We start from the raw sequence: 144,179 nt of genomic DNA on the forward strand, positions 1-144,179 counted from the left end.
TGGATAGCTGGGTGAAAATGTGCTGACTAAATTGAAAACTGCAGACAACTGGTGTCCCAGCACCTGGCTACTAACAATCCCAAATATCTTGAGTTACTTTTCAGTATTTGTTCTGGTTATTTACAAGTTTCATATACAACTTTTTTATTTTTCTGGACTTCTACTATCAGTCTTTGTATACAACAGATTTGATTTGAGTCATTTGCACAAAGATATCATTGTGCCCATGATAAGGTCATGATTACTCTGTTCTTTCAGACTTAGAAAATAGCAGTCCTGTCATTAGTTGGTTAAGATAAGGGTTCTCTGTTTTTCTGACCAAGTTCAGTCTCTAAGCCCTGAATTCAGGGAACCCTAGATTCACAATTGCCTTTCTTGCAATAGCTTGAAGCATTTGTTCTTACAAAGGATAGGCCATGAATATGTCTTACTCTTTTATCAAATACTGTATAATGAGATGGAAAGATAAAGACCAAATAAATTAAAGGGGACAAGGGTTAAATTTCACAATCCTCTATCACAGGCATTTACTTGAAAAGCCAGAGAGACTGATTCTGATGATACTGGCAAATAACCCATGTTGCATCACAAAGTTTCTGTTGCAAGCACAGAAGAAAAATTTATCTCATAAATATTCTCAGTAATAAAATGATGACAGCCAGCCAACAAATCTTAATAACTGGAGAAACGTGATAGATCCATGATCATATATTACAAGAAAAATAAAGTTTTCTGTACATTTAAGATATGCACAAAACCTAGAATGACGCTTTTAAAAGGGAAATGCTGGCTATAGATAGAGGTTCATAATTCAGAAAATATTGATAGCATCTATAAGCCCAGCCTTCAGCCCAATCAAGCAATTTTAAATTCTTTCAAGTCTCAACTTGGTTCACAGTAAAATGACTTCCACTGAACTTGAAGTTTATAACTAAGCTGGCTTTCCAACACATCTTGACATTTATCTTAGACTCTGAACTTGAGAAAGGGAAAGGAAAGTTGAATTAAGGTACTTTATGGCATTTTTCTATGCTTAAAATCTTGATTAATTACAAAAAAATATGCAGGGTTGAAACCCAGGCGAAGTGTGCTTCAAACATATCAAGCCATCACTGGGTCAAAATATCAGGGAAGAATGTCTCCAAGATAAAATTAAAAACCTTTTTACTGATACAATGGAAATGATTGCTCTAATTCTGTTGTTGTTTTTAAAGCCAGTCTTTGTATTCTCTTGCATAATTCAATGCTATTTGGATTTTAAACAAGGTTAAAAAAATGCATCTTTTACATTTGGACTTTTTATTTTCAGAATTGCATTATTTTTGTTGTTGCTGCTCCTGCTGTTTTGCCCAAGCCTTTAGCAGAAGTGTAATATAAATCTAAGTCGTCAAGAATATACTGGAGTGGAAAGGCAGAAATGTATGAATTCTTTTACATTAAAATATTTCAAATTTAAATTTAGATAGAAAAGGTTTGCCTAATAGAAGTTGCCATTTTCTTCTCTATTACATAGAAATTAAACTATTGATGTCACTTACATTGCTATGTATTTATGTAATTAATTATGCAATTAATAATGTGATCCATAAATTTCCTAGAACCTCTGCCCACAATGTAAGACCTTAATTTCACCATAATTGCTCTTTCACTGCTTTCTGAAAACTATCCACGTGGATAAAATATATAGATTCAATTTCATTTGTAAATAAAGGCTTTCCCAGAATGGCAGTAGCAGACCTATGAATCTGTGGCTAAAACATAAACAGAGTTGTAATAAGGGTACACTATAGACCCAGTTTATTCATTTAAGGTTTAACTTCAGTATTTAACCAAGGTGTTTTGCTCCAATTATTAAGCAAATTATTATTTCTCTGTTTCAGGTTGAATTGAAAAAGGAGGAGGGGGGGGGAGTCTATTGATTATGCAACAAAATTGAAAGAAACCAATTTGATTTATTACACTATTATTTACCTGGGGATAGGTAGCTCATCCCCTGCCCCAGCATCTGAAATCAGTTTTAATGGTTGCTTACTGATAGTATTTTCCCCCTCCCTCAGTTGTCTCAACATTGAGGTTCAGATTTATTGAAGCTATTAACACAAAACCCATCCTATTCTTTTCCAGGGAATCTGACAGAATTGACATAACCTTATCCAACCTACAGTATCGCCACTTTACCCTCAGAAAGTTTCAATTGACGGAGATGGACCTGAAATGGGTAAAATGGAAGAATAGCTAGTCTTGCCATAACTTAATATAACTGCTTCAAATCTCAGTATTTTCTACCTGTAAATATTACCTCCAGATTATTAAAAAAATTGGCCCAAAGCACTCTCCAACACTTTAGTAGGATTCTTCTAAATTTAAGCCTGGCTTCAGTTCTGTTTCTAGGAACCAGATATTTATAAGACATTTTTTTAAAAAAAAGATTTTATATATGTTTGTGTACTACACATGACTGTTTGCCACAGCTTACTGTTGGAGAAAATGATCTTCTCATTAAAGGAATGTATCTTTTGGGAAAAGCTATATATTGTAGGTAAGGACTTAATACAGTGGTACTTGGATACTCAACTGCTTTGAAAGTCATCAAATTTGGTACTCGCCACATTTTGATGCAAAAATGTTGTCCCGGTACTCATTTGTTTGGTACTCCAAGCTAGAACTTAAGTGTCAGCTGCCTTGTAACCCTTATAATTTGTAATTTATGGTACTTGTTTGTTTGGTACTCCACGCACAAGCTAGAATTTGGTGTCAGCTGTCTTGTAACCCATTGAATTATTCCTTATAACCCATTCCTTACAATAAAAAATTGTTTGGTAGTCATTGTTTTTGGTACTCAATGAGCCTCCTGGAACCAATTAAAAATGAGTACCAAGGTATCACTGTAGTCCTCAGAATCTCCAGATAAACATGAAAAAGACTCTTGTCCAAACTCTGTAAAGTTAGTGTTGAAAACAGCTTTCTGGACTTGCCACCTCCTGATATTAGGGATGCAATTCTTAAAATCCCAAAGCTTCCAGGAAGCATTATGTTGGGGAAGGTTGACCAAGTTCAAATAGAATGGAACAAAATGGACCATTTGCCAGTGGGTATTAGTCACTTCTATTCTTCAGAGACTACAATTTAAGAAAAAGAAAAGCTTTCACAGTACAACATGAGACACTTCCGCTGAGTGCAGAGGGGGTACAGCCATCATGTTGTGGTACACATAAAACACAAGAAAAATAAGAAAGGAAAAACTCAGGTGAGACAGTGGACTCAGAAGCCAAAAACGTGCTATGTAAGGAAGAACAAAACTAAGAAACAATTATGGCCATAGAATCTCTTTATTCAAACAGAACACATACATACATACACACACACACACACGCACGCACACAGGGAAAAAGAAAACAAAACAAAATGGCATGACGCAGACAACGCGAAAGGCCACTTCTCTCCTTTGTGATTTTAAGAGCTTTCATGAAATATTGCCACTTATATTGAGGGATGAGAGAAGGAGGAGACAGGAGGGTTACAAATCTACTATCTGCAGGTACAGAGAAGAAGGAAGGGGGGGTTGTTTACTTCTTATACAAGAATATTTCCCATCACAACTTCTCATCCTAAGCCAGATGTTCAGACATTGATCTCTGCAAAACCCGGTTTCCGATCTGCCTCACTTCCTTTCTCCCCTATCAAGAGAGCAGGCTGACATAAAATCCTGCTCCATTTCTTAGTGGAGTTTTGCCATGCTCTTGCTCCAATTTGGTAGACAGGGGGCAAATATGCCATACTGATTTTGATTGTTTGGTTGCTTTCAAAAGAGTTACAGAAAGTCCAGGAGATCAGAGATGAAGGGGGGGGAAAAACCAAACATAATTCTGGGATTTGGAAGGAGATCATTCTGTTTTCTAGGAGTCACACAAGAGAATTATAATTTAATGGGGTAAGGACTGTAATGGACTCTCTTGATCATCATCATCAAAAATAAAGGTGGCATAATGAGGATATTTTAAAGCAAATCTTGAAGAAAGGAGAGCCTGCAATTCAGGTCTACAAGGGCAGTTTGAGTCTTGCATATTACAAAGTGTAGAATTCTCAGTAGGAAGTCAGGAAATGGCAGAAGTTTTTTTTTTTCAAGAGGCAAAGAACTGCACCCACACAATTCAGAACTTTCTTTTCTTTCTTAGTGAAGGAGAAAGAAGAGGAAATTTAAATTACATGTTAGGAACATGCTGTAGGTATATAAGAAAACTCCTGTAAAATAGATTCTGGGCTGTGGTGGGCAGATATGGTAGGCAATTACTGCAGTATGGACACAGAGTAGGCCAATTTTAAAAGATTAAGGCTTATCTGTTACAGCATGGCTGGTGATTTACCAACAACACTGAACTGGGAGGGGAAACTGTCAATAGGTACTAACAAAGCAGTGGTACAGAATTCCCTGTTATGCTTCTTAAAAATGAATGGCTTCTCCAAGGACACGCTAGTTCATCTTGGGGCTGACCCCTAAGACTCTCTCATTCTTAACTGAAAGGAAGGGAGGACAGAATCTAGCGGTTTCTCATTCTACCAATGCAGCTGGTACTTGAGCCTGTGGGAAAGATCTCCTTTTTCACCTGTTACAAAATGGTGTTTAAACACTACAGGAAAAAATGTCTGGAAAGGGCAGAATCCAATGCGGAGAGAACTGATAACCAAGGGAGTGGTGTCTCCACACTGGGAGGGAATGAAATAGGAAAAATCAAGATGAAAACTTTTAGAGGTTCCAACCCAGGATTCACAAATGGTAATAAAGAGGTTTGAAGTCTTACTGAGCAAATTGGTGGAAGGTTCCAAGTTAACGATGGGCAGTTCTGGCGGGGTGTTGCTAACACTGTTTGGCCAACAGATCAGAAAAGTCTTCTCTGCTTTCTCATATGGGCTGCCCAGTAAATTCTCTTGAGGGAATTAACTAAGGTGTCACGGGGGGTGGGGGGAGGCAGTGGATCTACTTTTGCTAAAATGCAATAACACAGCATCCTATCCCAATAGGAAAAAGAGACTGTGCATCTCACAAATTCCCTCTCACATGCTGCTGTCCTAACCTTTACAGTTAGCGAAGCCCATTATGCCTGTTTGAAGCAAGCCCGTTTGATTATCCTGTGTGATACTTCTAGCAGCCGTGCCTACGCCCCCGTGGATCAAATTTATAGATGGAAGAAATGTGCTTGCAAGTGGGACATTCAATGGTCATGAGAAAGGGATTTCCTTGATGGGTTTTCTCTCCGCCCACCTGGCACTACCCCCCATCAGAAGACTTCTGATATGATTCAAGCATCAATTTTAATTGCATCAAAGACAGGTTTACTCAGTGCAGCAGTGTGTATGAATGCATATTGAGGAGAGGGAATGCAGGGGGAGAGGCCTTGTGCCAAAGGTTGCTGCCCCTTGCCGGAGTAAGAGGAAGGGGGGGAGAAACACCATTGCTGGAATTCGCCAACGATGCGCCAGAAGGGGGACGATGTTGCAACCCTCGTACACACATCCATTTCTCTCACAGGTGCTTGTTGGAACCAGACTCTTCAGTGATTGCTTGGGGGAGGGGGAGATAGGGAGAGAGGGCTGGGCCCTTTCGTTGCCCCTTGCTGCTTTCTCTTCTGCCCCCCGCCTGCCCATAGGGTTGAAGGCACCGGAAGGACTAGGGACAGTCCCTGGCAAAATAGATTTAATCGAGCAAGCAGCCGTGGTTTTTTCCCAGTGACAAGACCCACTGAGTGCCTTTATCTGGGAAGGAATAAAGAGAGAAAAGTTAGTGTTTTTTGCCTCTTGGTTCATAGTCACGGAAAAAAAACTGAGAGAGTATGACAAAATCCAGACATTTTCCATCTGAATGTCAACCTGCCTTCTCCAAAATAAGCTTCTAGTTCTAGTAACTTCAGCATCTTTTTGTAAAGCAAGCAGCTATGGAGAGACCAGATGAGTGAACTGAGGACTGCCAATTGAAACAAAAGGAAGCGTGGCCATGATTGGAGGTCAAATGGCATATAGAGCATTTTGCTTCAATTATTAGAAATTAAGATAAAAGAGTTGCGTAGGGCAGTGGAAACCCCATCTTGATTAATGGAGTCTTTATGGAGTTTTCCTGTTTGACATCAAATATTCCACTAAACCTCTATGTCATTCCCAATTATTCATTATGACCTTTAATGGTTAGGTTTTCCCCTTTTAAAGTCAAGTTAAAGAACTGCTAAAAAAGATAGGTAGCCCTCAACTAAACCCTTAATTTAGAGACTGCTCGAAGTTATGATAGTGCCAAAAAAAGGTGACTTACAATCAGACTTTGTTGCTTATGACTGTCACCCCATTCCAGGGTCAAGTGATTGCCATTTGTGACATTTCCAGTTTAATTCTGGCAACGGCAGGAAGCCACATTCATTTAACAACCAGGGCAAAAAACATTATAAAATTGGATACCGTCATGTAAGGATAGTAAAGTAATAATAGCTGTTTTTAAACTAAGCAATAATGCTTAGTGACAGAGGTTCTCATCGCAATTGTTGAGGACTACGCAACTATATACAGTTGCGGAGGCAATGCGTAAAAGAACTATAATGACTAGGAAGGGAAGGAAATCCAATAAATAAATAAATAAATAAATAAATATTTATTTAATAGATCAAAAGCCTTGATTTTATAATTATTATTTTGAGAAAAGTATAAACATATGAGAACCATAATATTTTGGTCATAAGGAGATCCAAAGCTTTGGAAATATCATCCAATGAAGTAATTAGTAGGATTTTAAAACAATGGAAAGAAAAACACTCGTTTCCCCAGGTAGTTTTTAAAAGGAAAATGGAAATACTGCTAGTAGCATTGCTAAGAAAGTAATTCCACTATCTCAATTATATAAAAATGAGGAAAAATTTGTTTATCCTCCTTAGAAATTACTTTTTAATGACTGAATTATTTTCTGACCAAATAAAGGTAGTCCTCGACTTACAACAGTTCACTTAGTAACCCTTCGAAGTTACAATGACACTGAAAAAAATGATTTTTGACCATATTTCCCACATTACCATTGTAGCATCCCCTTGGCCATGTGATTTACGTTCAGACATTTGACAACTGATTCACATTTATAACGATTGCAGAGTTCCTGGATTATGTGATCTCCTTTTGCCACCTTCTGACAAGCAAATTACTCAATGGGGAATCCAGATTCACTTAACAACTGTTACTACTGCACTGATCCACTTAACAAATGTGGCAAGAAAAGCTTTGAAATGAGTCAAAACTCATTAAAAAAAATTCTCATTCAGCTACATAAATTTTGGGCTCAATTGTGGTCATAAGTTGAGGACTACCTGTAGCAGTGACACAATTTCCACAAGAAGAAAAAAGTTGGGAATGTCAATCTGAGATAATACTAGACATACTCCTTTCAGACTAATAGTAAAGACTCTTGTTATTTATTGGTCATTCCCCCCCCCCAAAATGTCAATATTTACATGCTTATGTTGGTACTGAATAATATTTAGTATGCCTACCTTTGTAACACTATTGCTTTATATTTGTCAAAACAAATGAGTAACTTTATGTAAAAAAAGGTTCTATTGCTGGGAAAATCATATTTTCATCATTCTGTAGAAATATCAGATTTGAGACTCTGGCTCTACTTATGGAAGTGATTCTGCAACTCATTGTGACATCATTAAATTACTCCTAGTCCTTCTAGTTTTGCATTTCCCAATTTAGTTACAGTGCCTCCATGAGTGGCTGAAGATACGATACTAAAGAGCTTTGTATTTTTCAGTTGCTTTACCAGTTTGCTGATATGTTATTGCAATGAATATTTCACACAGAAAACTCTGTTCAGATTTCACATAATTTTTTGATTATGGGACATGTGAAAGGATTGACTTTCTCACCACTTGCTTTTTGCTGCAAAACTACAACTAAAAGAAGCAGAATTTCTGATTCAGAATAATTGTGGTTCTTTTAAGCTTCAAAAGCAATGGGGGAAAATTAAAAATTGTAGGATATGGGGAAAGAGAAAGAGTTTGCATATAGTATTCCAGAAAACCTTGCCTGATAGCCTGTTTCAAACTACATTTAACCTTCACTTTCGCTGTCTTATAATGAATAGTTTGAGATTACCTTCTTGCAACTCTCAAATTTCTCTTCTGACACTTAATCCCAACCCCCTACAATATTTTACCTGGCTGCCGACTGTGGTTGTTGCTCTATCTGTGGGTTGCTGTGCTCGGGTTGTGGAGTTTCCGTTGTCCCCTGAAATGGCTGGGTGGAATCAGAGGTAGATGGGGGAGGTTCTTTTGTGCTGTTGAAGGTGGTGGGGGAAGGCATAGAAAGAAATACTACTTTTAGCACCATGAGATGGATTATTTTTATATCCATAGTTCCACACAATGATTACAGTAGAACCCCGACTTACGAGACTAATTGGTTCCGGAAGGAGGCTCGTAAGTCGGAACGCTCGTATGACGAAACATTGTTTCCCATAGGAAACAATGTAAAGTCAATTAATCCGTGCAACAACAAAAAACCCCGCTGCCGCCGAATGCGGAAGTTAGCGTGCTTGCCCCCGAGCCCCCCAGGCCGGCTGCAACCTTTTAAAACACGCGCGCCGCTTCGCAGCTGTCTCCTGAAGCCGAACGCGGAAGTTAGCGTTCGGCTTCAGGAGACAGCTCCTTGGCGCTCGTATCCCGAATGTGAGCTCGGGAGGCGAACAAAAATGTCGCTCCCCTCCCAGCTCTTATCTCGAGTAGCTCGTAAGTAGAGGTACTCGTATGTTGAGGTTCCACTGTATAGGAAAACAATGCAGAAGATCATAGGGCTCAGGAAGGCACCCCATAGAGAAGTGGATGTTTTTCTTCTTTCAGTTCTAATACCTTTTAGTTTAACATTTTTTACTTTTTAAAAAACAGTCTCTCTCAAGTTGCCTATTCCTTGGCTCTTCATTTTGCCATGGTCATCAGTTCTGTGTTCCAAAGCTGTTTTTAGTCTGACATTTCTTTCAAGGACAATTCCATCTGTCCGTCCATTACCCTGGGGGGGGGGAACTGTTGACCCCCTCAGAGAGGGTTCGCAACTTGGGCGTCCTCCTCGATCCACAGCTGACATTGGAACATCATCTTTTGGCTGTGGCAAGGAGGGCGTTTGCCCAGGTTCGCCTGGTGCACCAGTTGCGGCCCTATTTGGACAGGGAGTCACTGCTCACAGTCACTCATGCCCTCACCACCTCGAGGTTCGATTACTGCAACGCTCTCTACATGGGGCTACCTTTGAAAAATGTTCGGAAACTCCAGATCGTGCAGAACGCAGCCGCGAGAGCCATCGTGGGGCTTCCAAGATTCGCCCATGTTTCTTCAACACTCCGTGGCTTGCATTGGCTGCCGATCAGTTTCCGGCCACAATTCAAAGTGTTGGTCATGACCTTTAAAGCCCTACATGGCATTGGACCAGATTGCCTCCGGAACCACCTGCTACTGCACGAATCCCAGCGACCGATAAGGTCCCACAGAGCTGGCCTTCTCTGGGTCCTGTCGACTAAACAATGTCGTTTGGTGGGCCCCAGGGGAAGAGCCTTCTCTGTGGCGGCCCCGGCCCTCTTGAACCAACTCCCCCCGGAGATTAGAATTACCCCCATCCTCCCTGTCTTTCGTAAACTACTCAAGACTCATTTATACCGCCAGGCATGGGGGAGTTGAGATATTCCTTCCCACTAGGCCATTACAAGTTATGCATGGTATGTTTGTGTATATGTTTGATTTTATAAATAAGGGTTTTTAGTTGTTTTATTATTGGATCGTCACATGTTGTTTTTATCATTGTTGTTAGCCGCCCCGAGTTTACGGAGAGGGGTGGCATACTAATCCAATAAATTGTTATTATTATTTCAACATCTCATCCTAACCTACTTTCTAGGATTTCCTGTTGATTCCAAGTGTTTATCAAATCTGACTGCTTAAGTTTTTTGAGATCAGCCAGTTAGCCCTTTAGTCATGCCCTCTTCTTATAAAGTAGTGGCTAAAATTGTGGAAACCTTTTGGAAAAAGTGTGTTTTTGAGGTTTGGTGGCTAATAACACCACCTTTTTTGAGTAGTACCATGACATTATATATCAATGGATGGATAATTTAATCAAGAATGCAATGCAACAAAGTTTGTTCAATTATCTGTATTCTATGAAAAGCTATAGCCAAATAACCAGAAAAATAAAGCACAACTTGCTTAGGTAGATTTTAGGTAGCTTTCCTTCATCTGATTGTAGGCAATGAGCATGAGTGTTTCTAGAGAGACAATAAGATATCATCTAGTTTTGGCAATAAGCCTATCAGATCACAGAAGGATTGAGTTATTGATTTCATGTACTGAAGCTGAGAGGACATTTTGTCAGTGTGTTATGTGATCACTGTCAAATTGATTGGGGGTTTTTTGTGTTCTTTTATTTAGTAAGCTTATAAAATGTAATAAAATTAAAGTCATGGTGCAAAGGGTTGACTAGTCTCCCAGAAAGCGATGTAAAATAGTATTATTAAGTGAACATGGCTACAGGTATAAAGAAATTAAAAGAAAAATTGGTGGAAATTTAACCAAAGGTGGCATTTCTAAGTTCTTGAATACCTAGGTATAAGGAGACTCAGTCACTAAAAAACCCACACTGCTATAGGTAGGAAAAGGTGCACAACAGCAGGTGATGGTAGAAAAATTAAGAGACATGACAGAAGAAAATCAACTGGATGTATACAAGATGAAATGGTGCAATTCAATGTGAAAGTTGAGTGCAAGGACTGTAGCAGAGACTGCAAGAATTTGGCCTAAAATCTAGAATTCCATGAAAAAAGACACCTGTCTCTCTCAAACAAAGGATTAAACTGGACTAAAACTGTTACATGGACAGAGGATATATAATTTTATGGACCTACTCCAAAAAAAGTGGTTTTATTAGCCATCAAAAGTAAAAACGTTTGTACACTTTCCCCAAAATGATTCCACAATTTTGGCCACTACTTGGCCAAAATATACTTGGCCATATCTGAAGGCATTTCCATGATCACTAGTGTATACTTGCAGACTTGATATTCCTCATTTAACAATCCTACATCACCTGAGGCCTAACAGATCACATTTCACAATCTTACCTGGCTACTGTTGTGATGATGGAAGAGTTGGGTGGGCTTTTCTCTTCTGGAGGGCCTGTGTCTGGGATGGGAGGATCTTGGGGAACACTAGAGACTGCTGTAAAAGGGGGGTAAAAAAGACCAACCAATCAGACCTAGATAAGGAGTGTGAAATACATGTTAGAGAGGAAAATGACAATTCTGGAGGGAAAGCCAAGTTTTACCCAGCTACCATCTATCCCAAACCTTCATTTCCACGGTGTTGATATTTCTGAGGCTTTAATGGTACAATAACTGCCTGCCCCACCCACACTTGCTTCCTCCCCTATTCATACAGATTAGCCCAGGTGAGCCAATGGCTTTTCAAAAGTTATTCAGTTCCAATTACTGTTTTACTGTTAGCTATAAAGATAGCGGATACTGAATGATGGTAGTCCAGCAACAGGGGGAGGGCCCCCCACTAAGAATGATCTAACTCTTTACCAAAACCAATTGTATTCCATGGGATAGGCATGTCTCGGCTGTGACCAGGGGGACCTTTGCCCAGGTTCATCTGGTGTACCCTATTTGGACCCGGAGGCTCTACGCATAGTTGCTCAGGCCCTCCCGTCTTGATTATTGCAATGCACTATACATGGGGCTAGCCTTGAAGAGTATTCAGGGACTCCAAATGGTCCAGAATGCAGCGGTGCAAGTTGTCATGGGTGCACCCCACTATACCTATATAACACCTATACCGTGCGAGCTGCACTGGCTTCCTATTAGTTTCCGGGCACAATTCAAGGTATTGATTATTACATAAAAAGCTCTATATGACTCGAGGCCAAACTATCTATGGGACCGTCTCTTGCCACACACTTCCCAGAGACCAATTAGAGCACACAGAGTTGGCCTCCTACAGGTCCACTCGACTAAACAAGGTAGATTGGCAACCGTGGGGGAGGGCCTTTTCTATTGCCACCCTGGCTCTATGGAATCAACTCCACCCCTCTCCCGATATCCGCACTGCTCCCACCCTGCTGGCTTTCCATAAGGCCACGAAGACCTGGCTATGCCAGCAGGCCTGGGGGCCCTAAATCAACAACTAGCTTGGCCACCTATATGAATGTGTATGAATGGCATGTATGCATGTTGCTGAGTTATTTTATTATTGAGTCTTAATTAGGGTTTTAGAGTTTAGACTGTATTTTTTTACTTCCTTCGGGATTGGGCGGCATAGAAGTCAAGATTAGATAGATAGATAGATAGATAGATAGATAGATAGATAGATAGATAGATAGATAGATAGATAGATAGATAGATAGATGATAGATAGATAGATGATAGATAGATAGATGATAGATAGATAGATAGATAGATAGATAGATAGATAGATAGATAGATAGATGATAGATAGATGATAGATAGATGATAGATAGATGATAGATAGATGATAGATAGATAGATAGATAGATAGATAGATAGATAGATAGATAGATAGATAGATAGATAAATAAATAAATAAATAAAGTCTTGCAGCTTACTTAGCTGAACCAGCAGTTGGCAGCTCTGGGCTTCTCAAGTACAAAATATTACACACACACATATACGTGTGTGTGTGTGTGTGTGTGTGGAAAAACAATTTATGGCCTTTAGATTCCACAAATGTGTGTCTGTGTGTGTTTGTTTGTAATATTATATAAAACATTTTATTCTCACTAGCCTCTAACTGAAATTCAAATTTCCGGTCAATAAGGCTACATTTAGCTGGAGGCTAATGTAAACAAAATTGTATCCCTTCTATCCCCCTCACACACCCCCATCCAAATTAATGGACCTCCTAAAATTTACTCACAGACTCCCAAAGGCTCCACAACCCCCAGATTAACCACCTCAAAAATCAAAGTTATCATGTGGTCCTAGGAATTTGTACAAAATGGATCCACTACTCGCAAACACTGTGTTATTTATTACTGAATAGATTTTATTTTGATGTGGCATGTTGCTGCTCCCTTATAGTATTTGTGAAGACCATTTTCAGAGGGAACAGGCACCCGGCAGAGTTGAATGTAAATATGCGGGTCTGTATGTGTGCAAGAAAAGAAATGGTGGAGCAGAAAGACTGAGGAAGGCCGAGATGGTCTTTGGGAAGGAAAGGCTATTGTCAAGAGCAAGATGGCCCTCCTGTGGTAGTTGCTGGAACGGCAAAGAGGAAAGAAGGAGAAATAGTCCCTGTGTTTTGTGGTCCAAGCCTTCAGGGTGGGAGTGGGAAGGCACCTTCTTATGGGCTGCTATATAGCAACTGTTCTGGATGCCACACCCCCTCTGTACCATTGCCAGGAAGCAAGGATTCCGCTCAGCATTGGGGAGTAGCAACCCAGAGGTATGCCACCATTATGGCTGACACTCTTTACCAACGGAATGGGAAATTATAGACATTTTTTTTATTAAGATATCACCTCTGGGCTACTACAGACTTAAGCAAATCTGGTATGTTTCCATTGTATTTGTATTATATTAACTTCCTGCATCAACCTGCAGAAGTTACATGTGCAATTTTCATTAGAACACACAAAGAGCTGTGCTGAATTTAATCCAGGTTTCAGTTTCCACAGCGCTCAACGGAAGCCCACAAATAAACCACAGATCAGATCAGAAAACCAACTCTACAGGAAGGCTAAAGCTACTTTTATTGAGATCAGTTATAACCAAAAAAAATCTTGAGTCTGATTGTGCTGTACACTCCCTTCTTTATTGTACGTCAGCAAAATAGTGAGGCATCTCCCCAAGCCACTTCCGATTGTTATCTTGCTATTCTACACTTAAAAACTGTTTCAGCCTAGATATTGTAATAGATCCTGAATATTTCTGACAAAGTAGTTTTCCTTACCCTCTCCACATATTTACTTTCCATCGCAACTAATATACAAGAGTATATGGTATTTGATGAGGGAGGTAATGCTATGATTAGGAACTGTTGGGAACTTTATACCCAGTAGCAATCTAAATTGCCAACTAAGTCTACATTTGTGTAGCAAATTCCATAGTGTCATTATGCTGTACATGAAAAAAACAATATTTGTTAACATCTGTTCAGAACTTCTCAACCTTCAGCTTAGTTAGATTAGCCCAGTTTTAGTACAATGGGAGATGGCATCGACTTTCTCAATAGTCTTTTAGTATACCCTCCTTGGACTAAATACACCTTTAGCACAGCCTCCCTGGATACAATTTTTCATAATCTCAAATCTCAAACTAAAATCTCCCTGAGTATTTCTCTGTTTTTGTGTTAATATTTTGCCTTTTCCAGCTCCGCTGATGAATGAATAAAAAAAAAACCTGCAATGTTGATAGGTTTGAGTGAATGTCACTTTTGGCTTTGCTCAGATTCTTATTCTTCTGAGATTGTTAGCTTTGACCACTTCAAAACTTGCCTTTCTATTTTATCCCTTTAAAAATATGAACTGAAAATTCATATGCACCCATTTTTGTCCCATATTTTCAGTATTGTATGAATAAATCACATTGATTTTGGACATGATAAAGCTGTTTCTGAAGAATGAATGATGCTCACCTTCTACTTGGGATCCATTATTTTGTGCCACATCCTGAGAGAGGACGGCTGGCTCTGTGAGCACTTTAGAAGAACTAGCAAAACAAAATAATAATTGACAAAATTACCATTAGTCAATTGCAAAATGTTTTACTTGAAAATGCTTATATATTATTATCCACAACATCTGTCTTATCCCTTCTCCTTGGGAAGGACTTGATAAGTGAATAAAAATGCCAGATCTAAGTATCTAGCTGACTACACAACGTCCTGAAGATCGAGCTGAAGAAGCTTTGTATGAGAAGCGAAATGTCTTCAAAGAAAAACATGAAAGTCAAGTTGCTTCTTGAAAAACCACCTTTGGGACAACTATGACCCAGATGACTGAAAATCCTCACAGACAACCAAATGAGTAAAAAGTCCCAGAATTCCTTCCTTGGTTGCTTTAAATTGACTGTGTAGACTCCAGTATGAGCCACTGGATTTGATATTTCTCCTCAAACTCCTCTTCTCGTTATTTCCAATTCTGTTTTCCCTGGACCCTACCCCTATTCCTAACTGTAGCAGGAATGAGCAAAATCTTATCAATAGCAACATTCAGCTTTCCAGTGCATTTCTTGATTCTATCACCAAAACTTGATGGCAAAACGATGTTGCAATCCAACTAGTGCCTATATTGAAGCATAATGTGTGTGTGTGTTTGTGTGTGTGTGTTTGTGGGTTTTGGGGTGGGGTGGGGTGGGATAAGAAATGGGATAATTTAAGGCCCTGTAAGATTTATACATTTTACCCCTTAATACCCATTATGCTTCAATATAGGCACACAGAAGACCTATATCCCTGAAGGAAATGGTCCCAGAAGTCTAATTGATGTTCCCTTCAGTCCCCCAAATGACTAAACTTTTAAGCTTTCCAAAGCCTCACCTCTCTTGCTGTACAGTGGGTTCTGGAAAGGAGGCCCAATTCTCGTCTTTGCCGGAGCAGGAGTTAGGTTGGTCCCACACTGCTGCTCCTGTATCAGCTGCCACCAGCTGTGAGGATTTCGTAGACTTTGAGGACAGATCAGCTCTGTCTGCCCAACTAGGATCTAGAAAGACATTTGCACAGGAGATACTTATCTGGTGCTGGAATGTACTAGAGGAAATAACTAGCTCTATTTCATGTTCCTGTAACTGCTATAATAGTTGCCCCCAATCTATTGCTCACCAGATGTGCTGGGTTAACATAGCTCAATATTCAGAGGTTACTAGGATTATTGGATGGAAATTTTGAGACTTGAAGTCTCAACACATCAGGAGAGCAGCTGGTTGGGGAAAGCTGGGTGCAATCCTACCATAACTGCTGATTTCTCTCTGGCATAATGAAAATGAAGGTTTCCCCAATTGAGTACATGTAGGTCAAAGTATATGGATACAGGTTAGGATGAAAGTCCAAATCAAACCAAGTTTTGTTCTAAAATTCAAGTTCTCTCTTGAAACTATAACCATCAATTTCTATGGTTTTATGGTTTCTTGACTCGCAAGAGGCCAAAAACAGAAGGCATATTTCAAAAGAAGAGTTTCAAGACACACAATTATGTGCAAATAACGTAGCAAACTACTCTATTTGGAAAGCTCTTAGTGCAATGTGGGAAAAGAGGCATTTTTTAAATTTAGCATTTCCTTACATGTTCATTCTTCAATTATACCAATAATGTCCAGAGATTGAGAAGATGATGATCAGACCTAATCCAGATCACCTTTTCTCAACTAAAGAACCAATTATTTTTATGCCAAAAGACTTTTACTTTCAAGAAAATTATTTCCTAGCCATGAAATAAATTAAGGTGAAAAAATGTGATACTCCTGCTGTTGCTAAATGTCAATTCCCAGCAACCTTGGGAAACATGACCAGAGATGAGGAAGTTGAGAGCTTAACTTCAACAATATTTTAGGTGGGGGTTATAAATGGGGTGATTTGACAATAGGTCCATAGTTTTTCAAGAAATGTTATAATTTTTCTTGCATTGTGCCATAATATCATATCTCCTCTAATACAAGTGGTATTAGGTCCAGTTGTCCCTCTTTTTTCATTTATAATATACATAAATATTGCATAAGAAGCAGGTAGCTATAACTGGATGAACTTGGAACTTCTGCTCCCAAGAACAAAATTCTAAACCAGAATTAAGCTACATTCCTGATAAAGGAAAAGATTAAAATAGAGAGGGCTACAGTTCTAAGGATTCAACTAGAAGACTGCAAATCAGCAGATTTGCGCGGAAGAACATGTGAGAATGAAGCTCTTTGCCACTGCCAAGTATATGTCTTATGGCTTAAATAACAGCATCTTCAGCCAAAGAAAAGTCAGAGCTATTGACAGAAGAATCACTGAAATTGTAAGAGCCAACTAGCAAGTTTGGCTAGGATAATACTCCTTGAAAATAATAAAAATTGTAACTCTCAGCAAAAGTGAACAACTATAAAAAAAAATCAAATCTAGATATTTTCTACAAAATTATCTGGCAAAAAATATTTCAAATCCTAGATTTCTTTATTATATTTTTACGCCATTCATCTTTGCTGTAAGCCAAGTCTTATCCAAGTTGAAACATTCTTTATTAATGACAAGCATGTTTCTTTATTCAATGTAGTTTAATGCTTATTTCATAATTCATTTTTAAAAGGGATAAATGCTCTTTCATTCTTGCTCCTACATATTACACCATGGACTACTCCTATTTAGATAATAAGAACAAGAGTTTCAAATCAGAAAAGGGATTGCTGGTGGCAGCAACATCATGAACATTCTTACCTTACTCCCTAGAGGAATTGATATCCCATTATTAAAGGATGCCAAAACAAGCAGATAGCAGCTTGCTTCTGTTTTACCCCTTATCAACCAACCCCAACAACCCAATCTCTGAGTTCTGACCTCCTAATGTCCTTTCCGCTTCCGTTTGTTCACCACAGCCATTACTGACAGGGATGGCCTCTCCATCTCCCCCACCAGAATCCTCTTCCTCACCCCCTTCACCTTCTGAGTCTTCACTATCTTCACTATCTGTGCTACCAAGTCTTCTGTAAAAGGGAGAGAAAATCAGATAAAATAAGAGTTATTCCACACTTGCGATAAGCTGAGGGCATATACCAGTCCAGTATCTGATTTTTTTTAAAGAAATATAAAGAGTTTAATGGTTAGATGGCCTAGACATTGGTATTTGAACATAGATAGATCTTTTTAACATTTATATTTTATTGTGTTCTACTAATCTAGATGAAATGTTAATATATATTGCCAGTCCATGTATGTGATATGCCATACACTGAATAAATAAATTCCACATTTGCCTATAACCAGCATTACTCTGGTGGACTCCCTTTTCTGCAGCTGCATATCACAATACTATATAATGTGTTTAGTTTGGTGTTGGATTAATATATGCAAGCCAGTCTGCTAAGGCTTGCTCAATAAATTGAGGTTAATTCCATGTATAAATATAGCTACTGATCCACTTAACTGAGTATAATGTACCAATTTCCTCCTCTAAAGACCACTAAAAGTAGCTTTAACCAATTAGAAGTCCTGAACTCTATACCGGTAGCATCCTTAATTTATCAATCCCAATCTCAATCTGTATCTTAAACCTATCTTATTCCAGATGATTGGTTTAAAGTACAGCAGGATCTTGACAGACCTGAATATTGGATGCTATCTAACGAAATTGAATGGTGAAAAAAATAAGGATCTCCATTTAGGCAAGCAAAAACAAATGCACAGGTATAGTATGAATGGTACTTTGTTCAATAGTAATAACCGTGAGAGAGAGTTTAGAGTCCTAGTGGGCAATCAAATATGAGCTAGCAGTGGGCTGAAGCTGCCAAAAAAGCCAATGCAGCGCTAGGCTGCACTATAACAGAGGGATAGAACCAAGGGCATATTAAGTGTTAATGCCACTTTATAATGCCTTGGTAAGATCACACTTGGAATACTACATAAACTGTTGGTTGCCATGATGTAAAAAAGATGTTGAGAGTCCAGAAAGAGTACCGATAAGAGCAACAAAGATAATCAGGGGACTGGAGGCTAAAACATATAAAGAACGGTTGCTGGAATTGGATATGTCTAGTTTAACGAAAAGAAAGACTAAGGGGACATGATAGTAGTTTTTCAATATCTCAGGGGCTGCCGTAAAGTGAGTCAAGCTATTCTCCAAAGCACCTGTAATAAGGATGAGAAGCAACAGATGGGAAATAATCAAGGAGAGAAGCAACCTAAGACTAAGAAGAAATTTCCTAACAATTAACCATTGGAACAACTCACCTCCAGAAATTGTGAATGCTCCAAAAATTCAAGGTTTTAAGATGAGATTGGACAACCGTTTGTCTGAAATATTATAGAATTTCTGCCTGAGCAGGGGGTTGGACTAGAAGATCTCCAAGGTCCCTTCCAACTCTGATTCTATTCAGTTCTGCTCTACTCTACTCTATTCTTATGATTCTTGGAGCCCAAATTGATTTTGAAAATGAAAATGCATTCCCTAGATATAAATATACATTTATTTATTAAACAAATTTGCATGGCTTCTCAAACTCACACACAGGTGTCTCTGGTAGTGTACAACATTAAAAAATAAATCATCCAATCCCCCCATGGTAGCAGCAGATTGCATATCCCTGCTATAGTTATACAGCAGGAAGAATCTAACACAAAAATATAACTATTTGAGATTATTACAGAAAGTCTAAAGGATTAACCAACAAAATTCAAGAAAACAGACATAATAGGAAATTCTGGAACCAAGTTTCACACAATTGTGGCAGATGGCAAAGAGTGGCCCCCAAAGACTATTGCATGTAACAATAATGGCAAGATAGGAAGTATTATCAGATGTAGGAAAAAGATCAAACAAGGGTTTAAAAACTAAATATCTCCTTTCAGTGATACAAATTCCATTTGAAAATAGGAAGCAACAAGTGCTATATTTATCAGATTAGACATACTTGAGAGAAGGGGGAAAGGGGCTTCCAAAATTGAATGTCTATTTTTGCTCTTTGTTTTTTGAATGGGGAGAATTTTCAAGGGAGGAAAGATATGCAGTTGAGAGAGTAATAAGAGCTAAAAGTCTGAACCTTGAACAGAGAAGCTGATACGGCACACTCAGCTTCAATTTCATGGCTACTAAGAATAGTCTTATGTATTATTAAGCACTTTAAGCTATGCTAAACACTATTCATGTAATCTGGTCTAGCTTGATTTGCTCATTCCCATCTTGCAGAAGAGGGCAGCTGACAAGGCCCCAGCATGCAAGAATGTGTGACAGGACCCAAGAAGCACTCTTCAGGCCTGGTCTAAGTATGACCTGCAGTTTGCTGGTAAACATGATAAAAGAGCTTTTCCCTCTGCATGATTAATAAGGGAAACAGAGAGACAAGAGTGGAAAGGACATTCCTGTAAAATGGAAACCTCTTGTGGAAAACCTTCAAGGATCATGGGAGAGAGGCTGCCTGTATGTACCTTCCACACCCCCAGCAAGAAAAAAAAATCTTCCCAGCAACACACACTATTTGTATCTACTTCACATCCTTGTTTGATTTCATTTTGCACAATTCTTCACCTATCTAACCAAAGGCTGAGGATTAAAGGATTGACCTTAAGAGGCAAAACATATTCAGAAAATGAAATGTGTGCATGCAAAGGCAGTGGGAGAACACAGCATCTTCCTTATTTCAAGGAAGATGCATATGTACTTCATGCAAGATAATGCATAAGTACTTCATGCAAAATAAAAAAACAGGAGAAGCATGCGCAAGCTTAAAAAAGAAATAAGGAAGATGGTTTAACCACAATAAACCAAGCATAGTTGTGACTGTTTGAAAATAAAAGCAGGAATTATTTACCAGAAGACATGTATTTAAGAAAAGAAAGAAAGAAAGAAAGAAAGAAAGAAAGAAAGAAAGAAAGAAAGAAAGAAAGAAATGGGGGGTGGGGGTGTTGGCCCAAAGTGTACTGATGGAAGCTAATACTATGGATTCTCCCCTACCTGACTTTCATAGACGGTGAAGTGCCCAAAGTGATAGTCCTCTCCTTCTCCTGCCAGATGTCCTCCCCATCAGAACCATCAGCCTCTTCATCATCGTCAAATTGCTGAATCCGCTCCTTGTAGCAGATGTCAAAAAGGTTGTTGTTGTGCTGCAGGGAAGTGGAGAGCAGAGACACATCAGAGCAGTGTCCAAATTTAGAAAGGATAATAGATAACAGTTATTGTCTTTGTTGCGGTCCTCACTTTAATGACCATCTATTAAATGACTATTTGATGGTGGTGAACAAATGGCAATTATGACTGGTCTTCAAAGTTACAGCTATTGTAAGCCTCCATCCCCCAAAATAACTGAATCATTGCTGCATATTTTTGCCACCCTCGGCTGATGTTTGCCATCCTCTTCCTCCTGCTGCCGGTGAGGCCTTGCACAACGCAGACAGCCACCATCATCACCTGTGGAGCTCCTGTTTGTATGCCTCCCCCCTTGACTCCTTATTCCTGCTATCTTTTCCCCAGCTGGGTCCAGTGAGCAATCTTCTTCAGCAGATGAGGCTCCACTGCATCAGGACCAGGCATGTCCTGAGAGATTATGCCTTCACACAGTGAATGGATCCTGGACCAGCAATGGGAGGAGCAAGACAGCATAGGTCATCTGGGGATAGCAGGTGTAGGACACCTGGTGGAGTGCCAGATGGTCAAAGGAACAGAGATAAGGGGGAGACAGGCAGGGGAGGGAAGTTCAACAAGAGGGCAGCGGGGTAGTGTAGTCTCATCTGCCAAATGGAGCTACCCAGAACCAGCAGGGGAGGAGACAATGGGCGACAGACTCAGAAAATTTGTTCAGGGCAGAAGAACTGTGAGGGTCATAGGTATCCCAAAGGTGATTTTTCAGGAGGCAGCTGGACTGCCTTGTTTTTTCTTTGAAGACATTTCATCCAAGAAGTTTCTTCAGCTCTGACTAGATGTTGAAGAATGGAAGGTTTTATATTACTTGCAGACAACTGGTCTTTTATAAACTTTTAGAGAGCTGTTGAGGTCACTTGGAGGTTTATCTATGTCCTCATGGTCACCTGAGTAATGCAAACAGGTGTGGACAAGAAAGTCCAGTTGCCTCTTGAAATGAACATTGTCTTATTTGAACGTTCCTTCTATGTGCTCTGTGGGAGTGTCCAAGCAGGGGTTAACTTCTTGTCTGTTAGCCAGGGATTGAGTAAGAAATATCCGGCCACGACTGAGACCTCACTGAGCCAGTTGTTATACAAGGATGTAGACTTGTAGGTAGCTAAATGTAAATCCAAAGTTCTTACCCTGGACCAGAACGGCCACTGGCTGGGTTGGAAACACCTGCAGCATACATAGAAGGAACGTTCAGATAAGACAACATTCATTCTCCTGTGCACTGATTGAAGTGTCCAAGCATGGGATGTACCCAAGCATCTCAAAGGCAGGAAGAGATCTGGTCCAGAGGTCCTAAGGTGGAATGAACCCTCTGTAGAACTCGGTAGAACTCTCTTACCAAATGACGCCTCAGCTGAAGCAAATCAATCAATTTTATAGTGCCTAACAAATGGCGCTGAAGTTATCCAGGTTGTCACCCTGCAAATGTCCTCATTCAGGCCCCTGGACATCAGGTGAGAAACCCATTTTGCAATTCTGCAGTGACTCCCTGCAAAATAGCTAATGCAAGGAGATCCACTAATATCCTGGAGTAAATGGGACTACATGGGGCTTACCTTTGAAGAATATTCAGAAATTTCAAATTGTGCAGAATGCAGCTGCGTGAGCGGTCATGGGCCTGCCCAAGCATGCCCATGTCTCTCCAACACTCCATGGTCTGCATTGGCTGCCATTTGGTTTCCAGACTCAATTCACAGTGTTGATTATGACCTATAAAGCCCTACATGGCATTGGACCAGATTACTTGCGGGACCGCCTACTGCCACATGAATCCCAGTGATCAGTTAGGTCCCACAGAGTTGGCTTTCTCCAGATCCCATCAACTAGACAACGTCGTTTGGCGGGACCTAGGGAAGAGCCATCTCTGTGGTGGCCCTGGCCCTCTGGAATCAGCTCCCCCTGGAGATTTGTACTGCCCCCAATCTCCTCGCCTTTTATAACAGTCTTAAGACCCATTTATGTTGTCTTGGGCCGATTAGATCTTAACCCCTGGCCAAAGAATGATTGCATGACTGCTGTACAAATGGGTGTGATTGACTTTTAATAATAATTAGGTATTTTAGATAACTAGGCAATTTTAATTTGATTGATTTTATTGTAATTTACTGGGTTTTAAAAAAATATATTGTAAGCCACCCCAAGTCTTCGGAGAGGGGCGGCATAGAAATCCAATTAATAAATAATAAAGATAACGGCTGGGATCCCCTAGCCCCGAGGCCTGCTGCAGTTGGGGTAAAGGTAGCAGAAGGTACAGACCTGGTCACTAAGGGAGGCTGATTCAATTCAGTCATTCTAATGCCAACTGAGGACCTAGCTGGAGACCTGCTAATTGCTGCTTTCAGAATGGGGGCTTCAAGGTCCACATCTGAGGACAATTCTCTAACAGAATCAGCATTTACAGGAGACCCCTCCCTAGTGGCAGTTTCCTCCTCCTGCACAGGAGACAAGGACTTTTCAGTTGCCAAATTGCTGGCTCATCTTTGTATTCCTCTCTAGGGATTTCACACGCCTCTGACCTACCCTATCCTCAGAAGAATGCTGTTTGGAAGAGTCTTTTTGAAGCTTACTCTGCCCAGAAATCCCCTTATCAGATCTATGAGACTTATGGCCAGATTTGGAGGACTCCAAGTCTTTAGAAGGAATGTTTTAATCAGCAGATCCGCCTTTTTTTGCTTTATCCGCCATTGTGCTAATTTTAGTCACAAGCAAGACAATCTTTGATAAGTAAGAAATAAAGATATCACCAGATTGCTTTGCAAGGCACAGCAAATTGGTAGTAATAGCTCAAGTGGCAGTGAGAGCTCTGGAGCAGGAACAGAGTGTTATCACACAGAGGAGGCTGGCAAAGATGCTCCTCTAACACCAGAATCCAGAATCGAATGGAAAGGAGCAAGATTTTTAAAAAAAATCAAATTCCGCACTCCGATGATAAAGCCACGTGAGCAGGATCTGTGACACAACACTGTCCAATATTCCAAAACAATAATGGGGTCCCGCCGGAACCCCAGACAGGCACACCCGCATACAATCCAGGCTGTAGCCAAATCTCACAATAGGGATGCAAATGAAAATAATCATAAAATTTGCTTTCCTGTTTGCTCTATTAAGTCCCAGGGTGGCAGGGAAGCATCCCATGCATACACCCAGTTCCGGATAAATGTAAAGCTTAATAAAAACCGGTAATCTTGAGGGCCAAGTAAATTCTTGTCTGTTGTCCAAACTGAATAGAGAAATATTTTTTGCATCCCTCTTGGCTCAACTAAGCTAAGCAACGGGCTCAGTGGGAGCCAAGGAGTAATGGCCGGATAATTCTTACTCAGTCCCCGGTTAACAGACAAAAAGTTAACACATGATTGGACAGTCCAAGCAGCGCACAGGAATAAAGCACCTTTGGGACAACCATGACCTTGATGATTGAGAATCTCCACAGACTATGAAGTCTTTGCCTAATTAAGCGTTGTTACTGAGCAGCAAAGTCATGTCATATTTCATCTAACAATTGCTTCATTTAGCAATGGAAATCCAAATCCAAATTAGGGTTGTTAGGGGAGAACAATCTGCACATTTTTATCCTGCCTTTTTAAATTTAAAGACAAAGTGGCAAACATGTTTGATATTCATTGCTCCTGTTTTTCCCCTCAACAAACAACCCTGTGATGTTGGTCAAGGAATGACACTTACACTGTCATCATCTGCATTCAGTGAGAAGGTGATGTTGGCTGTTTTGTCAAAGGGAGCACTGAAACAAAGCAAAACAAAAAAAGTGAAAACTATGGTGAAAATCAGAAATCAGGATTGCATTGTAAAATGGGGGCAGCACAAGCCTACTTTGGGAAAAAAAGAGTGGAAAAGGGGTTTGTGTGCTGTGCTCAAATGGGAATTTATCCTCCTTTTTTTCTAAACTCTTTAGTAAAATTCCCATTTCCAAAGTACTTTAGGGAGAGTTGAAATCATTCTACAAAAATCAGTAGTAGTTATCTCTGTAATGCAAAGGAAACAAAATAGCCTGTCCAAGGTTACTAAAACAATAAAGCTAATAGAGAAAGGATAGTTTTCAGTTTAGTTTGTGATTTCATCTTAGCTACATTTCTGCTATGTGGATTCTTTCCGCTATTTAATAAACGTAACACTACTCCTAATATCAGCATTCAACGGACAGTCTCCCTCCTAGGCAGGATTCTTAGTTCTCATATACTTGGGGTTTTTTTTCAGAAAACTTTCTTGTTAATATATTATCTATCTTCCTGCAACAAATTTAAACTGGCAGCCTCTTTTATATATGGGCCACAGATTTATAGGTGTTTTTAGTTTTTCATTTTCTATATGGAATTTTCAATGCTATACAATGTATTTCAAACTCTGTTTACCAACTGCCTTGCACTAGCTCAATTTTTATTCTTTATTTTTGATTATGTACATTAAAAAGAGTTCACTGTATTAACTTTGTTTTAGAATTGTGCATTGATTTGTAAAGGCTACTGCTTATATTAAGAAACATTTTAATAAAGTAAAGATATGATTGACAACTACATTCTTCTGGAAGCTCTTTTTTTACTTTGCAACCTAGTCTAAATTCTGGAATTTCCTCATGGTCTTTCATTTAGCCAGGTCTGACTCTGCTTAGCTTATTTAGAGAAGCCAAGGTTAGCTTAGTGTAGTGCAGCCACCTGTCATTGAAAGGGAAGCTGTTCAACAGATGCCACAGAACAGATTCATACCCAAGCTCAAAGAAAGCGGCTACAGAGCATAAACCACGAAATCACATGCCAACCACTGCTATAGTGTTGATAAGTTTCATTTAATTTTATTTCTTAAGAAGCAGACGGAAATGCCCCAAGATATTCAAACAATGATTTTTACAAAATCTTTCATACTCCCTGATTGCACAGATGAAATCTTTGTATTTGTTTGAGTGGATGCATGTAAGGAGATGGGAAGGATATATATAATGTGTGTGTGTGTGTGTGTGTGTTGTTATTGTTGACCTCACCTTTGTATTTAAAAAAGAAGAGCAGCGCATTAGGCATTTACCTTTTCAACCGTTGGAAGTAAGCGCTGCAGGCCACATAGGCAGAAAAAGAGAATGAAAAAGGAGAGAAAGAAAGAGAGGCAGACACATGAGGTCAGGAGGCTTGGAGAAAGGGAAAAAAACTGCCTGGGGACAGACTGAGGTACTTGTCAATAACATCTTCAGCTCCCTCTTTCAATAATTAGGCCACCCAGATCAAACATCCTGCTAGAACTGCCGTAACAAAACAGACTGGCAAAATAAGAATGACTGGACAGCCTTGGCTAAGACCAGCAAATACTTGAGAAATCAAAACACCCCCTCTTTTTTCCCAGGCAAGGCTCTGTTATTTGGCAAGCTGAGCAAGCAAGCTAGGATCCAGAGCCTTTGCGATGGGGGGCTTTAATTCAATAAAATACAATTCCCAAGAATCAAATCATCCTGGCTTCCAAAACTTTAAAGGAAACCTCTACTGCCGGCTTATGGACTTTCTCAAAGCAATTATCTGTCCATAGGATGCTGAACTAGGAAAATCTGTTCAAATAAAGTTCCTGTTGTATTCTTATAGGACATAAATAAAATATACAGTGATACCTTGTCTTACAAACTTAATTGGTTCCGGGACAAAGTTCTTAAGGTGAAAAGTTTGTAAGACGAAACAATGTTTCCCATAGGAATCAATGGAAAAGCGATTAATGCGTGCAAGCCCAAAATTCACCCCTTTTGCCAGCCGAAGCGCCCGTTTTTGCGCGGCTGGGATTCCCTTGAGGTTCCCCTCCATGGGAAACCCCACCTCCGGACTTCTGTGTTTTTGCAATGCTACTGGGGAATCCCAGCAGGGAAATCCCAGCATTGCAAAAATGAGCGCTTTGCTGGCAACGGAAGTCCGGAGGTGGGGTTTCCCAGCGAAGGGAGCATCAGTGAAATCGCAGCATCGCAAAAACACCGAAGTCCTTGAAACCCCACCTCTGGACCTCTGTGTTTTTGCAATGCTGTGATTTCACTGAGGCTTCCCTCGCTAGGAAACCCCACATCTGGACTTCCGTTGCCAGCAGAGCGCCCGTTTTTGCGATCCTGGGATTCCCCTCCTGGGATTTTCCTACAGCATCTCAAAAACGCAGAAGTCCGAAGGTGGGGTTTCCCATGGAGGGGAGCCTCAGGGGACTCCCAGCAGCGCAAAAACAGGTGCTTCGCTGGCAACAGAAGTCCGGAGGCGGGGCATCCCAGTGGCGGCAGTGGGTTTGTAAGGTGAAAATAGTTTGTAAGAAGAGGCAAAAAAATCTTAAACCCCGGGTTTGTATCTCGAAAAGTTTGTATGACGAGGCGTTTGTAAGATGAGGCATCACTGTATTCCCCCTTTCAGAAAGGTCAAGAAACACAAAGATTTCATGAAATGGAATCCTGTCTGTGCAAAGGCAAAAATAGAAGCATCACCACTCATATAAATCCTCTCACATTCTCAAAAAAAAGCCAAGCAAACACTAGTTTAGGGTCTCAATGAGGTGAAATGAACACATTACATAGCTTTCCCCAGATAAGATTTTTCCCAGGTATTTTTAACTGACTGCTATCATTGTTAGGGAGGAATGATGGCTTAGTGGTTAGGGTGCTGGGCTTCTGGTTGAAAAGTCAGCAGTCCAGGTTCGAGACCCAAGCACCATGTGACAGGGTGAGCTCCTGTCCTCGCCTCAGCTCCTGCCAACCTAGCAGTTCGAAAGCATGCAAATATGAGTAAATACAAGGGTTATCCGGAAAGTAAGGTGACAAGGCACGTAACTCTCACGGGGAATGTTCGTGGGGGAAATTGGTATTACTGTCATGTAGCGGAAAGACAGTGGAAGAGAAAGAGCATTGCCAATGGTCAATAGATCATTGACTGGCGTGATGAAGGGTAGAGATGAACGTCCTCAGTCCATTTCTTTCCCAAGTGCAAAGTGTGCGCTGTAATACGCTACCTAAACGCTAAGGGCATGAACACTGCTGCGATGGGTACCCAAGATGCTTACTGAAGTGCACAAAATTGACAGAGTCAGTGCTGCCCAAGAATTTCTTGACCGTTCTGAGATTGAAGGTGAGGCTTTTCTCAATTGTATGGTGAAAGATGAAACTGGGCTTATCAACATACTCCAGAGAACAAATGTCAATCAATGCAGAGGCGCTATGCCCATTCTTCTTCAGCCAAAAAATTCAAAACTCAGCAATCGGTGAGAAAAATCTTGGGCACCCATCGCGGCAGCGTTCATGTGCTTAGCGTTCAGGTAGAGTATTACAGCACGCACTTCGCACTTGGAGGGAAAAGGAATGAGGACGCTCATCTCTAACACCAGTCGATGATCTACTGACCTCTGACGCTGCTCGTTCTCTTCTGCTGTCTTTCCGATACACGACAGTAATGCCAAATTTCCCCCGCGTGCATTCCCTATGAGCCTTGTAACCTTACTTTCCAGATAACCCTCCTAGGCACCACTTGAGAGAGAAAATAACAACGTTCTGTGATATCATGCTAGCCACATGACTGGAGAAATGTCTTTGGACAGTGCTGGCTCAATGTCTTTGAAATGGAAATGAGCACCATCCCCTGTAGTCTGTGATTAGCAGGGTAAAAATTAGTGCAGTAAAATCCGCAGGAATTACTTTGCCTTTTTTTCAAAAAAAAAACCAAAAAACATCCTTAACTAAAATTCAATTGTAGGCCCTATGGTTCCCAGCGTATCAGTTGGGACACAGGTCCCAAGAAAGGCATCTTCTTTGCCATACAATAAGCTCTTTGCTCTGCCAGGTTTTTAAATAGAACGTTAAAAGAATTCATTTAATTTTTAAAAAATGTTACAAAGCAAAGTGCCAGTTGTGAGCATTCCCTATTTATTTATTTATTTATTTATTTATTTATTTATTTATTAATTATTTGGATTTGTATGCCGCCCCTCTCCGAAGACTCGGGGCGGCTCACAACAAGTGAAAAAACAATCCAATACATAATCCAATTAATTAAAATATTAAAAGTTTAAAAAAACCCTATACTATCCATGGCTTAAAGTCGTATTTTGTAAATAATTATGCTCTCCCGTGACTATTTTGGGAACAGGATAACCCCTCTCCAGCAACTACATTCTCGTGATGTCTATTACATCTTCTTAAAATGGCATTCAGAAGTCCAAAATGGCTGCGGATCCAGATATAGCTCAAAATGTCAGGATGGTGCAGATGAGGATTGTTGTCTAACATCTCCAATGGGTTATTTATCGGGACAAATGACCAAATAGGCAAGATGCAAGACTATGCATCTTTTTAATTCTATGACAAAAGGCCAGGCATAAGCACATGCAAATTAAATGCTCCTGAAATATATTCAGTAAATAATCTAATTCTTATAAATGAATTTACAACTGAATTATAGGAAGCTATAATCAGCAGAGATTAAGATCAGGCAGATGTTCCTTTGCATACACACGCCAAAGCAACATAATTTAATATGTGGGGCTTTAGAAAGCCTTAGTCTTGCTTCTGAATCCTGTTTAAAACCATGCTTCCCTTCAAGAGTAGACAAAAATCAGCTGTGCCATGCTATTGTTCTGACAGGAGGCAAGGCAATTCTCAGCCACCAAAGAGCATGATAAAAGAAGTCTAAAAACAGGGCATGGAGAAAAGCAATGGAGAATGTGAGCACATCACTAACTTGACATTCTCTTCCTGCTCGCCAAATTCTTCATCATGAAAACCAAAGTGGTCAATGAATGAAGTCATCTGTTGCATTTGGTAACCTACAAAAGCCTATAAAAAAAAGTAATAATAGGAAATAAACATGAATGATAGATAGTTCAAAAGGGAAATGTGGGGTGAGAATTGTATTTATTAATTAAATTCATACAGCCAGTTGCAAATCAACAGACTATTATTAAATCTGTTGCATCTAAGAATGCATGGAAATTCTTTTGTTTGAATAGATCTATGTACAGATTCTAACAGATAGTACTGTGTTTCCCCGAATATAAAACAGAGGCTTATATTATTTTGACCTCTCCCAAATGACCCTGGCCTTGTTTTGGGGGTGACTCATTGGGGGGTGAGAGATGCAGGAGTGGGCCAAGCTGCGAGACATATGTCCTTCCTGACAGTTGTAACTCCGTCTCAGCATTGTTTTCCAAGGCAGCCTTTTCTAAAAGAAAACTCTCACGGGTTCAGTCAAGCTTGATTGAACGGAGGTACATGTGTCAGGTGGGACACACATCTCATGCTCAAGCAGAATTTGGGTGGGGGGGGCAGGTCAGGCGGGGTGGACCGCGAGCCAATCCAGCATGGGAGGGAGGCAGTGGTGGGAGGTGGAGCTGAAGGGGCGATGACAGAGACATTTGCTTGTGGGCTCTGGAATAGGCAGAGCCTAGATGAGTGCAGGGCTTGGGACAGCTCTGCCTCCCACCACTGCCTTCCAAGCCCTGCGCTCATCTGGGCTCTCCCTACTCCACAGCCCACAACCAGTTGTCTCTATCGCTGCCCCTCTGGCTCCGGCTCCCACCAGCACCTCCCTCCCTTGCTGGACTGGCTCGGCTGCTCTGGGCTGCCTTCAGCAGAATTTTGAAAAGCAGTCCTGCCTGTGAAGAACAGGAAGCGAGCATCGATCCTTTCACTGCAGGCAGGAGCAGTTTTCAAGCTGACATATGCAGAGCCCAGATGAGCCGAGCTAGTCCCGCGGGGTATGCGCACACCTGCCTGTTGCTTGCTCTTGCTCTCCCGGCCGAAAGAGTGCCCACCGGAGAGAGGCTCCCGGCATGTCCTTCCCTTTCCCCAGAAAGTATTTGGGTAGGGGGGTTGGGGGGGGGGCTTATTTCAAGGCATGTCCCGAAAAGGACTTTTTATCGGGCTTATTATCGGGACATGTCTTATTATAGGGGAAACACAGTAACATCTGGCTTGGGCTCATTCCAAGTAGCAACAATTTGATTCTGAGCACAAAATGTAAAGATTAGAAATATAATAAAAATTTAACATAATGACTTGGCTACTGATGGCCTTTCTTCTTTTGCATAGTTTTATATTAAGGTGTGTACATTATTTTATTTGAGAGTTGGTTTTATAATATTTTATTGTAGCGCTTGTTATACATGATTTTCTACATGCCCAGAATCTGATTGTATATGATTATTACATTAAAGAACAGAATATCAAGATGTTTTTATCCGAACAGGGGTGGTGATTATGCTGAGAAAAGTGGGAAGGGAGATAAATATGTTTTTCCAGAAACTTTCCTCTGGAACATGTATTGCTGTCTCCAAGGTGGGTGCTACTACTTGCGTAAGCATTCTACTTTCATAACACAGATGGAACATTCCTCTGAAAGAGGAGAAGCTATTTGTCAGAGGAACTAAGGATTCTACATGGACGCCAGCCAGAAAGGAACATCCCAAAATAAAGAATCTAGACTCCTCATGGAGTCTTGACCTCTCAAGTTAAAGATGCAATGTTACTGATGTGTTCATTATTTACTTCATTACAGCATTTGATTGCAGAGGAAGAGAAAGAGGGACAGGGAAACTACTAAAAAGGACTTTTGGAGCAAGCAATATGTTTTTAGGCACCTAGCCACGGAGCTAAAAATATTGCTCTTGGTTCCTAAATAAACAAGCACATGGCAGACAGGTGATCAGGGGTATGAAGTACAAATGCCTCCTGATAGGAATGGGCAAGGCCACTTGCCTGCTGTAGAACAGCCTCCTGAGGGAAGTTGAACTCCTTGAGATCATTCTCATCATCATCGCTTGATGAGTGGAGATTGTGCATGTTAACCTGAAGGAAAAAAGAATAATTGGTTACAAGGCTCCTCCTGAAAGGCTAGTGAATATAAAGCCCAGTGTTCAAGCTATGCCTTAACAGAAGCTCTCATTCTCTACATATTAAATTCTCAGCAGAGACCCAGATCCTCACATTAGCCAAATAAGCCCATCTTTTCTAAACAATGCTCCCCACACCCTCATCAACTATGTCTTTGGGTTCTAGCTTCTCAATCACTATGGGCTATTTTAAATGGAACAGTATGACAAAGATGCCAGGAACCCAGGGCTGAAGCTGTGATAGCTGCAGCTGTCTTAAATTACTAATCCTCTGGTTATATAGGAAATCTAATGCCTTCTTAGAAATACGAATATGTAGTTCTCTTATAAAATTCCCAAAGATCACTAGCCAAGCTTTGCCATTTGGAAAAATCTACCTGTAAAATTTGTGACGGAATTAAAATTTAGACATAAAGTACGTGGAATGTGAAATTATTAGGAAATACTTTCCTCCATGAAGACAAGGTAGCTCTGTCTCTGGTGGAATGATTTTCATAACTCTGCCAGACATTTTATATAGAACCAAGTCTAGAACATAACAATAAGCATAAAAAGGAAAAACTGACTAGATCCACAGTGTTCTTCTTATTGGTTTCTGATAAAGGTCCCGAGACAAATTTTTCCCATTGTTCTTGGTCTTCTTCAGGCATCTCTGAAAATTAGAAAATGTAAATGGCCTAAAGCTGGGCGAATGGAAGGAGAAGGCAAATAAATAGATTGAAGAATGAGCTAGTCCAGAGCTCCCCAACCTTTGTGAACTGAGAGGTGGGAGGGGACAAGGGGGAAGAGGGCATAGTTCTACATGTATGACCAGCAAACAATACATGCCAATTTCCATGCCAATTCACAGAACATTTGCAGAATTATATCAATTCAGTAATTTGATCTAGTCTTTTAAGATGTAATACTGCAGAACACATAATATTAGCCATATTTTGCCCTATTAGTATCTCCACCTCAACTGGAAACATCCTCTTTTAGTAGTAGAGATCTTATTTCCATGTGAGACACACCTCAAAACTTTATTATTATTTTTCCCCTCCTAAAAGGCAGCAACCAAACTCTTATAAAGTTTCCCAAAGCAGATAATTTTAGCAGCTAAAAAAGGTACTTCAGCTAATCTCGCCACCGACTCAGCCTTCTATCCTTCCAAGGTGGGTAAAATGAGGACCCAGATTGTGGGAGCAATATGCTGGCTCTATTAAAAAGTGCTGTTCCTAACATGTTGTAAGCCACCCTGAGTCTAAGGAGAAGGGCGGCATAAAAATCGGATAGCTAGCTAGACAGACAGACAGACAGACAGACAGACAGACACACACACACACACACACACATAATAATCCTGAATAAGAAACATAATTTTCATCCCCCCTGAAGCTGCCACTTACATTACCTTTTAAGAGCTGCTTGATGAGATTTGAATGAGGCCACTTCTCAGAACTTTGAGCTAAGGCGTTGGCAATCCGCGTAAGGTGCCCCATGTAGCCCTTGCGTCTTCCCCCATCCAATCTGTAGAAGACAGAGGGAATGGAGGTTGGTGGTTGCTGTGGGTATGACTTGCATAGGTTGAAAAAAGAAATGAGCAAATGACAAGAGGAAAGGAAACTTTAGTGCTTCTATGGAGCTCATGAGTTGAAGCTATTCTAATTGGTCTGCAAGCAGGGAAGAGAAAAGGACTTCATACTTCAATGCCCGGCAATTCCAGCCAATAGGGCCAATTTGAAGGATGCTAGAAAGTACAGTTCAGTTCTATCTGGAGTATAATAAATGAAAAGAAGCCACCAAATGTCTTCATGAAAACCATGAGCAGAAGAGACTAAGCAACAGGGCTTGAAGCATGACGGAAGGAGCAAGGAAGGATCAAAATATGGGTCCTTGGGACTCTTTTTGAAGGAAGAGAGAGAGAGAGGAGAAATATCTAACCAGTATGCTTAAACTTTCATCATAACTACTTACTGAGACTGCTCATTCTCCTCCCAGGCAGATAAAATTCTTTGGATTAAGCGACATTTCTGCAGCAACTATGATGAGAAAATACGAGACAATTGATACAATACCTGCTAATTACAGGGACACCAATGCTAACCTCACAATAAAAGACTAGAAGGTTTTATACGGCTATTTTAAAAAGTTTCTAGTGCTCATCAGTTGAACGCAAAACTCTAAGCTGAGAGCGGTGGTGATGGTTTCTGCCCAAGGACAAAAAGGAAGACTCCTGAGAACAGTTGTTAACCACTTCCTTAGATACTTCTTTCAGCTTAATAAGCTAGGCATTCACTTCTAAAATAGAAGAGAATATTTGCAGCTCATATTTGAACTGTGGTGCCTTTGGTGCTGTCTGAACTTGGTTGTTTTCTTGCAGATGTTTCATTACCCAACTAGGTAACATCATCAGTGCTAGAAGGAGGTGAGGTTTGCATCACTGATGATATTATCTAGTTGGGGAATGAAGCCTCTACAAGAAAAGAACCAACCTAAGACAGCACCAGACAGCACAACCCCCCTCTTCTTGTTATTATTCAAAGTTGTCTCACCCACCTTTATACACTGTATATGGTTCATTTCAGAGTCCATGAGATTACCCTATCCTTCAATTTATCTCTTTTCAATTTCTAAACATCAGGATTCAGGACCAAAGGAGAGTACTGCTTCTCTCATCAATGATACAGAAGGACCTTGAACCACAGACCCCCCCCCCAAAACTTACATGTTGGATGACTGGACTCTCTGGGTGGGGCTCCGAGTGATTCTCTATTGTTTCATCTCCAACGTGGGGGCTGAAAATGTTGCTAAGGCAGGCCTCTATCTGGGCGTGCAAGAAGTTGTTGTAGGTATACTTGAAATAGAGATCCTGACGGTGAGAGGCAAAAGAATAGAATAGCAGGTTTTTAACTTATGCTTTTCAACCAATGCGGCCAATTATTGTAGCATCAGTTATTCTCTTAGACATGGATCACTGGCAATAGATGTTATGTGTTCAGTGGTTTGTATTTTTATTGAGTCATGATGACATTTTAAATATCTTGTAAAATGGATACTAAATATGGACCAGACAAATGTAGCAGTTCAAAAAAACTTGAGATGCTCTTAGTTTTAATGCAGGCAGCTCCTGAAATATAACTAATTATGTAGCTATATCAGAAACGTAATAGACAAATCTATGCATAATTTGATTCTTAAAAAAAAAATCAAACATACATTTTGGAAATTTATATTAATGTTAGGTGGCTATTTTGGTTTGGCTTTTTAAAGATTTTTTTAAAACCATAGTTCTTTTTTCATATACAACTCAAGGTGGGAAACATACCAATATTCTTGCTTCCTCCTGTTTTTCCCATAAAAACAATCCTATGAGATGAGTTGCTCTCTCTCTCTCTCTCTCTCTCTCTCTCTGTGTGTGTGCCCAGTCACCCAGGTGGTTTCTCATGCCTAAAAACTAGAACTCACTGACTCCTGATTCCTGGGCCACACCTTAACAACTAGATCAATCAATCCCTCTCTCTCTCTCTTAGGCAATATATTTAATAATTAATCTGTTGGATGGGTGTATATTACAACTATTTTTAAATAATATGCTTCTGATGCTGTATGTTTTTTAAAAATGCATTTTTAAAAAATCCAGCCACATGACACTTGTAGCTAAGAGGCTCTTTCCATGAATCCATCTTATGCATCAGTTGCACATGATCCTGGATTGGGAAGGTCTGCCCTTGGATACTCATGCCTTGGCGAACTTTCATTTGGATTGCTGCAATGAAGTCAAAGCTCTAGTTCTCTCCGCACAGGTCCAGCATTGTTGAAATACTATCTATTTCTATCTCCTCCATTATATCAGAAGGGTGAACACACATTCTATGTTCTATTTATTAAACACCACCATTTTGTAGCATCCAGAGAATTAGCAACTTCTCTCTTGCTGTGTCTGCCCTGTGGAACGACAGGTGCCCCATTTGCCCCCAAATCCTGAAAGACTTGGATCTTGATTACTTTAAGGGAATCCTTGAAGGCCCAGTTGGTCCCTTGGGTATTGATGAATGAACCAACAATATTCAGCCAGAAATCCCAGCAAATAAGAGGCAGTGCTGATACTCACCAACATAGTGTCAAGGGCCCCAAGTTCAATGATCTCATCCTGAAGTGCTGTGTTCTTTGTACCCAATGAGCTGGCCAGCAGCTTCACTACATGCAGACGCGTGTTTCCTAAAGGAGGGTCCAGGATCCCCCAGGTAGTCTGCAGGGCTTCTTTCTGTTAGAGGAAATGTACATTTAAAAAACCCAAAAGAATATATCACGTAGAGTCGCCTACTCCGAACCACTAATATTCAAAAGCTTGAGCGGGTGAGGCTAATTTTTTTTCTCTTGGCACAAATAGGCATAAGCAATTAAGAGGTAAAATAGAAGGCCTTGCACAATTTAAAATCTTGCTCCACCATATTTAAAGAATTCCAGCTCCACTACTATGGGTACATTCCAACATTTTTTCTTATTTCCAAGATAATAATTCTTCCTTAAGAACATACATAGGGTTTTTTTAAGCTACAAAATTCATTTCCAGCATTCTTCATTGCTTGGCCATATGTTCTTTCATATGTTAAGTTCAGCAAGTGCTTAACTTACTCATTACTAATTCCTAAGCAGCTATTCTCAAATGTCTTCATAAAGCTAAACTCCCCAACCTTTGGATTGTTGTAGTCCTTTTCTATGGCAACACACTGAAGGTTCTATGAGGGAGACAGGCGAATCCTTCTGCAACCAATGTTCTGGCACACTTAAAATGCCAGTAGCACTGCTACTTCCTTCCCTGCTGTTTCAATTGTTACTCTAACCTTGCCTATACACACTCATGGGCATGATTCCTACTAACCTTTGGTGGATCGAGGAGCAGCCGGTGAAGCTCCCTGAAACGCTGTTTGATGGCATGCAGAGTGCCCAAACTGGCCTGGCTGGAAGCCACTTCACAGTTGGGAGCAGTCATCTCCATCTGCCCCTCCATATTGCAATAAAAGCCCCCTATGCCACCCAACTCGCTCCTGCATGGAAGATCAAAGGATGCACACATTACAGTGATACACCATCACTGTCCATCTTTCTTGCTAAGGAAATGTAAACTCTTTGATGCAAATGTACCAAGGGAACTATTTTGCGCTCCTGTTCAAGAATCGCTTTGAAGGAAAAACACTGGAACAGCCAAAGCCCTAACTTATGTGGTGGGAGTTACAGATGTTATGAACAAGAACTGCACAGCAAAGAAACAAACAGATCAGTGAGAGTTTCCAAAGTCGTGGTTGTTTGCAGAGCCCTATTCCAGTTACTATAGCTTTCGTAAGGTATTGTCTGAGGATTTTTGCTAATAGGACATTAATTATTAATAATTTTTAAAAGGAAAAACATGACCATCAGGATATAATATTGCTACCAACTATATAAACTTGTTGAGGAATATATGTCATATATTTCTACCTAAGTGTTTTGGCTCTATATTGCTCTTTTAAATGAAACAAATATTTTGCTCTCACAGCCCTCATTTACTACATACCTGGGTCTCCGTGGTTCTAGCAGGGTCAGCAAGACCTGGATCCCATTGACTATAACAGATTCACTCTGTTCTCCATCCAGCATATTGCTTAGCAGCTGATCAATTGTCTCCTGTCTAGATGCAGGGGAATGGAAATTGTTTTTACTAAACTGTCCCATGATCTTAACATTTGGCTATCATATTTTTCATCTTCGCATATGCCACAATGTTTAGGCAAACCATGCAAAATTACGAGTTTTTTTTTTAAACTTAGGAATTGAACAAAATAGAGGAAGCTCAAGAGAAACAATGTTTACTAGTAGCATGTGGTAATCCTTGCTCTTGATTCTGAACTATGTAGCAACATCAATTTTCACACTTAAGGTGTGAAACCCTTCTGAGCTCTAAGATTCTGAAATAATATTCTGTGCAGAAGCTTTACACTTGAGTGTGACTCTAAGAAAAAGAAACATCAAATGGAAAAGGGCTCAATGATCCTGTCAGATGATATTCCTGGTAACTGGTGTTTATCTCTCCTCCTTTGTGCTCTCTCTCCAAGATATGCTCAAAAGGCTAAAAAGCCAGAAGGTTCAATTCCTGCCCTGTAATAAAAACTTTGTTGTGTCTTGCCACTAATCTAACAATTTTAAATATTGGGGAATGAATCTAATTAACTGAACATAATTTGTGAAAATTAGCAACTTCAAATCTAGTTTTTGTCTTGGCCTGATCAGTTTCTATAGCCTAGTCCCATGATAGCGAACCTGTGGCACATGAAGCCATTTAGGTGGGCTCATGTCTGCCGCACGCCAGCTGATTTGGGCCCACTGGGAGTCAGGAAACAGCTTGTTTTCAATCTCTACAGGGGGTAAGGAAAGCCCGTTTTTTGCTCTCTCTAAGGAGAGCAAAGAAGCCTGAGGAGGACAAAAACGGCCTTCCCGAGTGTCCTGGAAGTCCTCCGGAGGCTGGAAACATTCCATTTGGCAACTTCCGGTTGAATTGGAAGTTCCAGTTTTTGCTTTCCCAGGCTTTAGAGCCTTTCTAAAAGCTTGGGGAGGGCAAAAATGGCTTTCCCTAGCCCACCTCAGAGGTCCTCCTAGGCCAGAAATGGCCTGTTTTCAAACTTGAAACAGGCCATTTCTGGTCTTATTGTGTGTGTATGTGTGTGTGTGTGTGTGGCATTTCCACCCTCTCCAGGCTCCTAGAAAGGCTCTGGAGCTTGGGAAGAGCAAAAAAAATGGGCCTTCCAGTTCACCTGGAACATGGCAAATGGGCCATTTTCTGTCTTTGGAGGGCCTCTGGTGTGGGGGAGAGGGGCATTTTCACCCTTTCCGAGCTCCTAGAAAGGCTCTGAAGCCTGCAGAGAACGGAAAATGAGTGTGCCATCACATGCTGGGAAGCAGAGGTGGGTCACATATGCATGTGGGGAGAGGGGGCATGGAATTATGGGTGTGGGCGTGCATGTGCATGCCCCACCCCCTGCTTTTTGACACACAACCAAAAAAGAGTTGGCAACACTAGCCTAATATTATTCCCTCTTTGGATTGTGGCCAGTAAAGAGCCATATAGGCTGTGAAGTCTAGCTCTGTAATGTTGTTAATGTTTTTTTTTCATTAAGAAATATAAAACAGCAAATCATTTTTGTAACTTGTAAATAATAATTGTTGCTTGCGTTCTTAAGATTTTTATTAATATTATTTCCTGAATGCTTATTTGACCTTCATTACTATCATTAAGTGTTGTACCTTACAATTCTTGACAAATGCATCTTTTATGTACACTGAGATCATGCACCAAGACAAATTCCTTGTGTTTCCAATCACATTTGGCCAATAAAGAATTTTATTATCTTCCATTATGGGGGTGGGGAGGTGGTCAGCTATACAAGCCCTGCAGAATGACTGTGAACATTTAATTTCAAACTTTAATAGCAGGAGGAAGTTTCTTCAAGCAACTTCTCAGTGTATTATGTGACAAAATTTCTGTCAAAACATCTTACTGATGAAGATTGAACTAGCACCATTATCTTCTTTTTGCCACCAAAACAATTTCAAAATCCATTAACTATTTTTAAACCTACAGTATTTATTAAATTTGTTACATCTGATTTTTTCAGGCAATTTTGACTATTTCTGCCTGCTGTTGATATTCAATTGTTCTACAGTGATCCCTCGATTAGCACGGTCTCGATTAGTGCGAAACGCTGCAATGCGGTTTTTCAAAAAATATTAATTAAAAAATACTCCACGGTTTTTTTGCTATACCACGGTTTTTCCCACCCGATGACGTCATACGTCATCACCAAGAGTCACTTCTCTGTCTCTTTCTCTTTCTTTCCTGTCACTATGCTTCAATCATTTTCTCATTTCTCTTTTTTCTCCCCTTTTTTCTATCATTTCTCTCTCTCTTTCTTCCTCTCTCACACTCTCTTCCTCCCTTCTCTCTCCCCCCCTCCACTTGCCCACGAGAAGAAAAAAAGCAACCTCTGCCGGGCAGCTCCCCTTGTGCCCCCGCTTTGTGCCTGCCTCTTTTGGGGATTTCTTTTTCTTTTCTTTTTTGCGCTGGCAGCGGGAGCTGTTGGGGAGGGCTCTGCCGGGAAGGCCTCTCAGCTGCAGAGCCGAATGGGGGCGGAGGCAACAGCGGAGCCCGGCGCTGGGGCCATGCGAGGCTGTTCATCCAGGGGGGCGTGGACTGGCAAGTCGCCCTCCTTTCTCTCTCTTTCTCAAGATCGCTTGCCGCTTGCCGCTTGCCTATTGCAGCGAAGGAGGCGAAGCAAGGCTCCAAGCTGCAAAGCGGCAAGCGGCAAGCGATCTTGGAGTTTCCCCTTTGCCTGGGCGGCAGGAAGACCAAGGGAAGGTTCCTTCAGCCGCCCAACACCTGATCCGCTCCGCAGCGCGGCAGCAGCGAGGAGCCGAAGATGGGGTTTCCCCTTTGCCTTTACCCCATCTTCGGCTCCTCGCTGCTTCCACGCTGCGGAGCAGATCAGCTGTTGGGCGGCTGAAGGAATCTTCCCTTGGTCTTCCCCGCCGCCCACACGCAAACTCCACCATCTGCGCATGTGCGGCCATGAAAAAAATGGCGCACATGCGCAGATGGTGGTTTTTACTTCCGCATCTAGTACAACGCGGAAATCGGTTAGCGCGGGAGGTCTTGGAACGTAACCCCCGCGCTAACCGAGAGATCACTGTATATAGCTTGCCTTATTATTTCAGAAGAAGAGGAGTGTTTTTAACTATTTTAAAGAAACCAAGAACCTTATGGAGAGATCTCGAATAATATTAACAGCCAAACATGCAACCCAACTGCAGAGGTCTGTCAGTCTAAGCAGGGGTGCCCAACCCCTGGTCCATGGATCAGCACTGGTCTGTGGCATGCCAGAAACAAGTGGAGCCCCATCTGTGGGATGCAGGCAGAACAGGAAACCATGCCCCCATCCCGGTCCGTGGAAAAACCTTTCTCCACGGAACCAGCCCTTGGTGCCCAAAAGGTTGGGGCCTGGTGGCCTAAGACCAAGATATGTTATATTTCAATACCAATTACCAATAGAGGCATTTTTACAACAGGAGCATGTAGAGTCAGAAACAAAGCTGGGAGCTTTTCATTAAGAAAAGACACTGGCTGAGTAAAATGCCACCACTGAGTTTTCATTAGACAAATACAATGGTAATTGTACACTCTGAGTTAGTTCAAAGCTAAATATACAACATGTGGGTTTTTTTTTTAAAGCCTTCTGTATAATTCCCAGAATCCTTCTACAGTTGCCAATCAGCTAAAAGTGTTAATGTGACAGACGGGAGAAGATTTTAATGCAGGGGAAATAATCATATTAACTATATTTAATGGAATACATTAAAACAAATTTAGTTAGGTAACTCAGTTCACTTTTGCGATTCCAGTCCTGGCAACACAATGAAAGATAAAATTGATTGCTCAGTCTCGATATAGGTTTGAGCTCAAAAAAGGATGTACTGTATACCACTGAATACAGGTTCCCTCTTTCAGTTATAATTGAAACTGGGCAACCTGTGCCCTATTGGGTAATCATTTCAGAGATATTTCCTTACCCAAACAGAGAAATAGAATGATGGGCAAAACAGAAGCAAGAGCAGAAGCAACTTCCTCCTGGCTTCTCCATTAAGTTTCCTTGTAGCAATGTGGCAGGGAACACAGGAAATCTTCCCTTCCCCTCCCAGCAAGCAGATAAATGACTGCTGCTGGGTGGGGGAAGAAGGGATTGTGAGATTGGCTGGGAAACTGACAAAAAATGTTAAAAATGAAGATCATATTATCTCAGTAGCAGCACAACTTTCCCAAATTACAGCTACAACTTTCCCAAATTACATTCTCTTGAATGTCAGGGGTCCAGGATTTTGGACATGCTCTGTACATTAGCCTATCTCAGGTACACTGGTTCAAAAGCTGTTGTCCTATGATGCATCATTTCACTCAATTAATGGTCACAACTAGAGCTTTAGTAGTATATAGATAGCAGTCATATTTAAAAAGAGGTGAATTTTGATAAACAGGCATTTCTTCTTTCAAATTCACTGCAGCATTAGAGAGTGACACTTATTTCTAACCTAAGGGCAATGGTGCCTGTTTTGTTCCCTGCTGCTGGTGCTTAGCACTCACTTCTCAAGCGTGGCCAATAACTGGTCCGGCTCAGGACTATCCTGGATTTGGATCATCTGTTCACGGCTCAGCCGGATAATGTCACACAAAGACTGTGAAGCATTGGAATGTTGCTGGGAAGAGGGAACAAGAAAAAAAGAAGCCTCACAAAGATCTGGAAAAGCTCCTCAATATACCAGAAATACAGTGAAGTAATTGCTTGTTTCAGTTTTCATCTATTGTTATCAGCCAGTAGAAAACAATTCAATGGCATGATGAACACTACACACAATTTATATACAACAAGTATTTCTGTAGTTGTAATTGCTACTTACATTGTCATCTTTTGAAGGGTGAATCATCTCAATGAGCCTCTGTACAATTTTCTCCTCATTAAGCCACTTTGGATGATGAAAACAAAAGAATGGTTAAGATTAAAAAAAGATGTTTCTGTTCCACCCCACTTATACATTGAAATTTATTCACGGATAAATGCAATTCTAATGATACTTCACCCTTTCCCCAAAGGTATATTTACTGGTGTAACAATTTAAAAAACCAACCTCATAATAAAATTTGAGCAATGAAAAGGATCAAAAGAAATGGAATATACATGTAAAAAATAATCATCAATATTTCAGAAGATTCAAGTGGTGATTATTCTAGATAAATAGGTTACAAAGTATTCACTGACTTTAAAGCTTTTCTCCCTAATCCTTGATGGGCAGGAAATGGTTCTTGTTTGGCAAAGATGCAGCAGAACTCTATGATACCTATAATAATCCATTTAATCCACCATGTTTCTTGGAGTATAAGACGCACCAGAGTATAAAATGCGCCTTAGTTTTACGGGACGAAAACAAAGAAAAAAAGGCCTTTGCCTCCCAGCAATTTGTCAAACAGCAAACAGAGATGATATATGCTATTTGCTGTATATTTCTGTACATGTGTGCATGACTCATAAAAATAGCAAAGAATTGGAGAAATGTACATTATGGTGGTATATTAATCCCAGAAAAAAATTCTTAAATGTGGATTTGGGGTTTTCATGAGCTGCACCCTATAATCGTCACAATTAAGACAAATCACTACCTTGAACTATCTTGCCTTGCATGTAATGAGTCTCTCATTTCACCTTTTAAGTTGCATTACTGAAATAAATGAACTTTTGCACGATATTTTAATTTTTCAAGTTTCACCTGTAGAAAACTATATTGCTTGCTCTTCCAAGGAAGCAAAAAAAAAAGTAGACAAGAATGCCTACAGTTGGATGCTTACATTGAATACATCTTGCCTGAGCTGTGACTGCTCTACACAGGTTAGGAGTCGCAGCAGGAGGTCCATGATGGCTGAGGTACCAATGTGATGTAGCAGCAAGTTGACAAAATCATCCTTCTTACGCAAGAAGGCAACTATCTGGAAAAAAACCAAACAAATTAGGGTTGAGGGAAAGTGAGGGAAAGCCACTCTGGAAACAAATGGCCCTACAAATTTCTATCAATATGGGAGTAGAATAGTCAATTCCCCCATCAGAGAAAGAAAATGTATATTACATATAGCCGAGTCTTTAGTTGATTTTTTAACAATCCTGCACAGGAACAGTCCATACTGCAGATCAGCCTAATGATGAAGTCCATATTTTTGCAATCCTTAGGCAGTATAATGGTTAAAGCATATAACTGTGATTAGGTATCCTCAGGTTCAAATTCCTACTCAGCCATGAAGTTCAAATGAGTCACCGCTGTTTAACTTAGCATGTTACAGAAATGTTATAAAGATAAACGGGATATACTTCCTTAAGGGATGGGCAGGAGAAAACAAATACCACAGCAGCTAGATTACAGAGAATCTCCATTTTGAAACATTACTTAATTTTACAAGTTAGACAATCATATGCTTTAAGAAACTTGCCCATTTGATAATCCAATAATTATTTTCAATAAAAATATTTATTATTAAAATGTATTATCTTATTTTTACTTTATAATTAATGTTTTAGGATGTTATATTTACACTACTGAAGATCCATTAAATAATTGGTTTAATAAATTCATGACAAACTATATTCTAGGTCTCTTCTACAAGATATTTTCAAAGCTCTCTGTGACATCATGAGCCATGGTGGTGCAGTGGTGGAGTGCAGTACTGCAGGTTACTCCTGCAAACTGTTGGCTGCCTGCAATTTAGCAGTTCAAATCTCACCAGGCTCAAGATTGATTCAGCCTTCCATCCTTCCAAAATGGGTAAAATGAGGGCCAAAATTGTCAGGGGACCATATGTTGACTCTGTAAACCGCTTAGAGAATGCTGTTAAGCGGTATATAAGTCTAAGTGCTATTAGTATTGCTATACCAGCTTTGCTATGTAGCTCCCCCAAATTGACCTTCAATGAACTTGAAAAGCCAACTCACTGTAACCTGGTTAGTATTTGAAAGGAGAACACAAGAAGAACTCAACCAGTCCAAGAAAAGTGTATCCTGGAAGAAGGCAATAACAAACTGCTTCCATACTGTGTCAAGAAAGCTAGATGAACGTTCCCCTTAAGTCACCATGAAATGATACTACTTCAATGGAGTTTTTGCCTTTGTGTATGAATGAACAAACAAACTATAAACAAACTTCATATGATTAGTGATGAAGGGACTTATCAATTATGATTAAGTTGTATTTCTTTATGTAGTGATACAGAAGGCCTTTAAGACATTACCTGATCAGTTTTACGGTTGATAAGAATCCCCATAACCTTGCTGAAGAAGCTGGCCAACAGAGGGTTGAGGATTCCACCAGTCTGAAGGAAGCCATAGAGACGTCGCAGGAGAGATTCATCCTCACCCAATGCATCATTTATCTGTGTGACATCGGATGTCAAGATCTCACAAGAAACACTTGGATATCTAAAAAAGGGAGGTTTTTAAAAGCAGATTTAGACCAAACCTTGCTGCACAAATATTTCTCCTAAGTTTAACTACTGATTGAAGATGATGTAGATGAAGACAAATGATCTGCACCGTACAATATTAACATAATCTATTCAGAAACTGAGGTTCTCTGTTTCTAATTTACATTCTTTTCTAAGGTAAATTCCATACAACTGTATTTTTCGGAGTATAAGATGCACCCTTTTCTGCCCTAAGAGGCTGAAAATTTGGATGCATCTTATACTCTGAATGTAGCTTTTTTCAAAGCTTTTTTCCCCAAGCCCTAACTAGGCACTAACAATCTTCCCAGCTCTTACCTTGCAGGCTTTTTCATTGTTACTCTCTCTGAAGAATGTTTTTCCAGCCCTAAGTCTTTGCAGGCTTTTTTTCCTTACTCTACTTGCTCCAAATAAGTTTCATTCCAGCCCAAGATGGTGCTAATGATGCTCCCAGTTCTTTTTTCCCCAAAGTTTTTATTTTTATTTTCCTCCACAAACTCCATCTTTATAATAATATACAATATGCCTTAAAATATATCAATGACATACATATACATTTTCAATTTTTCATAAACCAATATCTTATTTTGCACCTATTTTCAACTCCTATTCTTCAATCTGTTCCTACACTCCCCTCCCTCAACTTCATTGCCTCTTCCTTCCTTCCTTCTTTCTTTCTTTCTTTCTTTCTTCTTTCTTTCATTAATTGAACTTCTATGCCGCCCCTCTCCGAGGACTCGGGGTGGCTCACAACATATAAAAACAATACAACATCGTAATCCAATAATTTAAAAAATTTAATCTAAACCCCCAATAATATTAAAATTAGTCAATACAATTTACACAACATGCACTAGATTCATTAGGCTTTAGACTCTTGCAGAAGGCGAGGAGAGTGTGGGCAGTACAGATCTCCGGGAAGAGTGGTTCCAGAAGAAAGATACAAAGCCTATTTCTGACTGCACAAGACTAAGCTTTAAAACATGCACAGGTAGTCCGAGACCTACAACAGCTCTTTTAATGACTGTGTGAACTTATAACAGCGCTAAAAAAAAGTAACATTATCATTTAATGATATTCTCTACGGTAGCCTAGAGAAAAGAAGCGCCAGGGGGGACGATCGCAGTCTACAGGCACTTGAGGGGTTGTCACAGAGAGGAGGGGATCACACTGTTTTCCAGGGCACCAGTGGGTCAGACAAGAAACAATGGTTGGAAGCTGACCAAGGAGAGATTCAACCTAGAACTTCCTGACAGTCAGAGCGATCAACCAGTGGAACAGCCTGCCAGCAGAGGTTGTGAACTCCCCAACTTTGGACATTTTCAAGAGGAAATTAAACTGTCATTTGGCTGGGGTGCTGTAGGATTTCCTACTTAAACAGGGGGTTGGACTTGATGACCTGCAAGGTCCCTTTCAACTCAAATAAATAAATAAATAATTTTTTCATGCATATGAAGCATGACAATGGATACGTGATCACAATTCTGATACTCGACTACTGATTCATGTTTATGATCATTGCAGTGTCCCCAGCGTCCTATCATCATCTTTTCTGACTTTCCGACAAGCGAAGTCAATGGGGAAGCCAGATTTACTTAACAATCGTGTTACTAATTTAATAACTGCATCGATTCACTTAACAACTGTGGCAAGAAAAATAGTAAATTGGAGCAAAACGTATTTAACAAATGTCTCACTTCGTGCTTTGTTCCCAGGCTTTCGGAGTGAAACCACAATGAAACCCCACTAATTTTAGCTTTAAATCACACTATTTATTGGAATACATAGCATTCTGCAAAATGCAGTTGGTTAAAGTGTTCAGGGAGTATTTTTTCTTTGCCGCAAAGTTATCAGATTAAGTTCCGGGAAAAACACTAGCTTTGGCCTAATGGCATTTCAAACAAGATAACTAAGAGAAGGTAACACAGAAGCGAAAAATCAGCTCACCAATTTTCTAACAGTCATTCAGTGTCTGGCAAACAGTTTTTAACAAGGCAGAAATCAGGTTTTGAAAGGGGCATCTTGGAGCACCCCAACTCTAACACAGCTTCCATGACATTGAAACCCCACCCCCAATTTCCCTTTGCTTTTATCCCCAAGAGATAAAGCTGCAAGCTTATTTTCTTTTACCATACAAATTTTGTTGTCTTCTCAGTAAGTTCTCCTCTATCTAGCATCTAAAAGTGGGTCATGCCCTCTAATGTCTGCTTCATCCTCTGACTGGGACCACTCCCCCATTGGTATATCAGCCCCCTCTGGTGGTTCCTCAGGTTGCTCCAGGTCACATTCTCACTATCTGCATCAGCTGGCAAGCCCACTGGCCCAGAATCTGACATTACCAGAGGTGGACAAGGAGCACTCACACTCAGCAACAGAAATTTTGGGCTCAATTGTGGACATAAATTGAGAGTTACCAAAGTCAGAATTGAGAAAATTGCAACAGAAAGCAAATGCCACCTCTACAAAGAAGCTCAAGAAACTGGAATATTTGAAAGAAATACCATTTGTCTAGCAAGCAAGAATTGGTGGGAATTACAAAATAGACAAAGTAATAGAAAATGAAGAAATTAAACTGTTCTGGGTTTTAGAATTAGCTTAGTGCCTGCCATATAACATACCAAACTTAATAATTGTTGATAAATAAGACAAAAAAATCTGGATCGTGGACAAAGCAGTATCTAGAGAAAGCAGAATAGAAGAGAAAGAACTAGAGAAAATAATAAAATACAAAATAGAAGTAGAGAGACTGTGGCAAAAGAAAGCAAAAATAGTACCAACAGTAATAGGTTGTAATAATTGCCTTGGCTACAATCCCAGAATAACTGGAGCAGCACTTGAACACCATCAGCACTGACAAATTACCATCAGTCAATTGCAAAAGGCAGCTTTACTTGGAACTGCCTAACCATGCCAATACATTAAAAGACCATAGGATCTTAGGAAAACCTTAAAAACCAACACCAACTAAAAAACCGGTAACTACCTCCCTGTCTTCATGTCCATTAGCCAAGTATTTGTGCAAAAATATGACTCTCTGTAATAGAATTGGAAAAGTTGAGTCCGACACAGAACTCTCCCTGGCTCTGGACATTTTGAATATTACGTCTCCTTGAGGTTTGAAGATCCACTTACTTGTAGCGCACTCTTTCATCCACATCTCCAGGGGGCTCCTCGGTCACACAGGTAACTAGAGCTTCCATATGTTCCGGCTGTACCAGGAAGTCTACAAGCTTTCGGTTGACCACCTTGCATTCCTGCAATACATCTTCCTCATCCAAAAGTTCAAAAAGGGTCACATTCCCACGCTCTAAAAGTGTGTCAATATGAGAAGTTGTGTGGAGATCAAACTTCCAGAACATGGCTTCCTAAATAAAATGAGAAAAGAACAAAAGCCCAGTGACTAAAAGAAGGGTAGATAGACGTGTATACACGTTGTAATCATTCAATTATAATTACATACATTTTCATCCATGCTAAACAAGTCTTTCCACATAAAATTGTACAACAGCTATTTCAGCTATAAAGAGTATTTGTACAAAGGACCAAGCATAAAGTTCCTTCTGTATAAAAACCATATTATGGACCCAGACTAAGAGGAACAACAAAAGGCCACAGTTGAAAATACTAAATAATATTGCGGGATTATGAGCTTACTATAAGGGTGAGAAGGGGAAAGTTTAGAATTATTTAGAAAAAATTGAGACATGAAACAAATGATTAACATATCTAGAACTACACAGTGATAGTGTGAAGGTATATAATAAGAATTTTAGGAATTATGAGTTTCACAAACTTAGTAAACCCTAATAAGGGAACATCAAACACGTTTGATTAAATACTAATATATTCCACACATGAAACAAAAAGACCAATCTAAAATGGCAAAAGGAATCTCACCAGTTATACAAGAAGGAAGGCAACCCTATCAAGTGATGAAAACATTCCAGCAGACTAAAATGAAGCTACTGTAGGTGGAGGAGGATCAACAGGATGTATGTAAGGAATGGCAAGCTTTTGGAAAGTTGTAATCTAAACATTTTAACAAGGATGTTGGTAAAGTAAGGTAGAACTGGTCTGGAAAGCTGTTATCAGAAATTTGCATACAAGTTTCTAATCAATGTGAAATTACTTTAATGAGATTGATCATTCTGGGGAGGCTACTTGTACACATTAATTATATGGTTATTTGCACCAATTATTCCATAATCGAGTTGCCCAAATTACTAGTTCAATGCTCTAAAATGTATCCTAACATAACCCTCTTAACCACAACATAATAACTATCCTAAGGAGATTATAGGGGATGCATTGATTCCAGGAGCAAAAATTCCAATATGTTCTAAACAATCAGCTCCTAATTAGAATTTAGTGCACAAAATACACTGGAATTTATACAACAATGTACCTCTTGTACTTGATGTAGTTTGATTCTGCTGAAGGATGCTGTTTATGTGGTATCTTTCTATAAGAGAATCTACAGAGGTTCCAGTATTGAAGGTAGGTGGAATATCTGCATGGTTCATGTGTGAAGATATATAGACTGGGGTAGCAATCTCATATGGGCCTTAAAATATGAAGAGTTGTACTCACATGTTTAAAGCCACAAGCAAGAGTATATAAATCATGCAGCAGTGATTTTTGAGAGCTACTATTCCCAAACCACACTGGGAAACCAGTTCATTCTTGAAATTGTCAGGAACTGATCAATCTACTCAAAACCTAGCTGTTGTTGTTATTGCGTAGCACTTTTTTTGACATGTCCCTCTATCTGTAGAATTACTGCAATCCATCATGACAGAGTAGATTGGGCAACTTCCCTCCCTTCTCAAACCATGCTTATGACAAAATCGGGTGCTTGGTCACAATACAAACTGCAAGCTTAATCAAGAAGCTGAGAATAAATGTGGCAGAACAACAGTACAATTGAATTTGCCTATAAGGCATAGGTCTTCTTTTTCTTTCTCTCTCTTCTCCACCCCCACTCCCCTGCATTGGGTAAACTCTGGTGAGTGAGATAGATCACATTTGTGCTTGCAAGGTTCCCTAGCTACAACTGTAATTCAAAAAGGCAAAGGTTCCCTGTACTGCTAAGGTGGGTTAAGAGAGGGAAAGAAACCTAGAGAAAAACAAACAGTAACTTGGTGACGCCCCGCTTCCCTTTTCAACCCTGTTGCCACCACAACTGTAAAGGCCAGAAGTTTTCATCTGGTATCCAGGCAACCTCTATACAAGACTTGTGCAATACAACAGAGCAGTTTTCAGAAACTACCAACATGGAAGGGAAGGAAATGAGAAAGAATGAAGGAAAAAGTAAAGACCGGATCGTTACAGGGCCTAAGCTTAGGAATTCCACACCCACAGAAAGTTTTTCTTTAACTTAAACTAAACATACAAGCTAGGCAAATGGCTGACATACAACTAAAAAAAATTATCTAGGCAATAATGGATTATAGATTACAGCAAACAGTTTTGCAAAGCAATTTTACATACAAATAGTCCTTAACTTCATTTATTAATTCGATTTCTATGGTGCTCTTTTCCTGAGACTCAGGGGGGCTTATAACATATTAGAAATCTACATAAAAATTGCATTCTAAAAAACCCAGTTAAAAACAAAACAGATTCATATGTCATACATCCTACGTTCATCCATTGGGCAGGGCAAGATATCAAAATTTCAATGGCCCCAAGCCTGACGGCAGAGGTGTGCAGGGAGAATGGGGGCAGTATGAATCTCTAGGGGGGAGTTCATTCCAAAGGGTCGGGGTGACCCCAGAGAAGGCTCTTCCCCTGGGCCCTGCCAGGTCCCGTCAGCCGACATTGTCTGGCTGACAGGACCTGGAGAAGACCGATTCTATGGGACCTGACCGGCCGCTGGGATGTATGAGGCACAAGAGAGTCCCTTAGGTAATATGTTCCCATGTCATATAGGGCTTTATAGGTCATAACCAACACTTTGAATTGTGTTTGGAGACTAATTGGCAACCAATGCAGCATGTGATGGGCATGTGAAGGCCCATGATTGCTTGCGCAGCTGTGTTTTGTATTACCCACAGTCTCTGAACACTCTTCAAAGGTAGCCCCATTTGAATACTCTTCAAAGGTAGAGCATTGCAGTAGTCAAACCTCGAGGTGATACAGGCATGAGTGGCTGCGAGTAGAGACTCCCTGTCCAGGTAGAGTCACAACTGGTGCACCAAGTGAACCTGAGCGAACGTTCCCCTTGCCACAGCTGAAAGATGGTGTTCCAAGGTCAGCTGTGGATTGAGGAGGATGCCAAGTTCCGGACCCTCTCTGAGGAGGTCAGAAGTCCCCCCCCCCGAGTGATGGACGGGCAGATAGAATTGCCCTTGAAGGCAAAACCACAGCTACTCTGTCTTAAAATTGGATGTGGTACATGGTAATTTGCTTAATGACCACATTGATTAGTGATTAAAATTCTGCTCCCAATTAGGGTCAATTAAGGCAGTGATGGTGAACTTTTTTTGGTTCGCGTGCCAAAAGGGAAGGAGCCAGGGAAATTGCGCATGTACTTGTCCACACCCATAATTCCACGTGGGTCCCCCATGCACATGCTCACATGACACACACACACCGCTCCTGGCATGCCTGTTTTTTGCACTTTTCAGGCTAATAGCCCTTCTAGGAGCCTGGGGAAGGTGAAAGCAATATCCCCCTCCCAAAGTCCTCTGGAGAAACTGACAATTTCTGGCTTCTGGACGGCCTCTGCAGGATGGGGAAGGCCATTTTCACCCTCCCGGGCTCCTAGAAGGGCCTTGAAGCCTAAGGAAAGCAAAAAAACAAAAACAAAAAACAGGCCTTCAGGTTTAACCGGAAGTTGGAAAATGGACCATTTTCTGCCTTCGAAGGTACTTGGGGGTTGGGGATGGGGAAGGCCATTTTTGCCATCCCAGATCCTAGAAATGCTCTGTAGCTTGGAAAGAACAATAAATGGCCTTCCTCACCCAATCCAGAGGCTGGAAACATCTTGTTTCCCAATTCCCAGTGGGCCCAGAATGCCCAAAAATCAGCTGGCTGGTGCACACTTGTAAGCGAGGCCTGAGTTTATGTGCCCATTGATAGTGATAGGTTCGCCATCACAGATTTAAGGCATGGCATTTTGATTTTCTTGAACGTATAGTTATTTTCATGTACGGTACATTCAGCAGTTTACAGTCAAATAAACCCATAAAGTATAAAACACGTTAAAGGCCTTTATAGGGCCTTGAAGATCTGGTTTTGTCAATGAGCCTGGAGAACACAGAGTGGGATGGATTGTTCAACTGCTTGTTGTTGTTGTTCAACTGTTTCTTGCTGTTGTGTATGTGTGTAATTGATTTTACTCTTTATATTGGGTATAATAAGCTGCCTATAGTCACCAAAAATGAGTGGATGGCCACATAAATTCTCTAAATAAATAAATTGCCACCCAAAACCAAAGCAAGTCCTGGTTGTCAGAGATCCATCTAAGCTCTTTATCAATGGAAAAGCTGGATTGGTTTGCAAGAGATGTGCCATCTGGATCACAAGAGACAAGGCATTCCATTATTTTTTTTTTGGGGGGGGGGGGGGATTTTGAAGTTGATAGCTTGATGCCAGATTGAATTCCAGGCACCAGGTTCATTTTCATAAAAACCTAGGTTTTCTTTAATTAGTTATATTTTCTAGCTTGTATAGCAGAGAAAATATCTACCCGGAACCCTAAGGAGTTAAATTAATGGTTTTTTAAAAACAGAAGTGCAAGGAGAATTTCTGAAATCAATAGCCCAAATTCTTGTATCAAAGAGAACATTCCAGTCCTGAAAATGTAGTAATTCTGAAAGGTCAAATTTGATGATACCTACTCAGAGGAGCTGGAAAGAAGCTCCATTAATTTAAGGCCAAAGCTGCTTATGTGGCAAGCCTCACATGTAACTTAACAAATAAGAGATTTGCCCACTTAATTCCCACTTCATCACAGGCTTACTTGAAAATGAAAGCAAATGTTTAAAAATAAATCTTTGTGCAAAAATTGATTTAATGGTTTTCAGAAATCCCTGGTGATTTGCAAAATGGTTTTGAAAAATCCCCACTGATTTGCAAATAAAATTTCTTCTGGCACCAGGGAGGAGATTACAATAAACTGCAGAGTTGAAGAGCAAAAGATTAAAGTATATTTTATACATAAAAATCCTTAAAGATATTTAACATAGAAAAGCACCAGAATGGTGCAGAACTCTCTGTTATAAGGTTAACAACCCACTTTTATTCAACCCACTGGATTGCTAAAAAACTGTGGAGTTTAACAATATTAACTCTGATATAAATGGACTATTACGATGGTGTGCTTTCAAAATTATCCCCAACACTGTAAATACTATCACATAATTTCCTATAATTTTAATATCCTTTTAGGAAGTAGGCAGAATATATTATCTGATTTTTCTATAAGTGCTAATGAAAGTGAGACAAAATAATGAAAATAAAAATAAGCAAACTGTGTTTATAGTTCCATCTTTCCAATAAGGTCAATCAATATGTAATCCAATTAACACTCATTGTTTAATAAGGCATGAAGGTCATTATGGCTCATTTAAGCTTCAGCAATCAGATGTATAGGCTGCTAGTGGTTGGGGCTCTCTCACCTTAATTTTGGTTGTTCCAAGTACACTAGCAACATCATGAAAATGACCAGATGGAAACTGGTATTTGATTCTTCCTTCTCCACAATGACAGCAAGGAGGACACCAAGCAAAGATTAGAAATGCAGCAACAGTGGAGCAGAAAACCTAGTACTGAAACTACCTCCCTACACTTCCAGGAATACTGTATTTTACTGGATTGCTATCTCTTGACATAACAAGTTTATTCTTCGACCAAGCTGAATCCTAAGACTAAAATGCTAAAACAAAGGAACAGCAGTCATTAGAAAATCTTCAACAGGAGGAGAAACACTTGGAATTATTTTAAATTCAGCCTAAACAATCATATTCTTAAATTATGTAACAGCTTTTATATAGGCCCTCAGATCTGAACAGAAGAGAATAATAGAGTTATTGGAGGTCTTCTAGTCCAACCCCCTGCTCAGGCAGGAAACATCTACCATTTCAGACAAATGGTTGTCCAAACTCTTCTTAAAAAATTCCATTATTGGCACATTCACAATTTCTGGAGGCAAGTTGTTCCACTGATTAATTGTTCTGTCAGGATATTATCTCCTTAGTTTCAAGTTGCTTCTCTCCTTGATTAGTTTCCACCCATTGCTTCTTGTCCTGGCTTCACATGCTTTGGATAATAGATTGACTCTCTCTTCTTTATGGCAATCCCTGTGTTTGAAATACTAGTACAGTGGTACTTCTACTTAAGAATTTAATTCATTCCGTGACCAGATTCTTAAGTAGAAGCAATTTTTCCAATAGGAATCAATGTAAAAGCAAATAATGCGTGCAAACCCATTAGGAAAGAAATAAAAGCTCAGAATTTGGGTGGGAGAAGGAGGAGGAAGAAGAGGAGGACAGTCGCTGCCGAAGGAAGGTGAGGTGAAGGGAATCAAAAAAATCCAAAACTTTAAGGCTTAAAAAAAAAGAGAGAGAGGGACTTTGAGGCGGTGAGGAAGAACATGCACCTCCCATACACCCGGCACGAGGCTGCCTCCCATAAACTGTACCAGAGAGAGAAACCCAGGGAAAATGGGAGGAAACTGGCCAGGCCTTCGTGCCGCTCTCAAATTTCCTGGGAAATTTTTCTGGGCTCAGGTTCTTAAGTAGAAAATGGTTCTTAAGTAGAGGCAAAAAAATCTTGAACACCCGGTTCTTACCTAGAGGCGTTCTTTAGTAGAAGTACCACTGTATCATGTTATTTTCATTAAACTAGACATACACATCCAGATTGGTCTCAGATTTTTCTCCAGATTCATGTCTTCTGGTACTCTTGGCAGGAGTAATCACGTGTGGGTATTTACTTTCATCTACTTGAGGACTGAGCTTCTAACAACTTGACTGGCCACTCCCCTTCGCCCACCTGAAGTTGGCCGCAGCACAGGGTCCATCGTCACTAGAGAGCAAATTTTACACGTTTGACCCGGAAATAGAGGATTTGCTTAATTTCCCATCCGTTGATTCCCCCGTAGCAAGTTTGGTGTCCCAACGCCATTGTTCCATCAAAGTTGGCAGATGGTTTAAAACCGGAGGACAAGAGAGCCGAAAATTTCATACGGAAGACTCACCAAATGGCCTCTTGGTCGTTGAGGGCAGCCTCTGCAGCTTCATTTTTCAATAGAGCCTATATTCTATGGTTACAGGATATGCAGGCCAAACTGGGCCTAGAAGAGGAGCCTAGAAGAGGAGCAGCAAACTGATTGTAGCTTCTGAGTTCTCGGCGAATGCAACTCTCAATGCCGCGAAGTTTGCGTCCAGAGCCATGGCCACGTTATCATCCCGCCGGCTTCTCTGGCTGCGTACATGGTAAGCAGACACGAAGTCCAAGTGGCGATTTGCCTCTGCGCCCTTCCAAGGCACTAAGCTATTTGGGGAATCTTTGGACTCAGTCCTCATTGAGGACAAAGACAAATGTAAAGTTCGGCCTAAGTCATCCAGACGCCTGGATAGATGCCAGAATCCCTACTTCCGATGCCAGTCATTTTGGCAGGACGCTTCCTTGGTGGCACCTCCGGCCTCAAGATCATATATGCAGGGAGGATATGGCCAAGGATCCTTCAGATCCGACAGAGGTGGATACGATTGTTCTAGACAATTCCACCAGTCTAGAAAACCTTTTCAGGGGTCCAATCAAAAAGGATTTCGGAAATCAAAGTGACTCAGGAGACCTGATTCTCATAGGGGGCTGCCTCTTGGGAATGTACCTCATCCGACACCTGGGCGTTAAACACCGTAGCCCAGGGACTTCACATCAACTCCCTGGGCACGCCCTCACAATGTTTTCTTCAGTGCTCTTTGGTTCGCGTGCCCTCCTATTTCAGGAGGTCACTCATTTGCTGGAGATTGGGGCTATCTAAAGGGTTCCTCCGAATTGGGAAGGCCTGGGGTACTATTCAGTAGACTTCATAGTGCCCAAGGTCTCGGGGGGCTGTCGGTTGATACTCAACTTGAAGCAGCTCAACATCTACATGAAGTATCAAAGGTTCAAAATGCACTCCTTGCGGACCATTCTAGCTTTGATCAGGCGCGGCAACTGGCTTGCGTCTATCAACCTCAAAGAGGCCTACCTCCATGTTCCGGTGTACCTGAGGTATCTGAGATTCTGCCTAGAAGACCACCATTTTCGGTATCATGCATTGCCATTCGGCCTGTCATCTGTGCCGAGAACCTTCACGAAGCTGCTAGATGTATTAACCGCCAACCTGAGAACTCGTTCAATACGCCTCATGGCATATTTGGACAATGTAATCATTCTGTCCAAATCTCCAGAGCAAGCACAGAGAGACCTTTCCCTTATGATCAAGATTCTACAGGTGCACAGGTTCACTGTGAACATCCCCAACAGCCACCTGATCCTGACCACGTGCCTCCCAATCTAGGCACCGTAATAGATACTCAGGCGGGCGAAGTCTATCTGTCCAAAGATTGCAGGGTGAAGATTCTGGGTATGGTGAGATATCTTCAACACAATCGGCAAGTGTCCCTCGCATTTCTTTCCCAATTGCTGGGGACATTTGTCTCTTGCATAAATATTGTGCCCTGGGCCTGCCTCCACACCAGACCAATGCAGTGGTTCCTTCTGCCATTTCAGAGACGTCGGACGAGCCATTCAACTCGAATCATTACAGTGACGGGAGAAGTCAGACACTCACTCAAGTGGAATTCAGGGGCAATTCTACAAGGCTCTTCATTTCTAAGGCACCAGGAGATTGTCATCACCATGGACGCAAGTCTACGCGGTTGGGGTGCCCACTCCAATTCACAGGTAGTCCAAGGTCTGTGGACATCTGAGGACCTTGCAGGAGTAAATATCAACTTCCTAGAACTACGAGCAGTGTTCCTGGCGCTTCAAACATTTCAGGATCAGGTGCAAGGAGGACTCATGCTCATCCTGATGGACAATGTGGCCACACAATCCCACATAAATCATCAAGGTGGGACGAGATCTGGCAGGTTGATGCAACAGGCAGAGACCCTGATCACCTGGGCGGAAGTGAACCTACTTTCTCTCCAGGCCGAACAAATCTCTGGTGTTTCCAATGTGCAGGCAGATTGGTTGAGCAGGTCAACGCTCGACCCAGCAGAGTGGTGCCTGTGTACCGCAGTGTACCACGATATCACTTGCAGATTCGGCACACCGTTGATAGACTTGTTCGCTACACATCTGAACACTCAGCTTCCATGCTATTTCTCCCATTTTCCATCGCCGGGAGTGGAGGGCATCAATGCCCTGCAAATCCGCTGGCCAGAAGGCCTGATGTATGCCTTTCCTCCCACGTGTCAGATTCCGAAGGTAATCAGCAAATTGATTTCGGAAGGGGGCAGAGGTCATCTTGGTAGCCCCCTATTGGCCTCGGCCCCCGTGGTTCGGGGACCTCATGGACTTGGCAGTCTCCTCTCCATCGAGTCTCCCTCAGCCAGGGGTCAGTGCTTCACCCGGACCCACAGTGGTTGAATCTTGCCGTGTGGCATTTGAGGGGGACCGCATGAGGCAGGCTGCTCTTCTGGACATGGTAATTTCCACGATTCAGGCTGCACGTTGTCCGTCCACCACCAGAATTTATCAGACCACTTGGGCGGCCTATTGTAAATTCTGCAATACACTACAGGCAGATCTACGATCTCCATCTTTAGTGAATCTTTTGTCTTTCCTGCAAATCGGTCTTGACAAGGGACTTGCTCCCAACACGTTACGGAGGCAAGTAGCGGCTCTCTCCACTGTACTCAAATGGGACCCGTGGAGCTCTATGGGGCAACACCCATGGGTCAGAGACTTCCTTAGAGGAGCATCCAACCTTTGCCCACCAGTAAAACACAGGTATCCCACATGGGATCTCCCACTGGTGTTGCAGGCACTGACAGGGCCCCCATTCGAGCCATTGCAACAGATCCCTCTGAGACTCATGACCTGGATGACAGCCTTCTTGGTGGCCATTACATCTGCCAGGAGGGTTTCCGAATTGTCGGCGTTATCAGTCTGTCCGGATCTCTGTACATTCCAACCAGATAGAGTAGTGTTCTGTCTGGACCCGCCCTTCCTGACGAAGGTCAACTATTCTTTCCATTGATTCCAAGTTCTTATCCTACCAGACTTTTGCGCCCATGGTTCTCATCCGTTGGAGCTATGCTGGCACAAACTCGATGTCAGACGAGCTCTGAAGATATACATCCGCCGGACTGAACCTCTACGCAGATCTGAAGCCCTGTTCATTTCTTTTCTGTCATCATCCATGAGGGCCAAGGTATCGCCCCAATTAGTAACTGGGTTAGGTCTTACATAGCCACAGCATACAAGATTTGATCACTACCTATCCCATCTGGCATCACGGCACACTCCACGAGGAGTGCTGCAACTTCTGCTGCATGGTCTGCGCAGGTTTCTTTCGAGGACATCTGCCAGGTGGCTACTTGGGCCGTCCCAGATACATTCATCAAACATTACCAACTGACTTGTTTAGGTCTGCAAGAGTGCTGGAGTGCTGCAAAGGGTGTGTGAGACTCATGCGCCCCTGGTCCAGCCTTCTCCCGCCCTGTCATCATAAGCTTGGGTATATCCCACGTTGGACTCATGGATGATCTCTGGTGGAAGTGATGTGCCGGTGTCTGGAGGCTGTTGGGGTCTTGATGGGTGTCAACAGACTCAAACTCAACCCTGCTAAGACAGAGCGGCTGTGGGTTTTGCCTCCCAAGGACAATCCCATCTGTCTGTCCATTACCTTGGGGGGGGGGGGGAAAATTATTGACCGCCTCAGAGAGGGTGCGCAACTTGGGTGTCCTCCTCAATCCACAGCTAACATTAGAGAACCATCTTTCAGCTGTGGCGAGGGGGGTATTTGCCCACGTTCGCCTGGTGCACCAGTTGCGGCCCTACCTGGACCGGGAGTCACTGCTCACAGTCACTCATGCCCTCATCACAAGGTTTGACTACTGCAATGCTCTCTACATGGGGCTACCTTTGAAAACTGTTCGGAAACTCCAGATCGTGCAGAATGCAGCTGCGAGAGCAAACATGGGCTTCCCCAGGTATGCCCATGTTACACCAACACTCCGCAGTCTGCATTGGTTGCCGATCAGTTTCCGGTCACAATTCTAAGTGTTGGTTATGACCTATAAAGCCCTTCATGGCATTGGACCAGAATATCTCCGGGACCGCCTTCTGACGCACGAATCCCAGCGACCAGTTATGTCCCACAGAGTTGGCCTTCTCCATGTCCCATCGACTAAACAATGTTGACTGGCGGGACCCAGGGGAAGAGCCTTCTCTGTGGTGGCTCCGGCCCTCTGGAATCAACTTCCCCCAGAGATTAGAATTGCCCCCACCCTCCTTGCCTTTCCCAAACTCCTTAAAAGCCACCTCTGCCATTAGGCATGGGGAAATGGATTCCCCAATTATGGGCCATTTCCATTTTATGTATGGTTTGTCTGCGATGTATGACTTTTTTTTTTATATTAAATTGTCTTCTAATCGTTGGATTTGTACCGTTTTGTTGTTGTGAGCTGCTCAGAGTCTTTGGAGAGGGGCGGCATACAAATCTAATTAATAATAATAATAATAATAATAATAATAATAATAATAATAATGGGATATACCCAATAGTGCATTGGAGAAGGACCGTTGAACTTACCTGAACCGTCTTCTTGATGCACTGCAAGGAGAGTCCAAACCCACCCGTCCATTTGGCCCAGGGGCACAGTTCCTTGGTTCTTAAAATTGTTTTATAAAGTGTTATTTGTTTTCACTACTCCTTCATTTTCAGTCGCCGGGGGATGGCGGCGGCAAGAGGGAGCTCCAAGGTGGAGGCACCGATGGTGACGGTTGGACGTGCTGCTGGACACCGTACATGCTGGTGCTGCGGGGCTGGCACCTCTGGCCCAGCCAGCAAGCGAATGCCAGCGCCGCAGTGCCAGCATGTACGGCGTCCAGCAGCATGTCCACCACTGTCGGTGCCTCCACCTTGGAGCTCCCTCTCACCGCCGCCATCCCCCGGCGACTGCCCGGGGCCGCTGCAGCCGGCAGCCTCCCGTTCCCACTGCCATTGCCCTCCCGCCGGGCCCGAAAGGACACTTGTTGCCACCTCCACTGGGAAGCTCCAGCTGGGCAGAGCGCTGCCAGTGTCTCCGCCCTGGAGCTCTTGCTTGCCGCCGCCATCCCCCGGCGACTGCCTGGGGCCGCTGCAGCCAGCAGCCTCCCGTTTCGCTGCCAGTGCCCTCCCGCCGGGTCCCAAAGGACACTTGTTGCCGCCCCCATCAGGAAAGCTCCAGCTGGGCGCGAAGAATAAAGCTCAGCTTCCGGTCTTCGAAGCCGAGCTTCGCGGCACACCTGACCATGTCTCGCGGCACACTGATTGAAAAACACTGCTCTAGGGACCTAACTTGGGTATGTCCCATGCATGACCACTCCTGCCAAGAGTACCAAAAATTAACATTGTTTCCTATCTGATAAATTCCTTTTTAGTTATTGGCAAAAGTACTCCCTCCCTCCCTGTGTCAGGGTCTGGGCCCAGTTCTGGGTGGTGCTTTCTCTCTCTTTCAGGTACTCATCTTAGGCCTCTTGGTTGCAAAAAATTGCCAAATCCCGGCAAGTGAAGTGGTCAACCAAATTGTTACAAGGTCAGTCTCCAGGCAGCTGGAAGTTAATATCCACACAACTACTCCTGCCAAGAACCAAAAAGGAATGCATCAAGTAGGAACCAATGTTCAATTTCTGTCTTGCCAGGATTCAGCTGAAACCTGTTGGGTCCCATCCAGACACTTACAGCCACCAGGCATTGAAAAAAGTGAGCCAGTGTTGCTTGGATTACCAGGATGGAGATGTAAATCTGTATATCATCAGCATCTTGATGACACTTCATCCCATAATGTAGATGATCTTGCCCAGTAGTTTCGAGTAAATATTAAAAAGGAGCAGAGATAGCACTAAGCCCTTTGGCACCCCATAAAGGAGTGGCTGTGGGTTGGACCTCTCATTGCTTGTTAACACCAATTGGGACTGGCTTTGGAGAAAAGAATTGAACCAACACCATACTGTACTGTCCAACCCCTAACCCAATAGATATCCCTAAAGGATACCATGGTCAGAGGCATGAAAAGCTGCTGAGATGTTAAGGAGAGCAAGAATTGATGCACTACCCACATTCTGCTCTTGCTAGAGATCATTCATAAATGCCACCAATGCCCCTGTCTTACCAAAGTAGTTTCCACCACCAAAGTCATTATGATACAGTAAAATAAAGTCTTTAGAAACAAAAATGTGTCACTAATATACACCATTAACATTCAAATAGTATAATCCACACATTTCTCTTCAATTATGTAAATGCATAGACTTAAGGAATTTGATGAATTCAAATGATGGAATTTTGACTTTAGTTTCTCACTAAAAACAGCAATATTTTAATATGGTCTCAAAGGGTTTAGTGTGAATCAATGTAGATCCAACTCTACAGCAGATATATATGCATGGCTTATTACCGTATTTGTTTACACATTGCCAAATTAAATTTCCAAGTTCGTATTTCATTTCTAAGCAAAAACGATAAACCCATCTAAAATAGTTGCTTGACAATGAGACGAATAGCATATAAATTTAATGAATAAATGGTAATTTTTTTGCATTATAATAGTATGAATAGTACTTAAATGGAAGTCCACCAGGAAATGGAATGAAATGTCAAAACATATGCTAAAGAAAACAATGACAAATCCTTTTATAACTATTGTGGAAAAAATCAGATTATCAGATCATATATAAAGGATTTTTTACTTTTTTATGAATAAGGTTCAAAATAAATAAATTTTATAAAGACAACTTCTATCCATAGAGGTACTATGCAGAACTACAAAAACAAAGCTCTGCATATAGTTTACAATTAAAAGAAAATATGACAAATCTACTCTGAGTTATTCTAAACCAACGTCAGGAATCTACAAGGGCAGTAATTTAGGGAAGAATTATTTAAATAAAGTATGAACTCATGTTTACAAATGATAGAAATGGTCTAAGCTAGAAAATATGGAAAGCCAACATTTAAGACAAGTTTGAATAACTATTCCTGTCATCTTACAGACTTATTATCTTGATGAACATAAGACTGATGACATGATGACTGATAAGAAGTCAAAAGTTAGTAACCTAATTGTTTGAAAATGTGTTCAGCTTCTCATCAATGCCAATGAAAGAAAACAGTACTTATCTAAAATATTTTATACCCCAGTTCTTTGGAGGCTTACAAGTTACAATTCAAGTTTAACCACAACCACAAGATCATCATATGTCAAATGTCCTTTCAAAGCAAAAAGTCAAGAGTGCCAGTATAAATTTAAAACTCATTAAAACCATAGAAACTAGCTAGTCTGGTCATTATGTAAACAGGAAAGAATGTTTTATCATTACTGCTCTGATACAGTCACCAATCTCACTTCATATAAAGACAGGCAAGACAATTCTATAAAAATCCTAAGGATTAGGGTTAGGGTTAGTGTTCTGTGAGATTTTAAAATAACAGCTAGAATTTACCTGAAGCAACAACATAGTACAGAAGTACTGACATCATTAAAAGTTTCATTGCATCAGTCAGTCACAGGAATGCAATAAATTGACAGGTCAGACAATTATTTCTCAACCTTTACATCTTCCAAACATATAGACTTCAAATATTAGAATTCTCCAGTTAATATAGTTATTGCTGAGGATTCTGGGAACTGAAGTCAGTATAATAATTATCACATTTCAGAAACACTGGATTAAACTAAGGATTTTTCAATATATTTGAGAAATCAGGAAAACCTACGATATTGGCAGAGCTGGGGTGAAGAGAGCGAGAACAATAAAGAATTTGAAACTGTTAAGGTACTGTTTGCTATAGACAATAGAATAAATCATGTATTTTAATATAAATGTCTATATTTTTATATTTTTATGTTCTTTATTGTAAGTGCTACTTATGGTTATAGTTTCAAGTTTAGTTTCAAGTTTTATTGGATTTATATGCCGCCCCTCTCCGAAAACTCGGGGCGGCTAACAACAATCATAAACAATGTACAATAAAATCCAATACTAAAAGCAAATTTAAAACCCCTTAATATATAAAAACCAAACATACATACAAGCATACCATATATACATATATATGATGGCCTAGGGGGAGAAAAAGTCTTAATTCCCCCCCCTGGCGGCAGAGGTGGATTTTAAGTAGCTTATGATAGGCAAGGAGGGTGGGGGCAATTCTGATCTCTGGGGGGAGTTGGTTCCAGAGGGTCGGGGCCGCCACAGAGAAGAGACACGGATCCAGTAAACAGGTGGCGGAGCTCACAGCTCCAATGGCCTTGTCCACTTCATCAGGTGTCACCAAGTCAAACTCCTCCCAGACAGATGGACAAAGACGTTTAGCCCCAGTCACCTCGACTGACTCGTTGTCAGTCGACTCTGTTTTACAATTGGAGTCGAGGTCAGCTCGGATCCGAGCGATTTTATCAGCAAAAAACGTGTTAAAGTCCTCAGCGCTGCTCTGTAAGGGCTCCCCAACTCCCCCCTGATTAAGAAGGGAGCGGGTTACCCTAAACAGAGCGGCCGGGCGGGATTCTGCTGATGCAATCAAGGCGGCATGATACGCGCATCTTGCCGCCTTGAGCGCCACTTTGTAAGTCTTAATATGAGCTTTTACAAGTATTCGATCGGATTCGGCCTACTCTTCCTCCATCGCTTCTCTAGACATCTCTTCTGGCGTTTCAACTCCCGGAGCTCCTCGTTGAACCATGGAGCTCTACGGGATCTAGCGCCACGGAGAGGTCGCAGCGGCGCAATTCGGTCAAGGGCCTTCGCTGCAGCCTTGTTCCAGGCCTCAGCCAGAGACTCTGCCGAACTGCAGACGAGTGTATCTGGAAGAACCCCAAGCGCCTTCTGAAAACCTTCTGGATCCATCAGGCGCCTGGGGCGGAACAACTTAATCGGTTCCGCCTCCCTGCAGGGGAGGATTGGAGCCAGGAAGTCAAGCCGCAGTAGAAAATGGTCTGACCATGACACAGGCAGCACTTCTAAGCCCCTTAGTCTCAGACCATTACTCATAACATTAACGTCTTTTCAAAGAAGTTAAAGAAAAGTAAGTTAAAATATTTTTAAAACCTAATAAAATTATAAAAAGTGCAATTTAAGAATTATGCAGAGCTTGTATCATTCTTATACATATGCTTACAGGAAAAAAGGCAAGAGACAACAACTGTTTAGAATTTTAGTAACAGTACAAATCCTTAATCTTCACTTCCCTTGGTTCAATCCTTGCATTAAAGCTGTAAGTGGTTTGCCTGCTACAATGTATTGAATTCTCAAGATTTTGAGAGATCTACATGCTGCTGATATAAATTAATTCAATATTAAACTAATAAGTTTAACATTAATCAAACTGACATAGTATTTGGTTTAAAATGTACCAGTATATATAATGTGCCAAGATTTAGACTCAAGTTTGTATCGTTATATTTCAGCATTAAAAAGCATTTTATATTTTACTGTTCTGCACAAGATGGAGTTTAAACACTATCCTACAGCCTTTAAATATCAATCAACAAAACTAATTCAATCAGAAATGGTAAAATACACAATGCAAGCAAAAGAGATTTTGTACAAACTTTTCTACATCATTCTCTATACGCGTGCTTCATTCTGAAAAAGAAAGTAAAGCAGTAGTGTCTATCTACGCTGTGGCATTATAGAGCCGAACTAGAAGTTTAAAAGCTTTGCTGAATAGTTTAGCATTTTTCAAAAGACTTCCCGCTACAATAACCAGATATTGCTTTTTAAAATTAAATAGTCAGGATTTCTGAAAATCAATTAATGAATTCTATTTTCAAAAGTTTATTTACAAGAAATAGAAACAAATCATGTCACAAAATTGCATGATGGGTATGCACAACTACACTTAATACTTAAATAAGGAATTTGATACCTCCAGATACTCCAGATACTATTCCTATAAACCACAATCATCCTGACCAGCAGTCCAAAAGGTGTTTTTTTCAAAAGGCAAATGGGGATTGTTTTTCCAAGAAGCTTCTTCAGTTCTCCAGAGAAGTGAACTCTCTTCAAGGAAAAACAAAGAAAGTCCACTTGCCTTTTGAAATAAGCATATTTTGGAAAACCATGATCAGGATGACTGAGAATCTCCACAAACATCTTACAGTTCAGCAGCTGAATATTGTGGGCAGTTTGAAACGCCTGATGGCATCAAATTGCCTATTCCTGCTCTATACAACACACACACACACGCACACTTTAAAGTAGAAAAAATAGAATTTATATTTTAATTGATTTTTATTTAACCCCAAAACAGATTTATACATCTCGACATATGACTCATGTGAATGCCATTAAACATTTCACGGTAGCTTTGTTAATATTCAGCCATAGCTATACAGTGATGTCCAAATAATCTTCCATCACTATTCTCTCTCTATTTGCAGGATCAGGGTCAGGGTCACTTGCACAACTTCACTGGAACTTGGCCACTTAGTTACAATCTCTTAATGAGCTCTTTGTAAGTAGTAAGCCCAAAGGCCTGTCAGCATGGTCATAAAAACAGGCACCAAAGTTCAGATGAGGTAAAAGTGAAAGCAATTTTTACTGATTTCAAATTTAACACACTCTGGAGCAGGCATCAGTCATGCAACATGACAGTTAAGAACTATATGACTGGCCATACATAAATCTTTAAACAGTATGTAAAAAACTAGGATGTATGCAGAATTCTAAAGTAGAACAAGCAGAATACTGAGAATTGAAAAAGAACGGAGATCACATACAGATGGACAAATTATGGCTTTTACAATGTATGACTCCCTGTCGTGATCAGGATGATTAGAATTGGAAACCTGTTGCCTCTGCTTTAATTTCATGGTGCTTCCAGATGCTGAAGGTCCTTCCCTGCTTTCCAGATGATTTCCTTGGGAACTGCAGAGAAAACTTTGTTTTCTTATGTGCAATAAAATGTACCAATGCTTGCCTCTGCCTAGAGCTGATCTGGACGTATTTCACCAGCAGCAGAGGGATTTTCTCCATGAATTTAAAAAATAATAATAGAAGAGTTTCCTCATGTGGTTGTCGACTAAATCTGGTAATATAAAGATAATGGTCAATATTGACCAAGGTTCTGGGGAAAACAAGAGGCAGGCAAATGGAAAAAAACAGCATTTAGTCTATTAATAGGGTTAGCAAGTTATCCATAGCATTAGAACAAAAGCTTTCTCACTGGTAGGATCCAAATTATGAAACTATTTTCCCAGCCATTTTCACCTGGCTCTTATGATAGCTTATGGGCATCAAGTGAAGCCCATCCATTTTTAATAATATTTCCTTTCCCTTGATTGACTATAGTGCTCTTTAATTAAATAGTTTATTGTTTCATCTTTCTCTGATCTGTCATTTTTAATGCAATGCTTTTTAATCCGTTTTATTTAGAAAGGCTTCAAGGCATTTGCTAAAAAGCAGGGATGAATTAGATTAACTAGATGCATTTGGGCAGGACTTATTCCTAAATTTTTACAAGACCTACTAAGATCGACATCTCAAATTGTATACAAGAATACCTATCTCCAGTAGACATCCTCATTCTTTCATATAATCACAATCATCATTAGTATTATCTTATTTTATACTGATATAAGTACTGTTTATTTATTTAGTCCATCAATCAGTCAGTCAACTTAAGGTGGGGAACGGACCTAATACTCCTATTTTCTCCACAACAACACTGTAATGTGGGATTGAGCAGAGTGTGATTGACCAAAGTCAGGCAGCTTGGCTTCAAGCCCAAGGGAGCCCTATAAGTCCTTGTCATCTGGTTTTTAGGCCCGCAACTTAACCATCTTATTGCCTTATTTAATACCACCTTCCCAATGGTGGGTTACTACCGGATCACCCCAGTTTAAGCAAACTGGTAGCGGTGGTGGCAGGAAGCTCCACCAACCACCCAAACATCATCACAATCGAGGGAAGCAAGTGTGCACGCACATCTCTGAACCTGTAGAAAAGGTAAGGGAAACCCATTACTGCACCTTCCTCAGGTACAGTATTACAAAATTCTGTATTTCAGTTATAAACTTTTTATCTTCCCCATCCAGACCCACATAAAAGTAGTGGAAACGTAAAAAGAAATCATGAAGACCATTGACCACAGGATGCTAAGTCTATAACAAGCAATGCATACAGCACATAAAGTCTGCGGAGAGGGGCGGCATACAAATCTAATAAATTATTATTATTTTTATCAGAGAGCAGTTATAAAGCTAGAGAAATATAAAACCTTTCAACAGGAACTCTGGCCCAGCCCCAACTAAATGATTTCTCAGAACAAAAAAAAAAGAATTGAAGAGTCAATGAGAAGACAGCTATAAATGAGTTGTGTTTGAAAGGTTTTACCGAACACCTACACCAAAGATCTAAGAAGATATACCCAGTTCTACTGACCTAGTGTAAATGCTGCTATTCAACTCTTTGTGAGATACTATCATGCTTTTGCTCTATTTTTACACAGTATGCTCTCCCCAACATACTCCATCTGTTTCAATCCAGCTATGAGGTTTCTACTCAAATTATTTACATATATGCTCAGAGAATTATAGCCCAAGATGTACTAGGGCCAAGATCAAACTTTCCCCCTCAAAAAGAGCAACAAACTTGCCAAATTCTCTAACAGAAAGCTTATACTTTAGAATATTAAACAAAATAAACAAGCCTTTAACATGGGAGGAAAATGTTACTTTATCAAACAAATTGCCAAATAAAAGTGTGGGCAATAACTAGAGAGCCTCAAAGTTAGTACAATAAATGATGGCATGAGGCATAGAAAATGTAATAGTTGTAGGTCCTTTTCAAACTCAAGAGCTTTAGAAATGAGATAAAAATACGTAATCCACAAACATTTATACTTGTCTACAATATATATTTATGTTAACTACTTTGGGGACCCTGGCAACCCTGCAAGAGGAAACTTGTTTTCTTCCAAATTGCAAAACATTTCCCAAACTGTTGGGAAACTTTACTCCTAGAATTAAAAAAAAAAAAATCCACTTGCCATTGGGAAATGATGAGCAAGCAGACTGCATCCCAATTTAAGAGAAAGGAACTGAAATAATTTGACCTGTTGTCCTATCATAGATGCTGTATTTGCATTTTTAAATTAGCAGGACTCTGGAAATTGGCTCTCTGTGGCCAAAGTGGAGAAATGTAGAGCCAAATTTCAAAGGAGGAAAGACAAAAGGTAATGTTCATTACCATAAACACACATAGTTGGAAGCATTAGCTTATATGCACATTTCCCCTCTCTGCCAGGAAAAAAAAATATTGCCAAGCTTTCTTTACCTCTACAGGTCAGCTAATACTTGTGTCTTAGTCACTAATAGCAACCAGACTAGCAAGCTTTTGAGTTCACCAAGTTACCGTATACATCAACTGTTACCTTTTTAACAAACTACAATTTAAAGAAATGAAGACTTTACATAAAACTATTTCTCATTTGTATTTATTGATTTCATTACTCTTACTTGTAACACTCTAAGAAATCTTACTCTTATTCAAAAACTACCCTTATTTATTTTTCATCATTCTAGCTCAGAATATTCACTTCTTATATTTGGAATACTGTAGAGGGTATTCCCCCACCCCCAAGGCCACTTGTTAACCTGGAAAGTACAGTACTTAAGTTTTTGAATAGCAAAATGAATCTGCTAATCTCTCAGGCTCTGCTTTCCTTTGCTGCTACAGATCTGTACTTTATGGCTAGTAACCTACATTCTACAATGCATTCCTTTTCCAAGAAAGCAAAGCTTAGTCTATATTTATACTGTAGACTTTCTAAATTTCAAAGGCCAAAAACAGAGACAGAGAGCCAGGAATCTGAGCCCCCATAGTAATGCAAGGCAAAGATAAGTGGTAATTTCAGCTTGGAGCAATCCATGCTATGCAGTCAAACTAAGGCTCTCTTACCAAGTTAGCTAATCCTATTTTCTCTGGGAGAAAAGCCTTTTCAATCTTCCATTAAAAAAAAATAGATGTCATAAATTTCTCTCTTATGTCATGGAAAAGTCATTTGAACTTTGCAATATGAATGAGGATCCCCTTTCACCAGAGCTACATAGACATTTAATAAAAAGCAGTAAAACCCTTCCTTTGAGGTTGTTTATTATAGCAGAATTCCTCATATCTTATCTGTGTGCAGAAAGATAATATTCTCTCTGCTCAATCCAATATAATAAATGCATGACTCCTTCTTAGGACCAATGCTTCTATACAAAACATGAAAGGAATTGAAATACCTGGCTGTCTGGTCAAAAAGTATTAGAAGGAAAGCTTTGTTGAAATGTCAAGTCTTCCATTTCAATTGCTTCCTTATGTGCTGATTATAGCAGTGAGGTTAAATTTATGCCTCTTCTTGCCAAAACTGTCAAAGCAATCTGCAGCTGTATACCTCCTAGATTTAACTATGATTGCCAAAGCAGCTTGAATTTTTAAAATAGGACAAACTATAAATAATAATAATCTCTATGGCTTACTTTTGTTTGGCCCTCTTTCAGATAAGAAAGATTTACAATTTCTTTAAGTTTAAACAAAACACATTAGACAGACTGCTGTGATCCTTTTCTTTTGGTTAATAGCAGACAGATCAATGGAAAGGAGGAGCTGCATCACAGATCAGTTTGTCTATATTTTAATGTCCCCAATGGACAGAAGCCAAAGTACTGTAAAACATACTGCACCTCACTAATCCTCTTATTCTCTGTTTTAAACTATGAAAAAAGAACAAAATATAAGGCACCTAGGGATCTTTACTGAATTCTACAAACAAGCTAAGCATGAACTCACTTTGCTTTCAAGTTCACTCTGAGGTTTAACATTCTTGTGGTGAAAATCAGTTTCCCCCCTTTATGGGGTTCACTTCTCAGTTTAAAGCAAACTCTTTGCATTAAGATATCCAATGTTAAGTATAGGACCATAAATACATAAGCACTGTATAATCATTTAGTTAGCTGCAGCAGTTTGTCTCAACAAGGTACCTGTTATCACAAAATGATGTCATGTTTATAAATCATTTGCAATTTGGCCTTGTCAATATATTTCTCAATATACATTTCTACAGCCCTACATTCATGAATCATCACTTTCTAGTTTTATAATTTTATTGCCAGAATAAAATGCAACTAAGAAAATATCAGGTCCATAGTAAATGTGACATGTCTTATAATTATGGATTCCTCCTTAAAAGTTCACAAAAGAATAGGCATTTGCCAATAACTTTTTAAAAAGAAGTCTACACTTTACTTTTGCATACCGTACATACGGCTTAATGAATCAAAAGATTCGATATTTTCCAAGTGAAACACCAAATTTATGAATTTTTCTCAATTTTCATAACATAAAATTAAACTTTTGGAGACAATAACAAAAATTGATCTAGTTTTTCAAGTTCAAAACAGCAAAACAAGTTCACTTACCGTTACACTGAAATAGATATCATTCAAAAATGGAAACACATTAAATCAACAATATACTGTACACTTAAAATATGAAAATTTTCTTTGAAGATTTCAACTGAAGTGGAATACTTATAGAAGCTATCTAGATGTGGACAAATGTTTAAACTTTCATTATGTTTAATATTAATTGAAAAGGCCCAACTCTTAAAAGGGACAGAAGAGTTTCTATCCACAAATAAGATGAAGAATTGTTATTTATCTGATTGACAGTACAGATTATTATTAGTCACGTATCACAATTAATGATTACTATTATTCAGTCTCCAAGCAAATATCGTGTGTGTAGTTTGATCAGAGTTCAATTTATCCTTTAATATACTTTAACCTTTCTACTGTGTACAAAAGGTAGTTAAAGCATGTTATATAATAAAGGTGGATGTTTCCTTCTGCATTGGCATGTGACGATTCTAAGCTATGTGAATGATTCCGAGGAGTGTACAAGGCATAAATTATTTTATACAATGTGACCCCGTAAACATTCTAATTAGGAATTAAGGTGAATTTGGAAGAAAAAATCCGAACTGTGCATGCTGGATACTGAATTCGAAGCAAGCACACTTTTTTCCTCAGCCAATGAAACCCAAAACAGTTGCAGCTACTTAATACATATCCGACCTATCATCCCACCCACACTCACGAGATTGCCATTCTCACGAAAAGACACAAAAATGGAGAGCTCAAAATTTTTCTGACACCTGTTTCCTCTTCATTGCAAGCTTCATTTATTTGAGTATAGATAGACGCCCACCGCTTAAGACATCACTTTAAAAAAAAAAACACCAGATTTTTTTAAAAAAACCTACCACTCCGCTCAAGTCCATTTCAATTCTGTCACACAGGATTACGCTATTCGTGCAGGCGCATCATATTCGAGTTTATACAGTTTTTCCCCCTAGATTTGCGTCCACAAAACTTTCGGAGGAAATGGACTTGAGTGGTGGGTGGAGAGCGGTCGGGATGGGGGGTGTCTCCCTACCTTTCCAACTACTTTAATTTTAAGTGATTACAAAAGGCGGCAACAGTTGCTGGGGAACAAAAATCTGAAGAGATTTGCCCCTCCCCGCCTCCATTCCCCTTCCCGGTGGTCGCTATCCTTGGCGGGGAGGGAAGTAAGGCATGGAAAGAGGGACGGAGGAGGGTGGCGGTGCTCGCGGGGGTGGGGGTGGAAGCTGGATTGTTACCTGGGGGAACGAAGGGAGGAGGGCCCAGCAAGGACTCCTCAGGCGGGAAGACAAGCGCACAAACGGGGGCGTGTGTGAGGGGAGGGAGGACTGGGGAAAATACTGAGGGGGGCAAGAGGGGGGAGGGTCTCCCACAGGGTTGTCTAAAATGGCGGCAGCTTCCTTTCCCCACAGGGCTCCCACTTCTTTCTCTCTCTCTCTCTCTCTCCCTTTCCTAGGCCCAGTCCTTCTCCCCTTTTTCCTTCTCACCCTCAAAATCCACCGCGCTCACCGGGCACGAGCCCCCTCCTTCCTGCCCTTTTTTTCTTCGCTGGTGGTGGAGGAAATGGGAAAGAAGCTCGCTCACTCGCCGCTCTTTTCCCCCCCTCTCCTTTCCCCCTTGCCTTCACCGCCAGAATCCCAGAAGCCACCGCGCGAGCCTCTCTAGCGGCCTCCACTTGCCACTTCCTCCTCCGGCTAAACCCCGCCTTCCCCCCTCCTTCCCCCATTAAAACCCGGGGTCTCCTTTCCTTCCGCTTGCCCCCACCCCTTTTTTTTCCTGCTCCTGCTGTTTCTAACCTCCTCTTCCGCGCGCTCTTCTCGCTGATTCCTCATTCCCCCCCCTCCTCCTCCTCACCTCCAACCCGCGGGGAGGCGCAAGCTCGCACTCGCTTACCGGGCTCCTCCCATTTAGCTTCAAGGGAGGGAGGGGAAAAGGCGAGCAGCGCATGCGCCCTGCGAAGCGTACCATTACATGCGCATTTGCAGGAGCGAGACGGGGGGCTTTTATTGATTGTTTGTTTGTTTGATTGATTGATTGATTGATTGGATTTATATGCCGCCCCACTCCCAAAGGATTCTGGTCGGTTTGCACCATATACAAAAATATAAATACCCCTTAAATATAAAATGGAACCTCCCCTCCCCAATGCAATATAAAACCCCTTAAAAAACACGTCGTTGTTCTGCGCGTTTTCCCCATTTGGTTTAAATGTGACTCCCAAATTGGCACATCCGCGTTCACTAGCTTTGTTCTTATTGCTATCTCTTTTAAATTAGTTTTATTGGCGAGTCACTGAAATACTTTATCAACATTTTAGCCTTTTGTTTAACCACTGCAGGATGAAGGTCTCTTCCGCATGTTTCCAAATTGGGTTTTTTTTACTAAAATATTGCGTTCCTCCCATCGAATTCTTTACGTGTTCTTGCAATCGCGGTTTAAACCATTAAATTTCACTGGCTGCTATACGGCTGCCATTTCATGGTCTTCTACCTCACGCCCATTCTAATGTCCGTACCGCATTTTACACACGCGATTTCATGGTTTCTAATCCATAAGCATACCGATCCCATCATAACTTTTTAATTTCGCCCGCAAAACTTAATACTCTGCTAACTACGCACTAATATTTTTCTTATTCAGCCCGGAGCTATCCCAGTAATCTGATTTTCATGAGTACTGGTGCGTTAAAAAAAAAACCCACTGAAAAGATCATATACAGTACTGTATTGCAAACTTTTCCTCCGGGTTGAAGACACAGCAGGGGATGTTTCTTAACCAGGGATTACACCAGCCTAACAGCTTTCAATGAATGTAAGCAATTCTGTGGTTGTTGGTCCAAGCATAACACTCCATCTGGGATGCTGAGCCAGCTGTGATTTCAGGAATCTGAGGGATCTCATTGTCAAAGAGAAGTAGGTCAGTATTTTGTGGGGCACCTGGGATAATAGAGCCCCAATCTATAACTGGAGGATGTCTGCCTGGAGTGTTGCAACAATTACAGCTGGCAGTTGATGGATTAAGCATAGGAACCCTCCTACTAAATGGCACTTTTGCAGGATGGATGGTTTTGAGTAAGGGAAAAATCGTTATTTAAAGACCTAATTCTATAGCAAGTTATTATTTTGTCACTAAGCCATGAATCATGGCTTAAGAATCAAAACAACTGAGTTTATACAACTTGTTCTAAGCCAACAAGCTACATCATGGCTGAGATCTATATATACAAACATGTTGGAAATTTGACTTTGAACACAAGATCCACTGAAACTGCTATTGTTAAATCATTGTCATATTTTGTGCTCAAAGTGTTCCACTATCTACAAAATGATTAGAAAGTAAGCAAGGAAGCAAGTTAACTGGAATTCTCCTTTCTTAAAATATGTAAAATATGTACTCATTTAACAAATATTTAAACTTACAGCAGCACTGAAAAGATCGGCCCTTAGGCTGACAACCATGCAGAGTACCCATGGTCACATGATAAAAATCTGGGAGCTTTGCAATGGCATGTGTTTATGCCGGTTGCAGCATCCCAAGGTCATGTTATCGCCATCCGTGACTCCCAGCTAGCTTCCAAGAAGAAAAGTCAAAGTGGAGGAAGCGAGATTCACTTGATACTTGCAGTGATTCACTTAATAACTATAGAAAGAAAAGGTTATAAAATAACTGACTTAATAGCTGTTAGCCTTGGAATTTCTAGTCCCAATTGAGATAGTAAATCAAGGACTATGCTGCTCCGAGTCTCTGGAGCGGGGCGGCATACAAATCTAAATAATAATAATTATAATAATAATAATAATAATAATAATAATAATAATAATAATAATGGCAGAGCAGTTCTTTCTTGACAATGCAGTTTAGTGTGCAGATATCTGTATTTTTATACACAAATTTATAGAAGTAACTCCCATAGAGTTGTTCCTCATCTTGGGAACTTTTAACATGCAACTCCCAGAATCCATGCTAGCTGGGGAAGGTTGAGAAACATAGAAACATAGAAGACTGACGGCAGAAAAAGACCTCATGGTCCATCTAGTCTGCCCTTATACTATTTCCTGTGTTTTATCTTAGGATGGATCTATGTTTATCCCAGGCATGTTTAAATTCAATTCCTGTGGATTTACCAACCATGTCTGCTGGACGTTTGTTCCAAGGATCTACTACTCTTTCAGTAAAATAATATTTTCTCATGTTGCTTTTGATCTTTCCCCCAACTAACTTCAGATTGTGTCCCCTTGTCCTTGTGTTCACTTTCCTATTGAAAACACTTCCCTCCTGGACCTTATTTAACCCTTTAACATATTTAAATGTTTCGATCATGTCCCCCCTTTTCCTTCTGTCCTCCAGACTATACAGATTGAGTTCATTAAGTCTTTCCTGATACGTTTTATGCTTAAGACCTTCCACCATTCTTGTAGCCCGTCTTTGGACCCGTTCAATTTTGTCAATATCTTTTTGTAGGTGAGGTCTCCAGAACTGAACACAGTATTCCAAATGTGGTCTCACCAGCATTCTATATAGCGGGAGCATAATCTCCCTCTTCCTGCTTGTTATACCTCTAGCTATGCAGCCAAGCATCCTACTTGCTTTCCCTACCGCCTGACTGCACTGTTCACCCATTTTGAGACTGTCAGAAATCACTACCCCTAACATCGCCAAAGCATTAATATAACAACACTTTGAATGGCACCATTTTTACCCTTATAAATTCATAGATGAGCAGAGGTGGCACAGCAGGTAGAGTGCTGTACTGCAGCCCACTAAAGCAGACTCTAGATCTGCAGGTCAGTGGTTTAAATCTCATCACCGGCTCAAGGTTAACTCAGCTTTCCATCCTTACAAGGTGGGTAAAATGAGGACCCGGATTGTGTGGGCAATAGGCTGGCTCTGTTAAAAAGTGCTATTGCTAACATGTTGTAAGCCGCCCTGACTCTAAGGAGAGGGCGGGATTAAAAAATTGAATACATTAAAAAAATAGAACTATTTTAAGGTTAAATGTATTCAGAAATTGGAGTATGCTACATACCGTATAGCCAAAGCAGCTTGGTTTCAAGCTTATGCAAAAGTTCAGGTAGGAATGTATAGTTGTATTTTTACGTTTAAATTTTATTTAGCTGATTGTAACGCAATATGAAATAACCTACTAACATCATCACAGCAGTTAAGAGGATACAGGTGGTGAAAGGTTTTTATTCAGGACCCTGAACCCAAAATTCTATAATCGCACAACATCTAAGAAAGAAGATGTGTGTCACTACAATTGCATCTCCAGCATTTTGGAAAATAAGAAACGAGCCATCTTGCCAAAGGCTTGTGTACTTGAGTGTCACTTGGGTGTTCTATCTCTGCTTTTCAGTTTCCTATATTCCTAAATCTGATTAGTGTTATAATTTAGGAGTGATGATTTTTGAGAAGACAATTCCCTCCCCTGTTCCTGTCTGATATATAGGAGGGTGGGAGCAAATCTCATTGCTTTATTTACCAATACAGGAAGTCCTCGACTTATGGCCATTCATTTAGTGACCATTCAAAGCTATACATTGGCACTGAAAAAGTGAGTTATGACTGGTTTTCATGCTTAGAACCATTGCAGCATCCCCATAGTCAAGTGATCAAAATGTGGATGCTTGGCAACTGGCATGTATTTGTGATGGCTGTAATGTCCCAGGCTTGTGTGATCAACTTTTCAAACTTTCTGGAGAAGCCAGATTTCATTGAACGGCCGCATGATTCATTTAGAACTACAGTGATTCATTTAACAACTGTGGCAGGAAATGGGGCACAACTCAACAACTGTCTTGCTTAGCAGCTGAAATTGTGGGCTCCATTATGGTTGTAAGCTGAGGAATAGAATAGAATTTTATTGGCCAAGCGTGATTGGACATAGAAGGAATTTGTCTTGGTGCATATGCTCTCAGTGTACAGTGGTACCTCTACTTACAAACTTAATTCATTCCATGACCAGGTTCTTAAGTAGAAATGTTTGTAAGAAGAAGCAATTGTTCCAATAAGAATCAATGTAAAAGCAAATAATGCGTGCGATTGGGGAAACCACAGGGAGGGTGGAGGCCCTGTTTACTCCCAGGAGATTCCTGGAGAGGTCCTACAGAGGCTTCCCCCCACCTTTTCTGGCCCTGTTTCCTCCCAGGAGATCCCTAGAGGCCCCAGGGAGGCTTCTTCCTGCCTTTTCCAGTAGTTTCCTCCCAGGAGATTCCTAGAGACACCCCATGGAGGCTTCTCCCCACCTTTTCCGGCCCTGTTTTTCCTCCCAGATCCCTAGAGGCCCCATGGAGGCTTCTCCCTGCCTTTTCTGGTCCCGTTTCCTCCCAGGAGATTCCTAGAGGCCCCAACAGAGGTGTTTCCCCACCTTTTCCGGCCCTGTTTCCTCACAGGAGATTCCTAGAGCCGCCCCACAGAGGTTTCTCCCTTCCTTTTCCGGTTACAGTTTCGGAGGCTCAGGTTTGTAAGTGGAAAATGGTTCTTGTCTAGAAAAGTTTGTAAGTAGAAGCGTTTGTTGGTAGAGGTACCACTGTAGAATAGAATTTTATTGGCCAAGTGTGATTGGGCACAGAAGGAATTTGTCTTGGTGCATGTGCTCTCAGTGTACATAAAAGAAAAGTTTGTCAAGAATCATAAGGTACAACATTAAGGACTACCTGTATAACCCACCAGTTTTGCCTCTAGATTAGCACTAAGATTAGCTGATACAAAGGAGGCTTCCAACTTGCAGCCCCTTCCCTTTGCAGGATCTAGCATCTTCCTTCATGCTTATTTATGGTGAAAGAGATGTGTTCAAAGATTTACAAACTTCTGCTGATAGGAAAAACAAAAAAAACATGCCAGACTTATCACCCAAAACAGAAACTTGTTTAAAAAATTGAGAATACAGCAATACCAAGGCATGGTGATAGAAGATACAAGCTGCTTGAATACTGTACATCAAATGAGCCAGTGGGGTGGGGGGAGAATACAAAATTCTACAATCACAATTTCTTACCAGGAAAGCCATTTACAAGGGTTGGAGTGTGTGTGTGTGTGTATGTGTGTGTAGGAGTTGGGGCTCTAAGACTTGCAAAGAAAATGGAATTTCATTCTACCTCTATGTATGGGAATCCATTCCTCATCTCTGCTGAAGTAGCTGTTTGCCTTTCAAACTGCTCAATCTGAAGTACTTTGTCTAGGTTTCCCATATTTGAAACGATAAAGATTTATTTATTTGTTTGTTTGTTTGTTTGATTGATTGATTTGTATGCTGCCCCTCTCTGTAGACTCGGGGCGGCATACAAATCCTGCATTTTTACATAGGCACACAAAGCTCATTTTGTTGAATAAATGTACAGTACTGGATTACATATTTGGAGAAGAAGTTTGGGGATTCCCTACTTCCCATCCCCGAGATTGTTTTAAGCAGGACCCTGAAGTAAAATTGATTAAAATATGGCTCTAGCCTAGACTTCCTAATGTTCTGCACAAAAATGTAGCAATCTTGTGAGTCCAGGGAGGGTGGGATAATTTCCAGATGATTTCAGTTATGTTTGCATTTTATTCCCCCTCCCTCCCCCCCTCCCAACACACAGAGTTGCTATCTGAAAGGTGTTGAAAACATTTTGGTGCTCAGGAACAGTGTAGTAGCATTCCTGTCTTTCAGAGATAACTAGAATAATTTCCCTCCAAAACTTTATTCTCCATCTCCTGCATGAATTGTGATAAAGCATCATTAACTCTGTTTTTGATAGTTTAGGGATGATGGGGGTGACAGTGCAAACATCTGGAAGGCACATGCTTGGAAATAGTATCTTAAAGAGGGGGGAAAAACTGCCAACTGATTTTTCTTCCAAGGTTTAATGGCCAAGCCATTAAAAAGTACTCAACCTCACTCCTCCCTTCTAAGCACAGCAACTATGAAAACAAGCAAAGCACAATAGGAAATAGGGTTCATTTCCCAGTTGAAGTTGGAGATTGAAAGAATCCTTTGAAAACTATGGTTTTTAGAAGTAAGGAAGCTACATTGCGACGGGCAAAGTTGCCAGTAAATTACAAGGGTGGACAAATGCATTTTGCAGGATGATGAAAAGGAAGTTATGCAGCAACAGCTTATGAAAGTCTTCCTGCTGATCGTTCAGCTTAACAGCAGCACAGCTCAATCTCCAAAAGATCTTCTGTTACTCCAGCTTACCACTAGTTCAGCGGATGTAGGATAGATGTGGGTGTTTCCACCAGAGGCCGCCAACCAGCACAGATCCAAATATGAGCGTGAACTCCAACCGTGTCAAACAGCCAAGCTACCGGTCCATGTTGTTTTCATCAGGTTGACTGTGGAAGCAAAGGCGCAGCAGGGTCTCGCAAAAATCCAGCTCCTCCTTTATTTTTATTTCCAAATTTAAGAAGGAAAAAAAAGAAAAAAGAACAGGTGATCAATAAATTATTGGATTTCTGCAACTTTATAAAACTAAGGAGAACTTTCAGTGCAAGCAGCGATCAGGAATGTTTGCCTTGCTGGCAGAACTTCAATACTGTATCTTTTTTTTCCCATTCTGCCCAACAAATGACTTTATTAATTCCTGTAATATCTAATGTTAGACCACAATAACCAATACAGGCAAGTCCTCAGCTTACAACTGGTTGACTAATGACCATTCGAAGCTACGACGGCTCTTTCCAACCTGGGAAATTCTGATGTGCAAATCCCCTTGTGGTCACATGAACACATTTGGCCCCTCGGCACACTGGCCCACATTTATGGCTATTTCCAGCACCCCACAATCACAATCACATGATTTTCATTTTTACTGGAAATGGGCACTTCCGGTTTCTGCCAAAAAATGCCCGTTGCAATGGATTCACTTAAGAACTGCAGCACAGCAGGAAAAAAAAGTCATAAAATTGGGCGTGATGACATGTTTTAATGACGAATGACTCACAATCATAAATCAATGGCTACTTGTAGACATGTCCTGACTCAGTTCTCTAATGCAGTGATTTTCATTTGGAAACATCAAAGATATGGAAACTGCAGTTTAATGTTTCCAAATGTAAAATAATGCACTTGGGGAAAAGGAATCCTCAATCGGAGTATTGTATTGGCAGTTCTGTGTTAGCAAAAACTTCAGAAGAGAAGGATTTAGGGGTAGTGATTTCTGACAGTCTCAGAATGGGTGAGCAGTGTGGTCAGGCGGTAGGAAAAGCAAGTAGGATGCTTGGCTGCATAGCTAGAGGTATAACAAGCAGGAAGAGGGAGATTGTGATCCTGCTATAGAGCGCTGGTAAGACCACATTTGGAATCCTGTGTTCAGTTCTGGAGACCTCACCTACAAAAAGATATTGACAAAACTGAACGGGTCCAAAGACGGGCTACAAGAATGGTGGAAGGTCTTAAGGATAAAACGTATCAGGAAAGACTTAATGAACTCAATCTGTGTAGTCTGGAGGACAGAAGGAAAAGGAGGGACATGATCGAAACATTTAAACATGTTAAAGGGTTAAATAAGGTTCAGGAGGGAAGTGTTTTTAATAGGAAAGTGAACACAAGAACAAGGGGACACAATCTGAAGTTAGTTGGGGGGGAAATCAAAAGCAACATGAGAAAATATTATTTTACTGAAAGAGTAGTAAATCCTTGGAACAAACTTCCAACAGACGTGGTTTTTAAATCCACAGTAACTGAATTTAAACATGCCTGGGAAAAACATATATCCATACTAAGATAAAGTACAGGAAATAGTATCAGGGCAGGACCAGGAGGTCTTTTTCTGCCATCAGTCTTCTATGTTTCTATGTTTCTAAGATAGGTAAGACATTATTGTTTGGAAACTCCCATGTTCAAGAATTAACAATTGCCTCCATCATACAGTTAGACCTCAACTTATAACCACAATTGAACCCAAAATACATAAGTTGAGAAATTTGTTAAGTGAGTTTGCTCTCTTTTACTTTTCTTGCCACATTTGTTAAGTGAATCACTGCAGTTGTTGAATCAGTAACAGGGTTGCTAAGTGAATCTGATTTTGCTTTGGTTTACAAAAGAGGATCATGTGACTCCGGGACACTGCAGCCGTCATAAATATGAGTCAGTTGTCAAGCATCCAAATGTAAGTCACGTGACTATGGGGGGATGTTGCAACAGTCATTAAGTAGGAAAACAATGACAAGTCCACTTTGAACTTGTTGCTAAACGAACTGTTATGTTTTTTTATTAAATTTTTTTTTATTTATAATACATTTAAGAAACATTTATTTACCGTATTTTTCGCTCCATAAGACGCAGTTTTTTTCCTCCCAAAGTAGGATGAAAAATCAGCCCCGTCTTATGGAGCGAAGATGCAGGCAGGGGGGGGGGGAGGCGTGGAGCAGAGGGGGGGCGGCGATATACAGTAGAACCTTGACATACAAATTTAATTGGTGCCGGAAGGAGGCTCATGAGTCGAAAAGCTCGTATGTCGAAACATTGTTTCCCATAGGAAACAATGGAAAAGCGATTAATGCGTGCAAGCTGGATACTACAGTACTGGCAGCGAACTGGAGCAGCAGCTCTGCCTGCGTCCCGGGAAAGCGGCCGCCTGGGCCGAGTGGATGGAAGGAGCCTGGCGGCGGGCGGGGCTTGGTGGCGGGCGGGGCTTGGCGGCGGGCGGGGCTTGGCGGCGGGCGGGACGCGCGAGGGAGCGAGCGATCCGGCATGTCGGGCTGCCCGGGAAGGCGAGCGGTGCGCGGTAGGCGCGGGGACGGGGGGGGGGAAATCGTCTGAACGCGGTTCTGAGTTGGGGGTTCGGGGGGGGTGCTGGAAAGCCCCCCAGGCCGGCTGCGATCTTTTAAAACAGCCGCGCCGCTTCCCAGCTGACTCCTGAAGCCAAAAGCGAACTTCCGCACTTCAGGAGTCAGCTGAGAAGCGGCGCGGCTGTTTTAAAAGATCGCAGCCGGCCTGGGGGGCTTTCCAGCACCCCCCCGAACCCCCAACCCGGGTTTGGGGGGGTGCTGGGAAGCCCCCCAGGCCGGCTGCGATCTTTTAAAACAGCCGCGCCGCTTCTCAGCTGACTCCTGAAGCCAAAAGCCAAAGGCGAACTTCCGCGCTTCAGGAGTCAGCTGAGAAGCGGCGCGGCTGTGGGAGCCTATTCCATGCCAAAGAGAGAACTTGGCAGTTAGTATAATTGGAACAAAACCTGGTTCGAGTCATCCATTTTCTCTTCCTTCGCAGAAAAGACTAGAAGGGACAGGGAACTTGTTTCAGGTATCTAAAGTAACTATTATCTGAAAAAGCTTTTACAATTAGGCTGCAGTCTACATGAATTTAATTAATGACTTGCAAGAAGAGCCATAAGCAATTGGTAACCCTGCAAAGCGATAATGTCCATCAGTCCCCACCGGTGTGGCCAATGTCTAGGGACTGTGGAAAAGAAGTCCGAAATCTCTGCAGGGGAGCAGGTGACTGTCCTTCTCCACCCTTGCCCAAACCTTCTGCCAGCCATCCTGTTGGCATGCAGAAGAAACTCCTGGGACATTTTTGTTACCAAGAATAACAGATCCATACTGGCAGAGAAGTAAAGCCAGTTCTGAGGTTTTGATGTGAAGAGCTTCACCCTTTTCCTCCCCCCCCCCCAGGCCACCCTGTGTCCACTGCCCACCAATCCAGGTTAAGCATTTTGACTTGGGGAAGCAGTCTGCACCTTTCAAATGTCTGACTTTGGGGTTGTAAGATTTTCTCAAGCTGCCAATAGCTCAAGTAAATTCCCTTTTTCCCTCCCAGCTTCCCATACATTAGTTTAGTTTTTGTGTTAAGCTGTGAGCAGAAAGAGATGCTCTATGAGTCATCTTTAGACTCAAAAATTGAATCGTGAATAATAAGCATGGCGCTAGTAGTGTCAGCCACACAGGTAGACCAGATGGGAAATATGACCAGATAAATCTATTTCACTGTGACGCTAGAGTAATAGAATCTTGGAAATCTCCTCCATTGAGAGAACGTAAGTTTCCCACCATCTTCTTTACAGCCTAAGAAACTAGGGAGAGTCTCTTATCTGGTCCTAGGCATTGTAACTTTGTTTCCCAGGACTATTTCATTATAGATACCCTGTTTCCCCGATAGTAAGATACCCCCGATTGTAAGACGTATCGGGGGTTTCAGGGGGGTCGGCTAATATAAGCCGTACCCCGAAAGTAAGACATATGTCTTACTTTCGGGGAAACACGGGGGTATTGCCGCCTCCCTCTCATCTAGCTGCGCGCCGCCCCCTGCCCACGCCTGCGCCGTCCCCCTCTCCATACGTCGCCGCGTCTGCCACCTCCCTCTGATCTTAATGAGCGCTGCCTCCTGCCCACTTCCGCGCCGCCCCGCTCCATACGTCACCGCGTCTGCCGCCTCCGTCTGTTCAGGTTGTTAATAAATGTTAATTTTATGGTTAAAACAAAAAATTCGACAATTTTTTTCCAATATAAGACATACCCCGAAAGTAAGTCATAGTGGGGCTTTTGGGGATAAAAAGAAAGTAAGACACTGTCTTACTTTCGGGGAAACACGGTAGTCCTCATTTAGCAACCATTTATTGTTATGAAAACGTACCATATTTTTGGGAGTATAAGACACACCTTTTCCCATCCTAAGCAGATGAAAATCTGGGTGAGTCTTATACACCAACTGTAGCCTCTCAAACAGAGCTTTCAGAGACTGAAACAGCCTCAAATGGAGCTTTAAAAGGCTGAAAACAGCCTCTCAAACGGTGCTCTGCGAGGCTGAAAAAACAGTCTTTCAAACAGAACTTTGCAAGGTTAATTAATATACCTGCTGTTCCAAGCTGTTTACTAAGGATGCCAGCCAGATGGATGCTGGTAAGCAGAATTTTTTCTTCTCGTTTTCCTCTCCAAAAACTAAGGTGCGTATTATACTTTGACGCATCTTATAGTCCGAAAAATACAGTACTTTTTATAACCAAACCTCACATTTTTCAGGTCCATAGAGCTGAAGTAAGAATGAACACAGTCGTGGTTTCACTTAACCAACACTTCGCTTAACCAAGTTGCCAGTCCCAATTGTGGCTGCTAAATGAGGACTATCTGTAAGGATAAATGTAGCATCAAATCTACCTCCTCTGTACTGGCTCTTTCTCCCACCCCAACATCCATTAAAGCCCAATTTTGAGAATCTTGTAGCTTAAAACAACATTTCATTTCAAAGTAGCTTCCAGCAGTTGTAAGCACAAAAAAAAGGAAATTGTGCATTTAAGTGCTACAATATAAAGCTATGGCTGCTGTTTTAAAATGCTGAACGTAAGACAAGATTTAAACGTGTTATATCTCAAGTGTTTTAGCCAAGCTCTTTAGTCAAGAAAACCCACGAGTGTGACCTGGATGAAATGAATATAAACAATATACTCCCTGCTGGCAAGATTACCATCGGTAGTGGTGTAAAAGAAAGGATTAAGAGAAGCTTAAAACGTGAATAAAAAGTGAATAAAATGAAATGAAACAGAAAGAGTTTAGTGAGGAATCATAAAATCCTATGTTCCCTGGGAATGTGAAATGGCTTTATCAATGCTACAATGTCTATACAATATAAATAATCCTTAACTTTCAACAGTTCCTTTACTAACTGTTCAAAGTTATAAATGCACTTTAAAAAGTGACCTACGGCCATTTTTCACATTTGTAACCATTGTAATATCCCAGTTTATATGATCAAAATTCAGATGCTTGGCAACTGGTTTCATATTTATGAAAGTAAGTGGGCAACTATATAAATTCTCTAAATAATCTGCTGCATGAATCCCAGCGACCGATTAGGTCCCACAGAGTTGGCCTTCTCCAGGTCCCGTCGACTAAACAGTGTCTGGCGGGTCCCAGGGGAACAGCCTTCTCTGTGGCAGCCCCGACCCTCTGGAACCAGCTCCCCCCGGAGATTAGAACTGCCCCCACCCTCCTTGCCTTCCGTAAACTCCTTAAAACTCACCTCTGCCGTCAGGCATGGGCGAATTGAGGCATTCCCCCTCCCTCCCCCAGGCCTATATAATTTATGTATGGTGTGACTGTGTGTATGACTGGTTTAATAATGGGGTTTTTTAATGTTTTTTAAATTTATTAGATTTGTTGTGAATTGTCTTATTGTATGCTGTGAGCCGCCCCGAGTCTATGGAGAGGGGCAGCATACAAATCTAATAAATAAATAGACAAACAAATAAATAAATAAATTAGGGTTTCTTACAATATAACGTATACTGTAATTATCTGTAGAATCCAAACAGATAACAATTCAAAACTTGACATAAGGGATAGAACAAAAAAAGAAGAGAGAATTGAAAGCAGGGGTAAATTAATAAAGAAAATAGATATATTTCAATCACACAATTTTAATAAATCTGTATTTATGTGCATTTATGTACACATGTATACAATCATCTAGGGCAGTGATGGCGAACCTATGACAACCTATGGGGAAGCCTTTGGAGCCTGGGGAGGGAGAAACACAAGTCTACTGGGCCCACCCAGAAGTTGGAAAACAGGCCATTTTTGGTCTCCAGAGGGCCTCTAGGGGATGAGGGAAGCTGTTTTCGCCCTCCTCAGGCATTGAATTATGGTTGTGGGCACTCACGCATGTGTGATACCATGCGCAGACGCTCTTTCGGCACCCGAGGAAAAAAAGGTTCGCCATTACTGATCTAGGGAATGCCCAAATAACCAAACAAACAAATATACAGTGGTACCTCGAGATACGAGTTTAATTCGTTCCGGACCTGGGCTCTTAAGTCGAGCAGCTCTTATCTCGAACGACTTTTCCCCATAGGAATTAATGTAAATAATTTTAATTGGTTCCAGCCCTCAAAAAACTCACAAAGTTAGTCTAAATTATGCAGAAAGACATGTTTTTAATGAAGAAATGTACATGTACATATAAATGAATAATGAAGTTTCTTTCACTTAACTTGTAAACTTTCTTAAACTTTTAAATTTACATATGTTCAACTTCTCTGCCACCCAATCCTGTAGGACAGAGGTCCCCAACCCTTTTTGCACCAGGGACCGGCTTTAAGCGATCAAGAGAGGAATGGGTGAATGAATGGACGGAGGGTGGGAAGGAAGGAAAGAGGGAAGGGACAGGAACAGAGGAAGGAAGCAAGGAAACTTATGAAAGGGGAGAGTAAGAGAGGAATGAGTGAAGGGAGGGAGGGAGGGAAGAAGGTGGGAAGGAGAAAGAAAAGAAGAAATAGAGGAAGGGAAGGTAAAAGAGAGAAAGAAAAAGAGCAAGAAAGCAAGCAAGCAAGCAAGCAAGAAAGAAAGAAAGAAAGAAAGAAAGAAAGAAAGAAAGGGGGAAGGGACAGGAACAGAGGAAGGAAGCAAGGAAACTTATGAAAGGGGAGAGTAAGAGAGGAATGAGTGAAGGGAGGGAGGGAGGGAAGAAGGTGGGAAGGAGAAAGAAAAGAAGAAATAGAGGAATGGAAGGTAAAAGAGAGAAAGAAAAAGAGCAAGAAAGAAAGAAAGAAAGGGGGAAGGGACAGGAACAGAGGAAGGAAGCAAGGAAACGTATGAAAGGGGAGAGTAAGAGAGGAATGAGTGAAGGGAGGGAGGGAAGAAGGTGGGAAGGAGAAAGAAAAGAAGAAATAGAAGGGAAGGTAAAAGAGAGAAAGAAAAAGAGCAAGAAAGAAAGCTGCAAGCACCCCCCCGAGCCCCCCAGGCCGGCTACAACCTTTTAAAACACGCGCGCCGCTTCGCAGCTGTCTCCTGAAGCCGAACGCGGAAGTTAGCGTTTGGCTTCAGGAGACAGCTCCTTGGCGCTTGTATCTCGAATTTGGGCTTGTAAGTAGAACAAAAATATCTCTCCCCTCCCAGCTCTTATCTCGAGTTGCTCTTAAGTAGAGCAGCTCTTATGTCGGGGTTCCACTGTATTGGAGAACTGTTTCCCTGGGTATCTAAAAAGAACAAATCAAATTTGTTTTATTTATAAGAAAGGAGTTGGACATGATATAAAACACAACCAAGGAAATTGATTCATTTCCCAGCTGAGCTGACAAAAATATGAGGAAGCTGGTCACTGAAATACATAGAATATTCCTTATGTCCAATTTTTTTAAAAAAAGAATGCCTTTGAGTTTTTGAAGCTTGGATGGGTGAAAGAGATGGCCCAACAGCAATGAGGAGAGAGAATCAGGCCTCAGATGAATCCCAGCTTAGCAGCTTTCTAAGTGAAGAAATTTATATACGTGGGTTTTTTTTAAAATGTCTTCAAGTCAGTGTTGACTCCTAGCAACTGTCCGGACTAGTTTTCTTGGAAAGGTGTTTGAAGTGGGTTTTTCCTGCCTTTTTCTTTCTGGGATTGACAGATAATGACTGGCCCCATGTTTCCCAGCTGGCTTTCTTTCTTTCTTTCTTTCTTTCTTTCTTTCTTTCATTTATTTATCTATTTATTAATCTATTAATCTATTTATTTATTCATTCATTCATTCAATTTTTATGCCGCCCGTCTCCTTAGACTCAGGGCGGCTTACAACATGTTAGCAATAGCACTTTTTTTTAACAGAGCAAGGCTATCGCCCCCACAATCCGGGTCCTCATTTTACCCACCTCGTAAGGATGGAAGGCTGAGTCAACCTTGAGCTGGTGATGAGATTTGAACCGCTGACCTTCAGATGTACAAGTCAGCTTCAGTGGCCTGCAGTACAGCACTCTACCTGCTGCGCCACCTCGGCTTTGTTCTTGAAACAGGACTAGAACTCACAATTTCCGAGTTTCTACTCTGGTGATTTATTCACTATATCAAACCGTTCTTTTATTTGCCTTTATAAGAAAGAAATAGCTGAATATGCCATTAATAGTCCATCTGTACCAGAAATAAGCAGTGGGTTATCGTAGGACCGGGATGGGGAACCTATGGCACGCCTGCCACAGGTGGCACACAGAGCTATGTTGGAGGGCATGCAAGGCCTTGCCCTATGTCAGCTCCAGCACACGTGTGCACACTAGCTAGCTGATTTCTGGCCTTGGCGAAGGCCATTTTGCCCTCAGGAAGCTTCCTCGAAGCCCCGGAGTACAAAAAACAGCACAACGGGCAAAGTCTGTTTTTCTGAACTTCCGGTTTACTTGTTAGACCATTTTTTTCACTGTCCTAGGCTTTGGTAAGGCCTGTGTGCATGCACATGTTTGTGTGTATATGCAGGGGAGAAGGGAATGGGCGTGACACGTGCACACATGCGAGCTCACACACATTTGCCCTTTTGACACATGAACCAGAAAAGGTTCGCCATCACTGTCCTAGAATGATCACAGTAATTCCAAAGTGTAAGCCTTACTTGCTCAGCAGGCTCCCTTATACTAAGGATGGGCCACAGAAAAACAAACCTACTTCCTGAGTCTGTTGCAAACATGGCCCCATAATTAACTGTGCATAAAAAAAAAGGGACCATCATGTTTCCATCTGGCAACATTATGGAGCCTGGCAAGAGAAAAGGGAGGGTGGTAGTTAAAAGACAGAACCGTGAAGTTGCTTTTCTCATCCCCTCTACTTACCACATTATGCCAATTGTTTAATTATCAAGCCCAGCGCAACCTAATTGCTACGTTCGTTAAAAACTGTCGACTGCTAACAGCAGGGGTGGGAAAATTGTCTGTTCCGGGAAAACGCGAGAGAACCACTTTCACAAAAGTAACATCGCTCCCTTCTTCCCTCTGTCCAATTTTCAATTCATGCTAGAGCAGAGATCTGGTTGCTCTGTATTACAACTCCCACAATTCTTTGCAGTGGCCATAATGGACAGTATTGATAACTGAAGTCCCAAACAGCTACAGAGTCCCAGGCTGTCTGTCTCAGTTATATAAAGATTCACAAATGTGGTCTGTATTGTATAGAACAGTGTTTCCCAACCTTGGCCACTTGAAGATATCTGGACTTCAACTCCCAGAATTCTCCAGCCAGCATTCGCTGGCTGGGGAATTCTGGGAGTTGAAGTCCAAATACCTTCAAGTCGCCAAGGTTGGAAAACACTGGTATAGAAAGTCACCATCTTCTACATGTCCTTTTGAGTGCTGAACAATGGGACTCTGTACTTGGGTAAGTTCCTGAATTATGACCAGAATGTCCATTGTTAAGCAAGGAAGATGCTAAGTTCATCACGCCTGATTTTGCAACCATTTTTAGCATAGGGTTGTTAAATGAATTGTCAAGCTGGTGCACAAGTTGGTGAGAAATTAAGGCTTGCCACACTATCTAAAGAAAGTCTGATTTTTATGAGAACTTGGGAAGGGTGATTTTTATGAGGGAACAGATGCAGCCACAAAGCATTCTTTCGAGTGGTTCAAGGACATCCTATGCCCACCCACCTGGGTGGAAGCGGAGGAAGGATTTGCCATGCTGGCATAATCTGAGTGGGTAACGTGACAAGTTTGTGGTTGGGGGGAAAGGGATGTGAACTTTCATTTTTTTTAAAAATAGTTTTTATTTGAATTCTTTAAATAAAACATAGTAACTGAAAATAAACGTGTATACATTTGTAAAATACAAAATTACACACAATAATCAAAAAGAAACAAACACACAAAAAACTACAACCATAACAAAAATACCAAACAAAAACAAATAACAATAACAACAAAAAGAAATATCATTTATATCCTCATATTAGGAGGGAAAATACAATTTCTTCTATTATCAAATTATTTTCTGGTAAATACAATCAGTATTCACTATTAATCATTTTGGTTATCCATATTTTATTTATTGTCATTTATTTCTTAGCTACGTTCTATACGCTCTTTATTAAATATTTAATTTCCTAAAGATTTTGTTTCCATAACTACTATATACATATCGTAACAAATCTGTTATACCAAAAGAAAATAGAAACCGTAACAAAATGTTATTATCATAGTTTAATTTGAGCTTTCGTTCCTTCTCTTGAACCAATCATAAAAAGAATTCCATATTCTATAAAAATCGGAATCTTCTTTATTTTTTAATTTAAGGGTCAAAAGTCATACGTAGATGGAATATGAATTTTCAATTGAGTGGGAAATTCAGGTTTCCCGGTGTCGGTGCCAGGATGGCTCTGGAAATAAATTGGAATTCCGAGGAGTATTTTGACTCAGACTCTGATTTAGTTTGGATGTTACCTGGAACCTCGACATGAATCAGTTGCAGTTGTTAAGCAAATTACACAGTTGTTAAATGAGCTCAGCTTTCCTCATTGGCGGAAGCCATCTGGGAAGGTTGCAAATGGTAATCTTATGACTCCAGGATGCTGCAGCCATTTAAATACATGCCAGTTGACAAGCAACTAGATTTTGATCATCTGACCCTGGGGATGCTTCGACGTTCGTAAGTGTGAGAACTAATAATAATAATAATAATAATAATAATAATAATAATAATAATAATAATATATTAGATTTGTATGCCGCCCCTCTCCGAAGACACGGGGCGGCTCACAACAATGATAAAAACAATATTATAGTGAAACAAATCTAATATTAAAAAGAAATATATAAAACCCTATCATATTAAAACCAGACATCACATACATACCAAACATAAAATATAAAGAGCCTGGGGGAAAGGTGTCTCAAATCCCCCATGCCTGGCGGTATAGGTGGGTCTTGAGTAGTTTACGAAAGACAAGGAGGGTGGGGGCAATTCTAATCTCCGGGGGGAGTTGATTCCAGAGGGCCAGGGCCGCCACAGAGAAGGCTCTTCCCCTGGGGCCCGCCAGACGACATTGTTTAGTCGACAGGCCTTATCGGTCGCTGGGATTCGTGTGGTAGCAGGCGGTTCCGGAGGTACTCTGGTCATAAATTACTTTTTTTTTTCAGTACCACTGAACTGCTGTAACACAAAGGGTTGCAAATCTTTAAATCTAAAGTGCCAGGATGGTGCAGTGGTTAGAATGCAGCATTGCAGGCTACTTCAGCTAACTGCTGGCTGTGTTTCAGTAGTGCAAATCTCACCATCGGCTCAAGGTTGACTCAGCCTTCCATCCTTCCGAGATGGGTAAAATGAGGACACGGATTGTTGGGGGCAATAGGCTGATTCTGTAAACTGCTTAGAGAGGGCTGTAAAAGCACTATGAAGCGGTATATAAGTCTAAAATGCTAAATGCTATTGTTAATCCCAAGCATGAACTTCAAGACAAGGGTAAACATCAAGACAACCAATCAAGCGATGGGGAGTAATGAAAACTTGGATATAATATAGGAGATGTAGAAAGAAGTAAATATAGGTCTCAGTCCAAAAATGGTTCAGATGTATAAATTAACACTCAAAGCATGAGGAACAATCAGGGCAAACCTGAAGTTGTAATACAGACTTCTACAACCTTTTTGACTTTGTGGACTGGAGGGTGGGTGTGAAAATAAGAGCAAGAGCAACCAGTAAATGCAGACACACAGCTCCATTTGCACAAGCAACATGGATGCGCTCCCACGACTCCTGCAAATGGAGCATGTGTGCATACTTTGGGCCGCATGTTGGGATGCATGTGTACGCATTCACCCACTATTTCCACAGCCCCGTTGCAAACAGCCCACTAATGGACTGCAGCCATAGGTTGGCTATCCCTGTCCCTAGTATATGGGGGCAGGTACAATACTGTTGCCATTACCAAAACCTGGTGGGGCGAAACCTCCAGAAGGGTTTACAGTAAATTGTTTAAAACATCTTGACCTAATAAAAGAGATGGAATTGCATTATTATTTATTTATTTTATTTTTTTAATGCTGCCCTTCTCCTTAGACTCAGGGCAGCTTACAACATGTTAGCAATAGCACTTTTTAACAGAGCCAGAATATTTCTCCCACAATCCGGGTCCTCATTTTATCCACCTCGGAAGGATGAGTCAACCTTGAGCCGGTGATGAGATTTGAACCGCTGACCTGCAGATCTAACAGTCAGCTTTAGTGAATTGCCATACTGCACTCTTACCTGCTGCGCCCCCTCGGCTCATTATAGATAAGAAATAGCTACACCTCTATAGAAAGACCAAAACAAAAACTCCAACCCAAAAATCCACCCCAAGAATTGTATTCACCTTCTTGAATACATTTGGGCTAATGCAAAACAAAAGAAGGAATAACATTGCTATAGGTACGAGAGTCGCCCAGAAGGTAATGCACGATTTTTTGTTTCTCAGGCTACAGTAATGGTGCGAATGCAAAAATTTAGATACACATTATTTGAATTGTCAGGAGTGTGTGTGTGTGTAAATTTCATGTTCCTTCAGACAGATGGTGTCTGTAAGTGATATACGTTACAAGCGTGTCGTCATTGAAAGAAATTGTTGGGAACATTCACAAACATTTGTGTAAGTTTATGGAGAATCATGCATGGACCTGAATGGATGCCATTCACGGATGACGAAGAAGTGATTCACACAATGCAGAAATGGCTTCGTGACCAGAACAAGGAGTGGTACCAACAGGACATACACACCCTTGTGTCTCACTGGAGGAAGGCAATAAAATGGGACAGAGATTACATGGAATAGGGAGTGTAGAAGAAACAGCATTCTTTGTGTGTAAATTTCATTGTGTTCAATAAATAATTGTTGCAGAAAAAAAATGTGGTGCATTATTATTATTATTATTATTGTTGTTGATGTTGTTATTATTTTTATTATTTTTATTATTATTATTATTATTATTATTTTATTATTATTATTTTTATTATTATTATTATTTTTATTATTATTATTTTTACTATTATTATTATTATTATTAATTAGATTTGTATGCCGCCCCTCTCCGGAGACTCAGAGCGGCTCACAACAAAAACAACAATGTGACAAATCCAATATATTAAAAGACATCTAAAACCCATTATTAAAACCATGCAACACAATCATACCATACATAAACAATATAAGCCACGGGGTATTTTTATTTTCCCCATGCCTGATGACATAGGTGGGTCTTCAATAGCTTACAAAAGGCAAGGAGGGTGGGGGCAGTTCTGATATCTGGGGGGAGTTGATTCCAGAGGGCCACGGGCGCCACAGAGAAAGCTCTTCCCCAGGGGTCCGCCGGCGACATTGTTTAGTCGACGGGACCCGGAGAAGGCCAACTCTGTGGGACCTTATCGGTCGCTGGGATTCGTGCGGCAGAGGACTGCATTACTTTCTGGGCGACCCTCGTATACAGTACTTACCACGCAATCAATCAGAAAAAAGATGACATTTTGATAATCAGTTCACTGAGATGAATACACCACAGTAGTAATGGAGGACCTACCCTGACATCAACTGCAAGGCCACCAAGTGGACGATCAAACTCTGAATTCCTGGAGTGGACTAATTATTTTTATCCCTTGTTTCCCTGAACTCCAAGCTTTGTTTTTGCTTTGTGAGATAAATTTGGATTTATTGCCCTGCAGACAGAACTGGCCTGGACTAACTGCAACCAGAAGCTGTTTGAAGTTTGTTTCGGGGAGATTTGGAGCACTAAAAGGGCCAATTTGAACTGCCAGATGTTTGTGTTGTCTCTGTGCCGTCCCTGGGGCGAGCACATTAAAGCAGAATATAGGAAGCGGTATTTAACTCTAAGTGCTATTGCTATTATCAGCAGTGGGAGGAAGAGAGCAAGGGTAGTGAGGGCAACACGGGTGAAAGAGTGGCAGCTGCAGAGTGACCAATAGGCGAGAAATGAGGTGGGGGAGATAATAGGTGGGCAGGAGGGAACTGAAGTACTCCTGAGATTGTTAAATGTAGGCAGGTGCCTACATTTTGCTCACATGACAATGGGGGCTTCCAACAGTCGTAACTTCTGAGATATCAGGTATAACTCCGGGACCGCCTTCTGCCGCACGAATCCCAGTGACTGATTAGGTCCCACAGAGTTGGCCTTCTCCGGGTCCCGTCGACTAAACAATGTCATCTGGCGGGCCCCAGGGGAAGAGCCTTCTCTGTGGCGGCCCCGGCCCTCTGGAATCAACTCCCCCCCAGAGATCAGAACTGCCACCACCCTCCTTGTCTTTCGTAAATTGCTTAAGACCCACCTGTATCGCCAGGCATGGGGGAATTGAGATACTCCCCCAGGCTTATATAGTTTATGTATGGTAAGCTTGTGTTGTATGGTTTTAATGATGGGTTTTACATGTTTTTAAATATTAGATTTGTCATATTGTTACTGTGGTTGTTGTGAGCCGCCCCGAGTCTGCAGAGAGGGGCGGCATACAAATCTAATAAATTATTATTATTATTATTATTATTATTATTATTATTATTATTAACTATAATTTGTTCACGATTTCAAGTGGTTGCTGAATGAATGGCCGTTAACCAAGGACTACTTGTAGAAACTTGCAACTGTGAATGCGCTTCCCTTCTCTCCGCCCTTATCCCGAAGAGAAACAGGAAAAGTAAAAGTATGGATCATTTTTTTAAAAATCCCATTCCTGCCTTGGACTCAGATTCCTCTTATCTGACCATTGCTTCCAAGGCGGCTCTTCCTCCAGTTCTTCCAGGTTATTCTCAGAACCTATTGTGTAGCGTCTCCCTGCTTGATTGAACCGGAAGGGTCAATTCAGATAGGAGAAGGCGCTCCAGGAATAATCTAGGTGGCCATTGGTGGCTTTAAAGGTTAAAACCAGCATTCTGAACTGCATCCAGAAACTTGGTGGTCAGCCCTTGCCAGTAAGGCAGAGCTGTGTGGTTTCACCATTTCCCCTTTTAATATAATTTTAATAAGGATTTTGATTATACAGTGTTCCCTCGATTTTTGCGGGTTCGAACTTCGCAAAAAGTCTATACCACGGTTTTTCAAAAATATTAATTAAAAAATACTTTGCGGTTTTTCCCCCTATACCACGGTTTTCCCCGCCCGATGATGTCATATGTCATCGCCAAACCTTCGCCTAAAGTTTATTTCAAAATAAACTTTAATAAATAAACATGGTGAGTAATAATCTAAATGGTTTCTAAGGGAATGGGAAATGGTAATTTAGGGGTTTAAAGTGTTAAGAGATGGCTTGTGATACTGTTCATAGCCAAAAATGGTGTATTTACTTCCGCATCTCTACTTCGCAAAAATTCGATTTTCGCGAGCGGTCTCGGAACGCATCCCCCGCTAAAATCAAGGGTACTAGTAAAAACAATACAAACTAAACTTATAGAAAAAGAAGAAGAAAAAGTACAGGAAAGAAAAAAAAACCATAAACTAGTGACATCCAACCTTTATCACAACAAATATCAACAAGTTTAGTAACATTTCACTACTTTTAAAGTTACAGATTATCTCTTCATCCCATATCCCATCTCATATCTAGAAATAAATCCGTAAAATATAAACTTTTCAGTCTTGGGATCAGCAAAATGTCCAGTAGAAATTGGCAGAATGGCAAAAAAAGGTCTTACTTTATATTTTTATATCCCACCTTTATTTTATTTTTTTACAAATAACTCAGGGCCGCAAACATATCCAATATACCTTTCTCCCCCTATTTTGTCCACAAGAATCCTGTGCGATTATTTTGGGCTGAGAGTGACTGGGCCAGTGAAGCTGTGAATCTGGCTTTCACAGCTAGGGAGGGATTTGAAATCATAGACTCCTGTTTTGTAGCCTGGTGCCTTAACCACTAGACCAGGCATGTCCAAACTGTGACCCATCAGCTGCATATGGCCTCAGAGAGCTAATGGATGCCCACAAAAAAATTAATTATTATGTGATTTACATGCATTTACGTTATTATCCATTTTATATTTGTCCTAAAACAACTCCTCTTAATGTGACTGAAGCAATAAACACACACATGCAAACCTGTTATATTTCTTCCTTTTACTTCTAATGGTCTTAATCTATCATTCAATCAGATATTATTATTGGATTTAGTTTCTCTGTGATGTTTCTTTATTTCATTGCACAACATTTATTTTGAGGGTTTAAACAAGATTCTTTTGTAAATCTAGTAAGAAAATATTTTCCAGATCATTCTCCATTTATATTTTCCTTTTAAGTTTTCAAACATCAGGGAGTTTCTTTGTGTATCCAAAAGGGACCCTTTTTTCAAATTGGCTTATCATTTTAATTCCACTTCTGATACTTTCTCTGTCTTGTCAGATACTATTTACTATAAATCTGTCATTTCCTCATTGACATCTTTTGGACATACCATATTTTCTGGAGTATAAGGCACACATTAGTTTTTGAGAAACAAAACAAGGAAAAAACCCTATAGCTATTAACTTCTGGCTTCATTCTTTAAAAATCTCCTGTAATGTTTCTGATGATATGTTTTTTGTCATTTTGTAAACCCCAGTATTAACTGACATCAATAACAGGCTTACATTTTTTCCTTCCCCCTTTAAACTGATATCCAGCTTCTAAAATCATAAAGTAACTTTCCTTTGCTATCATTTACAGTAATCAGAATAGCCAAAATAAGCCTGTTTCTCAGGAGAAACTATTTTTATAGTCAAAATCATTTAGTAATGATGTTGGGTCTATAGTTAATGAAAAAAAGTAGGCTTATAGGAGATATAAAGAGTCTGGAAGTATAGCTGACAGAGAGGTGTATAAAATGAGGCAGAAGGAGGAGAAACAGATAATATATGCTGCTAAAGCATCAAAAGAGGAAGAAATTGCCAAATCTGTAAAGAAGGGGGATAAAACCTTCTTCAGATATATTAGTGATAGGAAGAAGAAAAACTGCAGCATCAGAAAGCTTAGTACTGGAGATAATACATACTATGATAGGAATAAGGAAGTCGCTGACCATTTGAATAGCTACGTCTGTTCAGTTTTCTCAGAAGGCAGCTTACAATATAATACTATGGGTGGATATAGCATTGCTATAGGAATTCAGCTCCAGTGATCTTAGAGGCCGATGTCTTAGAAGAACTTGAAGGATTAAAGACAAATAAGGCAATGGGTCCAGATGACATCCACCCCAGAGTTCTTAAAGAACTCAGATATGTGATAGCTACCCCCCTGACTGATTTGTTTAACCAATCCCTTTTAACAGGAGATGTTCCTGAGGATTGGAGAATGGCCAGTGTTGTGCCTATCCACAAGAAGGGCAGTAGAGAAGAAGCTGGTAACTACAGGCCAGTTAGCATGACATCAGTTATAGTTAAAATGATGGAGACTACTCAAAAAGAGGATAAATCAGCACTTAAAAAGCAATAACTTATTGGACCCAAACCAGCATGGCTTTCTTGAGGGCAAATCATGTCAGACTAATCTCATTGATTTCTTTGACTATGTCACAAAGGTGTTGGATGAAGGTGGTGCCGTGGATATTGCCTATCTGGACTTCAGCAAAGCCTTTGATAAGGTTCCACATAAAGAGCTGATAGATAAGTTAGTGAACTTAATCCCTGGATAGTTCAGTGGATTTGCAGCTGGCTAAAGCGTAGATATCAGAGGGTTGTTGTTAATGGGGAGTATTCTGAGCAGAGCCTGGTTGCTAGGGGGATGCCACAAGGGTCTGTTCTGGGTCGTATTCCTATTAATATCTTTGTGAGTGACATAGGGGAGTTTGGTAGGGAAGGTTTGCCTATTTGCCAATGACTCTAAAGTGTGCTATAGGGTTGATATTCCTGGAGGCATCTGTAATATGGCAAATGACTTAGCTTTACTAGATAAGTGGTCAAAGCAATGGAAACTGCAGTTTAATGATTCCAAATGTAAAATAATGCACTTGGGCAAAAGGAATCCTCAATCTGAGTATTGTATAGGCAGTTCTGTGCTAGCAAAAACTTCAGAAGAGAAGGATTTAGGGGTAGTGATTTTTGACAGTCTCAAAATGGGTGAACAGTGCAGTCAGGCAGTAGGGAAAGCAAACAGAATGCTTGGCTGCATAGCTAGAGGTATAACAAGCAGGAAGAGGGAGATTGTGATCCCGCTATATAGAGCGCTGGTGAGACCACATTTGGAATACTGTGTTCAGTTCTGGAGACCTCACCTACAAAAAGATATTGACAAAATTGAACGGGTCCAAAGACGGGCTACAAGAATGGTGGAAGGTCTTAAGCACAAAACGTATCAGGATAGATTTAATGAACTCAATCTGTATAGTCTGGAGGACAGAAGGGAAAGGGGCGACACGATCGAAACATTTAAATATGTTAAAGGGTTAAATAAGTTTCAGGAGAGAATTGTTTTTAATAGGAAAGTGAACACAAGAACAAAGGGGCACAATCTGAGGTTAGTTGGGGGAAAGATTAGAAAATATTATTTTACTGAAAGAGTAGTAGAAGCTTGGAACAAACTTCCAGCAGACGTGGTTGGTAAATCTACAGTAACTGAATTTAAACATGCCTGGTATAAACATATATCCATCCTAAGATAAAATACAGGAAATAGTATCAGGGCAGACTCGATGGACCATGAGGTTTTTTTCTGCTGTCAATCTTCTATGTTTCTAAAATCTTAGCAATGTTCCAAATTTACCGGAATCCTTAACTCATTTATAACATTCTTAGATCAAATTCTTAGTCTTTTACTGTTCATTTCAAAATCTTTTAAGCCCTTACGTTTATAATTTTTCAAACCGGTTGTTCCCAAAATCTCTTAACAGCTTTACAATGGTTAATAACCAAAAAGTGGTTAAAAAGTTCAAACTTGGTGTTCTTTAAAAGACAGTTGTGAGCAAGACGGCTGATGCCTGTGCATTCAAACCCATAGAAAACTGTGTACTGGCCTGCAGTTCCCTCACAGGAGGCAGCCAAAGCAGAGCAAGAAGCAATGGATGGAGACTAATCAAGGAGAGGAGCAACCTAAAACTAAAGAGAAACCTCTTGACAGTTTGAACAATTAATCAGCAGAACAGCTTGCCTCCAATAAAGGTGCTCCAACACTGGAAGTTGTTAAGAAGAGATTGAACAAGCATTTGTCTGAAATGGTTTAGAGCAGTGATAGCAAACCATTTTGGCACTGAGTGTTCAAACCAGAACATGTATGCATGGCGTGCTGGAGCATCAGAAACCCAAAGACTACCTGGTTGGTGTGCACATTTCTGTTTTTTGGCCATTTTTCAGGCCATTTCCACTCCCCCAAAAAACAGGCCCCAAAACATCCAGAAAATGGCCTGGAGAACGGCCGGAAAACAGCTGTTTTGGGGGCATTTGGGGGGCTATTTTTAAATGCCCATGAAGACTAGCTGACCAGCGTGCACACACACCCTGGAAACCAGAGGAGCAGCTGGCAACTGCACGCATGCCTGTGAGAGCTCTGTGTACCACCTCCAGCCATGTGCCACAGCACATGTGCCATAGGTTCGTCATCATGGGTATAAGTCAGTGATGGCAAACCTATGGCACGGGTGCCACAGGTGGCATGCGGAGCCATGTCTTCTGCCACGCGGAGCCATATCGGCTGGCATGCGAGCCGTTGCCCTAGTTCAGCTCCAATGTGCATATGTATGCTGGCTAGCTGATTTTTGGTTTGCACAGAGGCTCTGGGGGGGCATTTTTGGCTTCCAGAGAGCCTCGGGGGAAAGGGGGAATGGGGAAGGGCATTTTTACCCTCCCCTTGCTCCAGGGAAACCTTTGAGCAGGGCATAACACGAGGCTACTGGGCCTACCAGAAGTTGGGGAACAGGCCAATTCTGGCCTCCAGAGAGCCTCCGGTAGGTGGGGGAAGCCAGGCATTGAATTATGGGTGTTGCCATTCGTGCATGCGAACGCTCTTTTGGCACCCAAGGGAAAAAAGGTTCGTCATCACTGGTGTAGGGTTTCCTGACTGATTAGGGAGTTGGACTAGAAAATCCCCAAGGTCCCTTCCAACTCTGTGATTCTATTCTGTTCTGTCCCTGCCCCATTTTTATCCAAAGTGGTTCTGAGGTTCCTATTCTTTGATCTTCTATTTTATAAATAAGTAAAGTAAGGAAGTAAATGCCCCGGATTTCACTCTCTTACTTGCAATTGTTAGTTCCACTTTCATTACACTTCCCCTGGAATTTTCAATCTGGTATAGATGTTTATGTTTTTTCCTTTCTTTTTCACAGAGGTCTCCAGGCTACCCCCTCCCCCTTTTCTTGAAAAACCATGCATATCACCTTATCCCACTTTGCCACTCTTATCCAAGTAATTTTCAAGATACTAAAAAGTAATCGAGGCAAGAAGTCTTTCTTGTGCATAAGAACAGCATCCGTTAACTTTAAAAAGTGGAGGGGACAGTAGAAGTGATCTACTGATCCAGGCCTACCTGGAATTCTTCTTGATTCCTAAGCAGCTTACAGCGTTCCTTTAGCAGTTCCTCCAGTGCTAATTCTGGCTCTTGACACTCTCCCACACCTTGGGGGAAATCTGTTACCAAACTGGAAAGTTCCAGGTGACATGCCAATCAGACAAGAGGGAAAGAAATAAACAAAGTTTAGAAATGGGCAAATGGGAAGTTAAGAGAGAGAGAGAGAGAGGAGAGAGGAAGGAAGGAAGGAAGGAAGGAAGGAAGGAAGGAAGGAAGGAAGGAAGGAAGGAAGGAAGGAATCTGGGTGTCCTTTATTCATTTAGTAAAAGATAACAAAGGGCAAAAAAAAGGTAAAAGAAAGAAGACAAAAAGGAATACAATATTGTATCATGGTTATACTGATCATATGCAAGACGTATTCATCATATATGGTGCAGACATGGATAAGAAGCCATACTTTTTGTTAGCTGGGAATTAATAAAAAGGTTTTTGGTTTTATTATTTTGTTTATGGCTGCCAACTTGCAAAAATGTGACTCTGGACAGTGTACAATAATAAAAATAAAATTGGGGAGGGGGGGAGGAAACCCAACATGTATTCAACTTTCCAGGATGGGATTCTCTAACATCCTGGCCTAGATGGCTGAAGGAATAGCCACTTCTTCAAAGACTTCTTCAAAGTTTAACAGGATCGGGGGTCAGTCAAATCTTGGGGTGGCTCAGAAGGCTAGCAGGGCTAGGCCAGCCAAATCATGAGTTTTATTTAAAATGAAATTTGGAGCCCCCAGCTCCCAAAACACCAAGGACATAGCTACATATTCATATTATTATCTGTTGCATTTAGCAGATCCTTTGTAAAATGATTTTAACATACAGAAAGATCCCTGTAAGTTAATCTTTGGGAAAAGCCTAATATCATGTAATAAATGAACAAACACAATCAGAATGGAGAAAGAATTGCTTCTACTCATTGTTTCTGCCAGCCATTCAGCAATCATAATCCCTTCCTTACTCAAATTATAAGCAATATTGTATAATTGCAAGTTTTAACTGTATGTATATATGCATTTGTCAACCATCCTGTGTCCATTGGTGTAGTGTTGGTGAAGCTTTTTCTGCTCAGGTGCCAAAAGGGTGCATATATGTGCCTATCCATAATGCAATGCCCTCCTGCCCATGCATGTGCATACAACCCCTGCGCTACCCCCCCCCCCCCACACACACACATATGCACACGGGACACACTGAAGTCTCTGGAGCCTGTGCACGGCAAAAAACTGACCCAACAGTCCAACTGTAAGTTGGGAACCAAAGTTGGGTTGTTTTTCACCATTCCAGGCTTCAGGAAAACTCTTTTTTCGCCATCCAATGACTCCCTGTGCGCTGGAGCTGACATAGGGCAATGCCTTGCGTGCCCTCAGATATGACTCTGCGTGCCACCAGTGGCCATGCGTTCCATAGGTTTGCCATCACAGCATTAGCGTGTGCAGCTATAATAAATTTAAATTAAGAGCCAATTGGATCTAGTGGTGAAGGCACTAGGTTAGAAAGCAAAGACACTGTTAAGTTCAAGTCCCCGTTAGCCACGAGAGCCAGCTGGGTGATTTTGAGTCAGTCACTCTCTCTCTCAAGACAACACAACTCACAAGGTTGTTGTAGTGGGGGGAAATGGGAAGAGGAAAGTATATTGGATATATTAATTGCCTTGAGTTATTTGTAAAAATAACAAAGGCGGAATATAAATAAATAAATGAATGAATGAATAATTTATCCATTCAATTTCTATAGCCTCCCAGTCTCAGGCAATTGACTGAGTGACTTACAATACAAAAAAAATACACTGCTCAAAAAATAAAGGGAACACTTAAACAACAGAATATAACTCCAAGTATTCAATGAGAATATTTCATTCATTCAGATCTAGGATGTGTTATTTGAGTGTTCCCTTTGTTTTTTTGAACAGTATATATTACCATTCAAATACTAATTTTTTTTTAAACAATAAAAATAATTTCCTTCCTATTAGTCCATTCACTTAAGTTTCATTATTCAGAGCAGTGCTTTTCATACCTGGCAACTTTAAGAAGCGTGGGCCACAATTTCCAGAATTCTCCAGCTAGAAATCTGGCTGTGGAATTCTTGAAATTGAAGTCCCCACATCTTAAAGTTCTTAAGATTGAAAACAACGATTAAGAGTCATATCCAAAGTTGGGCAAATGTCAGTGACGGTGATCACCATAATAACTGGTGAAGAGGAGAAGGGTTTCTGCAGCTCTTATAATGTTATCCTGGCTTTTTGGGGGGGATTGATTTTGGGGGATTCCTCCTCTTTCTTGAGTTAGTAGTCCTTTCTTGAGTTAATAGACAATCCTTCATCTGTTCTGCAAGGGACATTTTCCCCACATCCAAATCCCACTTCTGATTCTCAGAACTTCACTCCAGTTGATACCTGCACAGGGCTCCCAGGACGTGTTCATGGAAAGTACTGTGTTCAGTTCGGACCAGAGCCACCAGCTGCTGAACCATGCCCATGGAACAGAGGGTCTCTGCAGAGGGGAAAAATGCAGGCGGTGTTAACTCCTCCAACGAAAGCAAAGGCTCCTTTATAGCAAGGATCTGCAAACTCTGCTATGGAAACCCGGCCCAGTATAGGTAGTCCTTAACATACAACCACTTGTTTAGTGACTGCTCAAAATTACAACGGCCCTGAAAAAAGTGACTGATGGCCATTTTTCACACAACTGTTGACCGTGGTCACACAATCAAAATTCAGGCACTTGGCAACTGGGAGGCATGCATGGTCTACGAGTCTACGGAGAAGGGCGGCATACAAATGTAATAAATAAATAAATAAATAAATAAACAAACAAACATACAAAGAAACAAAGAAACAGCGCTATGTCCCAGGTCATATGATCGCCATTATCCCAGGTCATGTGATCCCAGCAAGCAAAGTCAGTGGTGCAAGCCAGATTTGGTTAATGACCATATGAGTCACCCTACAACTGCAGTAATTTGCTTAAAAACTGTGGCCAAAAAGTTTGTAAAATGGGGTGCAACTGGGGTGGGCTGCTGCCCAGATCGGGGGGGCGGATGCAGGGGGGTAGTGAAAATGGAGCTCCACCCCAGAGCACCCAATTTGCACTGAAAGATGTTGAAAGAAAGGGCTGGGCGACCTGCATAAGTCACACCCACAGTGTGGTGGGAAAAATTTGGTAGCCCTTCACTGGGTGCAACTGACTTAACAACTGCTTTACTTAGCAGTGGAAATTTTGGGCTCAACTGTAGTTGTCGAGGTCTATCTGTACCATTTTCCATAGGGCTCACAAGCCAACATTGGATAAGTAGGTGGCTGATTATCAAGTCTGAGTTGCAGTCATTCTAGGGCAAGGGGCGGAGCTATGGGGCCCTTTGCAATGGAAGCCTATCAGCAGCCTTCTTGTTGGTCGGCTACTGCCGTCCAATGGCGACCGAGTTTTTGGCCTTCAGAGTTACCATCTGTGCCTGCAAAAGCAGAGGAGGGGTGGGATGAGCCGTGGTGGCACAGTGGTTAGAATACAGTATTGCAGGCTAATTCTGCCAACTGCTAGCGGTTCAATCCTGACTGGTTCAAAGTTGACTAGCCTTCTATCCTTCCAAGGTTGCTCAAATGAGGACCCAGATTGTTGGGCTTTAGAGGCTGGCTCTGTAAACGTCTTAGAGAGGGCTGTAATGCACTGTGAAGTACAGGTAGTCCTCAACCTACAGCAGTTTTTTTCAGTGACCATTCAAATTTACGGCACTAAAAAAAGTGGCTTATGACCAGTTTTCATACTTAGACCGTAGTAGCTTCCCCATGATCACAAAATTCAGATACAGTGGTACCTTGGTTAGCGAACACCTTGGTTAGCGTACTTTTTGGATAACGAACAAAATTTTCGGCAAAAATTTGCTTTGGATAACGAACAAAAATTCAGATAGCAAACAGCCACAGAAAATTTTGGTTATTATCCGAAATGTTACACCCAGCAGCAAAGCGTCGCTTTCGCTATGACAAAGCAGGCGTGCCGCTGTCTATGCCTCCTGCATGTTACACCCCCTCTCAGCGACATGGGGGAGGGGGGCTGAGTCCACTGAGTCCCAGGACGACTTGGCAAAGCAGCTGCCAAAAGATCAGAGGCGACGGGATGAGATTAGATGGGAGTCAGGATCCGACACACCCCTCCTGGCCACCCACTTTAACAGCCTCCCACAGTCTACCGTCTAACCGCTCCAAGCTGCAGGAAGGGTGGGGGCAGCTGCAATGCCGTTAGCTTCAGGGGGCTCCATTCCTCAGTGGTTCAGTTTTTTTACCTCTAGGCAGCTGCACCAACTTTTTCCTTCCCAGCGGCGCCGAGGGAGGCGGCTTCCCTTCGAGGAGCAGCAGCGCCAGGAACGTCACATGATGAAGGGAAGCCACCAGAGCCATCTCAGCAGTTGCCAGGGGCTCCCGGCGGCAGCAACTGCTGAGACAGCTCCAGTGGCTTTCCTTCATCATGTGACGTTCCCACGGGAAGCCGCCGCCGCCACTGCCGCCGGGAAGGAAAAAGTTGGTGCAGCTGCCTAGAGGAAAGGAGACCCCAAAGCTGCCCGTATTGCAGCCGCCCCCACCCTTCCTGCAGCTTGGAATGGATCCCAACTCCCATCCAGTCTCATCCCATCCCCTCAAATCTTGTGGCAGCTGCTTTGCCAAGTCGCCCTGGGATTACCCTGAGGAAAAATCTGGAGCCTCTGGGAGCCACTGGTGAGGATTTCCCAAGAGAGAGAGAGGGGGGAAGAGAGGGGGGGGAGTGAGGGACAATAGGTGTGGAGGGGGTAGAGAAAAAAATCCTCAATTTTCAATTTTCCCCATAAGAAATAAAGGCTGGGAACCAATTAAATCCATTTCCATTATTTCCTGTGGGGAAAATTGTTTCAAATAACAACCATTTCGGTTAACAACCAACTATCCTGCAATCGCTCTTCATATGTTTTATCTTCCAGCCCCCTAATCGTCTTTGTTGCTCTTCTCTGCACTTTTTCTAGAGTCTTAACATCCTTTTTACATTGTGGTGACCAAAACTGGAAGAGTTTATTAAAGAACAGATTGTGGTCATTAACCAAAGTACCACTGTACTTGCTAACTGAGTCATATTTATGACTGTAGTGGTGTCCTGGGATCATGGGATCCTCTTTTGCGACCTTCTGAAGTCAATGGGGAAGCCAGGTTCCCTTAACAAGAGTCACAAAATTTAACAGTGATTCACTTACCAACTGTGGCAAGAAAGATTGTAAAACAGGGCAAACTCACTTAATCAATGTTTCACTTAGCAATGGAAATTTTGGGGTTTGGAATTGTGGTGGTAAGTCGAGGACTACCTATATAAGTTTAAATGCTATTGCTATCTAACCCTTTACAAAAAAGGGCTTGCTGACCCTCGCTTTGTGTGAAGATGCACTGCCCGACTCAGAATCTGGCTATGCTGAACTAATTCATTCTAAATTCACCCAATATGATGAATACACAAAAATGATGGAGCTTGGCCCAACAGGGTAGACCATATGGGCACATTTAAAAACAAAAGCTGATCAGCTTATATAAATACAAACTGTGGGAAATAGGTTTCTTTTTCCAGAAATAAAATAACCCAGCACAAACATATTCTAGCAAAATTTCTTTTTTTCCTATCATGTCTGCATGATAGCGTCTTTATGTCATCCCCAGTGGTTGAAGGAAAGTCCTAAGGTGGACTGGTGTAAAAGTATTTGCCTCCCGATTCTCACAACCATCCAAGGGCCACTTCAAAGTGTCTAAAATCCATTGGGCTCAATGACCAAATATGAGAGGCTGCTGACTGCAGTGGGACTGGGAACAGAAGCACAAGAAATGGGCAGGAATTGGAAGCAGATGATCACATTTCATGCAAGTCTTTCGTCAAGAGAGAGCATTTAATTTTTCTCAGAGCTGGGAAAGACCCTCAGCCTTATATTTCAAAACCCTGTTTAATAATAATAACAGAGTTGGAAGGGACCTTGGAAGTCTTCTAGTCCAATCCCCTGCTTAGACATGAATCCCTACACTACTTCAGATGGATGGTTATCCAACACCTGCTTAAAAACTTCCAATGTTGGGCATTCACAACTTCTGGAGGCAAGTTGTCTCACAGATTAATTGGTCTAACTGTCAGGAAATGTCTCCTTAGTTCTAAGTTACTTCTCTCCTTGTTTAGTTTCCACCCATTGCTTCTTGTTCTACCCTCAGGTGCTTTGGAGAATAGGTTGACTCCCTCTTCTTTGTGGCAACCCCTGAGATATACTGCTATCCTGTCTCCACTGGTCCTTCTTTTCTTTAAACTAGCTATGGCCAGTTCCTGCAATCGCTCTTCATGTGTTTTATCTTCCAGCCCCCTAATCATCTTTGTTGCTCTTCTTTGCATTTTTTCTAGAGTCTCAACATCCTTTTTGCATCAAGGTGACCAAAACTGAAAGAGTTTATTAAAGAGTATAAGCGTTTATAAAGAGTTATTCTAAGACCAGCCAAAGATTGATCCAAACATAGTTCCCCACCACCACCACCACCCACTTCTTCCTTTAATTAACAATCTCTGTATATAATTCTATTCTTTCTGGACTGTGAAAACTGCACATGAAAGATCAAGGCATTTAAGCCATCCATACACAAAACTTAGTGGGTGCCCACAACCATACTTTGGGTCAAAGGTGCATTGAAACAGAAGGGGCTTTCGGGACTCAGGGAATGCAAATAGAGAGAAAGTCTTGGGGGAAATGTTATTAACTTCTCAAGTTCTATTCAACTCCAATCTATCAAGTTCTTTCATTCCGAAGGAGAAACACAAACTCTAATATAACAAGTCTGGCTTTTGCCCAGGGGTGAATTGCTTCCACTTTACTCGTGCTTGTCAGCCATTGGAGAGCCAGTCACAAGGGCTCCACCCACCTGTCCATATGCCACCATTTGGGTCCTTTTACCCTCTGTGCATCCACAAAGCGTTCTGTGAATGCGCAGAGGATAAAAGAACCAAATGGCGGCATCTGGGCAGGTGGGTGATTCTGTGATGGCTGACAGGCACAAGCAAACCAAGAGAATTTCACCTGTTTTGGCCTTAGCAGGTGGCATCATCACAGAAGCCGTGCTTAGTTGTTGTTGTTGTTGTTATTATTATTGTTGTTGTTGTTATTTATTAGATTTATATGCCACCCCCTCCAAAGACTCGGGGCAGCTAGTTATGTATTTTTTACAGCTCAGTGTAATCCTAACTAACTACTATGAAAGCAGGGATTAAGTAAGTCAGGGCTTAATGAACCAAGTCAACATGTAACTTTATTCTCAGGTTCACTAGAGTCAGCATCGTGCAAACAAAGTGTGATTATTAAAACTTGGTAAGACAAAAGGTCAAAACTATTCAGTCATGAAACTCACGAACTTTGACGTCAATCAGTATCCTTCTATCACTGAGCCTAAAGGGCTCTACTAATCAGTGAGTACACAAAGGAATTATGATTCTGCGTTTACTATTCTTGCTGAGGCTGGAGCGAATAAATAAAATGTGAAGGAATATAGAAAATGATGACACACATTAGTTTGGAACAGCAGGAGGACTTCCTAATGCAGGGATGTCAAACTCAAGGCCCACCAGAGCTGCAGGAAGAAAAAAATAAAGAAAGGAACACCCAGAAATATTTCTGTTGGGTATCATACCAGAAAAATATAGTAAAGGGACTATGTGTCTAATACTATGCCGAAATAAGACATCTCCTGATAATAAGCCCAACCGGGCTTTTGAGCGCATGGCAATAAGGCCAAGCGCTTATTTCAGGGTTTAAAAAAATATAAGACAAGGTCAATTATATCAGGAAAACATGGGTTCATATGTTAACTTATTTGGGGGTGAGGAAAATGGGGGGGGGTGTCTGCCTACCAGGTATTAATCTGGCTAAACATCCTTAGTCTGGTCAGCGCTTTAAAAAAAAAAATATATAGAATATAAAACATACACACAACATACAAGTGCTCAGTGATTGTTGCACACCACCAAATTGGGGGTGTTTCTTATATATACCATTTTAACTCAAGAGCAAAACATCTACTTACATATTACAAAGCGATTCCAATTTATTCCTTGTAGCTTGGTCTCAGATTCTACTAACCATATATCGTCTTGCTTTCTCCCATCTTCCCATCAGTTGTGTGTTGTGTGCATGTTTTTTTAAAATTATGGGTTTTTAACTTCATATTATTAGATTTGTATTGTACATTGTTTTTATCACTGCTGTGAACCGCTCCGAGTATACGGAGAGAGGCGGCATACAAATTTATAAATAAATAAATAAATAAACAAACAAACAAATAAAAATAATAATAAGTTGTTACAAATCAGTTTCATTAACCGAAATCATCCTTTTGTCCATAATCTCAAATTGAATATGATCCACCACGTAGGGGTACCTAGTCTGGTCAGCTTCAGCACATTAGATTGCTGGTTTGGAATTTATTTATTTTATTTATTAATTGGGCTTATATGCCTTATGTGGAATGCTTTTTATCCCCTGCTTGGGGATAAAAAAAACAGCTTGTAAAGCACAACTGATCTTTGGAGAGAGAAGCAATGAGAAAAGGAGGCAAAGCAAGGAGATGGTTTCGCTCATTAGAGGCTGGAAAAAAGGCTTCTAAAACACAGCTCAGAGTCTAAGCAGAGCCTTCTCTGTGGTGGCTCCAACCCTCTGGCACCAGCTCCCCCCAGAGATTAGGATTGCCCCCACCCTCCTTGCCTTTCGGAAACTCCTTAAAACCCACCTCTGCCGTCAGGCATGGGGGAATTGAAACATCTCCCCCTTGCCCATGTAGTTTCTGTGTATGATTCGACTGTGTGCTTGTTTTTTATATATTGGGGTTTCTTTTGGATTTTTTAACCTAAAACTGTAATTTAGATTGCTATAAATATTAGATTTGTTACTATGTATTGTTTTTTACCATTGCTGTGAGCCGCACCGAGTCTACGGAGAGGGGCGGCATATAAATCCAATAAATCTAAATCTAAATCTAAATCTACAGTCGGTGTATAAGATGTACCCAAATTTTCAGCCTCCTTTTTTGGAGGAGGAGGGAGTTCATCTTATATTCTGAAAGATACGTTAAATATTCAAAGACTGGTTAGACTGACATGATTCCTAAAAGGGAGCAGGAGAAAGTCAACCAGACACATAGCAAAACCTCACGAAGGACAGCAACCCTCTCACTGCTCTTTTTCACTCGTGTATCTAAAAAAAAAAATGAGACTCTGACCTTTCTGTTCTGGATGGTTTATGAGAAGATTCTGGAGGAGGAAGGCTGATTTCACCTTCAGTTTCTGTACATCACTCTGCATGGCCCTCATGAGTACAGAGAAGCCGTCAAGGCGTAAGAATTGCTGTAGGCCAGCTTCTTGGGCTCTTACTAAGCCTGGTAGCAGAAGGAAATATGACAGAAGGATGGGAATGAGCAAATGCAGACTGAAGAGTTGACTGAACAATGAAGGACCAAGATGTGGTCCACCCAGTTCCCAACCCAGCTCACATCCCATCCATTTATTTTATCCTGATAGTATAACCAAGAACAAGTAGGCTACAAGGGTTATCCGGAAAGTAAGTGTCAGTACCCTGTATGTATCTGTATTGGGTTACAATACATATAAACTATGGATGTATGTTTATATGATATACCTTTAAGAGATATATCATAGTTGGCCACAAGAGGGAGCCAACGGAGTTCCTGTTTGGGCGGAGCTTTTTTTCCTATTAAGTTACTTTATGTCTAGAGCTCTGTGCCGAATTTAACTGGTTTGAATTGGATATTGAGATTGTATTTGTGATTAGAAGTGTAAAGAGATTATTCTACCTTGTTACTGTATATAATATATCTATTTTGTACTGGTGTCTGTGTCTGAACAGTGCATTACTATTTCTACTCACACTATACACTGTCTTAACGTTGTTTTGTGATTATATTTTTCCTGAAACAATCTATCAGTAAGGTTACAAGATTTTTTTTAAAAAATGCAAAGAATTAAGATATTGTAATAAAAGTTATATGGATTGTAGCATCACCATTCAGTTCAATACCTTTTGTCATCCGTGGGGCAAGTTTTTTGATGACTGTATCATAGATGTCTCCCGCCGCCCTTTTAAGCCAATTCGTCAGTTTGATTTTCACCTCCTTGCCATGAGAAAAATGTTTTCCACCAAGGGGTTCCTTTCAATTGAAATTCTGTACCAATTTTGGCACATGCTGTCTTGACATTACGTCCTCTCCACAAACTGAAACGATTTCGTGATGAATCGCAGCGGCGTTCATGCCCTTCGCATTCAGGCAGCCTGTTACAGCGCACACTTCACACTTGGCAGGAAACGGAATGAGGACGCTCATCTCTAACCTTCACAACACCAGTCGATGATCTACTGACTACTGGCACTGCTCGTTCGCTTCCGCTGGCTTCCCGCTACACGATAGTAATACCAACTTCCCCCAACATTCCCCGTGATAGCTAAGTGCCTTGTAACCTTACTTTCCAGATAACCCTTGTGATATCCACGAATCAGGCTCAATAACTATATCTTATAACATTCATTAAATATCAGAACAGCCATGACACTATATCAGTGTTTCCCACCCTTGGCAACTTGAAGATATTTGGACTTCAACTCCCAGAATTCCCCAGCCAGCATTCGCTGGCTGAGGAATTCTGGGAGTTGAAGTCCAAATATCTTCAAGTTGCCAAGGGTGGGAAACACTGCACCATATAATTATCTGAAACCCTGGTATTCACTCCTACTCACATATCACTTTCAAGCCATACTTTATCCTGCAATCAATTTTAACATTAGAATGAGCCCCCGACGTCTAATATAATTTCCAGTCGAAAGCATGATTTTCAAATGACAAATTTGGGCTCCTCAGCTGCACATTTTAAGTTTGCCTCTGGCATCTAATAATGGTTTGTTATCAAGAAAACTTCAATAGGTCAGAGTATCTTAGTATAACAGCAGCCTATCAGGGTATCTTAGTATCAAAGCATAGTATCAGGCATGAGCAAGAGGCAATTTGCAACCAACAAGAGCATTCTCATGGAATGTGTGCGGTGCTTTGATTTTTTGCTGCCTGGCTGCTTTTAACATGTCTTGGAAAGAAGAAGAAAAGAACAGAAAATGAACTTTAAGGTAAGAAATTTTTTTACCTCCAGATGATGTTTTGAACTATAACTCCACAACCCTTTTCTGTTGTTATGATGGTCAGAACTCACAGAGTGGCAATGCAAAATGTTGTAAGGTTTGCCACACTCTGTGTACAATGATCCCAGGCTCATTAACATCCCAAGTGCTAAAAGTGATAATAACCTTAATCATATCTTAAAAAGCTGAAACAACTGGATGGTTTCCTAACTGATCAGGAAAGGGGTGTTATGGAAGCACTAAATCTTCCTCCTTTTTTCCACTATTGCTTGCTTGGTACAGTATTTATATGCATGCCTCTCTAGGAATCTCCTGGGAGGAAACAGGGCTAGAAAAGGAGAAGCCTGTGTGGGGCCTCTCTAGGAATCTCGTGGGAGGAAGCAGAGCCAGAAAAGGAGAAGCCTGTGTGGGGCCTCTCTAGGAATCTCCTGGGAGGAAACAGGAATAGAAAAGGAGAAGCCTGTGTGGGGCCTCTCTAGGAATCTCCTGGGAGGAAACAGGACCAGAAAAGGGAAAGCCTGCATGGGGCCTCTCTAGGAATCTCCTGGGAGGAAACAGGGCCAGAAAAGGAGAAGCCTGTGTGGGGCCTCTCTAGGAATCTCCTGGGAGGAAACAGGGCCTCCACTCTCCCTGTAGTTTCTCCAATCGCACGCCTTATTTGCTTTTACACTGATTCCTATGGGAAAAATTGTTTCTTCTTACACACTTAAAAACCTGGACACGGAACAAATTAAGTTCATAAGTAGAGATACCACTGTGCTGGGATAAAACTCCTATAACATGTTCAGCTTGGCTCTCCGTTCACTAAGCAGCCACTGTTTCCCACTCACAAGAAATGGCAAAGAGTGCCTTGATCCGAACAGCCTCGCTGGGGTCATGATCCAGCAGCCGCAGCAGCTTCCTCATACAGCCCAGCGCCAGGGCCTGCTCTTGAACCTTGGGCACGTTCTGGGCACAGGTGCCCACCAGATGGGCAGCTCGCCATCGCAGTTCCTGCTCTTCGTGTTCCAGGTATCGGTGGGCCAACAGCCGCATGCCCTCCAGTTTGCAGAAATCTGGAAAACGATTGAAAGCAGTAGAGGTAGTCCTCGACTTACAACCGATCATTTAGCAACAGTTCAAATTTATGACAGTCCATCAAAATGCCCGAATACAAAGTTCTGACAAATGCCACTTCCCCATGGTCGCATGAGCACCTTTGAGTGCTCGGCAACAAGACCACATTTAGGGCCATTTGCAACATCTGGAGTTCATGTGTCCACAATTTGCATTATTTTTTGCTAGAAATGGCTGTTTTCTTCCTCTTTCTAGCAAAACAAAAAACCAAAAACTACTGCAGACAATAGATTTAATTATCTCAGATTTGCTGAACAACATAGCGATTCACTTAACCACTTGCACATAAAAAAATAAAATAAAATCAGGTCAGTCACTTAAAAGCAAACATGACTTATAGGAGTAATTCTGGGCCTCATTACAGTTATTACGTGAGGAATATCTGTAACGAAAGAAAAGACTGATATTGGCAGAATACCAGCTAACTTCCCCTGGCCTTACTCATTCTGTTGTGGCTCAAGGAGTAAGGATATGTTAAGATATTCATGAACTGAGAGAGCTGTGTCAACAAGATTAGCCAATGAATAGGCATAGCAACTGAGTCAGCCAATAGGAGGTAGCCAGTTCTGAGTCTGTGCAGAGAATCGGAAACTTAAGCTTAAGGCTGGGTGCAGCTTCAGGTGCACCCTCTGTCCTCTTTGAACTGCTCTGCTGAAATGAAGCTAACTCCTGCTTGTGTTTACTTGAAGAAATAACTCTGCTAATGATATTATAAATTCATCTGTTACTACGTATATAAAGAAGTTTATGAATCCAGCTGAATCAGTCATCTGTATGTGCTTCTGACTTTGATTTTTACAAAAAAATTTAATAGGATACAACTGCTTTCCCAACTTGAATGACCTCCAGATATGTGGATTCACTGGTAAATAGGCTTATGCTGACAATTATAGGAATCTGTAGTTTTACTTCATGATTCTTCACTAACATATTTTGCATATTAAGGATTATACCTGCCAGTCAATGAACTGCACCCATGTGTACTGTCCTTCCCAGTGTCCTTTGAAGTCCACCCAGATTATACTGCCTCAAACTGCCCGATTGCAAAGTGCAATTTCTTAAAAATAAAACAAAAATAGGCCTTTGGTTTGATTTTATATATGTAAAACCATGAAAAATCCATCCCTTTAGACATTCCTTTCCCAAATAGGTCTTCTTAATTTGCATTAGCAGCATGGTCATAATCCCTGTAGCCATAAAATCTGTGTACAAGGCTGACCAGCGACTCCTTTTTGACTGAAGCCTTGTGTTACATTTTCTCTGGAGGTTCTGATGAAACTTTTCTTTTTCTTGGACAAGTGACCATATGGTGGCTAGAGAAAGACAAGAAGTTTATTCAGCTCAGCTGATTTTTAATTCCTTATCTTGCAATAGTTTGGCTTGGCTGCAATCATTATTTTGTCAAAGTTTCCAAAACTTTTAAGAAGATGTGTGGACTTCAGCTCCTAAAATTCTTCATCCAGAAGTGTTGTCTGGGGGAATTCTGGGAGTTGAAGTCCATATGTCTTAAAAGTTACCGAGGTCAGGAAACCCTCTGCTATATATGCTTCCTTTGCCTGAAATGTGAGCTGGAATCGGGAAAACAATACTGCAGCATGGGCCTCTTATGCTCAAATAACAATTTTTCACGTACACAGATAAGGTTTTACCTGCCGCGTTATCCAAGTTTTCACACAACTCTGCCAGTACATCAAGGGCATTTTCCCTTCGGTCAAGATCTGAATGCGTTTCGTCTGAACTTTCCCCACGTTCTGCTCCTGGACTTAATTCTTCCAAGATACGCAGACATTCCTTCATTTGCTCCACTTCATCCATCTGCCCACGAAATGCCTCAACCATGGCTTCCTGCAACCACTGTCTCCTCTGGGGAAGAGCAGAGCAATGAACACCGGGAAACAATCTTCTCTTTTCATGCTTAGGATGCCTTAAATGCCATATATCAGAACTTACCGTATTTTTTGGAATATAAGATGCACCTCTCCCCTGCCCCCAAAAGAAGATGGAAATGCTGGTGCATCTTATACACCGAATAGAGCCATTTTTGGCCTCCCGAAGCCCTGCCCCCACATCCCATTTTTGTGAAAGATGGGCCCGTTTTTCGCAAAAATTGAGTGCACAGAGGGTTTGGGAGACCTGCAGTGTGCTCCTGGGACCCGAGGGAAGGCAAAAACACCCAAATTATTGCAAAAAACCAGGGGGGAAATGAGCTGTTTTTTTGCAAAAAAAAACCAAGGGTGTTTTTGCCTTTCCCAGCCCCCAGGAGTTCTCTGCAGACCACCCAAACCCTCTGCCCACCCCATTTTTGCAGAACAATGTGAATAAATGGCCTGGTTTTTTTGCAAAAATGGGGGTATTTTTGCCTTCTTCCAGCCCTCTGGAGCTTTCTGTGGGCCTCCCAAATCTTCTACCCATCCCGTTTTTGCAAATAGGGTGAAAAATGGGCTGTTTTTTGCAAAATTGAGGGTGTTTTTGCCTTACCCCAGCCCCAAGGAGCACTCTGCCAGTCTCCCAAACCCTCTGTCCACCCCATTTTGTTGAGAGGCTTGCAGAGGGCTGGGAGGACAAAAACTTTTTTTCTTACTTACCTCTTTTAAATCTTCGTGTGTCTTATACACCAATGTATCATAGCCCGAAAAATACAGTATTTTTTTCTTTCAGAGCAACATGCAGTAGGAAGATGGTGGCACAAACAGTTGCCCCAAAGGTAATACAACAACACAATCACCAGTGATTAACTTATCAGTAAATTACAAAAAAATAAAATAAAAATGATAGTAAAACTAATTAACTAAATTGATTTGAAAGAGAGACAGAGCCAATATAGAGGGATAAATTAAATCCAGGTTTTCCTAATTCCTAGGAAGTCTCAGTACTTTAGGATGATAATATCTCATTTCCTTGCTGAGGGCATCAGAAATGTTTAAAATGTTTAGCTTTCACTTTTCCCACAACAAATTCTATTAAAAGAAAATATTTATTTATTTATTTATCTATTTATTATTTGCCCACTTCAATAGGACTCAGGGCCACTAACAATCATAAATACTAAAAGCAATAAAAAGTGCAACTAATTAATGCAATTAATGCATAGGCAAGTTCTGTTAGCAATGCATACTTTTTTTTCTTTCTTCTTCCACATAACACAGGCTGATAATTAACAATACCATCATCATCTAGATCAATGTTTCCCAATCATACCTATTTAATCATATATGGACTTCAACTCCTAGAGGGGATATCTGGGAGATGAAGCCCAGAATACATCTTAAAATGGCTAGGGATGAGAAATACTATGTAGATTTAAAGGTAGTCTTTCTCTCTTCTATCCCCCCCCCCCCCCCAAAAAAAATCCAAGCAAACACATGAGGAAGATTCTGTTAACAACCCAAAGCCATCCAGCAAGTTTCCCTATCTAAGGATGGGCTTGAATCCATGTGTTCCATTATCCTTGTTCAACTTCCTACTAGGAAATCTAGAGCCTCTGCATTATATGCTGTTTCCTGCCTAGATAATCAGGAATCCCTTATGTCTAAGTGTTGGACGCGATTCCCTCTCCAGCTGCACACCTCATCAGACATAGGCGCGGTCTGACCAGGTTCGGTGTTGCCCGCCATGACTGCCATCTGCAGCAGCCCCTGCAAATTGCGGGGATGCTGGCGCGGCGACTGGTTCCCATCTGTACCCCCTTCAGCCATGGTTGGGGAATGTAGACGCAAGTCACCAACGTGGAGGCAAATCACCAAAACTGTAAAGGAACTGTAAAGAAACAAAGAAACAAACAGAAAGAAGAATAAGTGGAAGAGAAAAGGACACTGGGGACCTAACCACAGGATCAGCCATGTCTTTGCTCCAGTCCTTACTTTTCAGAAATACCACCGCTCTCTTTATAAGCGAAACCGTCACCCAAGTATTGCAATACACGTCTTCTTCACCAAAGTGTCAGCTTGCCAGCTTTAAGTTCCCTTTAGAGTCACTCCATTCCCACTTCTCTCCCACACAACCATCCAAGCTGTGCGCTAGGGCAGAGATTCCCAATCTTGGCAACTTTAAAAATGAGAGAAATGACATGGCTGGCAGGGGAATTCTGGAAATTGGAGTCCATGCTCCTTAAAGATGCCAAAATTGAGAACCCTTGTAATAGGGAGTCAAAAAAAGTTATATCCACAAAATCAAAGCCCCGTCTCTCTTTATGTGTAGTGTGTGACGCACCATCTTGACTCCCCCCCTGCAAGATAACACTGTCAACAATCACATGATACACCTCCTAGTGTTCACTTCATGGCCACTGAGCATCAAATCATTCATCAATGGCATCATTAATCAACTATTAACACAAAAGTGATCATAGAAGACCCATTTCCTGCAGGAATCTAAATTAAATAATCCCAAAGAGATTCTTTTGCTTGAACACATTCATGGAAAGTAAGGCACTATATACAACAGGTAGGAACTTCATTATTTGGCTGGATTATTGAGTCAGAAGTTACATATCCCTTAACTACCAAGATACTCTAAAAGACTATCTTCTAATTTTCTATTGCTTAGAGAATTATAACTGGCTTTTGCCCACTAGATGTCAGCCGTGGGGACTTAGCTAAAGATTTTTAAGATTTCTTTCATGGGAAAAGGGATGAGAACAGGTTGCTGTCCATAAACAAAAATAACACTTTGGAAGATATGAGAATAGGAAGAATAGAATATAGATGAAAAATCCTGTTCTGAAAAATCTGCGTTCCATAAGTTTTATCCTATATACGTATACAACACTAGTGAGGAACTCAGCTTATTTATTCTACCAATTAATTCATTTTTTAATCCTGCCTTTCTTTTATAAATAATTCAAGGAAATGAACATGTCTAATCCTCCTCCTTCCTATTTTCTCTACAACAACATTGTGAGGAAGGTTGAGCTGAGAGTTACTGACCCAAAGTCACCCAGGCAGCTTTCGTGCCTAAGGCAAGACTAGAACTCACTATTTCTTGGTTTCTAGCCTGGTGCCATAACCAAATTGGCTTCCCTGATATAATTCAAGGGTTAAAGCAGGTCAAGTGTGAACCAGTTGCTATCTCCAGTCAGGTATTATACAGTAGGAATTTTAATTGTTTCCAAATTTAACCAGCAGACAAAATATACTACTTTGGTTCCTAAGTCTCAATGAACCCTAAGGCCATTGTTTTATGTACTAGGTGTAGTGCAGGGGTGTCAAGCTCAAGGATTGGGGTATTGAGGGCTTGAGTTTGGCCCGCAAAGTGCTTAGATTTGACCAGCAGGGCTGCCCTAGACACGGCTTGCGGTGCCTCTGCCAGCGAAAACAGAGCTCGGGAAGATCCATTTTCATTGGCAGAGGGCTATAGGAGGCCATCGCAGCTGAAATTGGAGCCTTGACGAGTGACGTTGAGCTGGTCATGCCCACCCTGGCCACCGCCCAAGGTCAAACACAACCCTGATGCAGCCCTCAATGAAATTGACACCCCAATGAAGCAAAATCTCAAAATTAGAGGTCGACTTCAACTCTAGGTAGTCTTTGACAATTCAGCCCAAAATTTCTCTTTGTGAGTGAGACACTTGTTAAATGAATTTTGCTCCACCTTAAACCTTGTCACAGTTGCTAAACGGATCACCCATTAGTAATATCATTGTGAAATGAACCTAGCTTCCCCACTGACTGCTTGTCAAAAGGTCGCAGCAGGTGATCACATGGCTACAACTGTCATAAACATGACCCAGTTGCCAAGGGTCTGAATTTAGATCATGTGACCATGGGGATGCTGAAACAGCTGTAAGTTTGAAAAATGGCCACATCACTTTTTTCCCAGTGCTGTTGTAACTTCAAAAGGTCACTAAATGAACTGTTGTAAGTTGAGGATTGCCTCTACTTAGGACATCTCCCTTGCTCTCAGCTTAATCTACCTTACAAGGTTGTTTTTTCAAGATTGAAATAAGGAAGTGAAACAATTATGTACAGGGGAGGGCAGGCTATTTAATGAAAAAATAAACAAAAGCAATAATCCATCCTATGCAGTTCTCGCTCCTAATAGGGGAGAATATTTGTAATTGGGGGTTGATATGAGGGGCGCTTGGTGTTCTCTGGGTTTACTTTGTTTTCTTGCAAATATTTCATTACCCAAACTATGTAGCATCATCAGTGATAGTAAGGAGTGCAGTTTTCTGTCAGTTTATATTCTAATTCTATAGAATATAAACTGACAAAAACTGTACTCCTTACTAATACTGATGATGTTACCTAGTTTGGAAATGAAACACCTGCAAGAAAACAAGCAACTCAGAGAGCACCAAGGACCTCTCAATTTTTGCTTTAGTTTCCCAAAAATCTCCATAAATCTTTCTCCTGGTTGTCTCTCCCGAAGCTCTAGGAGTCTAAAGTTACCAATCAGAAAGTCCATAGCTCCGAGCCAACCTGCCACGAAATGATGAGATGAGCCTTTCTCTCCTTGGCAACGTCTACTACCCAAGGAGATTTATATTACTGACCTACAGTGCAGGACTGTTGTATGTTTACAAAGAGGTCGTAATCGCTCTGAACGTTGGAAGGCCCGACACCCATTTACAACCAGGGAGCCGATAATGGCATGGAGTTGAGTGGGGTGGTTTTCTACTAAGTAATTGAAAACTATATATGATTTTTTCCGGGAAAAGCCAACGGGAATTTGCAGAGGCATGGCGATTTGCTTTACTGAGAAACGGGACTGGCATTTTCCTAAAGGCCAAATATAGGTTACACAACCAGCTACAGGTTTCCAAAGAAACGGATTCAGCTCGAGGAGACCCCAATTTCCATGCCTTTTTCCTGCACTCCACGATGAACCCCTTTTCTCCCTTCATTCTTTTTCCTCTTCTTTCTCTTTTTTTCCCCTTCCTTCAACCCCCTCCCCCTTTTCTGGGGGTGGTCCTTCCTCTCCTCCGTGCCCCCGCCCTCCCCTTGTCCAGGTACCTCTCGCCGAGGTCCGTTTCCCACGCCGATCTGCCCACTTTCCCCGCCGGTGCTGCCTGTGGCTCACCCCGCAAAGGACACGCGTAACCTAGATCCTGCGAGCGGCCATCGGCAACCACGTGCGAAGGAAAGGGCGGAGACTGGGCCGGGGCGGGGCCGGGACTCGGGAGCCCCTGGTGGCGGCTTGTGGGAATTACACCAGACGCCGGTTCCGCTTTCGCAAGCGGGCGACCTCCTCGCGTCGGCGGAGAGGCGTGACGGATGCTCTCCGCAGACTCCCGCCAAGGAGGAAAGCCTGAGATCTTAAGGGCTGGGAAAGTGGAGGAGGAGCAGATCCGCGGGGCTGTCTCAAGTTCCAAGGGACGCGGGTTTTTTGCTTATTCTTGACCCCCACACACACATTAAGTTCCTTGATAAGATGAGATAACCTTTATTGTTGGAGTGTTTTGATTATGGGGACGTTGGAACACATTAAAAATGAAATTGTGTTGCCTGCTGTCAATATATATATATTTATACTATATATATGCCGACTGATTCACATACCATGAACAGAGGGGGGGGGGGCTTCGTGGTATCTGAAACAGATTATCTGGATTCAGTCAGTTTTGTTCCATATAGCATCAACCTTTTTAAACTCTCAAGCTTCCTCTTTCAGCTCCATTCAAAATGGAGTATATTAAGCTGTGGTGTGTGTGTGTGCATGTGTGCCTCCTACACACATACACACACACCCTTACACATATATAATATATATATAGCAATCACACAATATTACTCTTTCAGCCCAAAATGGATGCTCATTTATATATATACACAGTGGTACCTCTACCTAAGAATGCCTCTACTTAAGAACTTTTCTAGATAAGAACTGGGTGTTCAAGATTTTTTTTGCCTCTTCTTAACAACCATTTTCTACTTAAGAACACGAGCCCGGAAAAATTTCCCAGGAAATTTAAGAGCAGCACGAAGGCCCGGCCAGTTTCCTGCCATTCCTTCTTTAATCCCGACCATCTCGGGCTTTTCTGGGCTGCCAGGGGAGCCTTTCGGTGGCGCTCCACTCTCACCTGCCTGGGTCTGGTGTAGTATAGTGTTCCCTCGATTTTCGCGGGTTCGAACTTCGCGAATAGCCTATACCATGGTTTTTCAAAAAATATTAATTAAAAATACTTTGTGGTTTTTTCCCTATACCATGGTTTTTCCCACCCAATGATGACATATGTCATCGCCAAACTAATAATTTTTGCAAATAAATAACAAAAAAAATAATTATTGTTAATAATTATGTTTATAAATATCAGGATCACTAAGGGTCTTATTCAATGGTGAGTACCAATAATAATGGTGAGTAAATGGTTGTTAAGGGAATGGGAAATGGTAATTTAGGGGTTTAAAGTGTTAAGGGAAGGCTTGTGATACTGTCCATAGCCAAAAATGGTGTATTTACTTCCGCATCTCTACTTTGCGGAAATTCGACTTTTGCGGGCGGTCCCGGAACACATCCCCTGCGGAAATCGAGGGAATGCTGTATATGGAAGGCAGCCTCGCACCCGGTGTATTGGAGGCACCTGCTCCTCGCTGTGTCAGAATCCCTTTTTTGTTTTTTAAAGCCTTAAAGTTTTGGATTTTTTTGATTCCCCTCATCTCACCTTCTTCCTTCAGCAGCGACTCTCCTCCTCCTCCTCCCATCCAAATTCTGAGTTGTTATTTCTTTTCTAATGGGTTTGCATTTTTGCTACCCCACTGCATCTCTCTCTCGTCCGGGCAGCAGCTCACCCCTGCTGTATACCAGTGTGCTGCGCGTGCATCCTGATTCACACAATTCACATCCTTCACGCGATTTTGCTTCTGTGCATGTGCAAAATCGCAGCAAATTCTCATGAGGTCATGCGCATGCGATTTTGGCAATTCTTTGCTTCCACGCATGCCCCTCACCAGATTTTACTTCTGCGCATGCACAGGAAGCAAAAAAGGCCAAAAATTCTGGGAAAAAAGATAGTGCCGACCAACAAAGACAGCAGCAGAAAGATCATGCACAAATTGTGCAATCTGGCGGCCACTATGGGAACTGAGTCATCTAGCACATCGGTAGGAACCCACCACTGCCACACACTCCTTTTGGCACACAAACCAAAAAAGGTTTGCCATCTCTGCCCTATACCATTTCAGACAAATGGTTCTACAATTTTTCCTTAAAACCCTCCATACTTGGAACACTCATAACTTCTGAAGGCAAGCCAATCCTCTGGTTTAGTGTTCTCACTATTAAGGAATGTTCCCCTTAGTTCTAGGTAGCTTCTCTCCGTGGTTAATTTCCAACCATTGCTTCTTGTTCTGCTTTCTGGTGCCTTGGAAAATAGATTGACTCCCTCTTCTTTGTGGCAGCCCGGCAAATATTAGAGCATTATTATCATGTCATCCCTAGTCTTTCTTTATTCATTAGACTAGACCCAAGTGAGGGTTCCACTTACCAGCCACTACAGGTACGCCCTCTGGGATCGTTGCGGGCGCACACACACCCATCAGAGCGAGATTTTGTTTCTGCGCATGCACAGCAAGTGAAATCTCACATGAGGGCGCCCTTGCATGTGAGATGTCACCGATTTTGGGCAATTTCTTTGCTTTCATACATGCGCAGAAGCAAAAAAAACGTCAAAATCGGTGAAATCTCGCACATGAGAACGTCCTCACATGAGATTTTACTTGCTGTGCATGCACATATCAGGCGGGCAGGCAGGCGCATCCCAGTGATATTTTGCTTCTGCGCATGTGCAGGGAGCAAAATCCTGTGAGAGGATGCACACGTGTGAGATTTCGGTGATTTTTTTTTTGCTTCTGCTCATGCGCAGAAGCAAAATCTCGACAGGATACACCCATCTGCCGGTCACCTGGAGCTTGCGTGTGCATCTCATCAGTAGCGGCGGTGAGTAGGAACCCCCACCTGGAGCAGACTCAAGCTGTATACAGTATATTCAGATGAACATGAATTTAAATGGCAGTAAAACTGACAGCCAATTCCCACCCTCCCCAGGCCAGATATGACAGATTTGAATGTCTAGTACAAGGATGGGATTTGGAGTCCCTCACATCTTGGAAGTCAAATGTAATGTGTTTGGTGTGAGTGAAGGATAACGTGGATAGTGCTGTAACAGTTTCTGAAAGAAGAACTAGAAGGCAAATTCCATATCAAAGACAACATTTATTTATTTTATATTTATTATTTTTATAAATAACTCATAATACTCATTCCTCCTATTTTCAAGTTATATTTCCTATTTCCATGCTCATAAAGTCTGGTTATTATTTGCCAACCTGGCAATTCTTCACAGAGAGAGAGAGAGAGATCTGATGCCTTATTGGATCCAAAAGGCAGAAGCTAGATTTTCATGACTATCTCTTGCAAGATGAGTTTTGCAACAGATTAAGACAAAAGCATCTTTTCTCTGATTGGTGCTATTTTTTAATTTCCTATATTGTTGGAACCTGTTTATACAGCACAACGTATATCGGTAATCTAGCTAGCTTAGTACAGATAGTCATTGATCCACAATCATTTGTGCAGTGACTTTGAAGTCGTGATGGCACTGACAAAAGTGAGTTACAAGCAGTCCTCACTCTTGCAACCATTGCAGAATCCCTACCATCATGTGATCAAAATCTTGGTGCTTGGCAACTAGTACATACCGTATGTGATTGTATATGTGACCTTCCCAGTTAGCTTCCAACAAGCTGGGGGGAACCAGATTCATTTAAGAACTGTATGATTCACTTAACAACTGCAGTGAATCACTTAATTATGTGAGAAAGGGTTGTAGAACTGGACGCTTTCGCTTTACCACCATCTTGCTTTGCAATGGAAATTCTGTACATGGTCCTTCTTGCATGGGGAAGACTGATAATAGCAACTTTGTCCCAAGACACTCATGTAGGGTGAAGATCTTGGGAAGAGCATTAGGAACACACAGATTGTACAGAAGCTGGGAAACTAAGAGCAGGGCAACTTATCTTCCAAAGCACCAGAGGGCCGGACAAGAAATAATGGATGGAAATTATCTATCTATCTATCCATCTATTATCTATCTATATATCCATGTCTATATCTATCTATCTATCTATCTATCTATCTATCTATCTATCTATCTATCTATCTATGTCTATATCTATCATCTATCTACCTATGTCTATATTTATCTATCTATCATCTATTTATCTATATATATATATATCTGTCTATATCGATTGATCGATCTGTCTATATATATCTATCATCTAACTATCTATGTCTATATCTATCATCTATCTATCTACCTATCTACCTATCTATCTGTCTATTTATCTATTTAATTTGACTTCTATGCACCCAATCCCGAAGGACTCAGGGTGGCTTACAACAACAATATAAATACAAAACGATAAAAAGAAGTCAAATTTAAAATCTAAAAAATTATAAAACCCTAATTTAAAAACCCATAAGTTAACCAATCACAACAACATGCATACAAAACATTCATACGATTTGGCCATGATAGTTGTTACTTCGTGGCCCCTTAAGCCTGGTCTCAGTGGCCTTGCAGAAGGCCAGTAGAGTGGGAGCAGTACGGACATCGCGGGGGGGGGGGGAGTTGATACCATAGAGTCAGGGCAGCAACAGAGAAGGCCCTCCCTCGCGGCCCCGCCAACCTGCATTGCTTAGTTGACAGGACTCGGAGGAGACCGACTGTGTGCTCTTATTGATTTCCTTTGGTCTCTTCCAAATATGATCAAATTTGGAATCAAACCCCAACTTCTGGGGAATCACAACATATAATGGGGCTAGTTTTTTCTCCTGTAATGGAGAACTGCAAATACTTCTCCGTCCTCTTCCCTTCTCCAGTCAGACATAAATATAGAATTTTATTAGACTAATGCCTTACATTTTCTAACATACGATCCAGTTGTCTCAGACTGTTCAGAAATTGTCTATCCATTCATGCGTACCATACTGGCAATGACAGTCCAATGTATACTTATAAAGCATAAAATTTGGGAAATGATTTTTAGCTGGATTAGTGAATAACTCATCTTGAAGATGGTGGATTTGTACTGCATTTTATTTCTTAGTTTTTGTTAATCCTGCCTTTATTATTTTCATAAATAACTCAAGGTGGAAAACATACCTAATACTCCTTCCTCCTCCTGTTTTCTTCCCTACAACAACCCTGTGAGGTAGGTTGGGCTGAGAGAGAGAGTGACTGGTACAAATCACCCGCCTGCTTTTTCAAGTTTAAGGCAAAACTACCATTCACAGCCTCCTAGTTTCTAGCTGGTGCTTTAACCACTAGACCAAACAATCTCTGGTGGCCTAGAAATGGAACTCTTGCCTCACAATCAGGAGATTGTGAATTCAATCCTAGGTAAAGGCAGATGTCTTCTGCTTGGGCAGGGGGTTGGACTAGATGACCTACAAAGTCCCTTCCAACTCTGTTAATATATAGGTTTCTTGGCTCCCTGGCCCAACCGAAATAAATTTCTTGCTATACACATCTAGGTTTGTATCTAATGCTAAGTACTCAAACTCTACATTCCAGGAACTTGTTCTTATTCTTAGGTTCTGCATTACATTTGTGTTTGGGTTTACATATGTCTGTACATTAAGAACAAAAAAGAGGTTCTTCCTTCCAGCAACTTTAGTAAAAATAATGGCCTAGATTTTTAGGTTGAATTGAATCAAACAATCAAGCAAAGATGAAAGAAAAATGAAAAAGAAAATCAGGGGTATTTCTGCCTTGCAGTCATCTTGAAAGTTCATTGTACTGTATCTTTTCACCAAATGTCAGCTGCGGTTTTTCCTATTTCCCAAATCTTTCTTTTCTCTATTACTTTATTCATAGTTGCAAAAGTATGCATGTTAATGTTCAAAAGGGAGTTCCTATCTCTCCTCCCAAACAAGGTTCTCCTTTGAGAACCATTTTTATTTCTTAATCTTATCCTCTTTTTATTTTGCCTTCCCTTTTCGCTTTAACCGTTTTGGCTACCAGAATTTTAAAAGAGAAAAAAAATCACTTGGCATACATTTACAGTAGTCCCTCACCTATCGCTGGTGTTACGTTCCAGACCTGGCCGCGATAGGTGAAATCCGCGATGGGGAATTTCTCCTCCTTCCCAGCTCTTTCTACAACCCCAAGCACACCACCGCCGCCACCAACCACTAAGCGCGCCTCCAAAGACTGCCTTCTCGGCACTGGCGAGACGGGTTGAACAAGGGGACGGGCCTCCGCCGGAGCTCAGTCCCCACCCCGCTCATCATTCACCCAGCCGCGGGCTGGTTGGCTTGTCCTGTATCTGTGCCAACGCTGACTTCAAAACCCGCGATGAAGTGAAGCCGTGGTGGGTGAAGCGCGATATAGCGAGGGACTACTGTACTCCATTTTATTGTGCATTATTCTAGGCCCCTGATGGTGAACCTATGGCAGGCATGCCACAGGTGGCACGCAAAGCTATATCTGAGGGCATGTGACTCATTGCCCTATGTCACCTCCAGCTCACATGTCTGTGCTGGCCAACTGATTTTCGGCCTTCCTGAGGGCAGTGGGAGGTCATTTTCACCTTTCCCAGGCTTTGGGAAAGCCCCTGAAGCCTGTGGAAGGTGAAAAACAGATCCAACAGGTCTACCCGTTCTTTCCCACAACAACCCTGTGAGGTGGGTTGGGCTGAGAGAGAGAATGACTGGTACAAAATCACCCATCTGCTTTTTCACGTTTAAAGCAGAACTAGAATTCAGAAAGGAAGTTTCAGAAATGAACTTCCGGTTGGATCGTTTTTCACCCTCCCCAGCCTTCAAGAGGCTTTCCTGAAGCCTAGGGAGGGCAAAAACCGGATCCATCGGGCCTACCGGAAGTTCGTTTCCAAACTTCCAGTAGGCCCGTTGGGTCCAGTTTTTGCCATCCACAGGTTCTGATAGCTTCATTGAGCCCTGCATGCATGTGCATGGAGGGCAGCACATGGGGATTGTGCGTGATTGCATGGGGGGAAGCATTGCATTATGGGTGCAGGCACATGTGTACATGCTATTGCACACAAACGTGCCCTTTTGGCACCCGAGCAAAAAAAAGGTTCCCCATCACTGATCAAGGCTTTTTTAAATAAATGTTCTCAATTTTTACCTTTAACATTTTATTTATGTTACCTTACTATTTTACTTTATCATGTTATGGCTAGCTGTAAAAAGACATATATAAAATCACTACTGCTAGCATCTAATTTGTGGTGTGTAACATTTCACAGAATGGTATCAAGATACAGAAAGATAGCTTGATATTTTACAGGCTTGAATAAGCCCCGGGATAGTAAAGGTTCATTAATAAAATTCAGTAGGCTCTCTAGCCCTAAAATATTGGTAAGAGGAAATGGAAAATCAGTGGACGGGCGGGTTGGAAGTGAGGTTCCATAAAAGGGCAATTCCAATGAAACTATAAACATACCGTATAGCTACGTTCTTTGGCAGATACATATTGGTGTTGTCCTATTACTGTCAGACAGATGGTAGGTAGGTAGGTAGGTAGGTAGGTAGAAAGAAAGAAAGAAAGAAAGAAAGAAAGAAAGAAGGAAAGAAGGAAAAGGAGGAGGGGGGAATCTGTCAATGGATGACAGAAAGAGGTAGTTTACAAGGATGCCAAACATGAAAGCTTAAATGCATACAACTGTGAAAATAGTTCCAATTTTTTTTTAAAAAAGCAAAAGATTAAAAGGGATAACATTTGATTTTAAATGTATGCCTGCTGGATGGAGGACATGAAGACAAAATGGAAGACATAGTCTCTTTTTGCTAGATGTTCAGAAACTTACCATTGTCCCATGTTACCAGCGGTGGGCTACGAGCCGGAACGCTAAATTGCGCTCGCGGTGGCGGCTCATAAGCTCTTGCAGGACCAGTGCGATTTTGCTGCTGCACCTTTGAAGGTAGCAAAATTGCGCCTGTGTTTCGGCAAGGTTTTATCTGTGGCTCTGTGCGCAATTATGCTACCTCCACAGGTGCAGCAGAAAATCGCATTGGTCCCACAACAACTTACGAGCCGTGGCGGCGAGCTAAATTTAGCGTTCTGGCTCGTACCCCACCACTGCATGTTACTCTCACAATCAGAGCGGGAATTTAGGAAAAGTCTAATTAAGCCCAGGTAATTTTGTTACAGTGCAGGATGGATCCAATCTTTATTATTATCTTTCAATCTCAGTGTTTATATTTATGATAGGTTAACAGGAAATCATACAGAATAAAACTGAATTTATTTTCAAAGAGAGAAAGAGGCTACCAGTATACAATTGTTATGTACAAACACATCTATTGTTTTTTAAACTTCAATCTGTCCTATATTTCTCCTTTGCTTCACTCAATGTTTGTTCCAACTCTCGTTGACCTATGCCCTTAACGATGAACCTATAACATGTGTGGGCAACATTTTGGGTGATATATCAGTGTTCACCAACACCCAACCCTCTTTTTCATGTGATATTTGGAGGCTGCTGAATATGGCTTCTTAGCCTCAAGCTTCGTCATGGATTTTTTCCAATGAAACAGACCGAGACAGGAAGATCATTTCATTACCATTTGTTCAAAGCGCTCTGATTAAAAAGGATTCCTCTCATTCAAAGACAGCTTCTCGATTCTCAGCTTACATTTTGTTTTATAGTTAGCACATTAAAGAAAATGCAAGAGAAAAGCTGATTGGACAGGACAAAAGTTACAACTCCTTTGCATAGGAAATCCGTTACATGTAGTCAAACATGTTACATATAAGTCTATTTAAATGAGATCTGATGAAAGCAAGGGCATTACCTTTAATATGTTAATGAGGAAAAAATCATAAGGTTGTTTGGAGTTCAGAGAGAGAGAGAGAAACCAGACCTAGATGGTCCTCAACTTACAACAGTTCATGTAGTGACCATTTGAAAAAGTGACATGAACATGTTTCCCACTTACAACTGTTGTGGCATTTCCATGGTTATGTAATTTATATTTGGATGCTTGACAATTGGCAGAGAAAGAATGGACAGAAGGTGGCTGTGGATGAACTAGAGCAGGGGTATCCAGTCATGGCAACTTTAAGATTTGTGGACTTCAACTCCCAAATTTTGGGAATTGAAGTCCACAAGTCATAAAATTGCCAAGGATGGAGATCCTTGAACCACAGCTACCAATTACAGGTAATCCTCAACGTACATTCATGGATTCATGGATGCCAAGTGTATCGGTGATTATTGAAATGGATGTTCAAGTGCCACCTTTATGTTGGTTGAGGCAGGCAGGATTCCCTTGAGAACCATTTGTTGAGGGTCAAGGGAAAGGGAGGGTTTTGCCTTCTCTTTCTGCTCAAGAACCCCATGGACAATTGGTGGCACAGAAATGCACAGAAATTGCCCCCGGAGCCGGGTGATGCTGTCGGGAGCTCCACAGAAGTTCAGCTTTTGGCAGCGCACCAAGGTGGCGCGCTGCCTCCTGGGCTCAGGGGTAGGTCCTGGACCGCCCTATTTAAGGGCGGCCCAAACAGGACCTTCTCCTTGCCCCTGCTGGATTCCGAAGCGAACACCTGCCTGCCCTCCACTATCATACAGTGTGTCTTGAAGGGGTCGCTTCGGGGCCGAATAGGAATTTTTTGCGGCTTCCCATATTGGGGAGGCCGTTTTTTGCCTATTCCACACTGACTGTAAGGATGGACTGGTTAGGGGGTGCGGCGCTATGTAGATATCATTTGATTAATTCAGCTTCCCTCTGGTCACTGGGGTTTGGCAGGTTAGGGGCGGAAATGGGCAATAGGAGCAACTGTGCATGCTCCTTTTGGGCATCTTTTCAAAAGATGATGGACCGCCTCTTTCCATGAACTATAGGTTGGCACAACTTCGGGGATTGGAGAGAGGATGCCCTTGGGACTCACCAGATCCAATTGCCCTCGGGGATTGGAGGGTGAGCTCCTCCCACACGCTGAAGGGCATGGCTCGGATCCAGGTGAAGGTGTCTACCTTCACCTGGTTCAGCAAGGAGTTATGGCCAATAAGTTGCCTAGGAAGGTTTCGACAGGAATTTCCGCCCCGTTAGTTTTTGGCCTCTGCAGGCCCTTTGTTTACAGTTGAAGTGAAATTATTTAAATTTACGTTATTTAAAGTTACGTTATTTAAATTTATGCTAATTAATAAAGTGACCCTATATTTAATCCATATACTATCTCAGCATCTTTACTCCGCTTCCGGGGCAATGCTGGACTTGATGGGCTTTAGCCCAGTTCAGCATGGCTCTTCTTAAGTTCTTATACATTAATTCATTTAGTGACCTACAATGAAGCTGCAATGCGGCACTGAAAAAAGAGACTGTCATTTTTCACACTTAAGACTGTTTCAGGATCCCCATGGTCACCTGATATATATTCAAATGCTTGACAACTGGTTCATGTTTATGACAACCGCAATATCCCAAGGTCATGTGATCAACTTTTGGGGTCATAAGTGGAGGATGTAACACTTTCCAACATGCAAAATCAATGGGGAAGCCAGATTCATTTAAAAGTTGTGTTACTAACTTAACAACTATAGTGATTTACTTAACAAATGTGGTTATAAAAGGCGTAAAATGGGGCAAAACTCAATTTCTCCCTTAGCAACATAAGTTTTGGTGCTTAGTTGTGATCCTAATCCCAGTTAACACTAACAAACTTTCTCTTATCAAAAGACAAACTCCAGACATCCTATCCTGTAAGTTTAGGAATGTTAAAATCGATCAATTAATCAATAAATATTCTACATCCCAGCCTAAAATAGTTTGATTATTTAAAAAAGAAATAAATTAATTAAAATGCAAAATAACTCGACTAGCAAATATAACAATGCTACATAGTTTGTGTTGTATGGTACTATAAAATCCATGTTGTGTGGCCCTTACTGCAGAGCCTGTGCAAGAATAGTGTGTGCTCTCACATGGTTTGGGGAGGCAGCAGAGGCCATGGAAGAGCTGCTTGAAGAGCCAACACTTTGTGCAACTTGGAGCCATCTCAAGTAGGCTGCAAGGGCCTGTCAGAAAGAGGGCACCACCTGAAGGTAAGTGACATATGGCAGTTCCTGGGGAGCACTGGGCTTGAAGATCTCAAGTTGGGATTAGGAAAAGCTGAGGCCAAAAATTGCAGCTATGATGAGTGTAACAAGATCAGTAATGAATGATGGGACATACTCACAGGTGGGCTGCTAAAGTGGAACTGTGATGTGTGCTTGCCCCTGTGGCTCTAAGTGCTAGCAGAGTCCAGCGCAATTCTGCTACTGCAGCTGGGCAGGTAGCAGAATCGCGCATGGAGACGCAGGTGCACTTTTGTTTTGGAGCGGTTTTGCTTCCGTGTGTTTGCAGAAGCAAAAACCCCCGCCAAAACACGGGTGCACCTGCATCTCCACGCACAATTCTGCTACCTGCATAGCTGCACTCAGAACCAGAGGGGTGAGCACACGTCATCGTTCCACCTTAGTAGCCCACCTCTGGATATACTGTTGTCCCCAGTTCAGGTCTGAGCCTGGTAAGATAAAGGAGTGTTTATGCATATGCTCTGGGAATGCCCAGTAGTGCAGAACTTTTGGCAAAAAGTGCAAGAGGATATTAATAGGATATTAAATATAAGATGGACGATTACTAAGGAAATGGCAGTATTAGTTAAAAGTAGTGAGATGGGAGAATTCAGAGAAATAAAATAAGCAGCGATAGAAAGCACTCAGGCGGTAATAGTCTTGGGGTGGAAAGACGTGACAAAATGGACAATGCAAAATTGGTATAAGTACATGGTGGACCACATTCAATTTGAGATTATGGACAAAAGGATGAATTCGACTAATGAAACTGATTTGCAACAGCTGATGGGGTGATGGGACAAGGTAAGACGATATATGGTGAGTAGGATCTGAGACCAAGCTATAAGAAACAAGTTGGAATCACTTTATAATATGTAAATAAATATTTTGCTCTTGGGTTAAAATGATTTATACAAGAAATACCCCCGACTGGTGGTGGGGTATGATTGATTGTCTGGTGGTGGGCACAATCACTGAGCACATGTTATATGTCATATGTTATGTGTGTGTTTTTAAATTATAAAAATCAATTTTAATTTTTTTTTTTTTAAAAAAAAGGTCTGAGCCTGGTACTGAAGCCAATGGAGAACACTAGACACAGGGAGTAGGTTTTGTCTCCTTTTACTGAAGCGCTCCAAGCAAAGGAGTCCTGGCTATAAAATGCTAAAGAACCCCAAACTCTTTTACTGGAGTACTGCAATAAAAGAAACTGAAATGCCATTCTTTGTGTCTGATCTTTATTGGCTTCAACGCCAGGCTAGGCTCGTTTTGGGAACAACAAGCTGTGGGGGCAATTGTGTATGTGCTTTGTGAAATAGAACAAGACAGTCTTTTTATATGATAGCGGTGGTGCTAGGGCTGAAGTTGAGGCCTAGGCCTCAACTTCAGGCCAAGCCTCAGTGCTATTGCCAAGTGCTACTATTCAGGGTGACCTAGGAGGGAGATAGAAAATTGTTTATCGTGTTTGTGTGTGTGTGTGTGTGTGTGTGTGTGTGTGTGTGTGTGTGTTTATGAGAGAAAAAGAGATGGCAGCAAAGTCAAATTAGGCATTTTGTGAGTTTTTGACACACCAGGCCTAAAATATTAACTTACATTTTGCAATATAGAAAAAGCTTCACTGCCAAACTGCATTTTTCTCTGAGAATCTCACTTCTTTGTGAATAAAAAAATTGCCACCCATCACAGATCAAGAGAAGATATGGTTGCTCAGCACCACGCAGGATCTTTAGGACTGATCTCCTCAGGCAAAATGTGCAAAGTTATATGTATGTGTAGAACAATTACAAATATTTCTTTTACACTGATGCAGAAATATGCATCATAATCACACGCAGAAATGATACCTCTCTTGACATCCAGAGCAATTTATTAATTTAACTTTCCTCCCATCCATCCCATCAGCTTTGATTTAAAAGTCATGATTCTGAAAATCAAGTGCTTGTTATGAATGCATTTCATCTTCTCTGTCCCATGTCTTCAAAGTGTTTGTAGTTATTTTTAGCAAGAATTTCTTGTTTGATTGTCTAATTTATTTTCCCTGTTCATCCCCACTTCTTTTTCTACTGCTGTTGCTTCCATGAATGAAAACCTTCGTTTGGAAACTTCTTAGAAATCCATTTGTTTCATCTCTGAAAAAGGTTGTGGCTATTGACCCCAAACTGGCTATGTTTCCCAGGAATTACATTTTGTTCTACAGTATTCTAATTGCATTGTGTTTTCTATGTCCCTTTGTGAATTCATCAATTGCCTATGGCTGAGAACCTTTAGAGTTACCAACTCAGTAAAAACAGAGGGCTTCATCAGGTTGAGAAAATAGTCCTTGACTTATAACGGCTCATTTATTGACAAAAGTTACAACAGCACTGAAAAAAATGGCATGACCAATTTTCACACTTATAACCATTGCCAAATCCCTATGTTGTCACTGATTTACATTCAGATGCAATAACAATAACAACAACAGAGTTGGAAGGGACCTTGGAGGTCCAACCCCCTGCTTAGGCAGGAAACCCTACACTACTTCAGACAGATGATTATCCAACATCTTCTTAAAAACTTCCAGTCTTGGAGCATTCACAACTTTGGGAGACAAGCTGTTCCACTAATTAACTGTTCTGACTGTCAGGAGATTTCTCCTTAGTTCTAAGTTACTTCTTTCCCTGAGTAGTTTCCACCCATTGCTTCTTGTTCTACCTTCAGGTGCTTTGGAGAATAGGTTGACTCCTTCTTCTTTGTGGCAACCTCTGGGATATTGGTAAGATTTATTTATTTATTTATTATTTGGATTTGTATGCCGCCCCTCTCCGAAGACTCGGCAACTGATTCATATTTATGACAATTATAGGAAACATAGAAACATAGAAGTCTGACGGCAGAAAAAGACCTCCTGGTCCATCTAGTCTGCCCTTATACTATTTTCTGTATTTTATCTTAGGATGGATATATGTTTATCCCAGGCATGTTTAAATTCAGTTACTGTGGATTTATCTACCACGTCTGCTGGAAATTTGTTCCAAGGATCTACTACTCTTTCAGTAAAATAATATTTTCTCATGTTGCTTTTGATCTTTCCCCCAACTAACTTCAGATTGTGTCCCCTTGTTCTTGTGTTCACTTTCCTATTAAAAACACTTCCCTCCTGGACCTTATTTAACCCTTTGACATATTTAAATGTTTCGATCATGTCCCCCCTTTTCCTTCTGTCCTCCAGACTATACAGATTGAGTTCATTAAGTTTTTCCTGATACGTTTTATGCTTAAGACCTTCCACCATTCTTGTAGCCCGTCTTTGGACCCGTTCAATTTTGTCAATATCTTTTTGTAGGTGAGGTCTCCAGAACTGAACACAGTATTCCAAATGTGGTCTCACCAGCATTCTATATGTCATATGATTCTTTTTTGTTACTTTCTGATAAGCAAAGTCAATGGAGAAGCCAGATTCATTTAACAACCATGTTACAAATTTAACAACTGCAGTGATTCACTTAATAAATGTGGCAGGAAAAACCATAAAAATTGGGCAAAATTCACTTAACAAATTTCTCGCTTAGCAACATAACTTTTGGGCTCAATTGTGATCGTAAGTACCTGTATACCCATGAAGATCTGTGGTTTGCATTGCTTGTCCAATATCACAATTATAAGGAAGAATTGGGTGATTTCTGATCTCTGCCCAAAACCAAAACAGTAAAAAGGAAAAGCAAAGAAAAGCATAATTAGTCTCAGTTAAGGTAGCAGTATTTTTTAATTTTGCAAGGTAAAACTAAAGGGAGTTTACTACAAAAGTGACCCTCCCCCACCCAGTTTTTCTGACTAAGAATAGAAGCCCATTGTGGGGCAATAAGGGCTCTTCAAGATATTCTGCTGCAATTGTCTGAAAGCCCTAGGCTTCAAATGTCTTTTTTTTTTCTTGTAAATTTCCATCAAGTCATGTTTGATGTCTGGTAGACCATTAAACCATGTTTTCATTTATTTTATTTTATTTTATTTTTTGGCAATCATGCAGAAATACTGTAACACATCATTGCTTAAATCCTTCGGATTGGGGGCTTTTTTTTTTCTTCTCAAGCTAAAATTTCCTCATGGTGTTCTTTCCAAGCATTAATGGCTTAGCCTTTCGTGGTCAGCTAAAGTTAACTGCAATTGTTCATCTACCGTAGCTGAGCATGCAGTTTATAAAAGTATTGATCTAAACACAACTACAACATACTTAGAAGCCAGACACACCAGGGAAAGGCTTTGATTTCATTTTATTATTATCAAATAAATGATCCTCTATGAAGACCTCTTCATTGAAGGACATGGACTGTAATCTATCCTCCTGATCCAACACAGCTTGGTAGAAAAACGATGTTTTTATTTCCTATCTCAGACCAAGACAAAGTCACTGCATCAAACTTGTATGCCTAAAGAAAGACTGGAGTCTGGGTCTTCTTATTCTTATCTCAGCATCCTAATACTAGACCATACTGGATCTCAGTTAGTTTATACAGAAGAGATTACATGACATAAAGAAAAAGTAAGAGATCTTGCAGCTTTCTCTCACACACAGTTTCTCTCCCTCCCCCCTTCCATCTGTGAGCACAAGGACAACCCCTCTATCTACCAAACACATGGACACAAACACACAATGACTGCCACCCCTTACAAATCAGCATCCATCTCCTCCTTGCAAAAACTCATTATGTATTTGTGCCCACACTAGTATATAAAAGCTTACATGCATGCAGTATTCCCCTACCAGAACAGGAACCTGCAATCTGCAGCTGAGTACCCTGCTTCCTTCCCATGCTCCTCATCCAGTGCTCCCAACCTTTGCTAAGCCCTCCCACCCCTGCAGCCCCACCTATCCCGTCAGAAACCTTTCCCCACTCCCTTTCCCCATCCCAACCCCGCCCCTTCATCTCCACCCCTTCCCCCCTGCCTGGGGAGGAGGCGCTGCCTTTGTTCCGCCAAGGGTTAACCTGGATTGTGTCTGTCACCCAGTTGCCCGGATGCTGATGTAAGGGGAGAGCTCGAGAGATCCCTTCAGATTGCAGTGAGAGGAGGCGAAGGACCAGCCTGGGAGAAGAGCCTCGCCAGGAACATCCTTCATCCACAGCATCGGCTGGACCAGCTGAATGATGCTGGTACCCGGGCTGTAGCATTCTTCCTCCTTCTCTACCCTCCCTTTCCTGATGCCGAGAGCATCCCCCTCCTGCTAAACCCATCAGGATGCCGGCCTCGGTATTGTCCCTATAGGGGGGCACTGGGGGGGCCTCGCCTCGCCTTGCTGTACCCCTTCCCATCCCACCACCCCATTTCTGATTGTTGCTCAGAAGGGCGACAGACAAAAGCCATGTCCGGTGGCAAAGAAGCAGGTGGGGTCCACCCTTACCAGTCGCAACAGAGCCAGCAACATGCTCAGTATGTGGGGCCCTATCGGCTGGAGAAGACTCTGGGGAAAGGGCAGACCGGTGAGTCTCTGGCAGATTTGGAAGTGGGGTCTGGAAAAAGAGCACCAGTTCCACAGGGTGGGCATGGTATGGGTAGCTCCAGCAGCGGAGAAAATTGCCTTCATCTCGGCCTCGGATGTATCTAAAGAGAGAGGATAATGAAGGAACATCTGGGGTATTTTGACCAAACGGTCCAGGTTAATTTGGCCCGCTGGGAGGAATAAAACATGGTGAGGTGATGGTAGGTGAGTGGAACTGTTGATCCTAGAGCAGGCTAAAGATGGGATTGAGAGGGTGGGAGAGCATGAAGACTCCTCTGGAAATTCATTTGGGTTTTGTGGGGTGAAGGTGTTAAGAGAAGGTTGCATTCCTACTTTCCTAGAGGGGTTTCTTTTGGGGGGGGAAGTAAATGGGTGCCCTGCTTAGGGCAAACAGCTTTTTGGTAGGCAGGTAGGTAAGCATGGGGTGGGGTTTGGGAGATATCATTGGAAATGTTGGGGGTGGTAGTGGTGGGAATCTCAGAAGAGAGATAACGTTTAATCTTAGCTATGCTGGAGTATGGTTACAGAAGAGCATCAAATGTGTCTCCTGTTGGAGTGTATTTTGGCGTGCTCATAATCTGCAAGAAATAACGCTGCAATAGTAAAAAAGGCATATAGGTTTTTAAAAACTGTATTACTACTTGCTGGAAGTGTCATTAGATTCCTCGAAGACACAACGTGTACGTGGTCGCAGAGAGAGGTATGTTCTGTGTCTTTGTAAGGTGTGTGTGTGTGTGTGTGTGTGTGCAGCCCATAACCACTTAAACAGAGGGGAGGTAAGCCATGGATTTCATGGTTGGGTCACTTTTAAGCCTGCTTTGCAGACTGCTTTGCCAGGCAATTGGGGCCTGAAGGAGAAGGTGTCAGAGGTGCAACTGATTTTTTTTGTAAAAAAAACCCCAAATTGCTGCAATGACCAGGCTTGGTTGGGGAAGAAGAAAAACCCAAAGCAGGGAGGGAGAACCCAGCATGAAGATCTAGGCTAGAAAAATATAGGGATGGGGGGAACTTGGACATCCCGTTTGCTCTCCCTCTCTGTCCTGTGGGGGATTCTGGATCTGAAGGCTGAAACTAGGGGTGGTGAAGACTGTTGTGGGAGGAAGGCCTATTCTATACATTTCTCTCCTCCTCCACCATCACCTCTTCTCCTGCTGCAGCACTCCGTATGAATGGAACAGGGATATATTTTTTAATATTTTTTTTTAAAACCACCCCACTCTGCAGGAATGCTGATTCGATTGTGGGGGTTTATACGATGGGCTTGGTTACGAGAGCGACTGCTTAAATAAATGCTCGAGGATGGGATTTTATGGAAATCTAGTCTTCTGTAGCTCCTTGTCTTCTTTCTTGGTCAGGCACTGGAGGGAAGACTGGAGATGGGGGTGGGGGGGTGGGGGTGGAATCTATCCATCTCTCTGCAATGATGCAGGGAAACTCAGACCACAGGCCTCTCTCCCGGGTCCTTTAATTTCTGTGTGTGTCTGTGGGTAGAATGAGCTTTGAGGATTCAAAGGGTGGGGGTGGAGGGAAGGTGGATTTCTGCAGTGGCCAAAAAGAAGGAAAGAAAGAAGACATCCTGTCTTTTGAAGGGGCCAGGATAACGTTTGCGTATTTGCTAGCCTGTGTGTGTGTGTCTGCATGTTTAGGAGTTGTTATTCTCTCCCCCCCCCCCAGCCCCAAATCGTTATAATAAAGATCTGGAGCAAGTGGATAAAAGAAACAGAAGAGACAGCAGGGAATAAGGAAGGGGCAATTTTGCTGAATAATCATTTCTTGACTGTGGCGGCAGACAGTTTATACAAAGATGATTCAAGAATATCCCTATGAATGAGCAGATGGATGGATGTTGCTCTTGGCCTGGAGGTGGAAAGCGGGGTGCAGGGGGGGGGCACAGGGGTAGAGGCCAGGTTGTTTCTAATAGCCCACAAACTGGGAAGCAATTGGGGAATGAACGTAGGAGGGCAAATGGATGCCTCATACGGAGAAGCAGAGAACTTAAGATTCATTTTACTCTGATGATACTGGCATGGATTCCCATCCATTTATTTCCTGGTCTTAAGGAGTTGAATGTTCGGTAGGGAAGGAGAGAAGTGAAGCTCAAAAACAAGAGACCTGCCCAAGGTCATCAAGGAACTATTGACAGCAGAGATGCAAATAAACAGTGGTAGATATTTTGGTGTCTCTGGTGATGACCCTGTTTAGTTTAGTTTTTCAATCCCTAGCCAAGCTAAGCTGGGATGGTGCAGCTGGACCTGGGGTGTATGATTAATGGCCTGTCTGCCCGTATAATGAAGAAGCATTCAGATATAGAGAAAAACATTTTGCAAATTTTATAAAAGAATCCGTATATGATATGGGTGGTAAGCTTGGCTGCGATGAAAAAGTTGTTCTAAAATTATGAAAATATTCCAGTAGTTGACAGAAAGCTCACTTTTTTTTTTGCAATTAGAATCCCTTAAGTAGGTTTGTTGCATGCTATCTGGGCAGGGATACAGCTGGTAGCTCGCTGATCTTGGATTTAGGAAATCTATCAGTTATGAAACAGCAGTAGAAGAGATTCTATGGGAGTCAGTCATACTCCAGTCCTATTGAAATCAGGGGGAGCCCACATTATTAGTTACTTTTTATTAACACTTTTTAGTACTTCAGATAAGGTATAGTCCAGGTTGCTTCATGTCCATGTCACATACAGCATCCCTTAGCAATGATAAGGATTATAGATTTGAGCCCATACTGTCCAATCTATCACAAGTGCAATGCATCTTAAATTAAACTTATCCTGAGCATGCTTATGTTGTTCCGTGTAAGGTAGGATCTTTAATTAAAACATTATTTTGCAAGCCATCATATCGCCACATCCACAACCATGGACTGACAACCCACACACTTGAGGATGCCGACAACATGCAAAATGTTCTCAGTTCTGGATTTCAACAGAACTAAAGCATGAATGATAATAATGGAACAAAACAAGCAGATGTGTAACAGGAAAATCTGGTGGTCTTAGGGATAATTTGCTCGATGTGGTTTTGAAAATTCTTCATCCTTCACTCAAACCCAGAAGCAAAGCTCAGAATATGCTTCCCAGCTATGGTTACTTCCCATAGATACTTTAAGTTATGTATGTAGGTTCATGTGCTTTGGGCGGGGGGGGGGGGGGCTGAAATGATCAATTTAGGTTCCTCTTATTTATAAATTTAGGTGGAGAGACATTAATCAAGCTAAAAATGAGCTCTAAGTCTTCATGTTAGGAAATCTTTTTTCCCCTCTAAAAATAGAACATGGAGATTTCTCTACCATCCTTAAACTTTTGGTTACATAAAGATATTTAAATGGGAATCTATCACATGGAAAAATGACCAGATTAGCTCACTGATTTTTTTCTGAAATATATTCTGTATCTATTAAGTTATGGACATTATCAATCATCCAGGTCCTGGTTGTCCAAAAGTGCATTTCAAAAGGCAACTTCTCACCCAAGAAGCTAGAACTGAAGAAGCTTCTTGGATAAGAAGTGAAATGTTTTAAAGAAAAAAACTGAATGTCCAGTTGCCCTTTAAAAAGGCATGTTTGGGACATACAACTAAATAGTTTTAATCTCTTAACTCTTATTATTTATTTATTTAAAAAATGTTATATGATCACTCATTGTAAAACCAGATCCCAGGAGGACTCATGATCATTATATAAAATAATATTGAACAAAGAATAAATTCAAATAAACCGAACTCCCTCAATAAAATTAGTCTTAACTTTCCACCCCCATCAGTGTTCAACTCACCATAAAATGTTCTGATTTGTTCTATTGATATATTTATCTGCTATACCCCATATTTCTTATAGGAGTTCAAGGTGGCACACATGGTCCTCCTTTACGTCTTTATTTTTACCTTCTCCACAACACTGTCGAGATATCTTAGACTAAGATGATACCTGGCTTGAGTCAGTAATGAACTTCAGCCTGAGTGGGGAGTTAACCTCTAAGTCCTATGAATCCTGTTCCACTATTTTTTATTTACATCCTGCCTTTCAGTGATAAGACCTTCAAGGTGGCATTTATAAGGTCATTCTTTATTCTTTTCCTCACAGCGACAACTGTATAAAGTAGATTGCTAAGAAAAAAGTGAACTCTGAAGTTTCCAATCACCCACGGAGTTCACTGGGTGATGGAGGATTTCAGACTGAACCTCCATGCTCCCAATCTAATCTCCTTATACTAGTTGAAAGACTGGTTCTCAGTGTAACCAGCCTTGCAAATAATCCCACCAATATTATGTCACAAAATATATCCAGTCATGGAGTACTGCTGTTTCGATCTACTAGGAATAGCCTTTTTTAAATTGTATCTCCTTTTGGAAAATTGGAATCCTTTTTTCTCACCCTTCTTTCTGATTGCCTAACAACAACAACAGCAACAGTAACAGAGTTGGAAGGGACCTTGGGGTCTTCTAGTCCCTGCTTGGGCAGGAAACCCTAGACCACTTCAGACAAATGGTTATCCAACATCTTCTTAAACATGTCCAGCGTTGGAGTATTCACAACTTCTGGAGGCAAGCTGTTCCACTGATTAATTGTTTTAACTGTGAGGAAATTTCTCCTTAGCTCTAAGCTGCTTCTCTCCTTGTTTAGTTTCCACCATTGCTTCTTGTTCTGCCCTGAGGTGCTTTGGAGAATAGTTTGACTCTTTCTTCTTTGTGGCAACCCCTGAAATACTGGAACATTGCTATCACGTCTCCCCTGGTCCTTTTTATTAAACTAGCCATGCCCAGTTCCTGCAACCGTTCTTCATATGTTTTAGCCTGCAGTCCCTTAATCATATTTGTTGCTCTTCTCTGCACTTTTTCTAGAGTCTCAACATCCTTTTTGCATCGTGGCGACCAAAACTGAATGCAGTATTCCAAGTGTGGCCTTACCAAAGCATTATAAAGTGGTATATAAACTTGGAAAAGATGCTTTGGGTACTTTGGGCCAACTGTGTGTATGTTAACCTTCAGGTTTCAACTGCAAACTCCAACTGAAATCTCACAAAGCAGAACAGATATGCTTATTGTACATGTGCACGGCAGTGTAAATTCTATAGATTGGAATGATGTGGAAACAGGCAACGATGCTATTGCTGTCAAAGGAAACTATGAAAAGTATAGTAGACAATATGTTTGCACTTTGTGGGGGAGGGGGGTAGAATACTTCCTGCAGCCAAACATAGCTCATTATCGATAAAGGATAATATTTGTAGCTCTCAGGGTTGAAATGAGGGATCCTTGGTGCTCTGAGCTTGATTCTTTTCTTGCAGATGTTTCATTACCCAAACTAGTTAGAAAACAATCAAGCTCTGATGGCATCCAGGACCCCTCATAGCTCAATTCTTTAATGAAGTTCAATTCTCACCACCCCAGGATATACTCCAGTACACCCAGCTACAAGGAAAACTAAAATTATAAAGATGTCCTCAAGCTAAACTTTGGTGACTTCACGAAGGCTACCTAGTTATAGGACAGGTTTATCACTTATTGTTTTTTTTATGGTTGTAATACTTTGAAATGTAGTTTATATTTCTGATAATACCTGTAATTTCCCACTAACTAAATCTAAGACTGCTTAATTCCAGGGGCTTCTACAGGCACTACAGGATCTTTATTAGGCCAATGGAAGTCATCTAAAAAGAAATTGTATAAAATCCCTACAAATGTTTGATCGTCAAGTGCTTCAGTTCATTTGTGGCTGATTTGGAGGCCACTATATTACTACACAAAGTCTAGATGGATTGATGGAAAGCCTACAGATACCTAAGTTGGGTTTAGAGTATGCTAAGGACTATCAAAACTTGCTGAGAAGACAAACGCAGAAAATGGTGGCAAATTTTGTTTTCCAAGGAATCCATTCCATCTGTTAAGTGCAAGTCATTTGATAAAATCAGTGAAAGTTAATTCTCACGTGGTCAAAAGTAAACTACAGTATCTAACACTATATCATACTGTTTCCAAAACAAAGAACAGATGGAAACTATATATTCCACCCCAAGAGAATTGCTTCTAGCAATTTATGTAAAGTAGGTGGGAGAAACAACACAATATATTTGATTATTATAAAGTCATTTATTAGAATTCATATTATGGCTTTTTATCTTTTGATAAACTTTGTATCAGACGTTAGTAAACTTTCTCAGATTCCCTAGAAATTAAACTCTGAGCAAAGCCAAACCATGATGGTTAACAAGAATCCAAACAATAATAAATCTGTAATGAAAATAGGAAGTAAAACTAACAGATGTTATCAAATATCGGGAAGAAATCCATATAAATGCATAGGCATGAATGCCAAGGCATTATATGGAAGCCCATTTATTTATTTATTATTATTTATTTATTTACATAATGTGTGAACTGCGGCACCTGAGTGTCTTATATTTTAGTACAAATCAAATAATATTCATCATATTTACTACAATTGACAAGCTTATATAGTTCTGGTAAAAGTACACATATTTTTGTTGAATTATAAACTTTTATTATTTAATTATTCAATATTTAAATATGTTATTTTTATGCCAATCACCATATTCCAAGTGTCATTACTTTTACTACAAATAAAATATCAATAATCATATTTGTTACATTTACCAGACTTAGAGTATATGTTCAAATGGTAATACGTAAATATGTTAAATTATAATCTTCCATTATTTAATTATTCAGTATTTCAGTATGTTATTTTTATGCCAATCACCATATTCTTAATACTACCACCATTCAAGTTCTGATTTCCCCTCTTATTATTACTTCACCTTATTATATAAAGATGTGTATTCCATTAATCGCCCACTTTCTAGTTTCCATCCTCTTTCCAACTTTTAATTATGCCACTATTACATTCAAAAAATCCCCTTTCTATCCACACTTTAGTACAAAGTACAAAGTGTCATATTTACTACATTTAATAAGCTTATATAGTTCTGGTAATAGTACCACATACTTCTATGTTATTTTTATGTCAATCACCATATTCTGGGTAACGTACGTTTTGCTACAAATATAATATTAATAATCAAATTTGTTACATTTAACAAACTATAATTCTAATAATAATACATGTATTTAAATTAAGTTATAATCTTCCATTATTTAATTATTTCAATACATTACTTTTATGCTAATCACCATATTATTCAAACATGCCTAATACTACTATTGTTCAAGTTATAGCTTCCATTCTTGCTATTTACTTCACCTTATTATATAAAAATGTGTATTCCATTAATATCTCTAGTTTCCATTGCTATTCTAACTTTTAGTTATACCTGTATTATATTTAAACATGTTCTTTTTCTATCTGTCATCTCTTGTCTGCTTTGAAGCTTTAATTATTACCTTCTTAGCTTGCCTCTCTTGGATCTTTATCTCTGCTTCCACTTCTTGGCCAATCATTTTGAACATATCTCCCTTCTCTGCGCTATTTCATTGTCTAATTTTCAAACTACCCACTCTTGCTCCTTTTCCAAAACTACAGTTCCTCTTTTACTTCCCTTAAAATACTCTCCCCTCAGGATGTTCCAGCAGTCATTATTATTTTTGTTTTTATCCCCTTATCATCTCATTTTATTTTGTCGGGGTTTGTTTTTATCTACACTTTCAATTGTCCCGTTTATTTCTTACACTGCAAGACAAGAAAGGGCAAATTTAAAGTATGCATTTGCTGTTTATTTTGGTTTGGTTTTGGTTTTGGTTTTGGTTTTGGTTTGCTTTGCTTTGCTTTGCTTTGCTTTGCTTTGCTTTGCTTTGCTTTGCTTTGCTTTGCTTTGCTTTGCTTTGCTTTGCTTTGCTTTGCTTTGCTTTGCTTTGCTTTGCTTTGCTTTGCTTTGCTTTGCTTTGCGAAATTCTGAGAAGATTTCCTGTACAAATACATATGTCCATATAATTTAGTAAAGCCAAATTAACGTTGCAGATGTTCTTCAACAAGATATTGATCCTCTCCACATTCCTCCCATAATATGTATAGGTAGTCCTTGACTTTAAACCACAATTGATCCCAAAATTTCTTCTTAAGTGAGATATTTGTTAAGTGAGTTTTGCCCCATTTTACGACCTTTCTTGCCTCAGTTGTTAAATGAATTACTGCAGTTGATAATTTAGTAACCACGTTATTTAGTGAATCTGGCTTTCCCATTGACTTTGCTTGTCAGAAGGTCACAAAAAGGTATCGCCTGACCTCGGGACACAGCAGTTGTCATTAAGTATGAACCAGTTGATAAGCATCTGAATTTTGATCATATAATCGTGAGGATGTTACAATGGTTTTAAGTGTGAAAAAATGGTCATGAGTCACTTTTTTCAATGCCATTGTAACTTTGAACAGTTACTAAATGAACTTTTGTAAGTCGAGGACTACCTATAAACTATTTTTTTAACTTATTGCCATCATTAATGAAATTGCTTTGGAGGTAGCATACTTTTCCATGATAAACATTTTTGAAACTCAAGTTCCCCAAATCATTATAGTTCATTAGTGCCAATGTTGGAAACTTATCTTTTCACATGGCAAACAGAATTAGGAATACAACCATGAGAAAGAAGAGACCCATCACTTCAGACATTTCTTCCTTTAAATTCCAGAGTGGCATCTGCTGTTTCAGAGGATATCTGGCCTAACAGATTAATATATTTCTAAGGTTAAAAAAAGTAAAGGAGTCCCTGCAGATTTTTACACCAGTAGTTGTTAGTCTTTCCCATTCCAAAGCCATTGAGCCAGCGCTGGCCGAAGAGGTTTCCGCAGTCATGTGACCAACAGGATGTCATGGAACATTGTTACCACTGTTACCAAAATGGTACCTATTTATCTACTTATATTTACATGCTTTCAAACCTGCTAGGTTGATGGGAGCTGAATCAAGGATGGGAAATCATCCTGTTGTGTGGCATTCTGGTCTCAAACCCGGGCTGCCTC

General features: G+C 41.1%; 2 protein-coding genes across 10 annotated transcripts; both read right to left on the reverse strand.

The window, feature by feature from the left end:
* Positions 1 to 3,313: 3,313 nt before the first annotated feature.
* Positions 3,314 to 72,294, reverse strand: PPP6R1 (protein phosphatase 6 regulatory subunit 1). Of its 6 annotated transcripts, none has more exons than XM_070730089.1 (23): positions 71,178 to 72,294; positions 47,849 to 48,081; positions 44,507 to 44,693; positions 43,079 to 43,216; positions 42,136 to 42,201; positions 41,822 to 41,934; positions 37,211 to 37,324; positions 36,539 to 36,704; positions 35,768 to 35,920; positions 34,382 to 34,525; positions 33,631 to 33,695; positions 33,068 to 33,183; positions 32,241 to 32,326; positions 31,541 to 31,630; positions 29,526 to 29,620; positions 24,523 to 24,580; positions 20,665 to 20,813; positions 17,556 to 17,701; positions 15,567 to 15,729; positions 14,664 to 14,737; positions 11,132 to 11,228; positions 8,189 to 8,308; positions 3,314 to 5,751 (listed from the first exon to the last, which is right to left on the reverse strand). In XM_070730089.1, exons 1-23 carry the CDS (start codon positions 71,193 to 71,195, stop codon positions 5,748 to 5,750), a joined length of 2,595 nt encoding a protein of 864 aa, XP_070586190.1. In that variant the 5' UTR covers positions 71,196 to 72,294; the 3' UTR covers positions 3,314 to 5,747. The 6 variants fall into 6 exon arrangements, with proteins under 6 accessions (XP_070586190.1, XP_070586187.1, XP_070586186.1 ...); XM_070730086.1 differs by having other exon boundaries at positions 72,211 to 72,288; XM_070730085.1 differs by having other exon boundaries at positions 72,172 to 72,288.
* A 3,195-nt stretch (positions 72,295 to 75,489) lies between these two features.
* On the reverse strand, positions 75,490 to 118,818 carry HSPBP1 (HSPA (Hsp70) binding protein 1). 4 transcript variants are annotated; one of them, XM_070767237.1, is made up of 8 exons: positions 118,758 to 118,816; positions 115,304 to 115,493; positions 113,387 to 113,600; positions 111,452 to 111,676; positions 108,700 to 108,855; positions 101,848 to 101,944; positions 99,418 to 99,529; positions 75,490 to 78,677 (listed from the first exon to the last, which is right to left on the reverse strand). In XM_070767237.1, exons 2-8 carry the CDS (start codon positions 115,430 to 115,432, stop codon positions 78,600 to 78,602), a joined length of 1,011 nt encoding a protein of 336 aa, XP_070623338.1. In that variant the 5' UTR covers positions 115,433 to 115,493; positions 118,758 to 118,816; the 3' UTR covers positions 75,490 to 78,599. The 4 variants fall into 4 exon arrangements, with proteins under 4 accessions (XP_070623338.1, XP_070623337.1, XP_070623339.1 ...); XM_070767236.1 differs by having other exon boundaries at positions 118,691 to 118,812; XM_070767238.1 differs by lacking the exon at positions 115,304 to 115,493 and having other exon boundaries at positions 118,691 to 118,818.
* Positions 118,819 to 144,179: the final 25,361 nt, after the last annotated feature.

The sequence above is a fragment of the Erythrolamprus reginae genome, chromosome Z, assembly GCF_031021105.1.
Source record: "Erythrolamprus reginae isolate rEryReg1 chromosome Z, rEryReg1.hap1, whole genome shotgun sequence".
Taxonomy (NCBI): Eukaryota; Metazoa; Chordata; class Lepidosauria; order Squamata; family Dipsadidae; genus Erythrolamprus; species Erythrolamprus reginae.

What these genes read in the sequence shown, in the direction of transcription:
- PPP6R1 (XM_070730085.1), bottom strand. Translation starts at nt 72,285, where the DNA reads ATGGTACGCTTCGCAGGGCGCATGCGCTGCTCGCCTTTTCCCCTCCCT. An exon ending in CATCAAGCAGCTCTTAAAAG is followed by an intron (nt 32,327 to 33,067) that starts GTAATGTAAGTG and finishes TCTAATTTTCAG; the next exon opens with AGATGCCTGAAGAAGACCAA. An exon ending in TGAATGCAGATGATGACAGT is followed by an intron (nt 20,814 to 24,522) that starts GTAAGTGTCATT and finishes ACTTCCCTGCAG; the next exon opens with CACAACAACAACCTTTTTGA.
- HSPBP1 (XM_070767237.1), bottom strand. Translation starts at nt 115,432, where the DNA reads ATGGCTGAAGGGGGTACAGATGGGAACCAGTCGCCGCGCCAGCATCCC. An exon ending in CCGCGCCTATGTCTGATGAG is followed by an intron (nt 113,601 to 115,303) that starts GTGTGCAGCTGG and finishes GCTCTTCCCCAG; the next exon opens with AGGAGACAGTGGTTGCAGGA. An exon ending in GGAATCAAGAAGAATTCCAG is followed by an intron (nt 78,678 to 99,417) that starts GTAGGCCTGGAT and finishes ATAAAAATAAAG; the next exon opens with GAGGAGCTGGATTTTTGCGA.